This window comes from Eulemur rufifrons, chromosome 9 (genome assembly GCF_041146395.1).
Source record: "Eulemur rufifrons isolate Redbay chromosome 9, OSU_ERuf_1, whole genome shotgun sequence".
Classification (NCBI taxonomy): Eukaryota; Metazoa; Chordata; class Mammalia; order Primates; family Lemuridae; genus Eulemur; species Eulemur rufifrons.
This window is the reverse complement of record NC_090991.1, coordinates 23627923-23729869: the sequence shown is the minus strand read 5'-3', so window position 1 is coordinate 23729869 and position 101947 is coordinate 23627923. Positions and strand designations below refer to the sequence as shown.

At 38.7% G+C, this 101947-nt stretch overlaps 1 protein-coding gene across 2 annotated transcripts; it reads left to right on the top strand.

Moving 5' to 3' along the window:
* Positions 1–3876: 3876 nt before the first annotated feature.
* Positions 3877–101471, top strand: AATF (apoptosis antagonizing transcription factor). Of its 2 annotated transcripts, XM_069481059.1 has the most exons (12): positions 3877–4093; positions 5095–5286; positions 7734–8168; positions 8630–8767; positions 38201–38315; positions 39492–39690; positions 40217–40381; positions 43614–43697; positions 65343–65410; positions 67249–67329; positions 77747–77818; positions 101185–101471. In XM_069481059.1, exons 1-12 carry the CDS (start codon positions 4003–4005, stop codon positions 101246–101248), a joined length of 1704 nt encoding a protein of 567 aa, XP_069337160.1. In that variant the 5' UTR covers positions 3877–4002; the 3' UTR covers positions 101249–101471. The 2 variants fall into 2 exon arrangements, with proteins under 2 accessions (XP_069337160.1, XP_069337161.1); XM_069481060.1 differs by lacking the exon at positions 77747–77818.
* Positions 101472–101947: the final 476 nt, after the last annotated feature.

Sequence of the window (101947 nt, the reverse complement as noted above, 5' to 3'; positions counted from 1 at the left end):
TTTGAAGTTCCCTAGAAGGAAACTATTTTGTCTGGCACAAGATACATATTAAGTTTCTCCAAAAGATGAACAAAAATAACTAATATAGAAATCAAATATCAACTGGGAGTTGCCAATAGGTTCTGAAAAGTAGTTCAATCCTTTCCAAGCCTTCATTAGACTTGGAAAAATTTTGAATATTTTATCTACTATGAAATACTCATATGTGGGTGTATGTGTTTGTTAATATCAGACAATACTAGAGTTCCAGAATTTCTTTTCCATATCACCTAGATTTCAGTCTGGATTATTTATTTCCTTATTTAAAAAATCAAAGGTTTTACATTAAATGGTATGTAATTTCCAAGTGCTGTTTTCATATTTTGTTAAGACACTGCCAAGTTTATCTTTCCTGCAGAGAAGGCTTTAAAATAAGCAATATTTCACTGCATCCATGTGATGGCTTATCTAATGGGGGGAAACTATCAGGGAGGAATCTGGCGGTGTTCTTTCAGAAATAAAAATTTATGAAATACAAGGGAGACTTTTGAAACTCCTAGCCTCTGCATGCAGCACATTTCTTTATCTGCTTTATATGCAATCACTGGATCGGCTTGTTTTTGCCCTTTTAGCATTTATATACATTAAATCATAGCTAACTTATTTATTATAGCCACCACTCCCTACCCCCCTTTAAAGACATTCATTTAACTGAACTATGCTCATTGGGAAGCTGCATTTTCCTATCAAGGCTGCTGAATTATTTAGCAGTTTTATTGTGGAATTGGGTGTTTGATAAAGAAGCATTTTAGAGTTGGGCACACGGTGCAGATTCAATTCTTCTAACTCCGTGGCAGCAGCCGCAGTCTTTCCCCTCGGCGTGGCATTCTGAATCCCAGCGAACACCCGAACAGGTGGCAATGCTCCGCAGTCAAATTTGGAGCCCAGGGCCCGGGAGGAGGAGATCTGGAAATGTCAGGGACCGTTCTTTCCCCAACGATGCCGCGGTGCCCACTTCTGGTCCTGAGGTGCGGGGAAGCGCGGCACCATCCCTACGCGGAGCTCCCGAGAGAGGCGCGGGGACCGGAGGGAAGCGCCACCGTGATCTCCTCCCGCCGGCCCGGAAGGGCAGCCTCCTCTCCGGCCGGGCTTGGCAGCCTGGCTTCTCCCCACGGCCATCTTAAAGCCGCCACCTCTGTACCTCCCGCCACCTGCCCTCAGGGTTCCAGCGGCGGGGAGCCGCCATCTGCTCGGGCGAGGGAGCCGAAGCTCACCCACCCAACTTCTCTGGGCTGGCCCAGTCTGGGAGCCTGCTTTGGGGCGAGACATAGTGGGGAAATCGCATGCATGGAAAGCCCGAACAGGCATTGCCAGGGGTCTGGGACCTGGGGGTTGATGGCGTCCGAGAAAAGAGGCAGATCCAACCTGGTTTTCCTAAACTCTTGAAACTCCTGGTCAAGTAAACAGACAGTTGTCTGGGACAACAAGGGGGGCGGGTCTGAAGTCACCCCTGCCCATCCTCTGCTATTCCTACATCTGCCTGCCACTTTCAGCCCTTACATGTCACACGGCTGTGAACTGGAAGCCCCTCCAGCCTTCTCTGAAGAGGACTGTTCCGTTGGGGGACTGCTCTCCCTGCTCCTCTCATCTGCTGTCATCTCTAAAGCAGTCACAGGTTGAGATTTCTTCTAGACAGGTATAGTCTTTGGAATATCCCTTCCCACAGTCCATCCTCCATCTCCATCCCTATTCCCATCAGGAACCCCCTCCCCCACCATCTCAAGACACTAGAAGGCAGGTAGGGAGGGGCCCCCAGAAAGAGCATTTGAGAATTTGCTCCCCTGTCCTGCACCTCAACTTCTCTCAGGAGCATCTTAAGTCTTAGAATTCTTTCCTCTTTCCTCCACTCCTGCAGTCCTTTTCTTACCACCAGTATGGGATAAGAAAACAGGGGAAGCGTTTTGGGGGCCCTGGGATGTGTGACAAGAGTAGTACAGTGGTCTTGATTCCTTGCTAAAACAGCTTCCCTAGTCAGTAGGGACCAGGACAGGGAAGGGAGAATAGGTAAACAGGTCTACTGCATTTTCTGCTGTTTGCCCAGCACAGCCCCCAAATTGGCCAGCAGTGTCCTGTTTGCATGACAGCTTAGAGGTAGTCTCCACACTGCCTCACCTCCCTCTCCCTTTTCTCTCTTCTCTTTACCTTGAAGGCCAGGTTTCTAAGCTAGTGCCCAAAATAGCAAGAGAGGAGGATTGGGGGAGGTAGTTTCCTAAATGTGGGGTGGGAGAAACATTTTTGTCCTTTGAAGCCCAGGGCAATGGCACCTTGCCTAGGCATAAGCACACTTTTGCTCTGGATGCCTGAATGCAGGCACAAGACTGCAATTATAGAGGATATGTTTAAAAACAAAAACAAAAACCTGTTCTCAGACTAGCCTGAGTTCTCTTACCGATGGTAAAAAGCAGTTTTCTTCACCTGAGCCTTCTAGCTAGTCTGGCATTCTTTTCCTTCCACCTCTAAGAAGGTTTGCCCTAAGAGAGGTTCTCCTTCCCCTCTGCAGCCCTTGTCTTCATTCTTCAAGAGCCACACGGGACATAGGACAGGCCACACTAAAGTGGTGCCTTTCGATGCTCTTGACCCTAAGGGCATATGAAGATTGTGAAAGTCAGGGATCTTCTTTTCCCTAGGCTTCCACAGGAAACACTGGGGAGCTGAGGGTTCCCTAGTTTCTAAGCTGTACAATCCAGTTGGTCTGGGTTGTATCCAACAAGGGGCACTGCCACAGTGCACCACTAATGTCTCTTTTCTGGATCCTTTTGAGGCAATCTCTGTTTAGGGGGTTCTGGGTCTCTACAGGTGACCTCCAGCCTATACTGGAGGGATAGATCACTTTGTACTCACACTTATCATCCCTTATTGTAGTTTCTGTTTACATGTTTGTCTGCCCCCCTAGGCTGATCACCATGGGGAGAGAATCTAACTTACTCATCTTGTATCTTATCTAGCAGTGCCTGCCACACAGTGGGCAGTCAGAGAATGTTTGATGAAGGAAAGAGTATGTAAAGGAATCGTATCTTTCCATGTGTTTGTGTGCAATTACATTTATCCTATTAAGTCTTTATATTTTGAGTCTACCCCTTTTATGGTAGACCTGAGTTTTTCTGTATTTGTGCACCAGTTTCAGGTGTCTGAGTATGCTCTCTCAACAGCAAAGATATCAATAGCGAGGGGTGTGCAGTAGAGTAATCCCCACCCTATCTCCTTTTCCCTGCTCAGGCAAGGCTACTTGGAGAAGCTACAGAAATGATCTTTATTTATGTGCAGCCATAGCGATTCCTAAGTATTTCTATTAATAAAGACGCCGGCAGTCCGCCGCACACTTACACATGCATATTCCGTCTGACCTACGATGATTCCCAAATCCTGGCCGCGGAAGGTCGGGGGCCCTGTGGCCGGCCCCAGATCCCTCTAATTTGTGAAATGCGAAACCTGTTTTGGGTCCCAGTCTATGAGTGCCCGAATGTGCACCCGCGGTTTGAGAAGCTTCCCCTTTACTCTTTCCTCCTTCCCAAATTAGCCGCCGTACAACACGGCTACATTACGCTTCATTCCTAAACAAATCTCGCACAAATCCGGAGGCACATTTCGTGCAAGGGAACAACATGGGCCGCATGCAACTCAATCTCTTCTCAGTGCCAGAGGCTGTCACGTGCCCTCGCGCGCTCCCGCGGCTCAAAGCACGCCCCTTCAACGCACGCGCACGCGCGTTCTGACGCCTACAGTCCCTAGGCTTAAGCCTTCTGCGCGCTTCCGCCCTCATCCTAGCAGCGCCCGTAGGCCCCGCCCCCTGCCGCGCGCGCCTCCCGGAAGTTGCCGGCCCGGAGCAGAACGCCGGCCTCCTAGCGGTCCCTGGCTGGTTCGCGAGTCTGTGTCGGGGCTAGTGGACCCGGCCGGGAGAGAGCGTTTGGGCCAGGGCTTGAGGAGCACATTCACGCACGCAGCGCGGACTGAGACCTGGTGACAATGGCGGGGCCGCAGCCCCTCGCTCTGCAGCTGGAACAGTTGTTGAACCCACGACCGCGCGAGGTGGATCCTGAGGCCGACCCGGAGGAGGGTGAGGCCTGACTGGGGCAGGCCACGTGCGGTGGTGTGGGCCAGGCCTGGTGGGTCTCCGGGGCGGCGTGTGAGGGCCCGGCCGCCGGGCCTCGCCGCCTGGCCTACTGCCCTTCCCCTTACACAGAGGAAAATTGCCTCCCGCGCGGGTTGCTCCCGTGCTCGGGCGGAGGGCTTCGGCGTCTTCTGACGCGCACTTTAAACTTGGTGCTCGGGCCGAACGGACGGAGGACTCAGGCAAGGAGCTGGTCTTCGGGTTAACTTGGTCGAGGGCTGTTGGAGAGAGCTAAAGAGTCTGGTAGCAAGTTGGAAGTTATCTTACTGGTGTTTGGTTAGAAAGGAGCCAAAGAAAGTGTCGTCTTTTTTTTGTTTTTGTTTTTTCACTTTGGTTGCCCCTAAAGAAGTAACTTGAAGAATGAAGGAAGAAGTAGGATTCTCTGGTGCTGTTTAGCTCTCTTTAGGTCTCAAGAGACTTGCTCACGGGCTGACGACCCGGACTGCTGTTCTGTAAGCTGATGTTCGAGGTCTAGCTGAGAGTAATCCTGCTTTAGACTTAAGTCAGAGAAATGTGGGGAAGGGAGAATGAGGGGTAAATGTGAGTGCTGAACCGTGTCTTAGGAATATCATTTGAAGGAACTGGGGGCTGTTTAGCCAGGATAAGTGAGGAAAACTCTCTGAGGGATGGGACAGAGTGAGGACAGAACGTGATGGCTGATTTAAGATATTGGAGTGACTGTCACACATGGTAAGAGGAATTAGACTAGTTTTATATGATCCAAAGCATAGAAATATATCCTACAAGTAGATGCAGGGAGTCAGCTTTCTGTTCAGGAACAGCAATAAGACTGTTCTACCTTGGGAGGTAACGAGTTTCCTGTTCTTGGAAGTTGGTGGGGATTTTATAGAGGACATTCAAATATGAGTTGAAAGGGTTGAACACAGTTCACATTAAAGTTCCTTCTAACCTGGAGATTCTGATTACTTTTTTCCCTCCTCCAACAGCCACTGCTGCCAGAGTGATTGACAGATTTGATGAAGGGGAAGATGGGGAAGGTAATTTCCTGGCAGTGGGTAGCATTAGAAAACTGGCATCAGCCTCCCTCTTGGACACAGATGAAAGGTATTCTGGCAAGACCACGTCTAGAAAAGCTTGGAAGGCAGACCATTGGGAGCAGACTCTGCCAGGTTCATCTGGTGAGTAGACATTTGTATGGAACTCTTTCTTACCTAATTTAATTTTATTTATTTATTTTTTTGACCAACTTATTTCTCAAAGCTATTATTTATTCTGTACAAGATTCCACTGTACATTAGACATTCTTCTACTCTTGCTTACACAGTAAACAAGTGTACACCTGCCCTTGGGCTCAGGTTCACAGGTCTTCCCTGGAGAAGGGTGTCAGGTCTCTTACCTAATTTTTTAGGATTAAAAAAAATTTTTTTTTTTTTCTGCAAGATTAATCTGTGTGCCCTACCTGTTGTCTTAGAAGAGGCCATCTATTTGGTAGTAGAAGGGGCCATAGAAGTAACTTCATTTCACTTCATAAGGAATCTAAAGCCAAGAGTGGTTAAGTTGCTCTATACTCCTTATATTCACCCTAAAATGGAGTGAAAAAGAAGGCAATGCATAGCGGATATTGGAGAGGGCTATGTGTTGAAAAAGCATTGTATCTGATGAGCATGCTGCACTTGAATTTTGACCTTTTTTCTTCAGTTTTTCAGGTCTTGCATTGAATCACTGTATAATATTAGTTATTTGTGAAACTCGTTTTTTGCCATTGTAAAAATAACATAATCCTTCCCTCTTTCCCTGCAAGAGAGTTAGGAGGATGCAAGCTTATAGTTTTAAAGAATTATAAGTTTCTTAGGCTGGAAAAAGAGGCCAGATACGGTGATTATTGAGAGGATGCGATTTGTTTCCTTTAGAGAGGTCAGCGTGTCATGTTAAGAATCCACAGATAATATAAAAGGAACTATCATTCAGGTCATGATATCTGTGATTCAGTCCTTGATGTAGTTCTGGGAGCTCCTGATAAGCTCATTTCATATTCTTTGCCTAGAGACTGATAAAGGAACCAGTCATGAGACCAATATGATAACATTTATTGCGTTTTTACCATGTGTCAGGCACTGTATTTAGCTCTATAATTTAAGTTCTAAGAGCCTGGGACACAGTACATCCTCAAAAAATGTTATCACCATTGTCATTAATATGTATCATCTCATTTAATCCTCCCAGTAGCCCAAGAGGTTGGTATTATCCCCATTTTACAGATAAGGAAATTGAGGGGCAAATTGGTTAAGTAACTTGCTCAAGGTCATATAGCGAGTAAGTGGAAGAGCCAGGATTCAAATGAAGGCAATCTGACTCCAAGATCTACGCTCTTAACTGCTACTCAGTATGAATGTTTCTTAATCTGAGAACTGGCACGCATTGAAGAATTGAATGGATTGTTTCTGTTAACTGTTTTTGTATTTATATTTTTGACAGTTTTATCTGTGTCTAAAGTTTATACTTCTGCAAAGAAGTACTGAAGACCCATCATGTTTTCGTAAAATCTTTATTTTACTGAAGGAAGTTATTGGCAATTGATCCCTGTATCTAATAATCATGCTTGCAATATATGGAGCTTTTATGGTCTACCGTGGAATAGGTTGAATAAATAGTAAAAACCTCTAGATATCAAGAGATATCCCAAGCGTGAGTAGAACCAGGAGCCTTAACTAGCACTCTGTTACAGGATCAAGTTGAAACTCCTTCTCGTGGAAGATAGGACCCTTCCTGATTTGGTCCCTGAACAACTCTCTATAGGCTCATTACCCACCACTTCCTTGTTCATTCTGCACTCCAGTGGTGTTTCCTGTTTTTCTTCCCCCGTGGCTGTGTGATGAGCTGTTTCCTTATGCTTCATAAATAAGATTATAAATGGCTTCTCCACATGAAGCCATCCCTCACCTTTTCAGGAGAGTTAGGTGGTTCTTTCTCTATATACAGTGTACTAATGACATTGTAATATAATTATTGGTATGCATATCTACCACTCCCACCAGACTATGAACTCCTCCCTGCAGGCATTAAATTCTATTTGTCTTTCCTTAGCCTGGCTCATAATGAGTGCTTAATCAATATTTAGTAAATAGGGTACATGGTTGTGATAGAGATTCATTTTTTCAGATGCAGGTTTGGGAAAACTGGTAATCCCAAACACCAGTTGAAATCTTACTGTTCAAGGTCCAGACCAAATGCTGTCTCTTCCTTATATATAGCCTTGCTTAAATTCACTTGCCCCACAGTTAAAATGTTCTGAGTTATTGAAATTCAAAAACCAACAGGAGGGAGGAATTTTGTTAAAGCACTTTTAATTCTTTCTTGAATTGTAGTTTTTATGAGTCAGTCGTTCCCACTGTAACTTTTCGTTAGGTTAGGACCCATGTTCTATTCATCTTTGCTTCCTCCTTAGCATTTTAGAGACAGTAGATGTGTAATAAATATTTGTTGAATTGAGCTGAATTGAATACAATAATACATGTTTTTCCCCCTGAAAGGTGCCATAGTGCTTTAGTTGAGATGAAAGGTATGGCCTGGTATTTTTCTCTAGGTAACACCCATTTTTCTCTTTCTTCCCTCCCTTCTTGTTCAGAGAAGGAAATATCTGATGAGGAAGGGTCTGGAGATGGAGATTTAGAGGGCCTGGGTCTGGAGGAATCTGACGAGGATGACCTGAGTGCTGCTGAGGAGCAGGAGAGTGGTGATGATGGCGAGAGCAGTCTGGCCTGGAGGAAGAAGAGCAGAAGCCGCCCTGCAAAAACACTGGGCTTCAGTGTCCAGAGCATCAGTGACTTTGAGAAATTTACTGAGGGAATGGATGACCTTGGGAGCAGTGAGGAGGAGGAAGACGAAGAGGAGGAGAGTGGCATGGAAGAAGGGGACAGTGAGGAAGACTTGGAGGGTGAGAGTGAGGAAGACAGAGCTGGCGGAGACAGGAGCAGTGAAGACGATGGTGTAGTGATGACCTTCTCCAGTGTCAAAGTTTCCGAGGAAGTGGAGAAAGGAAGAGCTGTGAAGAACCAGATAGGTTTGTACACATGGTTTTGCTGACTACCTGTTCTTCAGAGTATCTGCATTCGGTCTACTTTCTGTTTGTTTTTGGCTGTTCTGTCTCTCCTGTGTCCTTCCAATTAGTTTGTGACATGCCCCACTTACCCAGAGGCCTAAAGCCCCATTCCTCATGCTTAGCCAGCCATTTCTGCACTGAGCTGCTTAGCTGGTTCTGCTCTAGTACTTCCCGCAACTGTGAGAGATTGAAGAGAAGAGTGTTTTCTCGTCTCCTTGGGTTTTAGCATTCCCGCTCTCATGTAGCAAATACTTGCTTTGAAGATACTGAATTTATTTCCTATAATAGAGTGTTTGTTTCCGTGGCATAAAACTGATAAAAGCTGTGGTGCTTAGAGACTGGTATGGTTTCCTGTGTCTCCACCACTCCCCACCCCTGGAAGATTTTATAATTGAGGGATGGGATTCTTTTTTCTTTCGCAGCACTGTGGGACCAGCTCTTGGAAGGAAGGATCAAACTGCAAAAAGCTCTGTTGACCACCAACCAACTTCCTCAACCAGACGTTTTCCCAGTTTTCAAGGACAAAGGTGGCCCGGAATTTGCCAGCGCCCTAAAAAATAGTAAGAGTACTTACTTATTCCCTGTGGGGATACTTACAACTACTTTTGTCAAATGAAGACAACTTTGACTGAAATGGACTGGGTGCTTGAGCCACGTCTATTCTGCTTTCTTCTCATCTGCCCTCTCTCTCCCTTCACCTTTCCCCTTGGCTTTCTAACTTCTTTAAAGCTCAGGGAACATACTTGAAAGCCTACTGGTATAGACAAAAGGGAAAGAATGAATGACTAAATTCAGTTCATTTAAGTTGGTTGTATCATGTGCTTAAAAGATGCCCTCCTTTGGGAGGTTTTTACTATAGAACAACATGTTAAGATGATCTTATTTATCTTTCTTTGGGTGGCATAGAGGGAGGAACAAGTTTTGGAAGAGAATTGCTAACAATAAGTCAAAGAATTCTAGAAGAGAAAAGGAATTTAGAGATTATTTGATTCCTGGTCCCCTCATTTTATAGATGAGAGAACTGAGGCCCACAGTAACTTGTCCAAAGTTGCAGAGCTTGTTTCCGCATGGCAGAGACAAAACTCCAGCTTTCCTGCCTTATGATCTAAGGAGTCTTCCCTTTGCACTGCTCCCTCCTATGTGCTGCTTGCCTGTGTGCCCAGTGGCACTGAAGGACTGGGGCAGGACGGGATTTAGGATGAGTGCACTGTGGTTGGAATCACTGTTTCTCCCATCCAAGTACTAACCAGGCCCGACTCTGCCTAGCTTCCAAGATCAGACGAGATCAGGTGTGTACAGGGTGGTATGGCCGTAGGCGGAATCACTGTTTCTTATTTGCACACTGAGTGTTTCCATTTGCTCTTTAAAACTGTTTAGTATCATGGAGTTAAGAAATGGGAGGGACCTGACCTGAGGAGAGTATCTAATTTGGCATCTGCTTCTAGGTAGAATCACCTTAAACCATTCATGATAAATTAATAGGATTTCTAGGGTAGGGAATTCATTGGACATTTCTTGTAGGAAAATACCTGTTTTAGGTATTTTAGGAGTATGACTTTAGGTAGTTAGGAATGTGACTTCCTAGAGTCCAATTTTTAGGTTTTGTGTCCTGTCATACTTGAAGTCTGTTTGTTTCCTGTGTGAAATGTCTGGGGAGTCCTTCCAGGAACCTTGAATAATCTGTGAGGGTGAGTCTTTTATACCCCCTCCCCCATCTTTGCCTCCTTCCTACCTTAAATAGATAATAGATTGATGGTTTTCAATTTTTTTTTGAGATTTTTGGAGCACTTCTCTGCTATTTTTAATGCTCTAGTACCCCAATTCCTGATATGCCTTTGGAATGAGACCTAGACTGCTCTAAATTAAATGTCTTAAATGTTTCATGATAAAACCTTTTGTCTTTTGTTATTTGTTATTTGTTATTCTTCTTGCTTGAGCCTTTTCCATTTTTTTATTCATCTTAAAATACAGATTTTTAAGGGTTAGTCAGTGTCCAGTATAATGGATACATTCGTATTCTTGGATACTGTTTAATTTCTTTAGCCATTCTAATGTTGTTTAAATTTTATTTTGTTCTTATCTTTTACATCTTTTTGTACGTAACCAATTGCATCTTTGCCTCATTGGTGAACTTCAGTTACTCTGACAGATGTCTGTTTATCTGATAGACTGCTTTGTGATGGAGGAGGAAGAAGAAAGGAACATGTGATATGTTTGGTATCACATATTCAAAGATGGGAGGATAGTGAATTCTCTAATCACCAGAATTTCTGTGCATAAGAAGGGTAGCTAATTTTTGTTTGTTTCAATTTTCTTTTGGCAACATTACAAAATATGTGGTATATACTTTCTTGTCTTGTCAAATGGAGTTTAAGAAAAATTTCTCGGCCGGGCGCGGTGGCTCACGCCTGTAATCCTAGCACTCTGGGAGGCCGAGGTGGGCGGATCGTTTGAGCTCAGGAGTTCGAGACCAGCCTGAGCAAGAGCGAGACCCCATCTCTACTAAAAATAGAAAGAAATTATATGGACAGCTAAAAAAAATATATATATAGAAAAAATTAGCCGGGCATGGTGGTGCATGCCTGTAGTCCCAGCTACTCGGGAGGCTGAGACAGGAGGATCGCTTGAGCCTAGGAGTTTGAGGTTGCTGTGAGCTAGGCTGACGCCACGGCACTCACTCTAGCCTGGGCAACAGAGTGAGACTCTGTCTCAAAAAAAAAAAAGAAAAGAAAAAGAAAAATTTCTCAGCTATGTTACCCTGGATGACAAATATATACTGTGCTATATAGCTGGTGTGCAACATAGGCTGAATTTGTACCAAGCCTAGAACAAACTATTAATAGAACTTACTGTCTTTAATTAAATCTCTTTTCAGTTTGCTTGGTCTTACAGAGTACTTAAAGTCAGACTGCCTGGGTTTAGATTTCATCTCAATAATGGATTAGCAATGTGACCTTGGGCTGGTTACTTAACTTCACAGTAAAATGGGGATAATATGGTTGTGAGGATTAAAGGACATAATCAATATAAAGCATTAGCACAGTGTCTGGCACACATCATGCCATAAATGTTAGGTACTGGTATCTTTTTCTGCTGAAAGAGGCTTTTGGCAACGTTCAACCATATGAACAATGAATGTTCGTTTCATTGTTATTAGTGTAACTAACCATCATCCCCACTGTCTTCAGTGTTCTGTTTTTTTATTAGTATTCAGATTCCCTGTAGAATTCATATTAACTATTTGTTCAGGAAAGTGGGTAGTGTTACAGTCTACTAATACTTATAATTCAGGTTCACCTTCTTATGACACTCTGGAAAGGTGGCTACAGATTTCCTTATTGTCAAACCCCACCACTGCCTTCCTGAAGCATTTAACCTTTCCCTGAAATACTTTTCTTTGGCTTTGGTGACACTGCATATGTTATTTGGGTTTTCTTGCATTTCTGATCTCTTCCATTCTTGGGCTCTTTTATACTTTCAGTGCAAATTTCATTGCATTTAGAACCCTGTCCTCAGGTTGTATTTTCTCAATATATATTCCCTCCTTGACACTGTCATTTGATCTCATAGCTCTAACTTCTGCCTGTAAAAGAGCAGATTTCCAGCTATATTCTAGCCACAGTAAACTTCTGGGCACCATGCCTTTGTACATTCAGCACCTTAAACTCTACTTTTCAGAAACTAAATCTTCCTTCCTGCCTCTGTACACATAAACTTAGTCCCTGATCACCTTGGTATTATATACTGGTAATTTAAATTCTTGAACCGTGAAGTGATTTCAGAGAAATCTGTTGATATTTCAGTGGCTGCATGAGTGGTAAGTCATGAAATAACCTTAACAAAATTTAAGGGATTTTCTGGGCATAAAACCATTTCTCTGAAGAGGTTTGTTTTTTCTCTCTAACTTTCTTCTGAAATGCTCTATAGTCTTAGGAGGTAGGCCTTTTATGTTGGTGTCAATGATATGTAAGGAAGAAAGCAAGTTACTTAAGGAAATTTCAGCATGAGTTATTTAAAAGTTTTCATCATGGAATATATCAAACCTATGTAAAAGTAGAATATTTCAGTCTGAGTCTTGTTTAAGAACAAAAAAGAAAAAGAAAAAAAAAGAGAGAGAATAGTACAACGAACTCCCATATACCTTGACCAGCTTAAGCAGTGATCAACTCATGGCTGATCTTATTTCTTTTTTCTTTTTGAGATGGGGTCTGGCTCTGTCATGCCCAGGCTAGTGTGCAGTGGCATCATCATAGTTCAGCTGCAACCTCAAACTCCTGAGCTCAAGTGATCCTCCTGCCTCACCCTCCGTAGTGACTGGGACTACAGGTGCATACCACCATGGCAGGCTAATTTTTCTATTTTTAGTAGAGACAGGGTCTTGTCTTGCTCAGGCTGGTCTCGAACTCCTGGCCTCAAGCAATCCTCCTGCCTTGGCTTCCCAAAGTGCTGGTATTACGGGTGTGAACCACCATGCCTGGCTGCCAATCTTATTTCATCTCTATTTATACTAACTCGCTGCCCTTCTGTTTTGAAGCAGATAATAGGCATTCTTTCATTTTATCAGTAAATCTTTCAACAGATATGTCTAAAAGATAAGGATTTTTAAAAAAATCATAATACCATTATCCCACATAAAAACACTAACAATTATTTCTTAATAAGCATAACTGATTTGGATGGTTGGGAGAATTGAGAGAGCATTTCTGTAACAGGACCTCTCATTGTCTTTTTCAGAGTTTGCTCCATAGCTTTAAATGAAGTGATTAAAGGAAAGCTAAACTTCACCCATAATAAGTTGACCTTTTAGTGAAATGCATGTTATTAATGTATTTAATGAGATGCATTACAAACTGCAGTGAGCACCGTGTTTCATTATAGGTCTAAAATGCAATATCATTAAAGACCTTTAATAGAAACAATGGTTGACATTTTGATATTTCCCATAAGCAAAACATCCAAGAGCATAGTATAATGTAATATAAATACAGAGGAAGTATTAAAACTTTTTACTTGCCTAAGAGTATAAAAACAAATTTTACTATTAATAAATTATATTTTGTTTGTTCCCTCTATCTTCCCAGTTCTAGTTTTTGTTTGCCCTCTTATGTTTTTGTGGCCCTTCTCTGAGACCCCCAAATATATTGACCTGAATGGTATAAAATTTTTTCTTTTCTTTTTTTTTTTTTTTTGAGATATATTCCTGCTCTGTTGTCTAGGCTGGAGTGCAGTGGCATCATCATAGCTCACTGCAATCTCAAATTCCTGAGCCATGGTGCCCAGCCTAAATTTTTGTTTATTTTTAAGTAGGCAGTAAATTCACATGGTTCAGAATTCAAAAGATACTAAAGACTATACAGGAAAATCATCCTTCTCACCTCTGTACTCCTGCCACCCAGTCCCCTATCCCATAGGCAACCAATTTTATCAGTGAGATCCCCACCTTTTTAATTACTTAGTTGCCTTAGGTGACAAATCCATAAATGCCTGTTTGAGAGTTCTCTCAATTAACACTTTATGGGTTCATGGCAAAGTTCTCACAGTGATCTGTAGAATCCTAGAATAGTCTTAATTACTTGAGATGGGTTTAAGTATTGCTTGGGACAGAGGCACTTGCAACCTTCTCCAAGTATAGCATTTTGTAGGCTTAAGGACCCTTATTACCGCGTAGACTTCATCTGGCCAAAAAGATGTAAGATTGATCTTTTTGTTTCAGCCGATGGCTGTCATTTTTAAAAATAGCTTTACTGTTCTAATTATAAAGTATGCCATGCTTATTTCAGAAATTCAGAAAATACATAAAAGCATAAAGAAGAAAATAAGGATCAACTGTAATCCTACTGCCTAGAGGGTAGTAACTATAGTTGCCATTTTGATGAATATCCTTCCATACCTTTTTTTTGTGCTTGTGTGCATGCCTCTCTCTCTCTCTCCCTCCCTCCCCCCTTTAAAAAACAAAAACAAAAATGGAATTATACAAATATGTACTATTTTTAAGCTTTTTTTCCTACTTAATACATTATTTCTTGTCTGTATATTTAGATGTACATCAGCATTTTCAGTGGTTACAGAGTATTCTATTTTATATATTTACTACAATTTATTTAACCAGTCTGTATTGATGGATGCTTAGGTTTGTTCTAGTTTTTCACTTTTATAAAGTATGCTGTGATAAACATCCTTGTACATACATATTTGTGCAATTTGTCTAAAAGTAGCACTGTCCAATAGAAAAATAATGCAAGCCACATAGGTAATTTAAAAATTTTTTAGTTATCACATTTAAAAAATAAAAAGAAACAGGTAAAATTAATTTTAGTAATATATTTTATTTAACCTACTATATCAAAAATATTACAATTTTAGCATGTAATCAATATAAAAATGTTAATGAGACATTTTGCATTCTTTTTTTCATGTTAAGTCTTTGAAATCCAGAGTGTATTCTATACTTACAGCTCATCTCAGTTTGGACTAGCCGCATTTCAAGGGCTCAATAGCCACATGTAGCTAGCTAGTGGCTACTGTGTTAGACTACACAGATCTACATTCCCTGGGAATGTCATTGCTGGGACAAAGGACTTGTACTTTTTTTTCTTTTTAAGGCTTTTGAAATATATTGCCAAACTAGCCCTTAGAAGAATTGTAACAATTTAAATTCTCATCTGTAACAGTTGTTTTCCCACACTCCTGCCTCCACAGGGTATTATTGATCTATTTTTCCTAAACTGTAGGTGGGAAATGAAGGCAATCATTTCTTGATAACTTTTTGTTTGTTATTTACATAATACCTGTTGACTTAGCATTGAAATAATATTTGCTATGTTTTGTCTGTTTATTAGAGAATGAGTTCTGTGTAGGCAGACTGTTGGTCCCTATTGAGCTACTACTTTGCCTAACCTAGTTAGGTAGGCATTTATATTATGTAGAGAGTAAAGCTGGATCACAGAGCAGGTGCTTTTCCAGAGTCACCAGATAGGAGAACCAGGAGGAGAGTGTCAGATTCTTATGCAGAGATTCCACCTACCCTGAAAAGATGAGACCTAGATCTGTCACAGAGCCATGGATGCTAAGGGTACCTTAAAAACTGCAGAAACCCATCTAGTTGGAAAATTCATTTTAACTGTTTTGAGGTAGGGTTTCTTAGGGTTGTCCTCAGCACCAGAAACAATTCTTAAGAGTGATTAGTTAGGTAAGGAAGCATCCCTGAGTGGAAGTAGTAGCTGGTAGTTCCATAGTAGGATCACTCTATGCAGTATGTTCATGGTGAAGTTGTGCATATCATTGCACGATGGACCCTCCTTAAGCATACATTTAATTAACTCAGATATAACTGTATGTACCTGGCCAAAACAAAAAAAAGGGAGAAAGAAACCGTTTATATAGTGCCAATAATTCTGCCTGCCATTTTATTCAGTGAGCAAATGCTGTAGAGTAAGCATGAGATGGTGGGCAGAATCTTTTATTGCCTTGGTCATTTTTTGTTCCTGGATACCTCTCCAGTGAGCATTTCAGTAAACGGAGTATGAATCTAGTCTTTAAAGTCACAGCATGCAGTCTTTGGACAGTGTGGTCTCTAAATGTAATCATCTGTGCTTAGTTGATGAGGTGATGTACACTCTCATGTTTGAGAGGAAAAACAGGCTGTGTCAAACTTACTGAACAATAGCACAGTGCTATACTGTATGGGCAATATGAGGGATTTTCAAAGTAGTTTTGTCAAAGCTTGATTTTTGCTTTATGCTCAGGCTTTAGAACCTAACTACTATATAAGATGCTACTCTATATTTATGTCTTAAAACCTATTCTTAAGTTTTATTAAAATCATATGTGAATATGATAAGTAGTACAGAAGCATTCAGGAAGACAAAACTCCCTTGCCTTACTTTCAGTCTCATTTTATTTCTGTTTTCCTTCTGTAATTTTAGATAATTTGTTTATAGCTCTATTTCTTGATTTATTTATTCTCTGTTCTGAAAGATGAGAATGCTGCCAACAGGTGGGGATTGAGGGTTGACTAATTGAGTAACATGGTGGTTATCCTTGACCTTGGAGAGTAGTTTGGTGAAGTGGTGGGCTTACAGGCTTGACTGGAATGGGTTTAAGAGAGAACAGGAAGAAAAGAATTTGAAACGAGTACAGACAGCTCTTTCAAGGGTTGTTGCTTTAAAGGGGAATAGAGAGGTAAGACATTAGTTGGTGAAGGATATAGAGGCAAGAGAGGGGTGTTTTGTTTGTTTTCAAGCATGTTTATATGTTGATAAGAATGATCCAGCAGAGAGAGGGAAATTGATGGTGCAGGAGAGGGAGACTTCAGTCATAGAGCAGGTAAGTGGTGGTGGGCCTAGTGCAGAAGAAGGGTGGCCTTAGATAGCAAGCAGTGTGGATTGCTTAACCATGGTGACAGGTGGGAAGATAATATATAAATAGACACAGATAGGAGTCTGTGAAAATTCTCTTTTGGTTGTGTCCTTTTCATTGAAATAGAAAAATTTCGAAGGTCAAAAGTTTCAAATGAGGAATAGAGAGGAGATAGTAGAAATTTTGAGGAGAAGATATGATGTAGTCATTCTATCTTCTTTCCACTACAGTTTTACATTCTGCCCTGCAACTACAGCCAGAATTCCAGTGCTTTATCCACATGTGGACCCAACAAATGGAGTTGAAACCCAACAAATTGCATTTATAATGTTATTACCATGTAAATAAGGTATAACACCAGGGCAGGGAAGAAACTGGAAAGCTGTGTTTTCTTTCCTGTGTGTTCAGAGTCATGGTTCCTGGACCACTCAAAGGAGAGTATTCCTAGTTTAGTTCAAGTTTCTAGTTCAGGTAGGTCTTTTATTATCCTGCATCAGTTACTTGATATCATAAGGGGTCCTCATAAGAGGAAGGAAGGAACTAAACTTTTAGTTTGTTACTCGCATTTAGACAATTTATTGTATTTTTTTCTTAGTTTTCTTTTTTTTCCCCTTGTAGCTTGGTTTTATCATATTGGTCTTTTTATCCTCCAAACTTTAAATCATGCAATCTCCTCTATTACCTTTTTCCAGTTAGAATTTTCCGGTTCTCTGGGAGTAATGCACAGTTGTATGCTTGGAACTTCCTGTCATTGCTCTTCTGGGATGGAGCTACTGCTTTCTGACTTTTGGGCTCTCTTGTCGTCTGTTATCTCAGTTTAGTTTGTCAGTTTGCTGCCAAAGATGCATAGAAAGTAAATGATTGGAGTTCTTGTAGGTTTAAAAATACTCTGCCCATATTCTTCATTGATATATTCTTCTTTGATTGGGTATATATTTCTAGGTTGAAAATTACTTTCCTTCAGAATTTTAAAGTATTGCCTATTATTAGTTTCCTATTGCTGCTGTAACAAATTATCACAAGCTTGGTGACTTAGCACAAATTTATTATCTTACAGTTTTGGAGGTTAGAAGTCTTAAAATCAAAGTGTCAGCTGGGTTGTGCTCCTTCTGCAGGCTCTATGGGAGGAGAATCTGTTTCCTTTCCTTTTCCGGCTTTTATAGTCTGTGACATTGTTTGGCTCAGGGCCTTCATCCATCTTCAAAACCAGCAATCCCATCCCTCCAATCTTTCCTTTTTTTATTTTTCAGTTTTAAGCATTATCTGTTGACTCCCTATACTTATACATACTTTCTAGTTATGTTGTTAATTTGTCCCTTCATAATTATATTGTAATTTGGTTAGATCAGTGTTCAGTGTTTACAGTATGTCTGTGTAAACACTTCACAGCTGAGACATGTAATACATGTTATGATTATTTTTCCTTTCCCTGGCATCATTTTGTTTTCTAGAGTTAATAATTGTTACATTTTTGTTTCTTTATTTTTCTGTGTAGTAATTCAAGCCCAAACTTTCCTCCAGTTATCTAAATCTCTCCTCCAGATTTCAGTTGCATCAATTTATCGTGCCAGTTTATCTTCCTGAAGAAGTCTTTCCCAGAGCCTTTTGACCTGCTCTAATCTAGACTATTCACCTTCTCAGATGTCCAGCTGTCATGCTGGGCTCTCCCTTTACCATCATCCTGGGAATTACCTTAGTTTCTTGCTTCTGTGGCTCTCCTATTCCAGGATTTTTCTCGGCTACTTCCATGTTTTGGTGAAGCACATCCTCTGATAGCTTGCTGAGAAAGGGTGCATGGGAGATAAGATTTTTTAGACTTTGTCTGAGAATATCTTTATTCTGTCATCACAATTGATTGTGTATAGAATTCTATAGAATGTTCCATCGCTTTTTCAGATTCCAAAGGTGCTGTTGATAAATCAGAAGCCATCTGGTTCCAGATCTTATTGTTTCTTGCTCTCTTTTTGGAAACTGAGGACTTTTCTTTGTCCACAGAATTCTGAAATTTCATAATGATGGACCTTGGTGTTGATCTGTTTTCATCCATTAAATAGAGTATTTGGAAGGCCTTTTTAATCTAGAAACTCATATCTTTCAGTCCTGGAAAATTTTCTTGAAATTATTTTGTTTTTTATTTTCTTCCCTCTGTTTTCTCTTCTCTCTTTCTGGAAAGCCTGTCATTTGGTATTAGACTGTTTCTGTGATTCTCTTCTTTTTTCTCTTCCATTTTTCACCTTTCTTTCTTTCTCTTTCTCTCCATTTTACTCTAGAAGACATTTCCTCAGCTTCATTTTCAATCCCTTATATTGATTTTTTTTTATTTCTATCATTTTGATTTTATTTCTCAGGATATACATAAAATGTACTTTCTTAAGTATTGCTCCTGAATAGACTGTTTCCTCCTCCAATCTGCTTTTCTTTTTCTTTTGCTTTAACTCCTGTATAACATGTTAGATGTTTTCCTCAGATATCTGATGATCCTTTGCTCTGTTGATTTTTAAGAGTAGGACATCCAAATGTTGATTGGAAACTTTGTATGTTGGACAGGGCTTTTTGTCTATGGTTTACATTGTGAAAAGATCTATCTGGGCCATTTTTGGGGAGCCCCCAATGTATCTTTAGATCTTTGCTCTTTACGGTATCAAAGTCACTAAAGGACTTGGCGGTCTCTTGCCTGGCAGCCAACATTCTAGGAGGTGAGTAGACTCAGGATCTCAACATTCAATCTGTAAATTTCAACTTAGTCCCCTTGTTTTTATGATAATATTATACCTTTGCCCTCCACTATGTTTGGTATCTCCCTGTCCAGAGACCCTCTATTTATCTCTCTTCAAGGATAAACCTATAAACTTCTGCCTAAGTGAGGAGAAGGGATGACATTAACGCTTTAATTGTTTTTAGTTCTGCCTTCATCTCTTTTAGAGGTGCTGGGCACTGCCGATTTCTGAATCTTCTGGGGTTCTGTTTTTGGACTATAAGTGGGATTGCTTCTCATTCTTCTTCATTGCTAACATCAGAGTCATCTTGCTCAGGTTTGCTAAGTCAGTTATTATTTGTCCATATGCTTTTTTTCTTTTTAAACCTTGTTATTGAGGTATAATTGACACAAAATAAACTGTCCGTATGTCCAGTGTACAATTTGACATCTGTATACACCCATGAAACCATCACTCCAGTCAAGATAATGAACATATTCCTCATCTGCAGAAGTTTGCTCAGCCTCTTTGTAATCTTTCCTCCCTGCCCCTCTCTGTCCATCCTTCAGCAATCGCTAATCTGCTGTCACTATACCTTAGTTTGCATTTTCTAGAATTTTATATAAATGAAGTGTATTTCTTTTTTTGTCTGGCTGTTATTCCGCATAATTATTTTGAGATTCATCCATGTTTTTTCTGTACATTGTACATTTCATAGTGCATTGCCTTTTATTGTGGAGTAGTATTTAATTGTATGGCTATACCACAATTTGTTTTTTTTTCTTTTTTTTTTTTTGAGACAGAGTCTCACTCTGTTGCCCGGGCTAGAGTGAGTGCCGTGGCGTCAGTCTAGCTCACAGCAACCTCAAACTCCTGGGCTTAAGCGATCCTACTGCCTCAGCCTCCCAAGTAGCTGGGACTACAGGCATGCGCCACCATGCCCGGCTAATTTTTTGTATATGTATATTTTAGTTGTCCATATAATTTCTTTCTATTTTTAATAGAGACGGGGTCTCACTCTTGCTCAGGCTGGTCTTGAACTCCTGACCTCGAGCGATCCACCCGCCTCGGCCTCCCAGAGTGCTAGGATTACAGGCGTGAGCCACCGCGCCCGGCCTTGTTTTTTTTTCTGATTTTTGGCTATTACGAATAAAGTTGCCACAAACATTTGTGTGTGTGTGTATATATATTATATATGCATATATAATACATATTTTTTTGGTATATATGTTTTATATGGAAATAATACTTCTCATGTGTAACTAAGCATGGAATGGTGGCTAGGTCACATGGTAAGTATATGTTTAACTTTTAAAGAAACTGCCAAGCTGTTTTCCAAAGTGATTATGCCATTTTATATCTGAACCAGCAGTGTATAAGATTTCTAGTAGCTCCACATTCTCATTAACATTGATGAGGTCACTTCTTTAAATTTTTAGACATCCTAATAATTATGTAATCCATTGACTTTTTTGGTTACGAAACTGAGTTGCTGTCATCTCTCTCATTTTTGTATTTCCTTTGTGGGTTTATTCCTTTTAAAGGTTACTAAAAAAAGTTGTTACTCTAATCAGTGGACTAGAATAGAGAGTTCAGAAATGCATTCACACAAATGATGGTCAGTTCACTTTTTACAAAGGTGCAAAGTCAAGTCAATGGAGACAGGATGGTTTTCTCAACAAATGGTGCTGTAACAATTGTGCGTTCATTTGCAAAAAAATGAACTTTAACCTATATCTCACACTTTATATAAAAATTAACACAAAATAGTCAATTTACATTCATTTCAGTGTAAATCATAAAACTATAAAGTGTTTTGAAGAACACATGGGAGAAAAGTCCTCATGACCTTGGGTTAACCACAGAGTTCTCATATACAATATGAAAAGCACAATCCGGCCACGCATGGTGGCTCACTGTGGCACTTTGGAAGTAATCCTAGCACTTTGGAAGGCCAAGGTGAAGTATCGCTTCAGCCCAGGAATTTGAGGTTAGAGTGAGCTATGATGACACCACTGCACCCCGGCCTGGGAGATGGAGTTGAGATCCTGTCTGGAAAAAATGGAAAGATAAAAACATGATCCATAAAATAACAGATTAATAATTGGGCTAAATCAGAATTAAAATCTTTTGCTCTGTGAAAGACATGTTAACAAAATGAAAAGACAAGCTACAGACCAAGAGGAAATGTTTGCAAATCACATTTTGGACAAAGGACTAGTATACAGAATATGGATAAAGAACTCTCCACACTCGACAATTAAAAAAAATGGTTGGGAGGCTGAGGTAGGAGGATTGCTTGAGATCAGGAATTTGAGACCAGCCTGAGTAAGAGCAAGACTGGGCTCTACTAAAGATAGAAAAATAAGCTGGGCATGGCAGTATGCACCTGCAGTCTCAGCTGTTTGGGAGGCTGAGGCAGGAGGATCACTTTAGCCCAGGAGTTTGAGGTTGCAGTGAGCTATGTAACGCCACTGCACTCTAGCCTGTGCAACAGAGGGAGACCTTGTCTCCAAAAGAAAAAAAAAAAGGCGAAAGATCTGAATAGACACTTTACCAAAGAAGGTATATGATGGCAAATAAGCACTTGAAAAGATGTTTTAAATAATCATTAGTGTTTAGGGAGATGTAAACCACAATGAGATAACTCCACAGACTTATTAGATGGCTAAAAACAAGCACACACCTGACAATATCAAGTGCTGACAAGAATGCAGAGCAACTGGAACTTTCCTATATTGCTAGTGGGAATGCAAAATAGTACATCTACTTTGGAAAAACAGTTTAGCAGTTTTTTATAAAGCTAAACATATTTACCATGTGTTCCTGATCTAGCAGTTCCCCTCTCAGATATTTACCCTAGAGAAATGAAAACATATGTTCACACAAAGACTTGTACATAAATGTTCATAGCCACATTATTCATAATCACCAAAAACTGGAAACGGCCCAAATGTCCTTCACTGGGCAAATGGATAAACAAATTGTGGCACATTACTCAGCAAGAACAGGAATAAACTATAGATACATGCAAATACATGGATGACTGTCAAAGGTATTATACTAAGTGAAAGGCATATCCTCAAAAGGTTATACACTTTAAAATTCCATTTATATGACATTCTGGAAAAGGTAAAAACTATTGGGGCAGAGAATAGACCAGTGTCTGCTACGAGTTAGGGCTGGGGGAAGGGTTTGGCTACAGAGAGGCAGCCCACCTTTCCTCTTTGTTTTCTGAGTTTCCATTTTCCTCTCCAGTAGCCTCCTTTCCTTGGAGTATTTCCCACCTGTTTTCCACAGTGGCTCACTGTTGAACCCTCAGCTTGGCTTGATTGTGTACATTTTGCTTGGATTGAAGGAGTGGGTAGAAATAGTTGTGTGCTTATTCCCAGGTAAGTCTGGGAATATTTCTTATGGTAATGGATACATGATACAGTACTTCTAGGCATAGAGGAATGGGCTGCATCAACCTATAGTGTCATTTTTGCTTGAAATATATATCTTTGGTACTAAAACCTTACCCAGAAGAGAATAATAGATTACACAGAGCTTCTAGATTTTGATGTGGGTTAGAACTGAAAAATGAGATGTCTTTAAACTCTTTTTCCTTCTTTCTTTGATAAGTGATATAATGTGGTTTGGACACTCAGAGATTCCTGAGATTCCAGGTTCTGGTTGATGATTTACTGCAAAATTGCTTATAAATTGAAGTAGAAAATGTTTTGCAGACCTGGCAGCTTTCTGGCTTCACACCCATTTGTCACCCAGCATTTCCCTTTGTGTATAGAACAAGAATTAATTAGGCTGCACTGCAGGAAAAGTTTATGGCTATAATTTATATAGGATGAATTTTTTTTTAAAGAGACAGCATTGTTTTGTTACACCTATATACATATAAGTATGTGTGTGTATGTGTAAAATGGTTTTCCCCCCCCTTAAAGCAGTGTCTGCAAGCTTTTGGAATAAACGTTCATTTTTCTGTTTAATGCAAGACGGTGGTGGAATATATAGTAATTACTTTCTGATTAAACTATTGGGGTTTTTTTTGTTGTTTGTTTCTTGTTTTTTAATTCTTTGTGTACTGGGGAGAGCACTCAGTTTTAGCTTTGCATTTTAGACATTGGTTAGACTTGTCTGGTTTCCAGAGCTTTGTATTCTTTTGGTCTCTTGGAAGACTTGGGATTCTGTCTTTTTTAGGGTCTTGCTCATTCAATTAATGTTTTCATAATCAATGCAAGTCAGAACTTGCAATTTGTTCCTGATTTGCACATTAAAGAGCTCCATTAATTAAGAATCCTGGTGTTTGGCATGTTCCCGCAGGATCTGTGCATTATTTACATGGTAAAAGTGCAAGATGCAAGTTTCTCAGTTGTAGGGGCAATTGCAGTTAATCCTGCTTTTTCTTTTTCTTTCTTTCTTCTTCCTTTTTTTTTTTTACTTTTTACTTGTGAATAACAGCTATTTCATAACTCACTGAAACTCCTTAGGGAGACATTGTACCCAAATAGGAACAAATGATCCAAATGAGGGGGCCATGGTGAAGGAAGTAGAAAGTAAATCCTTTGTTTAAAGGAAAATATTTCCTAGAAGACATCTAGGATTTCTGTGTATGCTTTTTGTTGGTTCCCCCACTTAGTTAAATGTAAAAGGTATAATAATGTTGAATTGTAATTCTGTGTACTTGGAATTTGCCAATTTTCCCCCTGATAAAAGTAGATGTACTGATAAATGAATTGGTCTTTTATAACCCAAATAATCACAGAAGTGGAGAAAAACACGGCCCTATGCTTATGTCAAGTAAGCTGTTTCATAATATCCCTGTTTAGTTGCTTTTTCATGAAATCACTTTTTAAGAGTATTTAAGTTCTGTTATTGTATCTTTTGGAAGCCTTGGTCTAAGTCATTTGTGGTCTTCATCTTGATGTATAAGAAGGCTTAAAAAGCAGTTGGAAACATAAGATCAGATCAGTGGTTCAGTAAGTTCCTCCTTTCTAGTTTTAACCATGGCTAATGCTTACCTGTTCATAATATATTTTCTAATACTAGCTAGACTTTCTCTAAAAATACTACAAGAAGCTACAGAGCATTTTCCAAAAGAGTAGAGATATTTTTCCCCTGTATTCGCAAAACTTGCTAAGAATTTTATGGGACTTAGTTTAATTTGTCCTTATGCTCTTCTATTATGTTAAAATGTATATGTATGGTACTATATGTTCACTGTAAGAAAATATAAACAGTATAGATGTGTATAAAGGAAAAGTTTTCCTACTTTTCCAAATTCCCACATCTACTTCTCAGAGAAAACATAACAATTCGGGCTATATTCTTCCAGGCATTTTAATATGTATATAATTTCTTCCTCTAAATGTAGTCTTCTGTTAAATTTTAATAGCAATTTGACAAGGAGGGGTGATTGGAGGTGGGGGAATGAGAAAAACCAAACCATAGGCTATAATGTTACTTATGAATTATCTTAGAGAATGTCTATATGTAATGATGTCTTTAAGCCATAATTATCTCTTTTTTTTTTTTTTTTTTTGAGACAGAGTGTCGCTTTGTTGCCCAGGCTAGAGTGAGTGCCGTGGCGTCAGCCTAGCTCACAGCAACCTCAAACGCCTGGGCTTAAGCAATCCTACTGCCTCAGCCTCCCGAGCAGCTGGGACTACAGGCATGCGCCACCATGCCCAGCTGATTTTTTTTTCTATATATATTTTAGTTGGCCAGATAATTTCTTTCTATTTTTAGTAGAGACGAGGTCTCGCTCTTTGCTCAGGCTGGTCTCGAACTCCTGACCTTGAGCGATCCACCCGCCTCGGCCTCCCAGAGTGCTAGGATTACAGGCGTGAGCCACCGCGCCCGGCCATATTAATTATTATATTTATAATCTGTCCCCAAGTAAGTTTGCACATAATGACCTGCTTTGAAAGTTTGTCATACTTGAACACACTTGACTTTAGCTTGAGTTCTTTCATAATTTTTAATGCCTTTTATATAACATTGATTGTTTTGCTTGGGGTTTAGTCTCAGATCTACCAGTTCCTAATTTTCTTGGGATGGTGAGTAAATTTGCCTCTGGAAAAATCCAAAATGCTACTGTTTTGAGAAGAGTTATTCATAATGGCTATTAATACTGTTTCATATGAGAAAGATTCTTATAAGTACAGAAGCTGTTCAGTCTTAAAGATTCTCATATCCTAAAGGTAGTACATAATGCATGCTGCACAAATGTCAACAGTGGTGGGGGGAAGGCAGAGACAAACATTCTAACTCAAGTAATTAGAAAGCATTTCTGGTGTCCTCAAGTGAGACTCATGAGATATAAGAACATAAGTAAAAAGGAATCAGATATGACATTTTGAGAACAGCAATTATCAATTTACTTCCATCTTGGTATTTTTATTGTGCAGTATGATGCTAGATGCCAGTGTACTCAATTCTCATGCACTGAACTGGCTGTACAAACGTCTCCTTTAGTTCTTACAGCAGCCTATGAAATAGGTGCTAGTAACTGTTGTACAGATGAGGAAATCAAGGCTTAGAGAGGTTAGCAAGTGGTTTAAGGTCACACAGTTGGTTAGAGGCAAAAGGCCACACAGAAACTGAGGTCTGCCTAGCCTCACAACCTTTGTTCTTGGCCACACTGCCCACTCACTGTGCATATGCTTTAACTTCACCCTTTTGTGTGAGGGCTTTTATTCTCCCCTTTTCAAAGAAAGTTTGAGGGAATACAGATTTGGAATAAATGCCAAAGCTAAAGGAACGAAGGCAGGAGAAATATGGAGATGAATTTGTTGAAGCATAGAAGGCTTAGAACGCGAGTAGTAGGTATTTTTCTTCAGTTTTTCTAAAGATGCTGTTTTAGGAGAGCTAGAAGGCCTTCAGGAGATCAGCTCATCTATCTGGTCCCTCTGTTACAGTCAGGTATGACTTTTTTAGGTAATAAAGAAATAGATAAATAGGTGGAGTTTTTTCCTTATAAGTGTAATATGTTTTTTCCTTATAAGTTTTTTCCTTATAAGTTTATACATTTATTGTATAAAATTGAGAAAACAGCAAAGCAAAATTAAGGAAATAGTTTTCCCTAATCCTAGCAGTTAAAAGTATTTGTAATATTTTGGTATATGGATACATATTGCATATGTTTTCTGGTTTTTTTTTTTCTTGGTGCGTGTGTAGTTAGAACAAAAATGGGACAATATTCTATATTCTGTTTTGCAATCTGATTTTCTTCTACTTAACAGAGATCACGAATATTTTTCCATGTCGTTAAATATTGTTCTGTAGCATTACTTTTAATGACAGCATAGACTCTCCATCATGTGGATAGTTTAACCAGTTCTTTATTGTTGGACATTTGAATTGTTTCTAGTTTTCATTTTTACAAATAATGCAGTAAACATCATTATAACTAAATCTTTACTCATATGCATGATTCCTTTGTTGCATGAAGTAGATTTCTAGATGTGGAATTAGTATATCTTCTAAGAATGTGCTGCAAACTTTTAAGACTTTTGATCTATATGACCAAATTGCCCTCCAGAAAAGTTCTATCAGTTTACATTCTCACCTTTTTTGTATGAATGTCAGTTTTCCTTATCCTTGTCAGCATTGGGTATTATAATTTTGTTTTATCTTTGTCACTTTGATAGATGGAAAACGATATCTGTTTAAGTTATATTTCTTTTAATTTACATTTCTCAATATTTAATGAGGGTAAACATTTTTTCCATCATACATTTATTGGTCCTTGCTATTTCTTTTGTGAACCAAACAAGGAAAATTTTAAACTAGTTCCAGGGATGGATGATCTCCTTGTCAAACAACCTTATGGTCACACTAATTCTTTTTTTTTTTTTTTTTTTATCTGTTTCTTCTTGTTTGGTTTTCTGTTGACAGGGAGAATTACATCTATCTCAGGAGACCTCTTTGTATTATTAAAGATCTTTATTTAATCCTAATTGCCTTTTAAAAAAAATGTAAAATTTGTTTCTTGTGAAGTGTTATTTTTTTCAAACAGTACTGGGTCTACTCCTCCCTCCCTAAATAATACCGAAATATGTAACATAGGTTGTGAAAGTACCTTTTCCCCTACTTTTAAGAGTGTCTTCTAGAGATAACCATTTTTAACAACTTGTTATATATCCTTCCAGATACTTTATGCAAATATAAACTTTTTTCAAAACATAAATGAGATCATGCTTTATGTCATTGACATTCTCATGTCAATGCCTATAAATCTACCTTTTCTTTAAAAAAAATTTGCTATATGTTTTCTTTTTTAAAAAAATATTTCAAAGTAAATTAGAATCATGCCATTTTGCCCGTAAATATTTCTGTATATGGCTCTAAAAAATGAGGATGTTTTCTTATATGACACTATCATCTCACCTAACCAAAATAATATTCCTAATAATTACCTAATATGTTCACTTCATATTCAGATTGCTTCATTTATCCCGAAAAGTTTTTTATGGTTTAGTTTATTCAAACCAAGTGTCTTTTCTTTTCTTTTCTTTTTTTTTTTGAGACAGGGTCTCACTCTGCCTGTTTGGTGGCGTCATCGTAGCTCACTGCAGCCTCATGCTCCTGGGTTCAAGTGATCCTCCCACCTCAGCCTCCCAAATAGCTGGGACTACAGGCACATGGTGCCACGCCTGGCTAATTTTTCTATTTTTTGTAGAAATGGGGTCTTGCTTTTGCTCAAGTTAGTCTCGAACTCCTGGCCTCAAGCAAGCTTCCCACCTTGGTCTCCCAAAGTGCTAGAATTATAGGCATGAGCCACCGTGGCTGGCCCCAAGTTCCATTTTATGCTGCTCCTTCTCAACAGCTGCATTAAATTATCTGATTAAACTAAAATTAATTTAAGCATTCCCCTCTAAATGGGCACTTAGTATGTTTGTAGTTTTTACCCTCTATAAACAACTCTGAAAATAATATTTTTGTACTTAACCTCTTTGCTTTGAGATTTATTTCCTTAGGATTAATTTCTAGAAGTGAAATAGTAGGGTTAGGAGATATGCATGTGTAAAACTTTGATATTTTACTGGATTGCTTTCTGTTTTTTACTGGATTGTTGAACTCTCATCAGTTGTGTATGGAGAGTGCCCCTTTCCTTCCTCACATCCTTCCCAGCATCAAGCATTATCAGAAAAATATATTGTTTTAAGTTTTTAATCTTAAAAAAATTTTTTTATTAGTGAGGCTGTCTTTTCTGACATATTTGGCCATTTGAATTTTGGAGACTGTTAATGCAGTTCTTAGCATTCTTTTTTTGAGATTAAGCAAGTATTGCTTTATCTTGTTTTACTGGACCTGCTTTCCATCCATATTATTTGGGCTTCCTTTAGGTTCTCCACTTTGTTTTTTCAAATGTGGGAACAGATTTGGACATGACATTTTAACAGAGCCTTGCTAGTGTTTTTTATCGTGTGATAGTATGGGGAGGGAAGTTTTGTCATTTTTTAGTAATTGAATATTTCATTACACTCTGTTTTCCACATAGTTATGATATAACACTCAAGGATACGTTTGTCTAGAAAATGAAAACTGTGCAACCGTTTTTTAAGCTGGTAGTAGTTTCATTGTCTTATCTGTAAAATGGTGTTATAATAGTAGTATCTACTTCAAAGGATTGTTGTGAGAATTTCAATGAGTTAATAATTATAAAAGTGCTTAAGCTACTGCCTGGTACTTAGTAGGTCTTTACTGGTAACTATTAATCTTAATACTGATAGTGCAATCTTTTCAGGGTGTATCTCTTTGGCCACAGTATTTGTTTTCCTCTCCTTGAAAGGGTTGTGTGAATAAACACTAGTACTATACATATAGTTAGTTCTTTGAAGACTTGAAATGCACACGTAAAACGTACATACCAAGAAAGATATTAAGATGTCATTTTTATTCAGTTACTTATTCAACGATACAGAGTCTACCATTTGTCAACACCAAACATACCCAGGTGAATAGTTTACAGTCCCTTCTCTCAGGAAGCTCATCGAAAGGTGTGGTTATAGGCAAACTATTTTCAAAGCATCACTTAAATGTTGTTCCATAAACCTCTCAATGTGTTTCATTTTGAGTTCGAAAATAAACAACTCTTAGTCTTACTAATATTAGAAGAATCTTTTATTTTATTAAAACAGTCTTTTATTTTCTGAGCCTCAGATTATCCATTTAAATGGTGATAATTACTAATTCTTCCTGAGGATGAATTGTACCATGCCTAACAAAAGTTAGTTGGGGTTTTTGTTTGTTTTTTTGTTTTGCCTTTGAGACTGGGTCTCACTCCGTTGCCCATGCTGGAGAGCAGTGGTGTCATCAGCCTCCTAAGTCCCGGGGATTACATGTGTGACCACCATGCCCATCCCAGGAATTTAAAGACATGAAAACAACTAACTTTTATCAGGTGCAGCGGCTCACACCTGTAATCCCAATACTTTGGGAGGCTGAGGTGTAGGGATCGTTTGAGGTCAGGAGTTCAAGACCAGCCTGAGCAAGAGTGAGACCCTTGTCTCTCCAAAAAAATAGAAAAATTAGCCAGGCGTGGTGGTGCCAGCTACTCGGGAGGCTGACGCAAGAGAATTGCTTGAGCCAAGGAGTTTGATGTTGCAGTGAGCTATGATGATGCCACTGCTGCACTCCAGCCTGGGTGACGGAGTGAGAACCTGTTTCTAAAAAAATTAAATAATAAATTCCTAAGTCTGGTAAAATGGTTTTGAGACACTTAGCAGTAGCTCATGTATCTTGGTAAGGTATTTTATAATAAAGAAAATGTTAAAGTTTGACTATTTTGCTTGTGTTAATAAAAGGTCAGTTTGTTGAGGACATATAATTAATTGATACTGAAGTTAGGAAGTATGTAGTCCACATTTTGTTTACTTGTCAGCATTTAGTTTTGGAAATGATAGCGTAATCGGATGTTCTACCATGTGATTTAGGCATCCTCTCTGAAATGAAGAAAACATTTGTAGAATAACTTTTATGGTCCAGGTGTGATGTGTTAGATACTGGTGTGACAGGATGAAGTAGTCCTTGCCCTGAAGCAGCTTAAATGTAGTAAAATCAGACTCACAGTACAAAATGGCAAGTGGTTTAACAGTGATGTGAATGATCCTTAGAGAGGAATGATTAATTTTGCATGAAATCCCCATTTCAGGCGGATATTTTGTGAATCCCCATTTTCCTCAGAGCTATTTCCAGACCCATACTATACAGAGAACTTGAGCATTTCGTTAGGGGCAGTTTCACCACCTCAGAGGCTGTTTCTTTAAAGACTTTATAATATGAAAGAGTCAGGCTTTATTTGAAAAGAAGCAGAGGGTTACTTGGATTGTAGTTCTAATTTTATTTTAATAAATTTCCTTTCTTCACAGTTTATTTTAAATTTTAATAAAATTTTAAATTATAAAAGTAATATATGTTTATAAAATATTCAAACAGTTCAAAAATATATCAAATAAAAAGAAAGTATCCCCACGCTCCCTGGATAACTACTGTTAGACAGTTTAAACAATTACAGTACTTGTAAATTAAACTTGGATTTTAAGTACCTCATATTCTGAGCATTTACTCTTTCTGTTTAAAGGAGGAAAATGGGGCCGAGTGTGGTGGCTCATGCCTGTAATCCCAGCATTTTGGGAGGCTGATTGCTTGAGACCTGGAGTTTGAGATAAGCATGGGCCACATAGTGAGACCCCATCTCTACAAAAATTAGCTGGGCATGGTGGCACGAGCCTATAGTCCCAGCTACTTGGGAGGCTGCAACAGGAGGATCACTTGAGCCCAGGAGTTTGAGGTTGCAGTGAGCTATGATGACACAATTGCACTGTAACCTGAGTGACAGAGCAAAAAGACCCTGTCTCAAAAAAAAAAAAAAAAAAAAAAAAAAAAAACACCAAAAAACAAAACCCAACAAAACAAACACAAAAAAGTTGCAATCTAAAGGGGGAAAATAAATTTTCTTTATTAGGAAAAGTGCTCAGTAGCAGTGGAGGTTGTCTGGGAACTGTGAAGTGGAAGGTAACTGTAGTGGATTTCAGGAAGTACATTGATCAATTAGATTGCTGTGTCCTATAGGGCTTTTTAAGGATTTATTGACACACTTCATCAAGGTATTTGAGAGAGTATTCAGGGAAACCTAAGAAATTCTGCAGTTCTTTTCCCTTCCTTATAAATTCATGCCTGGTCAAAAATTACAGCTTGAGTGGGATGTCCCTCCACAGAACTCAAATGCACACTATCTATCATGTTACTTAGTGTGGCAGTAATGTAAAATGTTAAGGATTTTTTTCTTTTTGTTTCTTTCTGTGAGGAGGCTCACTCAACATATATTTTATCCTATGTCTCTTCATCTTTCCCTTATTTCAGCCTCCACTCACTCCTCCAATTCTCCACATCATTCTCTTAAGAGGAAAAAATAAGTTTTGTCCACTGAGTCCTCTTTCTTGTTTGATTTAATGTATCTTGGGTTGAATGTTTCTCACAAAAACACTTTGCATTCAGAATTAGCCTATCAAGCTGTTTCCTCCGTAGACTCCTCTATAGATTGCATGCCTTCTACTCTGGTGCCCTCTGAGGTATGAAAACCCGAGTCTGCTTTTGGCTTAGCCTTCATGATTTTAGAATGTAAGTCACCACGCTCTGCTTTGAAAAGTTATCCTTGCGGTTATTTGGTACCATTAAAAAAAATTCTGCTTTTAGTTCACAAAACTAATTAACACACTAGGACAGAACTCCTTATACTATTCCAGTTAAAACATGATCCTCAATAGTAAACACATTTACCTAAATCTGTGAATATATATGTATATGCACATACCTGTTTGTGTGTATGTACACATGGATATATAAAAATTCTAGTTGGATGTATATTGGAAATGATAGCAAATTATCCAAATGCTTGGTGTTTGAGGAATCTGTAACCTGCAGTCCTCTCCCTTACTGGTAATGCTATTCTGCTTGGGGAATATAGAACAAGCCCAAACAGCAATACTGACAGAATTCAGAATTATGATACAGTGGAGCCTTCACGTAATTCTTTGTTGAAGAAGTTAGAGCCTAAATGTTAAGGCTTATTGTTATTCTGAGTTGATAATCTCTGCCTTGCTTTAATAATTTTTCCTCATGCCTGGGTAGCCGGCGAGTTGCACAATAATCACTCACACAGCTTTGTAATCAATGCCCAAAGTAATAGGATTCCTCTGGCCACCGGCAATTAATAAATTTGTGTCTTTTTTAAAACACTAGCAAGTCGGGCCTGAAATACGACTGACTGGCTCTCCTCATTTGCATATTTATTGCAGTGGAAAAATTCTTACCAGATGATTGATGCTGAGCCTGCCTCTTGAATTCCAAGCAGCACATTATTATGAAATGAAAAATGCCGGCCATACAGTTGATTAAAGTTGAAGACAGTGGAATCGGTGTTTTTTAAGATTGTGGGAGAATTAAAGGCATATTTTAATAGATGTTGACAAGAAGTGAACTAACAAAAGCAAAGCAAAGGATTTGCTTGAAAAGATTTAATCAAACGTCTTTCTTGGGGGATTAATTGCCGGGGATGACTAGTGCAAGTGGCAGGCTTGTGTGGATTTGAATGAAAAGTATTGTTCTCAGGCCAATATATTGTGTGTCATTTTGACCTATAGTTTAGCTCTAGTTCTAGAGTTACTTTTGAAGGAGAAAAAAAAATGCTGTTGTAATCTGTAAATTCCAGTTCAATGTATTTATCTGGGGTAATAGGAAGGTGGGAGTTTATTTGTACCTGTACATAAATAATTATATGTTTGCATATATTTTTTAAAATGACTGTATAGATATTTAAAAACTGATAAGGTAAGCTTTGTTTTACTTTATACATTAACTCTTCCTGGTCCCTCTCCATCCCATTGCCAGAAACCTTACTTGTTGGTTTATAATCTAATTAATAAACTGTGAGCCTGTGTCTAAACTTATTCTCTGCCTACAGTTTTATGTCGGACAGCCTAGATGAATCAGGGAAAAAAATAAAGCTATTAGGTGAAAATGGTTTTTAGATTGGTGACATTTTATATATACAATGCTTGCGTATGGGTAGCATGTAAATGAATAACTAATATAGGAGTCTGTGAATGCGGTCCAATCCTAGCACTGGAGATTGGTATAAGCAGAACTTAAAAGATTTTCATCATGTGAAAGAGAATTAATTTTTTTTTTTTTATATAGGGTTTTACTCTATTGCCTGGGTAGAGTTCAGTGGTGTCATCATAGCTTGCTGCAAGCTCAAACTCCTGGGCTTAAGCAATCCCCTTGCCTCAGCCTCCCGAGTAGCTGAGACTACAGGCGTGTGCCACCATGCTCAGCTAATTTTTCTGTTTTGTAGAGACTGGGTCTCACTATGTTGCTTAGGCTGATAAAAGAGGATGATTTTTTGATAGTAATATGCCTTGTATTTTTACATTTTTAATTTCCAAAATGCCTTAATATGTAGTAACACAGTTATTTTTACTTTATTTCTGTGAGATGAACAGGCAAAGGATTATGTACATTTTATAAATGAGAAAATTGAGACTCGGATTAAATTGGTCTACTGAGCATAAATGACTAGTTAGTGGTAGTGTCAGTTAAAATACAGGGCTCCTAACACTCAGTAAAGTACTGTTTCCATTTATTCTCTGCTCAGAATTATTCCTAAAGCTGGTGACCAGATGCTTAGGTTGAATCTCGGTAATATGGTGAGGCATATCTCCTTCTTAATCTCCTCTTAAGGGAAAGGCCTCTGGAAATGGACCATGTAGGGAAAAATAAACATATATATCCTTGATAGTCTTCATTTGTTTTGTGGCCACATGTGAAGAGGGAGAGAGAAGAAAGTATATGCATCTTTGCTGCATTTGTTAACTTTTGACTCTAAACGATAATTGGGAGAAAAATTAGAGGTGAATTAGAAACTGTTGATTCCTTCTATTTATTATTCATAGGGCTGAACAAATAGAATTCCATCCTATATGAATAATAAAGAGGGTTTATGGTTTGTTTGTTTGCTTGTTTTGGCTGGGAAGAATTCTCTGTTTAATCTGAGCCTCCAGGAGAGAGTCTTTCCTCATTCTTGTCAGCTCTGGCTTTGAGGAGGACTACTACCTTCAGCAAAGGATTGCCCCATTATCTCTTAGGTTTTACATACCATCCAGAAGGAAATGTGGCCCTAACGTTACAAAGAAATGAGAATTAGGTTCTGTCTTCTAAATCTCTTTATAGGAAGTTGTCCGTGTGTTGGGAGCACTGGTGACATTTGCTTTTGGTTAGAAGCCCAGAATTGCAGATTTCATCTCTGGTAGGTCTCTTGACACTTTGATGCATGGTAGTGCTATCCCTGAATGGAGCCTAAATACTTCAGGGCTACTTTCTGACTGGGTGAAGGGGTGTATAAAATGAGAACATATGAGAGAGTATTAACACAAAGGCACACTTTGATTTACTGATATTGGCTCTCTGCTTTCTCATTGGATTGATATGCTGTCTAATATATCTGCAATGGATTTTTTTAAAACTGACTTGAACAAAATAAAAGGGCTTGTGTAGCTACTTGAAAGTGGCCCTTTAAAGTTGTAGTCTTTCGTTGGATGTTTTCACAATTCTCGGTTATGTTACATGTTAGAGTCAAATTATGACTTGCTTGTTGAGGGCAAGCAGCTATAAACGTTATAGACTGCTTTGTAGCTTATTCCCTGTGTGGTTCTTGATTTTATATTTTAGATCATGGACACGTGGTACCTAGAGGAAGTAAGGAACAGGCACTTTGCTCTTCTTATTTATTTTAATTTTTTATTGTGGTAAAAAATATGTAGCAAAATTTACCATCTTAAACATTTTTAAGTGTACAGTTTAGTAGTGTTAAGTATATTCACATTGTTGTACAACCAGTCTGCATAACTTTTTCAGTTACAAAACTGAAACTCTTTACCCATTAAGCAATACCTCCCCATTTTCCTCTCTCTCTAGTTCCTGGTAACCACCATTCTTCTTTCTGCTCTATGATTTGGACTTCATGTAAATGGAATCATACAGTATTTGTCTTTTTCTGATTAGCTTATTTTACTCAGCATAATATCCTCAAGTCCCATCCATGTTGTAGCATGTATCAGAATCTCCTTTTTAAGTCTGAATAATATTCCATTTTTTTTTCCTGTTCTTCTTTAACAAGGTGAGTTTGAAGGATTATAGATGATGTTTTTCTATACAGAGATGACTGGGATAGTAGGATTTTTTTTTTTATTATACACTGGTCTTGGGATTTTTAAAAAATATTACTTTAAAGTTATGGTAAAATATGCGTGACATAAAGCTTACCATTTTAACCATTTTAAGTGTATATAGTTCATTGTCATTAAGGACATTTACACTGTTACATAACCATTACCACCATCTACCTCCAGAACTTTTTCATCATCCCAAACGGAAACTCTGTACCCATTAAACAGTAATTTCCCATTCCCCTTCTTCCCAGCCTCTGGGAACTAACCACTGTTCTACTTTCTTTGTTTATGAATTTGACTGTTTTAACTACTTCATATTTGGGTGGAATTACAGAATATTTTTCCTTCCCTAACTGGCTTGTTTCACTTAGCCTAATACTTTCAAGGTTCAGTCTGGGAAAATTTTTAAAGCTACTTTGCAGATGTGAAATTGATTTGTTGTTTCACTTTGGAAAACATAGGATCTGTTTCTTAAGATATAGCCATTTCTAGAAAAGAAGGTAAAAACTGGTTAATACTTAACATAACATTTGAATGAGATGAGCTTTCTGTATTTTCATGGGCTCCCTTCCAGGTGTTAGTGTTTTTCCTATTTTCTTGCTACAGCGTACACTTTCATAACCTATGGGATATCTGTTTACAATTCTCAGCTCTTTTAACAGATGATCGTTTGTGGTAACAGTATCTGTAGTTATCTGTATTCTTTGCTTTCCTCATTTCTTTAAAAGTTTTCCATGTGTTTACATAATTTTGCATTGTTCTACTTATATACTTGGCACATTTAGACTGAATAATTCTCGCCTTTAAAATTGTCTTTATTCTTTTTTTCTTGCTTACTTTTCATCTTAACTTAATCCATTTCCCAAAAGCTGACAGAAGAATAATTCTGTATTGACTTTTTTCTTATGAGAATAAACTTTTATCTCCATATTTGATGGAAAGTTTGGGTTTTCTTCTTTTTCTTAAGATTGAGAGCAACAGATTGAGAACCTTGGTTTGGAACACAAGGTATTTTGGATTTTGTCAGGTAATATTTATATATTATAAATCCTCCCAGTGGCATGATAATGCATTGATTACAAAAGGATTAGAGTATAGAATTTAGAAAAGATGTGATCGAGGATCTTATTTTAAATAAGGAAGTTGTATTTTTATAGTTTTATATAGAGATTATTTGAAGGAATAGAGAGTAGTTGTTGGGTCATTGAGTTCCTTCTGACAAGTCTGAGAAGACCTTCTCAGGTAGGTTAGTTTTTCACCTTGTATGTGTTGAAATAGAACACTGTAGTATAAAATATATGGAGAACTTGTCTAACTCACAGGTTGGTATCCCATTGATGAAGCAGGTTGGGATGTAAAATAGTGAGAAGGCTGCTCATGCTGGGCAGGTAGAGGCAGAAGCAGAAAAGACAGATAAAATAAGACCTATAAAATCATTCAACCTAAATTTGTGTGGGCTGAAGTTTGTATGGAAGGTAAAATAAAAACGAATTTGGGGTAGCTGAATGGAAATAGGGATGCTTGTGAGAAGATTACAGTTATGTAAGGGAAAGAGGGAAGGAGTGGTAGAAGCATGGCCAGAAATAAATGGACAGTTATTAGTGATACTACAATGGAAAATACAGGATTTAGCAACCAATTAGATGTAAGAGCACCAAATGTCAGTGATCTCTTGTGAAAACACATTAAACAGAGCAGAGAAACTCAGACAAGGGAGAAGTATCATAAAGGAAGAAAAAGTTCTGTTTCTGACATGGTATGTTTGAATTAGTTTAGTGACGGGGCATCCATGTGAAGATTTTCTGGCAATTGCTGGAAATGTGAAAGTTTGGTATTAGGAAGGTGTTTGGAGTGCTTTCAACAAACAAATGGTGATTATCAGTGTCTAGTTAGCCTCTTTAATAGGATTATTCTGATAGAGAAGGTAAGAGTTCAGTTCCCAGAAGAACCAGTTTTTATTCTGAAAGTTTTTAGCCATAGACTATATACTTAATCCTGAACGGATATGTTATACACATGCATGTTCTTGATGTGCAATTTTTTTTAATTTTTGTTTTTACATGTGATCATTCCCAAGATGTACACATTTTTAGTATACAATTCTGGACTGCAAATAAAAAGCCATTAATGTGGGTTTTCATACGTGAACGGGAACTTTCCATAAGAATATGTGCTGAGAGATTGGGTGAATGGTGTGGCAGCTCAAACCAGAGACATGAGATCTGCTGGGAGAGGGGCAGGTGTGGTGGCAAGGATCCCGGGACTCAGTCGTGCTCTTTCAGAGAAGAGGAATTGCTTAAGCAGCTGATTGATACTGGGATAAGCCAAGAGGTCAGTGGATAAGCTGTAGGACGATACCCCAAAAACTTAACACCAACAGAACAAGTTAATGGTTATAAAGGAGTTTGACACACTTAATACATTTAAGAACTGACAATTTATTGAACTCCTACTGTTCGCACTTTTCTAAGCATCTTACACGTATGATCTTACTTGTTCGTCACAACAGTCTGATGAGGTAGGCACTGTTATTATTTCCAATTGGGGAATTCTATATTTCAGAGAGTTTTTCAGTCCCCGGGTACCCTGCACCTCCCGCTTTTATCCCCACCAGCCAGAAGTGCTCGGGAGTCATGAGTTCTAGGCATCACCTGCTTTAGAGTATTGTCGATAACTAATTGTCCTTTCCTTGTGCTTTATTTCCCAGGTCACAAGGCACTTAAAGCATTGTTGAGGTCATTGGTAGATCTTCAGGAAGAGTTGCTTTTCCAATATCCAGACACTAGATACCTAGTAGATGGGACAAAGCCCAAAGCAGGAAGGTAAGGAGAGAATGGAACTATGGAGTTGTTTATTTCTTTTCATTTTGGATAGTTTCTTCACATTTATGAAAGAGAAAGCCAAAGTTCTTTCCAGGTAGATTCCAGGCTTAATGTTAGTAAAATAGAAAGAAAGAGCCCCTTATATTTAACTCGTAGTCAGGATGGCACATAAATTTGGAATTAGATTTTGGATTTTTATATTTAGTTGAACCTAGTTCACTTTGTGGGCTTAGGCAAAAGACTTGGCTTCTCTTTAGATCTATTGGAATTAGCAGATAAAAGCACATTTTTATGAAATTAATGTTTATGAAACACTTTGTGTCCATACCGTGGAATCACTGGTCACAACCATCTCCTTCTCAAGGAGAGAAGAAGCTGTTATTTTGAAAGACGGAAAAATTTCAGAAAACAACAGCAAAATAGCTCTTTTTCTTTTCTGAAATTATTCGATGAAGGTCCCCCTCCCCCCGCTTCACACCTGCTGTATGTGGTACCTGCTTGCTTTTTTCCCTTGGGCTTGTTCTCTGTTTCATTTTTTTGGACTGACTGAACTAATTGGAAGGACAAGAAGGAAGCTCACATTTATCGATGTATTGGGGTCAGTAATCTATTGAGTGCGACTGGCTATATAGTTGGAAGTCATGTTACATTCTCATGGCAGTTGCATATACAGCATCACAGCTTAGTGCTGATTCTTTTGCCTACCCCTTTAAGTTTTCTTCACATTCCACTTCTCTTCTGTTTGGTTCAACTAATATTACTCATCTTTCCTGAACAGTTGGTTACAGAGAGACGTTTCCCTTATTGATTTGAGGATTAAGGTCATAGAAATATGATTATATGTTTAATTTTTAAAGACCCTCGTGTAATAGGACAGGCCTGGTTCATACACATTTCTAATAATGCTTTTACAACTTCATTTATTTTTATGGCTTGCTTACCTTTTAAAAAATGTTTTGAAACCAGTTATTTTTACATTTATTTGAAAAGTTACATGAGTTTTGATTGATCTCGTGAACATTCTTTTCAAACAAAAAAAGAAGCCATCTTATCTTTGGTGATATTTTGAATGTAGACAGAACAAGTAAGGCGTAAACATTCTCTGCTTCATGTGAACCTAATTTATTTAAGTAATGTTTATTTACACCAGACTTAGTGTTCTTATTGGTTTTCTAGTGAAGAGATTTCTAGTGAGGATGATGAGCCAGTAAAAGAGAAGCAGCAGCAGAGAAGGGTCCTGCCAAAGAGGAAGCTGGAGGTGGATGAGTACCCCAGCTTCATGGCAAAGCGCTTTGCTGACTTTACAGCCTACAGGAACCGCACGCTTCAGAAGTGGCACGATAAAACCAAGCTGGCTTCTGGAAAACTGGGGAAGGCAAGTGTGTGTGTGTGTGTGTGTGTGTGTGTGTAAGATAGGTTGTGTGGACCTAAAAGCATTGTAACTACAGCTTGTTTGAATGGATGTTGTTACAAAGTAATGGTAATGAGTCATTTCTGTAGCAAAATGTACTGAACTTCTGCCACTGGGGTTTATATAATACCATTCAGATTTGGGATTTTAACTTTATTAGAAAGAATGTTTTATTCTTGAAATTGAGGCCTTGTAGTGTTCAAGTGCTGAAAATACAAAATACTTTAAAGAAATGGATTTTAAAACAATAATTATTAAAGTAGCAGAAGTTAATCTCTGGGCATAGAAAAGTGATATAACCTGCTTGAGACCAATTTTTTTTTTTTCTGAGAACAGTGATAGCCATTCACAAACTCAGTCCTTAACAGAAAATCTCTTCTGAAAAGACAATTGTCTATTTCTCTGCCGACACAGAAAGATAGAGAAACCAATGTAGCTGCCTTCAGCACGGATTTTCTGCATTATCTGACACTTGTTAATGTTGTTGCAGGGTTTTGGTGCCTTTGAACGCTCAATCTTGACTCAGATTGATCATATTCTAATGGACAAAGAAAGATTACTTCGAAGGACACAGACCAAGCGCTCTATCTACCGAGTTCTTGGCAAACCTGAGCCAGCAGCCCAGCCTGTCCCAGAAAGCTTGCCCGGAGAACCGGTAAGAACTCTGTGATGCAGGGTGATTTTGGGGAAAAGTTTCTATGAGGCTAACTAACTGAAAAACTTGTAAGTGTTACCTGTTGGTGTAAGAAATTAAGTGAAAGAAAAGAAAACAGCACTGTTTTACTGGATTGTTGAGAAACTAAGAGTATGTGGGAGGAGGAAGTTTTTAAAAATGGGGCTACTATTAACTTTTGTATGTCATCTCCTCTTAATTCTGAGTTTGATACAGGATTCTGGTAATGGAAGCATTGTGAATCCAATTTTTAAAATTCAGTTTTAGAGCTATTTCTATGGAAATGTCAGTATTGAAGTAAGTGTATACTTTTTAGGCTTAACGTTTGCCATTTAGGTATTCTAGAAAAGGACCCAAAAGCGGAATATTCAAATTATTTTGTTTAAAGGAAACATTTAAATTTTTTTAATTATAGGAGAAATATATGCTTAATACTTTTAAGTTCATAAAAAATGAAAATGAAAAATTTCTCCCTACTCGAAAAATTCAACTCCTCAGATTTAACCATGTTAATATTAATAGTTGTAACAAGGCCAGGCACGGTGGCTCACACCGTAATTCTATCCCTTTGAGAGGCTAAGGTAGGAGGATTGCTTGAGGCTAGGAGTTTGAGACCTCTGGGCAACATAGCCAGACTCAGGCTCTACCAAAAAAAAAAAAAAAAAAAAAAAATAGATGGGTGTGGTGGCATGCCCCTGTAAATCCCAGCTACTTGGAAGGCTGAGTGGGGAGGATCGCTTGAGCCCAGGAGTTCGAGGTTACAGTGAGCTATGATTGCACCTCTACGCTCCAGCCTGGGCAACAGAATGAGACCCTGTCTCTTTAAAAAAAAAAAAAGTTGTAACAAGCTTCAAGCATTTGGGTCTTTTTTTTTTCCCCCAGGAAATTATGGGGATACAAACATTTTGGTTACATGTTATGACTTTGTCACATCCCAACCATGATTTGAGATGTGCCCTTCCCTCCCTCAGTGCTCACCACTTCCATTAGTTGTGAGTTTACGCACCCCCAATCCTCTTACCCCCAAAGAATATTACTACTGTGTGAGCACCTTAGTGTTGATCAGTCAGTGCCAGTTTGATGGTGAGTACATGTGGAGCCTATTTTTCCATTCTTGTAATACCTCACTTTGGAGGATGGGCCCAAGCTCTACCCAGGAAAATATAAGAAGTGCTAGATCACCATTGTTTTTTATGGTTGAGTAGTATTCCATTGTATACATATACCATATTTTATTAATCCACTCATGGATTGACGGGCAGTTGGGTTGTTTCCACATCCTTGCTGTAGTGAATTGTGCTGCCATAAACATTCAAGGGCAGATGTCTTTATTACAGAATAACTTTTGTTCCTTTGGGTAGATGCCTAATAGTGCTATTGCTAGATAAAATGGTAGTTCTACTTGTAGCTCTTTGAAGTATCTCCAAATTCTTTTCCACAGAGGTTGCATTAATTTGCAGTCGTGTTTGGGTCTTTTAAATTCATATATCTGTAGATATATAAATATGATTGTGTTTTTACTAAATGGGATAAACATGTGTATAAATATATAAAATATTGCAACTATATATAAAAATCTCGGCCGGGCACGGTGGCTCACGCCTGTAATCCTAGCACTTGGGAGGCCGAGGCAGGTGGATCGTTTGAGTTCAGGGGTTTGAGACCAGCCTGAGCAAGAGCGAGACCCTGTCTCTACTAAAAATAGAAAGAAATTATCTGGACAGCTAAAAATATATATAGAAAAAATTAGCCGGGCATGGTGGTGCATGCCTGTAGTCCCAGCTACTCGGGAGGCTGAGGCAGAAGGATTGCTTAAGCCCAGGAGTTTGAGGTTGCAGTGAGCTAGGCTGACGCCATGGCACTCCAGCCCAGGCAACAGAGCGAGAGTCTGTCTCAAAAAAAAAAAAAAAAAATATCTCACAGCTTTTATTCTTTTTTTATATTTATATTTTTTTGTTGTTGTTGAGACAGAGTCTTGCTCTGTTGCCCTGGCTAGAGTGCAGTGGTGTCATCCTAGCTCACTGCAACCTCGAACTCCTGGGCTCAAGCTATCCTCCTGCCTCAGCCCTCTAGGTAGCTGGGACTACAGAAGCATGCCACAACAGCCAGCTAAGTTTTCCGTTTTTTGTAGAGACAGGCTCTACAGGGTCTTGCTCTTGCTCAGGCTGGTTTCAACTCCTGACCTCAAGCAATCCTCCTGCCTCGGCCTCCCAGAGTGCTAGGATTACAGGCATGAGCCACCATGCCCAGCCAGAAATCTCACAACTTTAAAAATGGAATGTATCCTAGACACTTTTTCCATATCATTACATAGAGATCTATTTCATTTTTCTTAATGATATGGATGTGTACTGTAATTTATTCAAACAATGAATATTTATGTTGTTTCTAGTTTTAGAAACAGTGCTACAAGTTGTGTGTTTTTGTGAACATATGGATAGATTTCTTTTTTTTTTTTTTTTTTTTTTTTTTTTTTTTTTTTGTTGAGACAGAGTCTCACTTTGTTGCCCAGGCTAGAGTGAGTGCCGTGGCGTCAGCTTAGCTCACAGCAACCTCAGACTCCTCGGCTTAAGCGATCCTACTGCCTCAGCCTCCCGAGTAGCTGGGACTACAGGCATGCGCCACTATGCCCGGCTAATTTTTTCTATATAGATTTTTAGTTGTCCATATAATGTCTTTCTATTTTTAGTAGAGACGGGGTCTCGCTCAGGTTGGTCTCGAACTCCTGACCTTGAGCAATCCACCCGCCTCGGCCTCCCAGAGTGCTAGGATTACAGGCGTGAGCCACCGCGCCCGGCCTGGATAGATTTCTTGATGTGTAAATGTTACAGAAAATATACTAAATCCTGATAGATGTTGCCAAATTGCCTCTAAAAAGGCTACATTAATTTCCAGTCCCTCCAGCTATGTTCTCTGGTACTGTGTTGCCAGTCTTAGAGGTGAAAAATTTTATCTTCTCATTTTAGTTTGCATGTATTTTATTAGAATGAGGTTAAACATTTCCATATAATTATTTGTGGGGTTTTTTTTTTTTGTCCACTGTTAATATTTTTGCCTATTTTTCTATTGGACTGTTTTGTTTTTTAATTTTAAGAGCTTTTTATATTTTAAGGAAAACAGTGCTTTGACTATTACACATCTTATTTACACAGTAGCTATGTTTCTTTGATAACCTCATTGGGATTCCCTCTTTCCTTATTCCTCGATGATACAGGAGATCCTTCCTCAAGCCGCTGCCAATGCTCACCTGAAGGACTTGGATGAAGAAATCTTTGATGATGATGACTTTTACCATCAGGTCTGATTTTTTTTTTTTTTAATTCTCTTTTGTTACAAATCAGGTTTTAGTATTTTAAAACAAACGATAAAATTCTGTGAACAACAAAGGTAGCTTATTTTGGAAGAGTAAGAGTCAGACAGTGAGTTAGAACTCCTACATTCAAAATTAACTTACTGTGTGATTCAGGATTTGTTGCTTTTCTTCTGTTATATATTTTCCGTTTGAAATGAAAGCAGCTACAGCTACTTTGTTGGTTGTTGCTTGAGTATAAGTTATCTGTAAAATAATTTCAGATTCTTTGAGTCAGGTGGTTTGTTCTTTCTCAGCTGTTTTTGATAATGGAGGACTTTTTGTAGGTTGTTAAGTTTCTTGTCCCATTACTATTAGAGTGGAACATGGAGCTGGAAGTCTGGGATCCCAGAGTTCTTGAATTGCACTTCTGGTTCTATTATTACTAAGCCTTTTGTTTTTAATGTCTTTTTGTGCCTGCTCAAATCAGTTAAGTATGTACTCAGAGTGTCTGCTGCTGTTGATTATAATAATAGTATAGTGCTTTGAAGACAGAAAGAATTGGTAGAATTTGAAATATGGTCCAGTTCTCAATATGTCTTCACAAACGTCCCCCAGTTCTTTTCCTGACATTACTATCTGTTGACGTGCTGCTCTTTTTAATGATGCTGGAGACTCTTAATGTAGGCTAAACATTTGGGCTATTCTAAAGAACTAAAATAACTTCCTGTATTCCTGGGTCTCTTGATAAGTTATATTTCTTAATGAAATATGCTTTAGGCTGTACCCTTTCTAGCTTAGTGGAGAATCGAGGATGCTGTTCAGCGGTGATACACCAGTTTTACGTGAGCCATTGTTTATCAAGATAATGTTTTTCTCTGTAGAATTTTTAGTGTGTTAATTTTTGCCAAACATTTTGCAACTGCTTGTTGAAAGATTAACAGTGATGGCTGTACTATGCATATGGATATGAAGGAAGGAACTTCTTAGGAAAATTACATGTAAAGCCAGAATAAGTGATTCTATATTGGGGTTTTGCCCTAAAAAGAAAGACTTTCTATTAATTTTTTTATTCATTCTGTAATGTTTGATAAAATTATTGCCATAAATGAGTCTTAAAGGTAATGATAAAAAAGAAAGTAATGATGAGAGGGTATAGGAAAGAGGATTGGTGTGGTCTCAAGTGTTCCTTGTCAAGGGTCCTGATTCTTTTTTCCTTTTCTTCTCTTATTATATCTATTTGTCAGAAGAGTAGGGAACTCTATTTTGTTCTGGAGTGTCTAAGGAAGTACCTGATGTGGGATATTAATGCTGTATAATTGTGTGAGATCATGGGAGACGATCAAAAATGTTCCAGTCCTCATTAATTGAAGTGTACATTGTTCGATGGAAAGTGTATCATAAATTAAATAGGCTTAATAAAATAAACTGAAATTACTGGGGAGAAGTTATTTCTATTGGCAATCCTTAGTCTGAAAGATTTTTTTTCTTTTTTTGCCTGAAGCTCTGTTTAAAAAGAAATAGCCTTACTTGATTGGCCCTTCATCCCAATTAATAATTTTAACTTCGATAAATTCTGATTTCAGAGTTATGACTAGTCACATCTTAGCTTTTCCCCTTGCTGGTTAATTGGGGTGGTGGGGTTAATCTAAATTAAAACTTAAACTAATAGAGGTCAGCAAGGCAGCTGAAACACCTGAGTGAAACAAATGGGGCTGCCAGGCGCAACTTTATCTTGGCTGTTTCCCAAGAGGGAAGTGGCAGCAAATTGGAGTTGTTTCAGCCTTCTGTAAAGGTGAATGATGGGTGACACTTGTTAATGTACAGCATCTCCGGAAGCATTCCAGATTGCTTTGCTGCTGTACCAACTGCTGCCATCCATGCACAGTCAGTAGGAACTGGACCAGTTGCCAACATCTGGCAGCACAGCAAGGAATGGGTGCAAGTCTTGAAACCCCGCAGATTCTAAATATGGTGCTTAGAACTGTGCAGGCTTTAATCACTTACCCCTCTTTGGCAGCAGGCTACGACAGCTTATCCTAGCCTCGTACATCACATCCCGACATCTGCTGAGCTGCAAGGCAGCTGCACATTCATTTTCTTTTCTTGCCTTTTCTCTTTGCTTCCTATTCCCCTTCTTCTTCCTACTCCCCGCTCACTTCAGCTTTCCTCCCCCTCCCCAGTATACTTCTTGGGAGAGATGATCTGTAAAGATTACTGCTTCATTGTGTGCAAGTAATTGTGGTGATGCCAGGCCCTTGACAGACACAAGGTAGCACCTGTTCTGCTGACCTGGTTAATTTCTTCTGTTGAGTGGGATTTGCCAGAGATTGGAGCTGAAGCCAATTCAATGATAAGGCTAAAGAAAATGGCTGTATGTTTTCTGTCACCTCCCAATTAAATTGGCTTCATAAAGTGCTTTCCTTTATTTGTCAGGGTAGTAAGCCTGAGCTAAGTGTTGCATTCAGAAGTGGTACAATGTATTACAATGGGCCTGTGAGTTTTCATTTATGTTTTTTTTTTCTTTTTAATGTGGTCGTATGGAAGAGCTGGGTGGTGAATATAGTAGATTCCCTCCCCCACCCCTTTTTTTAAAACCATACTTGAAGCCAGACTCTTTGGGTCCCATGTTTTGTAAGGAAGAGATTATAGCCACATTGAATTTTAATGTTTGATTGTAAGGGTTTAAAGGCTTACTTGGTTAATTCAGGTGTCTCGAGGCTGTGTAAATGCCCTAAATACTGGGAATGATATGTGGGGTCAGAACACTACCCCGGCTACCCCCCCCACACACTAATTCTCGCTCTCATTCTTTGTTTCTTAATGTGTCTTAAGTTACTACAACTTTGTATTATTTAATAAAGGTACATGTATGTATGTATATGTGTGTGTGTATACATACATACCTATGTATGGGGGGCATTGAAGACACTATCAGATATCGTATATAATGTCATCATTTTTAGAGCAGAAAAGAACCTTATAAGAAATTAAGTACCTGAGAAGTTAGGTGACTTCTTGAAAGTCATATGGTAAGTGGCACCAGTGATACTTGATCTCAAGACTTCTTAGACAACGCCTTGTTCTTTCCATACCTTTATTTGTTAAATATTTTATTCTTGAGCCATAAAAATATTTCACTATACAGTTTTCAGTTTGTAAATAAATAAACTTCATTTTCTTAGAACCAAAAGAAATATTATGTGTTAGAAAGTAATTTTTTTCCCTTAGAAGGCAAATGATTTATTGAACTCCTGTTATTTAACAATTCTAATGAAAAAATTAGCTTTATAGTTTTGCTACTGGTTTGTTTGGAAACTAGAATTGCTGAAAGCTTGAAGTATAGCCAGTGGTGAAGGTTTTATGAGAGCAACTGTTCACCTGCTACAGAAAAGCTTTGCAGGGTTTTGCTTCCAAATGGAATTAGTTTGCATTTGGCCTATTTCTTGTCAAAGCTCATTCCGAAAGACAATTTTCACAAAACATGAAGGTTGTAAATGACCATGAAGGATGAGCCATTCAGAAATGTTTTCAGTATCTATTTTTCATTTTCATGATCCTATCTGCTACTTTATAACATTAAGTTCTTTGAAGATGTGTTGTCTGTATTACCATTTAAGGTTTTTCTTTTGTTTTGCTTTTTGAAACTGTCAGATGATCTTTGACTTGATAAGTTTGAGTTCTTAAAGAATTGGGGAAGGACCAACATTTGCTGGATGTGAGTTAACTTGCCAGCTCCTGGACTAAGTTGATAGGTGCTTGACACACATGTGTATTTAATCCTCACAAGATCCCCACATTCTGATATGACTGCATCTAGCAATAGGTTATATAAAGTGGCTCGTTTTATTCTTTTCATATCCCAGACCTCAAACTAGTTTCTTGTCACTTCATGGAATATTTTGTTCTGAAAGGACTAATTGAGCTTAGATGTTGACGGATCAATACCTCGATTTCTAAAGGTTCATTAGAATTTTGTATGTTGCTTCTAGTTCTGTTTAGTTTTGATCTGGTTTGTTCTGTCACTTTGAATCTAGCCAGGAGTGTCTAGAGAAAGGCGTAATAGGTTTTGCTCTTTTCATGACCACTTTGATGGGTTAAATTTCTCCTTTCATTTGCCATCAGTACATGTCTATAACTGACCTTGCCACATGCTGGACTTTTGTATCTAAGACAGTTGATAATGCCATAAGCAAGTAATTACTAATTCAGTGAACTATTAAAAGTCGATAATGTTGAGAAATAGAGAAGAGGCAAACTATCTGACAAGATTGTTTACTTTAATTAAGTTGTTGAGTGATTAATATGGACAGTTGATGTGGTGGCTTTAATCGTGTGCATTTAGATCTTAGTGTGAATAAGAGATGTCTCAAGCTACCCTATGTTAATGGCAATACAGTATTCTTTCTGTTGGCATATATCTTTCCAGTGGTTCAGTTGATGGTTAATAACACATTTTAAAATTTGATTTGAACTTACTACTATTAATGAGTTATTAGAAAATAGATGCATTCTGTTCAGAGTAGTATTTTGTTCTTGGTTTTGCTTTAAAATTGTTGCTATTATTTGAGATCTGGATAGTGTTTCTTAAAAGGTTGATGAAACTTACTACACATAGACCTTTATGGTGAATTTAGAGAGAACATACGTACGAAATACATAAATTTTAAAATTGAAATTATGATTGAAGCTATTGCATGGAATACTCAGTTCATTTTGGGGGGTCATACTAATGGTGTTTAAAAAAAAACCAAACTAAATACCAATGTCCAATTAGATTCCAGTTTTAATAAATAAAAGATTATTTTCTGTACCATTTGTAAGGACGTTATTTGAGCTACATGATGGTTTCTGTGCCGCCTTCTTAAGACACTTTTTGCTGGCAGTGCTGTAGTTATATACTTGTCAGTGTTTAGACCCAAATATGACAGCAGTATTGGCATTTGATTGCTAGCTTGGGCTCACAATTGTGGAGGCTACACAGAACAGGAGCCCAAATGCCACATTTTGTAATAAATGCAAGTTCCAGACATTTTATCAAACAATAGTGTAAAGGTAAGGTGCACACAACCAACCCACATTTCTTTGGTTTTCTTGCTTTAAACATCATTGGAGCATGACGTTAGTACTACTACTTGATTTAAACAAAGGTAAAACCTCAGCACAAAGTCTCAAAACAGTACTTTTTGTGGGGCCATCTAGGAAAGAGAAAAGAATTGGCTTAGAACCATTGAAGAAACTTTCAGACACAAATGGTACCCTGAGAGTTTATTAGGCAAACATGTGGCCAAAATTGCCTTTTTTTTTTTTTTTATACTAATAAGCCTAGTGTCAGCTGTCTAAGTGTAAATTCAACAGAGGATTCCAGCAGTATTTTAGTAGCCCCAAGTGAAGAATTTCCCACTCCTCAAGAAATGGGGAGCACTACTTCTTCACTAAAGTAGGCATGATGTCTTTGTATTAGATCATATTTAATGTATTGTTCCTTTATTTAATGTATTTAATACATTAAATACATTAAATGTTCCTTTATTTAATGTATTAGATCATATTTAATGTATTGTTCCTTTTAAAGTAACTTGTAGGGAAAATGATTTAGCAAGGAAAGGGGAAGTTAATAGGCATCTTCAAAAATGTGTGTGCATATTGTGGATCTAGAATTGAACATAACTGTTTTGAAGTTGGATAGCATCTTTGGGACCATCAAGTCCAAACTCTTTTTACAAGTGAGGAAATTGGAGCCCAGAGGAAGTACATGGCTGGTATAAGATCACCCCACTTAGTGAGTTAGGACATTGAAACTCAAGTGTTCTTGCTTCAGTTTGATTTTCTTTTTAGCATATTGTATTGCCTTTTGATTGGTCAAGTTTGAAAATCCATTTGCAGATTTCCTTATCAAATCTATATCTGTTTAGGAAATTGGAGATCTAGTGCCTATATCTGTTTGCGCTCTGACAATTCACGTGTATCACTTTTATGCAATTATGAACTTTATTCAGTTAACATTTATTATGTCAGATGCTGGTTTTATAACGGCTAAGAAGACAAAAATTCCTGCCTGAGGAATTTGTGTTATCTAACAAGAGTGAGGGTTTCTCTAATTCTGTGAAGTCACAAGATTAAGAGAGTGTGACTTTACTAAAACTTAAATGAAGAAAATAATTGGTCAAGAGAGCAGTTGGGTTCTTGATGTAATAACATGCATGTAGTTCTTTAGTGTTTTCTTGTAACAAGTGTACCTCAAGCATTCATTAGCTTATGGGTTTATCCCTCAACATATACCTGATCTAATTCCTAAAGTAATTTCTCTATAACTTATAAAAGGCCTTTAGAGATGGTATTGCTATAACTCTGGATAATATAAATTCCCTCTTTTCCAAGAATGTAGTCATTGTTGGAAGCCAAATTGAGATACTGGTATCCACGGAAACTTATTTCAGGTTAGAAGAGCCTTCAGGTTGGTGACGGGTACAGGAGGGTTCATTTTACTATTGTCTACTTCTATGGATGTTTGAAAATTTCGATAATAAAAAGTTACAGAGAAGCCTTCAGATTTCTTTTTTCCTTCCATTCATTCATTCAACAAACATTTGGGTTACCTACTGTATATTTATTAACTACTGTTCTAGGCTGTGCTGTCCAGTGTAGTAGCCACATAATAGCTATTTAAGTTTAAATTTTGATGGATTTAAATAGAATAAAATAAAGTTTAGCTCCTCAGTCACTCTAGTCATATTTCAAGTGCAAGTAGCCACGTGTGTTAATAGCTACTGTATTGGGCAATGTAAATATAGAACATTTCCATCATCAGAGAAAGTTCTCTTGGGCCTCTGTTAGAGGCTAGAAGGAAACACAGTTCCTGCCCTTGTGAGCATTCATTCTGTTACCAGCCTCCGAGTGGAGGTTTTTCCAAGTTCTTGGTGTTCCTCAGGGAAAGGATTTCAGGACTCATCACTTAAGGCATGCAAATGAAAGCTTTATTGAAAGTGAAAGTACACTATCAGGGAGGAGAGCAGGCAGGCTCGAAAAGAGCAGCTGCCCTGAGAGGTAGTGGTTTCAGATCTTTCATAGTCTTCCGAATTGAGGGGATGAATATTCAAGGCCAAGCAATTAGCTTTTGCTAAGAATTTGAGTAGTAATTCCTAGCATTGAGTTCCCTCACATTTTCATATTTTATATGGTTGTCTTGGAACTGTCATGGTGATTTTAAGGACAGAGAAATTTTAAAACCACAATGTAAATGATATTGTAATTAGCCAAAGTTAATTTAAGGTAGCAGAGATAGCTGACAAGCCAGTTGAAGCCTGTTCTTGCCTGTGGTTATCAGCCCCTTTTGTTTAAGGGTTGTTTACTTTAACACCTGCACGCAGCCTTCAAGCCCCTGCATTAGGTCTCAGCCCTGTCTCCTAGTCTCCTACTCTAACAATTCTGGCTTAGGTAGGTAGGATGAAACAGGGAAATACATTGTGACAACCATAGTAGAGAATGATAAAACTGGGTATGGTGAAAGCAAATGCTAGGGTAGAGAAGTGATGTTTACTGTTTTTATTTAGGATGTTCAGGAGATAAGGTGATAGCAGAGAGCTGGGGAAGTGACTGACAGAGCCATGTAGGTATCTGGGGGGAGAGTGTCCGGGACAAAGTGGATGGCAAGTGCAAAGGCTGTGAGGCAAAGCAGAGGCTAGCATGTTCCAGGAACATCAAGGAAGCCAGTATCCCTGGGGGGTAGTAGCCAGAAAGAGAGTGATAGGAGAGGAGGTCAGAGATGATGGGAGGCCAGATCCTATGGGACCTTATAGGCCACTCTATCACTTTGTTGTGACTGAGATGGGAAACCACTAGAGGGCCTTGAACAGAGGAGTAACATGATTGGATTAATATTTTGAAAGGATCACTCTGATGGCTGTATTGAAAATAGACACTAGAGAATGGGGGGCAAGGTGGCAAAGGAAGACCAGTTAAAAGACTCTAGTGATGATCCAGGCAAGAGATTGGTTGTAGCTTCGTTTAGGGTGGTTTTGGAGGGAGAAGTGGTTAGATTCTAGGTTTATGTTGAAGGTTGAGCTGACAGGTTTTGTTGGTGGATTGTATGTGGCATGTGGAAAGAGAGTAGTCAAGGATGAATTTTAAGGTTTTGGCCTGAACAGTTAGAAGGAGAAAGTTGCTATTTACTGAGATAGGAAAAAACTGAGAGAAGATAGTTTAGAGGAGAAATCAGGAACTCAGTTTTGGTTATATTGCCCTTCCCTACCCCATGGACCTGTGTTTGCTATAACAATTTTTATTTCAAAATAGTTATTAAGTTTGTGATACATCTGCCAACATTCATGTGGAGTTGTTGAGAAGGTATTATAGTTCTCTCTCTCTCTCTCTCTCTCTCTCTATATGTATGTATATTGGAGTTCATGGGAAGGTCTAGGCTGAAGGTATAAATTGAGAGCCATCAGCATATAGATTGTATGTAATACCAGGAGACAAAATGGTATTACCTAGGGAATGAAGATAGAGAGAAAAGGAGAAGAGATTCTAAGCCTGCATCCTAGGACATTCAAACATTTATAAGAAGCTTGGGAGATGGGAAGGAGCCAGCAAAGGTGATTAAGAAGGAGCAACCAGTGATGTAAGATAGGATAAAAGAATGATTTTCCAGGTTACATGTAAAAAAAAAAAAATGTTTCAAGAAGGAGGGAATCTGGTATCATCCTAATACTAAAACCAGACTAAAATATTAATAAAGAGACTAAAACATCACAAAGAAAGAAAATTACAGACCAATATTTCTTATGAATGTTGATATGAAATACTAGCAAACTCAATCCAGCAACACATAAACAGGATTATTTACCATGACCAAGTGGGATTTAGCCCAGGAATGCAAGGTTAGTTTAACATAAAAAATCAGTTAATGTAATACACCGTATCAATAGAATAAGGGCAAAAACCACATGATCATCTCAGTAAATACAGCAAAAGCATTTAACATATTTTCATGATAAAAACACTCAACAAACTAAGAATAGAAGGAAACTTCCTCATCTGGTAGACAATATCTATGAAAACCCACAAGTAACATCATACTCAATAGCCAAAGACCGAATACTTTCCCCTAAGATTAGGAATAAGATGAGAATGTCTGCTCTTGCCATTTCTATTCAGCATTGTACTGGAGGTTCTAGCCAGGGCATTAGGCAAGAAAAAGAAACAAAAGACAGCTAAATTGGAAAGGATGAAGTAAAACTATCTTTTACTTGCATTTGACATGATCCTATATACAGAAAGTACCAAAGAAACCACCAAAAACTAATGGAGCTAATAAACAAATTCAGCAAAGTTGCAGCATACAAAATGAATACACAAAAATCAGTTGTGTTTCTGTTTACCAGCAATGAGTGATCTGAAAAGGAAATTAGGAAAACAATTCCATTTATAGTAGCATCCAAATGAATAAAATACCTAGTAATAAATTTAACCAAGGAGATGAAAAACTTGTACAATGAAAATTACAAACATTGCTGAAAGTACATAATCACTTGTCTGCAATTCTGAAATTAAAAAGTTCTGAAAATTCATAGTTTTATGTTTTGGTAAGTTTGGCAAACTGTTGTGGTGGCAAATACCTGATCTGAATGGTTATGAAGCTATTTGTAGTCTTTATTATCCCACTTAGTGGGAATATTTATATATTTTTTTGTGTGTTTGACTTTAGGGTGCTGCCCCAGATTCCTCTGAGGCATTTATGGTATATGTACTGTATTATCTTTCTAAAATACTAATAATGGTGAATTCCAAGATAGATGAATCCCCAAAAGATTGTGGATCTGTGTGACAAAGGGACAGCCTGCAGGATAGTTGAGGATGTATTGTATTAATATTTCAGGAGGGATTGTCGTGTTGGACCATGGAATCACATCCACCTGGGTAAGAAGGGAAGTGAGCACATGAGGAAAGGAAGAGGGGTGTTGAAAAGGTGGCATGATCAATGGGTTATTGATTGTGGTGGGGCTGAAGAATTATTGGCATCTGAATGCTGGAAAGATAGGGAGAGATTTGTTTCAGCTGGGCTTTTGGTCCTTAAGGGACATAATTACAGTTTACAAGTTGGTACTACCCTTGTGGTCTCTTACTTGTGAATCTTCTCTAGTTCAGAATGGCTTCCTCTTTATTCTTTTAACACAAAAATGATATATTGTATGGTTCTGTTAAAAGAAATATTGCCAAAGAATGCCCAGAAATAGTCGGTAATTGAGCTGGTGTCCCAAAGGATATATAACCCGTCTCCCCACCTTTATTATAAATAGAAAAAGAAAAAAGTACACACAGAGATATTCATCTAGTGACGAAGGGGCAGGATATTTGAAATGGAGACTCTTGGAAAATCTAAACAATAGCCCCCTCTGTACATTGTTATTTTTGGTATGGATTAGAAAGAATGGCTTAATATAGTTACGTAGTCCTTGTAAAATTCTTTTTATTTGTAGGAAAAAGGAAAAGCAGATTCATGAAAAGAAGTTCTTTAGCATTCGAGTTGCTTCATTCTTACTCTGTCTTCACACATCAGGGCCTAATGCTCATAGTGATTTATTTACACTTCTAGTTAATAATTAGACATTGGGAGACCCTGTATATCATGCCTAATGGAATATATGGGGTCTGATGAGAAAGTTTTCTGTGTTGACTAATAAATTTTAACCCAAATGGCCAAGCTTAGTGAAATATTATGGCCTTTGAAATATTTTAGGACTTGTGCTGAGAAAACAGAACTACTTCATTCAGTGAATGAATTTATCATTCCTTCCAAATCACAGGCCTTAGCTCTAGCTCTGGAGTGGAGACATGATGCAACACTGAATCAAAGAGTGGAAAAGCTAATCAAATCCTTAAAGACCAAGGGCAGTGAGGCAGAGTTAGGCTGACTTTTTCACTGATAGTCTCGAGCTATATGTTCTCTTATTTTAGTAATAGAAGGTGGATTCTTTGTAACTTCAGTGTTAAGATGCTTCTTGTACTTAATTCATGCATCCTCATTTCCTTTCATTCTTTCCTGTATTATTATTATTATAAAATTGTACTGGCCATTACAAAAGTTAGATATTTTTCATCCTTGTTCACAGAATCTAGAAGACTATTTGTTACTTGACTGTTTCATTTTAGAAATATTATTGAATAATTACTGTACGTAACGCAGTGGTGGAGTTCCATGGAGTGAGGGGTGAGAATCTGAGTCAGACCTATCCCCTGCCCTCAAGAAGCTTATAGTCAAGCAAAGGAGATGATTTAAGCATAAACAGCCAGAATGCTTGGAGAGGGTGCATTACATAATTCAGAAGAGGGAGAAATTAATAATAGTTTGGGGGAATTAGAGAAGCTCCAGGGAGGAGGACATGGCATTTGATCGGGGCTTTCAAAGGATAGATAGGATTTCAGGTAGGCTGAGACTGGGGGGAGGTCTTCTGGATAGAGGGATTGTGTGATCAGAGGACGCTGGAGGAAGTTTTAGGTCATGGAAAGGAAACAGCAGTTAGTTCAAATAAAATAAATGATAAGGGAGAGGATCACGTTTACTTCAATTTATCATGGCCTAGTTTGGAAAAGTCCTATAACCAATAGCATACTTTTCACGTGTTGACTTACTGTTCTTGTGAATTTCTATCCTTTTTATGTTTTTATCCTTTCACTCTGATTTTCTGTCATTTCACATCTTGTCATCTACTTTTGAAAATCAGTAGAAAGGAAAATTGAATTATTGTACTTGTTGATTATTAGCAGTTATGGTGATTTAGCTGTGAAAGATGTTGAATTTTTTGCCCCAAATGGGGTTTAGGGATTATCTGTTAGTATTATCTGATATTGACAATATTTCTATTTGTTGAATACTTACATTTTCCTAAGTGCTTTACTTTTATCATCTTTTTAGTTCCCAAAGCGACTTTATGATGTGTAATTACGTAGATGGGGAAACTGAGTCCCAGAGAGGTCAAACTTCTTTCAGATTACACAGCTAGTAAGGGGCAGAGCTGGAATTCAAAACCCAGATTTATCAGACTCTGGCAGGTATTTGTGGTTACGTTGCATTATGTAGCACACACTTCATATAAATTAAAGCTCCTATCTAGAAGCATTAGATCTTAGAAAATGGGATATAGAAACCTGCAACTGGTATTTGACAAACCCATTTCATAGATAAAAGATATTTAAATGAAAACATTGTAACTGAAATTAATCCAGACCTTTATTTACAAGGATGTCAAGGCACCTTTCTTATGGCAAAAGGATCAACTCAGAGACTACAGAAAAGGTCATGGTGTGTGGGGGGGGCAGGGAGGGTAGAGGAAGCACCAAAGATCTGTTCACCCTTTTCTCTTCCTGAGAAGAACCAAGTTTTTCCTTTGGGAAATGAGACCCAAGAGGGAGGATAGATCTATATCATTTTAATAGTAAAAGAATAAGAAGCATTTTAATTGATTTGGATTAAGTAGTTTTAGGGTTCTCTGTCTTTTTTTTTTTTTTTTTTTTTTTTTTTTAAGAGATGGAGTCTCACTCTGTTGCCCAGGCTGGAGTGCAGTGATTTGATCATAGCTCACTGTATCCTCAAACTTCTAGGCTCTAGTGATCCTCCCGAGGAGCTAGGACTATAGACGCATGCCACCATGCTAATCTTTTTAATTTTTTTTTTTTGTAGAGATGGGTCTCGCTATGTTGTTGCCAGTCTGATCTTGAACTCTTGGCGTCAAACTGTCCTCCCTCCTTGGCCTCCCAAAGTCCTGGGATTACAGGCGTAAACCACCAAGCCTGGCCCTGGATTAAATAGGTTTTTATTTTTGTTTTTAATTCAAGTACTCTTGGGATGGTTTTTTAAAAGGTAATTTTCACTTAAATCATCCAGGTTTGTTAAATAGGCCATCCTATATGTTTGTTATTTAGGCCATCTGGCCTATGTAAGTCATGTAAGAAGAAGAATATTGTTTGGGAAAGAGGTATTATTGATAATGACAAAAACATGCCCGCCCCTCCCCCCCCAAAATGACAAAAATAGGTAGGTTCCTCTACTGCCTAGGTAGAGAGTGGTACCTTGGATTATTGTATATTGATTCCTTTTGTTTAAAAACAATGAAAAGGTGTGGAGGTATGAATAATAGAGCAAACAAAATTTTGGTATTTTCCTCCAGAAATAGTTTTTCCCTCTCTGTGTATATATTTATTGAGCTCCTTTGATGGGCCCTTGCAGGGGTAGAATGGTGAGCATATTCAGATAGAGTCTCTGTTCTTGGTGAAGTATATAGTTAGCTAGTGGAGGAGTTACTTAATCAGGTAATTCCCAGATAAAATGTAAAGTAAGTATAACAAAGACATACTATGTATGTGTGGAATGTGTGGTTAAGAAAGGTTTGCCTGAGGAAGAGATGATTAAGCTGAGATTTAACCAGTGGGCAGAGAAGGAAGTATGAGGTAAGCAGGTAAGTGGATAGAGAAGCCTGCCTGGTGCAAAACAGGGCTCAGTGGTGGAGTGAGCACGGGGCATTTCAGGTACAGAGTGATGCTTGGTGAAACTGGAGCACAGAGGCAAAAGATTAGGTTAGGTTAGAAAGGTAGACAAGGGGCCTGACAGTGTCCTGACAAATGTCCCACATTTGCATTTTGCAAATAGTACGCTGACTATGAGGAGGGAGAAGAGTAAATATAACGAAATTATACTGCCTCAGGTGAGACTGTGTCTGTTTTATTCTTCATTGTTTTCCCAGTGTACTCAAGTACTTAAGGAATAAAGGAAGATGATAATAGCCTATAACTAGGGTAGAGGCAGTGGAGATAGAGAAAAATGGACAGATGTGTGAATGTAAGACTTGGAGATAGATTAGATGTTTAGTACAAGGGCAGAGGAATTCCAGGGATGCCTCTTAGGTCATTGAAGCCTTGAGAGTGGCTGGCTGAATGTGGAATAAAACCAGAGAGATGCTTCACAATTGCCGAGAAAGAATTGTTTCAGGAAGATGAGAATGTCCAGTGTTGCCTGCTGCTTTAAGAAGTCTAATAGGTTGAGTAGTGACAGTTGCCCATTAGACATAGCACTCGAGACCTTAGCATGGGCTATTTCTTTAGAGTAATGGAAGCAGAAATATTAGATGGTAGAGTTGGTTGAAGAGTGAGTGGGCATGTGGAAAGGACACAAATAGTTACCTACAGGGAGTGGGTCATTTTATGCCAATTTTATACTATAGTCATGTAGAATAATTCCTTCCCAACTATTTGAAATTATAGTATATGCAGTTTATTTTTTGTATACTTCAAATATGGTTTAAAAAATTGCAAGTGACTCCTTCTGGAGATAATTTGAAAGACTGGGAAGCTGAGAACAAAAAAATGTGGTAAAACAGGAGACAGAGCAGAAATAGGTATATTTTCACTAACAATTCTTGTGGGAGAGAGAGGAGAAGCAGAAAGAAGAGTAAACCCAAACTTTGTTAGTCTACTTTTATATCTCTCAGTGAGGGAGTTTGAGGAATCCCAGTTTACCTAGACCAAGTAAGTTAGTTAAAGGGTTATCCCAAGCTTTTTCTATCTCAAGCATCTGTACCTATGAGCCATGGAGGCCTGGAAAGGAATCAATAACTCTGGGTCACAAATTGAGAAAACCAAGGAGTATGTGGCCACATAACCAAATGCTTTAAAAATTACTTGGTTTTTCAACAGGGGTGCCAAGACAGTTCAATGGGGAAAAGGAATAAATCTTCATGACCTTGGGTTAGTCAATGGTTTCTTAGGTACAACATCAAAAACACAAATGACAAAAGAAAAACCTGGACTACATATATAAAGAACTCTTACAACTCAATAATAGAAAGATAAATAAAAATGGGCAAAGGATCTGAATAGACATTTCTCCATAGAAGATATATAAGTGGACAGTAAGCATAGGAAGATGCTCTACATTAGCCATCAGAGAAATGCAGATCAAAACCACAATGAGATAACATGTCACACTTACTAGGATGGCTATAAGTCAATGTTTACATTACTGTTACCAAATAAATGTTGTTCACAAGTGTCTTACTCCATTTTGTGTTGCCACAAAGGAATGCCTGAGACTGGGTAATTTTTAAAGAAAAAGGGTTTATTTGACTCACAGTTCTGCTGGCTGAAAGATTGGGCATCTGGTGAAAGCCTCAGGCTGCTTCCTCTCATGGCAGAGGGGCAAAAGGGAGCCAGGATGTGCAGAGATCACATGGCAAGAGCGGGGGATGTGCTAGGCTCTTTTTATTAATAACCAACTCATAGGAACTAATAGAGTGAGAACTCCTTCACTCCCCCAACAACCTCAGGGGAGAGTATTAATCTATTCATGAGGGATCTACCCTTATGACCCAAATACCTCCCGTTAGACCCCACCTCCAACATTGGGATCAAATTTCAACATGAGGTTTCTGGGGAAAAACATCCAAACTATATAGCAAGAAGAAATATGCTGTGATTACATTTTTTTACAAGTTGTTTTTTCCCAGGGCTAATAATGCCTGTTTTGATTTGCTTATGTATCTATTGCAGTTTTTTTCTGGATACTCCAAATACCTTGAATATACAAAATAGCCTATCATTTCCCACCTCCCTTTTACTCTCAGTTCCCTGGAGACCTCATACTTCCAAGAGCTCTCTGGACTCTTCTTTTCTGGAATGGTTGCTCTCTGGGTCATGCTGCCTATATTCTTGAGATGTGCCTTTGCATCTTTCTTGAGTTAGAACTCTGTTTTCTAAAATCTTATGTCTTTTTCTTTCTTGCTGCATGAACTCATTTACTGAAGTACATCTTCCTGTGAAAGACTGTGTAGAAAGTAAATTATTGAGTCCTTGCATATGTGAATATGCCTTTCTGTATTAATAACTCTCATTGTACTTGGTTAATAATTTGGCTGTGTGTGGAATTTGAGTTTGGAAGTCACTTTCCTCAGAATTTTGATGGCATTGTTTTGCTGTCCTTTTGTATCTGCTAATGTTGATATCTATTCCCATTTAGATTTTCATTTCTTAATATATAGGGTGGCCATATAATTATCAAAAATGGGACACTTAAGGTGCTAGCCTGCAAGAATATTAGGACAAGTGTAAACCAGGACTCTCTTGGGTAAACTGGGACATACGGTCACCCTCTTTATATGTGACCTAATTTTTCTCTGTTTAGGATTTTCTCTTTACTTCTGATGTTCTACATTTTGTGATGATGTCTCTTGGGAAAGGCCCTTTTTTTAATTCATTGTACTAGGTCTTTGCAGGCTTGTCCTGTTCTTTTATTTGGGGAAATTTTCATTAATTATTTCTTTAAAATTTTTTCTCCAACGTTTGTTAGTCAGATGTTTGTCTTCCTGGATTGTCTTTTATTTTAATATTGTCCTACATTTTTTTTCTTATCTCACAAATAAGCAAGGGGATGTTATCTTTCTCCTTTATTTTTTTTTTTTTGAGACAGAGTCTCTGTCGCCCTGGGTAGTAGAGTGCAGTGGTGTCGTCATAGCTCACTGCAGCCTCAAACTCCTGGGCTCAAGTGATCCCCCTGCCTCAGCCTCCCGAGTAGCTGGGACTACAGGCACGCACCACCAAGCCCGGCTAATTTTTCCATTTTTGGTAGAGATGGGATCTTGCTCGGGCTGGTCTTGAACTCCTGACCTCAAGCAATCTTCCCGCCTCGGCCTCCCAGAGTGTTAGGATTACAGACATGAGCCAGTGTGCCTGGTCTTCCTTTTTGTTTTATATCTGAGAGATTTTCAAACATTTGTCTTCTAGTTCTTCTGTTGAATTTTTTTAAAAAATGCTGTTTCAAGTTTAATTTCTTGTTTTAGTCTTTTCTCACAGCATCCTGTTCTTATCAACATGTATCTTCTCTCACTTCTCTGGGGATATTTAAGTTTTTAATTCCTTTCTTTTTTTAGTGTTTCTTTTGTTCTCTGCATTGCTTCCTTGGGTGTCTGTTTTCTGTTTGTTTGGTCTATGCCTGAGGTTTTCTTCAGCTGTTGGTGGTAATTAACTGTTCATATTTAAGAGTAAGGCATTAAAGTTTATTTGGAATCTCTGAAACATGTGTAGAACTTTTTGGCTTCTTTAAATATAATGATGCTTGAACTAACCTCTTGGTTAGAGTACCCTCAAATGTCAGAACTTGTATTCGTTTGTTTTGTTTTCTGTGTATCTAATTGTTTGTGCTGCTTTAAGAAAATACCATACACTGAGTAATTTATAAAGAACAGAAATTTATTTTTTCACAATTCTGGAGGCTGGGGAGTCCAAAACAAGGTGCTGGCAGGTTCGGTTGTCTGGTGAGGGCTGGTCTCCACTTCCAATGGCAGCTTGATGTTAAATTCTCCTGTGGGGAGGAACACTGTATCCTCACAAGGCTGAAAGTGGAAGAGCAAAAGGAACAAACTGCCTCTATGAAGCATTTTAGAAGGATACCTAATCCCATTCTTGAAGGTGGAGCCTGCATGACTCAGTCGCCTCCCAAAGGCTGTACCTCCCAATGCTGTTGCATTGGGGATGAAGTTTTCAACACATGGGTTTAGGGGACACATTCAGAACATAGCAACTTGGAAATCTTACTTTTAGGAGGCAAGAGCCATTCGGTTTTTCTAGAAAAGATTCCTCTATTCCTCTGTTTTCTTCCCTGGAAAATTATACAACTGGGTGTTAATATTCCTTAAGTAGGGTAGGGGGAGAGGACGGAAGGTTTCAGAGATCAGCATAGAGCTTTCCCTTGTACCTCATTCCAGCCTCTGTGCCTGATATCCCCCACTCTGGAGCTTCTGTGGTTCAGTTTTTCCAAAGAATACGATTTCTTTCTCCCTGTGAGAGGAGGTGGTGAAGGTGGTTAGTCACTTGGCTGTGTGGGATAATGGGGATAATGGAGAAGGCCCACATGGTTCTGCCCTCTCCTCCTTCTCCCACCTTTCATGGTCACTGCCACTCAGAGCTGATCCTCACGAGGATTCTGTGGGCCTGATCTGCTCCACCCTCACCTGTATTCCCTCTGGGCACATAGCTAGTAACTTCCTTCTACTCCTCCATCTCCGTACTGTCTTGGAAGAGTTGCTGGAGAGAGTCGCAACCCATTCTATTAAGTGAAGTATCCCAAGAATGGAAAAATAAGCACCACATGTACTCACCAGCAAACTGGTTTCCCTGATCATCACCTAAGTGCACATTTGGGAATAACACCAATTGGGTATCGGACAGAGGTGGGGGCTGGGTGGAAGGGATGGGTGTATACCTACTTGATGAGTGCGATGCGCACTGCCTGGGGAATGGACACGCTTGAAGTTCTGACTGGGGGGGATGGGGGTGGGGGGAGGGGATGGGTGCATACCTACATGATGAGTGCGATGTGCACTGTCTAGGTAATGTACACTCTTGAAGCTCAGACTCGGGGGGGATGGGAGGGCATGGGCAATATATATAACCTGAACTTTTGTACCCCCATAATGAGCTGAAATAAAAAAAAGAAAAAAGAAAAAAAATATGTTTTCATTAGCTCTCCCTTTCTCTTTTTTCTTGAGGGTCAATACATTTATTCCTCTACTATCTTTTAGAGGGATTGAGAAGGGAGAAGAGATAAACTAATGTGTTCATTCTGCCATTTTTAACTGATTCTGGCATGCATTTTCCTAGTCAAAGTATTATAAATGTTGATTAGGTGCTGAATAGTCCTATCAGTGCTGTTTCTCATGTATGTTGTTAGGAGTTAAGTAGGTTTCTGTAGGCTGACCTGAAAACCTAGCTGCATCTATGATTTTCCCCTAGAACGAGAGATACCATCAAGCCTTTCTGAATTGATTGGAGGAATTATAACAGACTTGGACAAAAATATTTTATACATTTCTCCATTTTCCGAGTCACAAAGAAAATTACTACAAATATTGTATCGTCGTTGTTGAAATAAAAAGCTCCAGTAACTAACAGAAACTTGAATTTTTTTTTTTTTTTTGGAGACAGCCTCACTCTGTCTGTCGCCTGGGCTAGAGTGCCATGGCGTCAGCCTAGCTCACAGCAACCTCAAACTCATGAGCTCAAGCGATTCTTCTGCCTCAGCCTCCCGAGTAGCTGGGACTACAGGCATGTGCCACCATGCCCGGCTAATTTTTTTCTATATATATTTTTAGCTGTCCAGATCATTTCTTTCTATTTTTAGTAGAGACAGGGTCTTGCTGTTGCTCAGGCTGGTCTCGAACTCCTGACCTCGAGCTATCCTCTCTCCTCGGCCTCCCAGAGTGCTAGGATTACAGGCGTGAGCCACTGGGCCCGGCCAGAAACTTAAATTTTAGTGGAAAAGTTTGTTCATAAAGTTAAAGCTATAAAAATTGAATTCAGAAGCAGAATTAAATTCTTGAACCAATATCCCTAAAGCTTCATTTTTCTCCAACTTCTTTGAAAGCAATTTTCCTAATTAAATTTAAACCCAGTGATAGTGATAGCCATGGGATAGTTTAATTGTATTTTGTTGTTGTTGTTGCCTTGTTATTCTTGCCTTGGGCACAACAGAATTTTCTGAAATACTGGACTAAATAAACTAAATCTAGCCAGACAGACAGACCAATAAAACTCTTCCTAATCATGAAAGACTACGAATAGCCATGCAAAGCACTTGGGTAGTGAAAACGCAGCCCAGAATGTGTATAGTAACACAGAGTGCTTGAAAGTAAATGCTGCACCAACTTGGTGTTTGAATTGCAGAGACCACTGCAAGTTTAATAGATCCACTATAGTTGTGCAGCTCCAATTTCCAGCCTTCGGCAAGGGCGTATGGGGCTCTCTTCCAGAGGATCGCCCCTGTTGTGCTGGGGCAGCCTTCCATGAGCACTTGCTCCCCAGTTGCCATGACTGCCCCAGTCCCAAGGGATCTGAGATGATTAGGAAAACCAGGAATAGTTGTTGTAATCTCCTGTGTGGCTGGAACAAGGTAAGGGCAATGAAATGCTGTCATTCCATTATTTTCCTTCCTTTTTATTTTTCTCTTTCTCTTCTTTTTCTTCATGATTATTAACCTCTCCTCCCTCCCCCTCCCCCCAGCCTTGCTTTTGACAGAATATTGACTAGGAAGCAGAAGCCCATTTTTGCTTAGCCTTAAGGGCAGCTGTTTACACAGTAGCAGTGGTACATAGGTTTACTGTGTCGTATGTCTGTGTAACACTGGATTTGGATCTTGTATTTAGCTGCCAGAAGTGACTGTGATGAAGTAGGAGAGATAAACTGATAGATTGGCTGCCAGAAAGATGTTGGGAATCAATCAGATAAACAGGGTACAGAAATAGCTTGCTGTTTTCTAGTGATAATAAACCAGTGGCTTTCGGTCCTTGCATTTTTAAACATAATTGCTGTAGTAATAATGTCCAAAATAAGCAAATGAAAAAACATCACAGGAGGTTTTTTAATTGAGATTGAGATACCTTTTCCCTTTTGCAATAAAGATTCATCTTTTGGAAGTGAATGTTTTTATAAATTTGTTTTACTTCTTCCAGTGCTTACTTACATAAACAAATGAAAATTAGAAAGTGAACTTTCAGAGGAATTATTCCTCCTTCATCCTCCCACAGGCTTCAGCTATTCAACTTGGTGAAATATCTGTATTGCTACCATGCCTCGCCTACAAAATAATTGCTAATTTTTGTGAAGAAACAGGTTTTAAAGTCAAACCTGTATTATTGACAGATGATTAGCAGAAACTTGTTTATTCTACCCTCTTCCCTTAGATTTCTCTCAGAAGATATTTGGAATTTTAATCTCTGTTGCCATTTCTCTGCATGTAGCACTTGTAGTTTTATTATTGTTATTTCATATTCTCCTCCTTTAACGTTTAACTTTTAAATCTATTGCTTCTCTTCACCTAGGACTTTAAGTCACAGTGCAAATTCTTATGTCTGTGTGGAAGGTATAGATTTAGACTTCAATTGGATGCACTAGAGTAAGGATTAGGAGGAGAGTAGGAGAGTCATTTAGAGTAATTCCTGTGGAGTTAATTGTATAGGATGAGAGACTGTTCCTCTGTGTTGTATTTGTAGTATACACAAATGACTTTCTTTAGGTTCTCTCTTAAAATTTTTATGGCTATGAATATGTCGGTGTCGTGTGTGGTTAAATCACTTCATACCAAGCCCGGTAGAGTAGCAGCTGTGGAAAGCAAGAGGATGGAGTCCATACTTTTAATTATGTACAATAAAGCCTTTTGCCTGAGGAAGACCTTCCCAACTGCTAGAGGTTTTAGTTCAGAAGTTAACCGTATCCTGTTGGTGAGAAGCTGATGCATTTCCCTTTTTGCCACACAGCCCTTCCCACCTGACCTTTTAAAGATTCTCCATTGATATCGATGGGATGGACAAAACTAATCATAAAAACAATGAAGGGAATGTTGCACACTCATTGATCCATTTGAAATGAACTGCAGTAAAATAAGTCTTCCAAATGGACTTCTGTTCTCAGCTATTACTATAGCCACCTTTTTAAAGATATATAAATATGAAAGGGTTAATGGAAATTCAGTTATGCTCTTGCCACTAGGCTGTCCCTTATTGATTGTAGTTTTACAGCTGTCACTATGCCATTCAGAATTCCTTCTGTGCCCTTTTAAAGTCAGTTGGTATTAGGAGATGATAAATAAATCAGTTGCTTTCCTTCTTCCTCTAGCTCCTTCGAGAACTCATAGAACGGAAGACCAGCTCCTTGGATCCAAATGATCAGGTGGCCATGGGAAGGTAATTTAGATATGGCTTTCTGTTCATACAAGCAACCTCTATAATAGTTTCTCCCCTCTAGTCCCCTTAATGCTACCTCCAAAGTGTGATTGGCCCTATAATTATGAAAGTTAAGCAAGATAATAAGAGCTAGAAAGACAAAGTGACTGATTGTTTGCCCTACGTTCCCTTAAGTGCAATTTGAAAAGAGATTATAAAACACCCACGTGTTTGTTTTAGGGTTTGTTTTTCAGAGTCCTTCTTATGCTCTTTGCTCTCTGGTTTGAGTTATGATTGTATCCATATCAATCTGTTGACAAGTGCATGAAAAGCAGCCACCCAAATGTGTGCTCTCAGCTGTCAGAACATGGCTCTGCGCCCAACAGGTTCCTTGCTCGTGGTCAGATCTGCTTTGTTTAGAGTCTGCCCTAATGTAGACCTCCACCCCTTCCGTAAAAGCTTCAGCACAATTAGAAATGGAACGTGGCAGCATTACCCAGATGTCAGGGTAGAATGTAAAGTAGTGAAGGAAGACTCATGTGTGTATGCTTCATCCTGTAGTGGGAAAATAAAAAGGGCATTTAGAGTGCTACCTAATGAATAGTGTACATTTAAATAGCCACGAGCCATAATTTGCAAAAGCATGAAAGGAAACAAAAGCTGCAAGTGCCAGAATGGGATTCTGGGCAGAGCAGCATTTTGAGGAAGCAATGAAAAATTTGTGTTGATGAAATAATTTTATTTGAATAAAATATTATTTGAATTTTAGGGTAGGATGATGTTGATATTTCGTTTATCTCTGGAATGTTATAGAGAGCTGTTCGCTATAAATTTAATGTGATAGAGCAAATTGCATTTAAGTGGTGATTATATTGTACATTTATCTGACTTTACAATAAAATAGATTATGGTAATTAAGATTATATTAAGATTACAGTAATTGGATTTCCCTAGATTTTTTTTTCCTGATGTTGAGTTTTCGTTGTATAAATCAGGTAAGATGACTAGCTGCTGCTGCTGCTGTTTCTCCTCTTTCTTTTTTTCACATTTGTTCATATGAGCAATTTATGAAGATTTTCTTAGCCCAGTATCCCTTATTGAAAAATTAATTCCTTCTTATCTAAAATGACTGCAGATTATGTGGATCTTGTTTGGATCCTGATCCAAACAAACCAACTGTAAAATTGAGACATTTGGGGAAATTTGAAGACTGATTAAATATTTGATAGTAAAGAATTTATTGTTGACTCTTTTTTAAGGTGTGATAATGGTATCGAGAGTATATTGAAGGGAGAGTCCTTATCTTTCAGCAACACATACTGAAATATTTATAGATCAAATGAAAATTAAATAAAATGACTGTAAAACTAGTATCAGTAGTGGATAATTATTAAAAATTAGCAAAAAATGGAAAGCACAAGAAGAAAAGACGCTTGGATATTATCAAAGGGAAAGTTGAACGTAAAGAATTCATGTATTGAAAGCAACCAGCAGTTGCAACATTAGTAATAGAACATGCTACATAGCTAAAACATTAAAAGGAAACCCAAGCAGCTATATTCAATTTGATGTGCTTTCCTGCAGACTGGTAGATTTAGTGCTTGTCACAGCAACTCCAAATACTAAGAAGCATTGTTAACCAAATTTGCTGTAGAATTTCCCAGCTGCCATTTGTTTTTTACCATTGCACAAATCCTCTTTAATTGATTAGTTGCTTTGGCCCCAAACTAGCTTGAGAAACTTGATGTAGGTTGATAGTTTCTTTCTGCAGGGTTGTTAGTGAGAAAAATTCCAATTTGTCAATATGTATAACTGTTTCTGTTAGTGATGATGCATAACATTGCTTGTGACTTTCCCAGGCAGTGGCTTGCAATCCAGAAGTTACGAAGCAAAATCCACAAGAAAGTAGATAGGAAAGCCAGCAAAGGAAGGAAACTTCGGTGAGTTACTTTTTGGAAAAAATTTTAACGTGATATGTTGTATCTCTTCTTTTGCATTTTAGCTTCTATATCATATTTATTTTTCTTCTGATGACTCTGTTTTTAAGAATTAGAAAAATAACTAAAATAATATTTGAGGGGTTAAGCTTTTTTTACTCTAAAATGCAAATACAGTTTCATTGGCTTTTTGCTTTCCTGTTGTGAATGCATGGGTGAAATATCTGTACTTTCCTGAAAGAGAAATAATAAGAAAACAAAAGTAAGATAGTTGAAATTATTTTAGTTTTAAAAAATGACTTCTATAGAATAATATAAAAATTTTATTGTCTTATTTAGAATAAGGTTATATTGGTCCATTTTTATGATGACTTACATGTACACCGTATGGGTAAAAGAAATGAAGGACTTCAGAGAATGTTAATGGGGTGCTTAAATGAGATGAGAAATACAATTTTTATGAGAAAATAGAGAAATTTCTGACTTTGGGAAAACCCTCCATTGTCTGAGCTGTTTAAGTGGTCTTAGAAGATTACAGACAAAAGAAGTAGAAAGAGTAGGAATTGACATTGTTCTACTTTTAGATTTGGGAACTATATATGTTGAAACACAATATCATTACACAAAGTCTCAGTGTCAAAGAAACTACTTATAACTTAGGTACATACAAAGAAAATCTTCAACTCCTGTGTTAGGACAGTTTTAGGCAGATAGCTAATCCCACATCCTTATTAGAGCCTGCCTATCATTAAATTCCCTTTACACAAATGTGCATGTATCTGATTTTTAAAGATCTTCAGAGAAGCAGATTTCACAATTACTTTAATTAACTTGTTTTAGTATATAACAAAACTCATGAAGAAGTGCTTATTTTTCTTTAATTTTGCAGAAGTGCAAAGTAGCTTTTCATCATCTTTTGATTTAAATTGACTTCTCTTAAATCTCAGGTTAAATTGTAGTAATTTGTCTACTTTTTTCCTATGTTGAAATTTCCAAATCTTTGTACTTCTCCAGGTTCATTTTTAGTGTAATGGTTAAGAGTGTGGCCTTAAGAGGCAGACAGACTGAGTTTGAATGCCAGCTTTGACACTGATTAGTAGTTACTTTGGACAAGGCCCTTAAACACTCTGTGCTAGTTTCTTCATCTGTAAAATGGGAGTGATAATAGTACCAGCCTTGTAGGGTTGCTGCGAGGATTAACTGAATAGTGTGTGTGCAGCTCTTAGAATAGTACAGGTCCATAGTAAGAACTGTGTAAGTACTTGTTGTCATGATTACTGTCGTTATTACTGCTATCGGTATTCCAGGGCTGGGTCAGTCTCCTGCCTAGTGTTCAATTCCCTGCTCACTTAGATGCCTCTTCTTCTTCTTCTTTTTTTTTTAATATATATATATATATATATATATATATATGTATATATATATTTCTTCTATACCTATTTCCCTCTATTCCTCCTGCAAGGATTTAAAGAAGAATGTTACAAATGGTACTTCATAGGTGACTAAGCTGAATGGTTACCTTCTTTTTAAATTTTGGGATCAGATTTTTCTCCAGTACTGTGCTTTTAAAATGATAGTTTTATGAGGTCATAAATGTTCTCTAGAGACAGAACTCAGGATTTCAAATCAGGAGACTTGGGTTCAAACGCAGCTCTGCCTGGCTCTTATGACTTTGGCTGTTCTTTATTCTCTCAGCTTTACTTTTCTGATTAGTAAGTGGAGATAATAATCCCTACTTTATAAATTTCATGTGGGAATTAAATGAGATAATGTGGAAATGTCTGGTACATAGTAAGCATTCAGAAATATTAATTTCTTTGGTTACTCTTGTGTTTATCCATCAACATTGCTATTGCAAATATGTATTCTTTAGAAGAACTGAGAGAGGAAAAAATGCCTTTTCTATATTGTATTTATATGAATTTTAAAGTATTGGGGCAGATGGCTGTATTATGGGCCCTTTAAGATTGTGCTGCTTTATCCTTTAAGACAATTCCAACCTTTTTATCTGCTATGGTGCCTTGTTGACATTAGTCAACCAGAAAATCTTTTTGGGTGATTATGATAGAAAAATTAAAATGCTCATCAGGTAATGAGAAATGGCTATAACTGTGAACATAACAGATTAAGAAATCTGGATGAGTGTCAGAGGAGTAAGCACTTTTCTAGTGTTGGCAGATAACTGAAGAGAACGTGAGTCTCTTGTTTCCCAAATCAGAGAAATTTATCAGGTTGAAAGGAAAAAAAACCAGAATTTTGTTTTAATAGCAACTGCTTTATTTATATTAATCTATTAAACTATCCTCATTATGCTGTTCATTAGAGGTATGCACCAACGTGACTATATACCTTTGTCTCGTAGCATTTTGATAATGGTTGAGATCCCTACATCCTCATATGTACAGAGGCATTTAAAATCTTATTCTGGGCCAGTGTGGTGGCTCACACCTATAAGCCCAGCACTTCGGGAGGCTGAGGTGGGAGGATCGCTTGAGGCCAGGAATGCAAGATCAGTCTGGGCAACATAGGGAGACCTTGTCTCTATAAAAAATAAAAAAATTAGCCAGGTGTAGTGGCATGTACCTCTGGTCCCAGCTATTTGGGAGGCTAAGGCAGGAGGATTGCTTGAGCCCAGGAGTTTGAGGTTATAGTGAGCTATGATCGTGCCACTGCAGTCTAGCCTAGGTGACAGAATGAGACTCTGTTTCAAAAATGAAATAATAAAATAATAAAAATCTTATTCTGGCAACAAACAAGCAAGAGACATTCTATTTAAACAGGCCTAAACATTGAAATATAAGAAGTGAGCTGGATGTGGTGTCACGTGTCTATAGTCCCAGAGACTTCGGAGGCTTGAGCCCAGGCATTCAAGGCCGCAGTGAGCTATGATCATGCCACTCCACTCTTGAATGGGTGACAGAGGGAGACCCTGTCTCTTAAAAAAAAAAAGTGGTTTTAGTGTCCTTCACCTTCTAAGATGATGCTAATTAGGTGCTAGGTAAGATCCAGTCTGTCCTCAGTATCTGTGGGGGATTGGTTTCAGGACATCTACTCCACGAGATACCCAAATCCACGAATGCTCAAGTCCCTGATGTAAAATGGAATAGTATTTGCATATAACTTATGTGCATCCTCCCATATACTTTAAATCATCTCTGGATTACTTATAATGCCTAATACTGTGTAAATGGTTGTTACACTGTATTGTTTAGGGAATAATAAGAAAAGTCTGTAAATGTTCAGTATAGACACACCCATCCATTTTTTTCTGAATATTTTTGATCCACAGTTTGCAGTTTGTTTTTTTGGTTTTTGTTTTGTTTTGTTTGCAGCTCACACATCAAGGAGTAATCCACAGTTTGTTAAATCTGTGGATACTGAACCCGTGGATAATGACTAGTCTGGAGAGGATGGCAGACACTAGCAGACAGTGACGCTGCTACGTGGTAGATGCTACAGTAGAGATAGTCCTGCCCCCACCCCACAGGGGAATGCAGACTGCTCAGGAAGACTTTCTGTAAGATGGGCCATCCACACTGAACCTTGAGAGACTTTTAAGCATTAGTCCAGGGAAAGGCAAAAACAATATTTACAAAAAGGTTTGCAGACTTGAGAGAGTGTGGAGCCCACTTTGCGAATTGCAATTAATTTTCTTTAGCAGAGACTTACAGTGAATGTGGGGGAATGGCAGGAGATGAGGCTGCATGCGTAGGTGCGTGTTAGATCATGTCCATGCTAAGAATTTGGGACTTTATTCTATAGATTGTAGTGAGTTATTGAAAGATTTTAGGCAGAGGAATGTTGTCATCACATTCATATTTTAGAAAGATAATTCTAGGGGTTTTATAGAAAAGGACTAGAAATTTATGAGAGCAAGGGCTAAAAGGAATAGGAGATGATGGATTGAGAGACATTTATGCAGGTGAGTAGTCCTTGGGAGTTACTGAACATGAAAAGGTAAAGAAAAGTGAGAAGGTTAGAATGACTTCCAGAGTTCCAGAGGGAACTACATAGATTTTGGTGTTACTCATTGATACGTGTGTAAGAGAGAGGCTGCAAGGAGGAAATCAATTTTTTGTTTTTTGAGGCAGAGCGTGGATTCAGTTTCTGAATATGTTGGAATTTGACACAACCTTGAGAAAGCCAAGGATTTTTTTTTTTTTGTCAAGCTAAGGATGTAGATATTTATTAGTTGATATTTTGTAAACAATTTAATTGCTATTTTCCAGGGAGGGTATAGTGTGACAAGAGTATGACCTGTAATCCCAGCACTTTGGGAGGCTGAGATAGGGGGAGGATCCCTTGAGCCCAGGAGTTCAAGTTTGCAATATGCTATGATTGAGCCACTCCACTCCAGCCTGGGTGACAGAGTGAGACCTTGTCTCTTAAAAAATAAAAATAGAGTGACAAGAATAGAACCCTGAGGAATGTTAACATACATGAGATATAGAGCAAGCCCATAAAGAATGCTGAGGAAGAGCGGTCATTGAGGGAGGAGTACTGGAGAGAGTGAGGGAAAGCAGTGAGTACAGGAAAATGTTTAATAAGGGGTCAGTAGTAGTGATGCCTCAGGGACATCAAGGATGGCAGAGTCATTTCATTTGGTGATCACATTTCTCCACTTGAGGCCATGTTGGTTGCCATAAAAGGCCAGAAACCACAAACTAAAGGACTTTCTGTACTTGAAAGGCCTATAGAATTTCTGCATAAACTTACTATCTTGATTTGTTTCATAAAAGCCTTTTGGAATCTATCATATGCCATAAAAAGATCATGCATGATTCCAGTTATTAAATGTAGAGGGAATGAGAGACATAGAAAATCACCACTAGGCAAATACCACAGTAAAATTTTTTTACAAGCAAGATCCACCAATAGATGCTAAAATCAATAGGCAGAAATATGAGGAGAAACAGTATATTTGCGTGGTCTCAAATATCCCGAGATATTTATCAATTACAAAGGGAAACATAGTAACTTTACAGTTAGTAAAGTTATGGTGGCATCCAGCAGATGCCACCATAACCAAGTGTTCAAGATTAATAGCACCAGTAGTGAGACATACCTACATCCCTTTTCTTCGGTTGGAGGACACAACATCATTTATGTGGTATTTTTGCCAAAAATGCCTAACCTCAATCTCATAAAACATCATACAAATCCAAATTGTGAGACACTGTACAGAATAACTGACCAGCACTTGTCAAGTATCGTGGTAACAAAAAAACGAGGAAGACTGAGGAACTGTCATAGATTAGAGAAGACTAAGGAGACAGCACAACTAGGTGCAATATGAGGTCTTAGAAGTCTAAAATTATTGCAGAGTAAAAAGGAAAGTCACAAATAAGGTCATGTGTGTTAAATGGTTTTTGGCTTTGTCATCTGTACTCACCTGGCTCTCGTTGTGACCATAGATGTGAGAATCAGAAAGTAATCTCTACTCATAGCAATAGTGATGAGAGCTAACATTTATAGAACTTTCACATCAGGCAGTGCTAAGCAATTTACATGCAGAGGCAGAAAGAGTACAGGCTCAGGAGCCAAACTGCCTAGGTCTGAAATCTGATTCTTTCATTTACTGGCTGGAGACCTTGGGCAGTTCACTTTACATCTCTGTGCTTCTGTTTCCTCATGTGTGAAAGGAGTATAATAATAGAAGTCACATCTCATAGGGTTGTTATGCAGATTAAATGAGCTAATTCATGTAAAGTACATAGAGAAGGTAAGTGACATATCCAGCATTACAGAGCTGGTGAGTAGCAAACTGGGATTTGAACTAACTGGTCTGATTCCAGAGCTTATGCGTCTAACTTCTGGTGGTGGAATTGTTCACTGGCAGGGCTAACTGTCCTATGCAGGCACCAAAATGACATCTTTGCTGCATTAGCATCCTGTCCTAAAGGATTAAGCCAAGTGGCCCAGGCTGGTTGAGAACATTATAATAACTTTCTTAAATTAGACTTCAAGAAGAACGAGTAGGGTGTACCAGCTGTAATCGCTGATACTATGTCCCACCATTGAGCAATTTTTGCTCTTTGTTTGTGATAGGGCTGCAAAGATAAGATTTCCAGAAATGTTATAGCAGAGATTAACATTACTTTGTAGAAACAGTTTAAATAATAACAGGTCATTAGTTTAAATGATAGCCTAGTCAGGCTGGGCATGGCAACTTGCTAATTGGGTGCTAGAAAGTAATTTATATCCTGGATCTGGTTTGGTGTCTTTAAAAAAAAGAAAGAAAAAAGAAAGTATTTATTTAAAAAACAAATATTTTAGTTTTTGGAAATACAGTAATTATAATTATTGATTATCAGTATTTCACTCAGCGTTATCTGTGAGTTTATAATTATGATTTAATCAGAAATCATAATATAGATGAATTGAACTCTCAGGTCTTTTAATAATGAGATGTCTTACTGTGTGGGTCTGTTCTCCCACAACAAAATTACATTTATCTTTTCTTAGTATGGGTGGCAAAAGACATTTTAATACTAAAACATGCACCTATTTTCAGTGGCATGGAGAGTAGATGAATGCATTGCATTAAGTACGTATTGCTAAATTGTCTTTAGTCTGATTAGTTCTTAAATCCTGTCTTTCACCATGTAGTTAATAGTTATTGAATATATTGTTTTAAAGTGTAAAGGCATTCTGGAGAGCAGTGCCATCCAATAAAAATATACATCATGTGTGTAATTTTAAGTGTTCTAGTAGCCACATTAAAAAAGTAAAAAGAAACAGGCGAACCTAATTTTAATAATATATTTAATTTAATCATCCTAATATATCAAAAATTTTATGTCAATAATTTATTATTTTAAAAATTATTAATGACATATATTACATCCTTTTATTCCAAGCCTTCAAAATCTGGTATGCATCTTATAATTCCAGCACATCTCAATTCAGACTAGCACATTTCAAATGCTCAGTAGCCTCATGTGGCTAGTGGCTACTGTAATTGGACAGGGCAACTGTAGGGTGTAGTTCACAGTTTTTGTCTAGAAAGTGAATTAAACCTATCTTGGTACACAGCCAAGAATAGTGTTCATATTTTCAGATGTGCAGTAACAGTTTGGTGAAACCTAAAAACATTGAAATTTATTTAACACTGCTTGTGCTTTATATTTAAATAAAAAAAGTCACGTAACTATTTACGCTCTCATACATTGACACAACCTTTGGGGGAGGGGATTTTGGCTTAGGCTTTCAATTTTACATATGCATACCTTTCAATTCAGCAATTCACATCTCAAAATTTATCCCATAGAAATATGTGAATAAATATTCAATAATTTAGGTATAAGAATCTTCACTTTGGCATTAATATGTTTTTTAAAGAGGGGAGTCTATTTAAATGCTCACCAATAGGAGATTAAATAAATTATAACACACTAACACAATGGAATACTCTGAAACTATGAAAAAGTATAGGATATGATATATGGTCCAATGGGAAAGAGTATAATGCAGAATATTAAGTAGATTATTCCATTTTTATGTTAAAATATATTAAGTTTATATTTGGAAAGTGCTACAACCAAACTTAACAGTTTTAATTAATAGTGATTATTATTAGGGGGTGGGACTAAAGGGGACTTTTCAGTTTTCTATATATTTCTGTATTTGGATTCTTATACAAATTATGTATTAATTTTTTGGCAGTTACCAGATTCTAGGAAAGGTAGAGGATGGGGGGAGGGACAAGAAGAGGTTGGTTAATGGGTACAAATGGGATAGAAGGAATAAGTTCTAGTGTTCATTAGCACAGTGAGATGATGGTAGTTATCAATAATTTATTATATATTTCAAAATAGCTAGAAGAGAAGATTTGGACTGTTCTTAACACAAAGAAATGATAAATGTTTGAGGTGATGGATATCCCAATGACTCTGATTTGATCATTACACATTGTATAAATATATCAAAATACTATACACCATAAATATGTATAATTATGTTAATAAAAAATAAAAAGAATTATATATTAATTTTTATAATCAGATAGCAGGCAGACATTTAAAAAAACAAATATGCATAGAGGTTTTTTTTCATTTTATAAAAAATGAAGTAGAGACAATATAGATGTTCAAAAACATGAAAATATGATACTTCTACTGAAATTATGTGTAGCCACTTACATATTGCTTATTGCTTACAATGCCAAGTGAAAAAAAAGATAGGAAATTGTATAAATATTTTGAAGGTGTATTCATGTTGTAAAAAATTTTTTTAATTGTATAAAGGGGCACTATGTAAAACAAATATAACAGTTGTCTATAGATACAGGAACTGTGCATTTCTGTGTATGTTTTCTTTGTTTTCCAAATTTTCTGTAGTGAATTTATACTTTTCTATTACTTTTATAATGGAGGAAATCTCATCACTATTATTTTTGTAAAATTCATTTGTTGAGAAAAAATATGGGAGGCTTAGCTGTGGGTGGTACAGTAAAGAATCAAATTCTTTGGTATGTGTAAAAATGTTTCTAAAACTGTAAAGCATTATGCACCTGAAAATATTGATCATGTTTTTATTTGTGGATATTATTTTGTTGAAGTAGAATTTTTTTAGTTAGAATTTTATTTTATATAAATATATATATATGTGGGGGAGAGAATATCATACATATCCTCCTCCATTATAATGAATAGAAAGGGATACCCCTTTAAATTCTCTTTGGTATAATTTGGTCTGTATAAGGTCATATATTTGTTCTGAGTGTGGTTGTCCCCTTTCACCAGGGAATCTCAAAGCACTTCATACAAAAATACTTTTTTTCTGTTGGTAGGAAATGTAGTTGGTGTACCTTAAATTTCCATAGTACCTCAATTGAAGGTCTAGGAATCAAACTTGTTATGAATTCAGTTGTGCTCCTTCTTTTAAGGATAGGGAAAGGAAAAGACCCAGTGAAGCTAGCTGGTGGAGATGATGTGAAATGAGGCCTTTTCTGACTCTGGGAACCAGTGCTAGTGAGTGATGGTGTTGGTGAAGTTTTGCATTCAGATGTTATTCCACTACCTGTGCTACTGCTAGTAGGTAGCTTTAATGACACTGAAAGATGATTAAGATGTACAGACAGGAGGAAAATGCGGTAGTCAAATCATCATTGTCTTTAGTCTGGAATAATGTTTAAGGGTTTGTATATTACTCAAAGGCACAAGTGTATCTATTTTGGGGGGCTGTGATATAAATGGATCTGTGCTGAACTATCATTTACAATGTACTGTTATGAGACTTTTCTTCTGTAATGTTAAGGAAAAAGGGAAAAATACATAGTCAGCCGTCTTATCCAGGGGTTCTGCATCTGTGGATTCAACCAACCTCGGATCATAATATTCAGGGGTTGGCCAGGTGCCCTGGCTCACTCCTGTAATCCTAGCACTCTGGGAGGCCAAGGCAGGAGGATTTATTGAGGTCAGGTCTTGAGACCAGCCTGAATAAGAACGAGACCCGTGTCTCTACTAAAAATAGAAAAAATGAGCTGGGTGCAGTGGCTTGTGCCTGTAGTCCCAGCTACGCGGGGGGCTGAGGCAGAAGGATCGCTTGAGCCCAGGAGTTTGAGGTTGCAGTGAGCTATGATGATGCCACTGCACTGTAGCCTGGATGACAAAGCAAAACACTGCCTCAAAAAAAAAAAAAAAAAAAAAAAAGGAAGGAGAGTTTTATCTATACTTAACATGTACAGACCTTTTTCTTGTCATTATTCCCTAAACAATACAATACAACAACTATTTACATAGCCTTTGCATTTTTTTTTTTTTTTTTTTTTTTAGAGACAGGGTCTGGCTCGATCTCCCATGCTGGAGTGCAGTGGCACAATCAATGCTTACTGCAGTAATCATAGCTCACTGCAGCCTCGAACTCCTGACCTCAAGTGATCTTCTTGCCTCCCAAGTAGCTAGGACTACAGGCACATGTTCCCACACCCAGCTAATTTTTTAATTTTATTTTTTGTAGATACAGGGTCTCAGTGTGTTGCCCAGGCTGGTCTCAAACTCCTAGCCTCAAGCAGTCCTCCTACTTTGGCTTCCCAAAGTGCTGAGATTACAAGCATGAGCCACTGAGTCCGGCCTATATAGCATTTACATTGTATTAGGTATTATAAGTAATCTAGAGATGATTTAAAGTATACAAGAGGATGTGTGTAGGTTATATGCAAATACTATACCATTTTATATAAGGAACTTGAGCATCCATGGATTTTGATATGTGTGGGGAGTCCTGGAACCAATCTGCCACAGATACCATGGAAAGACTGTGGTTGCGAATGGTTAAGTGTCTATGTTTTTCCCTATTGCACTCTGGAACCAGATGTTCCTGTGATCAGTTTCAGGGTTTGTTAACATACAGAATGTGTTTCTTCTTATGGATTAATAGTTACTAATGCTGCTGCCTGTTTACTTCCTGCTTTATTTAGGTTTCACGTCCTTAGCAAGCTACTGAGCTTCATGGCACCTATTGACCATACTACAATGAATGATGATGCCAGGTGAGTAATAGATTAATTATATGTCTCAAATGGCTTCATGACAGCCTGATACTGACCTATGCTACAGCCTGTCACCCTCTCCATTTCTTCTTATCAGTTAGCCATTTGTCATTGGCATCATAGCAAGGGACACATCTCTTCACTCCCATAATTACTATAAAACCAAATAAAAAAATTCTATAAATCTCAATGCTGCCTCATGGTTTGCTTTTGCTGTTTAGTTTTGTTTTTAACTTTAGCCCACCTGCCAAGGACATCTGAGCCTCTTCCCTAGGATGGAGAGTCAGGACTGCACATGTGCTTGCTGTATGTGTTTGGGGGTTTTGTGCATATGCTTTTCTTTTTAAAGTGGTTTTAGAGATGTGTGCATGTTGTGTGTTGAGGATTATGAGCATTTTTACAAAAGAAATATGTTTATTTTATAAAGCTGAACAAAATAGAAATATTTACAGAAAAAGGTGTATGCTCATATTACAATTCAGAGATAACTTTTAAATAATAATTTATACTTATTAATTGGCATTCTCTTTAATGAAGAGCTTCCCCTTCTCCCTCATTTATTTATCATCTGTTTATTCGTTTATATCAGTACAGACTCATGCTTTGCTGCTTTATTCAATGAGTTATATTTACTTTGATGTTAAAATTGTCCCCATTATTGAAAGTGCCTTCAAATGAGTATGTGTCCTTTTGAGTTGTCCCCAGTCATTCTTTGAGTACCTCCTTGCTAACACAACAAGGTGTTTGAGGCTCATCTTATACTTTCCCTGTTCCAGCCCTGGAATCAGTCTTTCTTGAAGGAGTGCTGGTTCTTTTTAGTGGATAATGGTATTTAGAAACCAAGATTTGGGTACTAGGGGTGCTCATTGTTACTTCGTATTGTTTCTAAGCCCTCTAGGCTAGTGGAGCTAGGAAATGTGTGTGTATACAGATACACACACAGAAAACCACCTCTTCTAACACCTCAGAATATTTCAGTTTTTATGAGTTCCCTTTCAGTATGTTATTTATCTTTTTTATATGATTGAAATTATATTCTATAAATGTTTTATATATGTATTTTCATGTCATTAATATAATCCAAAATTTTAAATGACTGTGTAATATTTTTATAATGTTCATTTACCCATTCACTAATTGTTGGACATTCAAATTGCTTTTAATTATCATTGTTGTTAATGCATGGTGGGCATTTTTAAATGGAAATATTTAACAACAGAAATTATTGGTCATAATGTAGGCACAGGTGGTTTTTGCCAGCTTTATTCCTCAAACTACATAGAACCTTTTTATTTGAGAGTATTTATAATAGTTTGCTACCAAACCCCATCAGATGCTCCCCTGCCCCCCAGCCCACCTTAAAAGTGGATCTGTAGTTTTAGGTGAACACTATTATTATTTTTCTTTTCTCGGTGCTTTTAAGTATAGAACGTCTTATGAATGATTCTGAGTACATTTATATCTGTCGTTGTGACCTCATCCGCTCTCCTGTGCTTTGCAAGTGAATGCCTAGGTATGGCTGTTTTTTAATTCATTTCTAAATCTAGTCTGTTTGAAAATTGCGGAGTAAAATGAGTACATCTTGGGTTTCCTGTCAGGATGATGTGAAGAAATTACATCAATAAGAAAGGAAAACTAGATGTTTGAAACTAAACCAAGTCCTTTAAGGTTATATTATCATCCCAGGCATGAAATGAAACCTGGTTTAAATATTAACGGTATCTTTTGAATATAGTACTACTAAATCATTTAGAAATCACCTTTCATTCTTTGTTGGGATTTTTCTTGCATCAATTAATACCTCAGAGGCACTTAGTTTTTCCAGAATCTTATCTATATTCACTCATAATTTCTTGAGGGTCTGCTATATGCTACACATAAAAATTATTTGAAAATGACTGTGTTAGTATTAATTTGGGTTTGATCTTCAAGAAATGTAAAACCTGACTACAGAGACATAAGCAAGTGGAAGTTTATTTTTTCTGACAGGATATTCTTGGGGTGGTGAGCATTCTTTGGCAATGGTTTTCCCTTCTCAGTGATGTTAGGACCAACATCTCTTGGTCTTTCCCCTGTGGTCCCAAGATGGCTGCTGCAGCTTAAGCCCTCAAACATGCATTCCAGGCAGGAAGAAGAGAATTTGGGGGTTTTTTTTGTTGTTGTTTTTTTTTTTTTTTTTTTTTGAGACAGAATCTCACTCTGTTGCCCTGGCTAGAGTTCCATGGTGTCAGCCTAGCTCACAGCAACCTCAGACTCCTGGGCTCAAGCAGTCCTCCTGCCTCAGCCTCCTGAGTAGCTGGGACTACAGGCATGCACCACCATGCCCGGCTAATTTTTTCTATGTATATTTTTAGTTGTCCATATAATTTCTTTCTATTTTAGTAGAGACGGCGTCTCACTCTTGCTCAGGCTGGACTCGAACTCCTGAGCTCAAACAATCTGCCCGCCTTGGCCTCCCAGAGTGCTAGGATTACAGGCGTGAGCCACCGTGCCTGGCCGGGTTTTTTTTTTTAATCAAAAAAGTAAAAGCATCCCCAGAATCTCCTTCAGCAAGCTTTTTCATGTATTTCATTGGCCATAACTGTGTTACATTGCCACCTCAGGTATAGCAGGCCAAGGGAGAAGAGGTTGGGAATGTGTTTGTTGAGTAACAATCCATGTGGCACTTGGGGAAAAAAGGCTATCCCTTGTGGACTGATGCTTGTGATTAGCATTGTTCTCCAGGTGGTTTAGCCACTTAACAGGGAATTTAATAATAGTTTTGTAGCTGGAGAATTGAGCATTTGTTTTCACCAGAGTATTATCTAGTCCTGTTGTGTTTCTTAAAGAGAGGCACACATCCATATTACTGCTCTTGCTTTAGAATTTGAATAGGCCAGGTTAACTGTGGGGACAATAACTAGGTATTAGCTTCCTCTCCTAGTAGTATTAAAACTTCCAAGGCCAGTAGGTATTGTTACTTTATCTTAAGTAAGAATAAGGCAGTAGTAATTTTGTCCTTTGTTTTTCTTTAGTGGAAGCAATCTAGTACCATTCTATTCTGTGTCCCATTCGTCTAACAGATGGTAGCTTTCATAATTATTAGAGTATCAATATTACCACATACTACTTTGTCTCAAGTGATTAGTTTGGTTTTACTAAGTTACAGATATATCGTTCTTGGTGTACGTGTTTGAATAGAATTTTTTTTTTGTTCTTTGTTTTTTTAACGATTTTGAGGTAGAGAAGCGCTTTATAAGCATGACAACAGAGCCAGAAACCATAAGGGAAAGTACTAATACACCTGACTACATAAAAGTCAGATTGAAAAAGGAATCAGAAGCTAATAGGTAAAGACAAACTGTAACAAAAAATTTTACTAGATGAATATTTCTCTACTATATAAAGAGTTTTTACAAACCTCTAAGAATATTTCAGTAAGAATGTTGGGCAAAGCATGCCAATAAGCAGACTTAAAAACCATAAAAGAAAAATCTCAAATCCACAAAACATAAAGACATTCAACCTCATTAATCAAAGAAATGCAAATTAAAATGAGATTTCGGCAAGGCGTGTTGACTCACCTGTATCCCAGCACTTTGGGAAGCTGAGGCAGGAGGATCGCTTGAGGCTAGGAGTTCGAGATCAGCCCAAGCAACATAGCAAGACCCCCATTTCTACAAAAAAATTTTAAAAATTAGCTGGGCATGGTGGTGCATAACTGTAGTCCTAGCTACCTATGGATGCTGAGGCAGGTAGATCACTGGAGCCCAGGAGTTCAAGGTTGCAGTGATCATACCACTGCACTTCATCCTGGGTGGTAGAGAGAGACCCTATCTGTAAAAATAAAAGGAGATTTCATTTTTTCCTTATTCAGTTGGAAAACATTAAAAAGATTGGTAACCTCCAGTGTTGATGGTGTAAGGAAACAAGCACTTTCATATGGTTTGTGGGAATGTAATTGGCAAAATATTTTTGGAAGGCTATTTGGTAATATGTTTCCAAATTTTAAATGTATATGTATCTATTAACCCTGAAAAATCTGCTAGGAATTCACCTAAGGAAATAGCTAGTTGCTGAATGTATTTGTATCAAGGATCTTTATTGCAACATTGTTTATAATGGAGAAAAATAAGAAATGACCGTCAGTAGGGAATTATTAATAGTTAAATAAATCACAGTAAAATCATTCAATGAAATTATAAGCAGCTGTTAAAGGATGGAGTAGAGCTGTATGTATTAACATAATGTTAAGTGGAAAAAGTAAGCAACAAAATCCTATCTCTATAATTCCATTTTTGGGTAAATATATATGATAAAAATTAAAAAAAAATACTATACTGCCATGGAAAAAGCTCCAGGTTATTTTGTTACCTGGAAAAAGAAACATTGTAATATGATCCATTTTTTAAAAATAAAAACCATTTATATATACATACATATATATGAATATGACAGTGCTTAGGAAAGTGTCCGGAAAGTCCGTATATCGTAATATTAAGAATATTTACTTGTGAGTAAGGGATTGAGATGACGAAGGGAGTGAAGGGACACTTTCAGTTTTATTTTTTACATTTCTGTTTGGCTCTAATCTTTTGCCATGAGGATGCATTCATATTAGTTGTCATTAAAAAATAAGCTCGGCCGGGCGCGGTGGCTCACGCCTGTAATCCTAGCACTCTGGGAGGCCGAGGTGGGCGGATCGTTTGAGCTCAGGAGTTCGAGACCAGCCTGAGCAAGAGCGAGACCCCACCTCTACTAAAAATAGAAAGAAATTATATGGACAGCTAAAAATATATATAGAAAAAAAAAAATTAGCCGGGCATGGTGGCGCATGCCTGTAGTCCCAGCTACTCGGGAGGCTGAGATAGGAGGATCGCTTGAGCTCAGGAATTTGAGGTTGCTGTGAGCTAGGCTGACGCCACGGCACTCACTCTAGCCTGGGCAACAGAGTGAGACTCTGTCTCAAAAAAAAAAAAAAAAAAAAAAAAAAAGCTCTAGAACAATGTACACCACACTTCATGTTTATTGGTGGATGGGTGAAGTAGAAGACACATTTTACTTTCCATTGAATGTATTTCTGCAGTTTGAATTTTTTTTTTTTTTTACAGTGAGCTTATATTGCTTTATGTCAACAGAAAAATAGATGTTTTCATTTTAAAATTACGTATATAAAATAGAGACAGTGGGAAGGTCCTCATTATTTCTCTATTGAAGTATATGAATGAAACATCTTCTCCCTCGTGGTTTCTATCCTAAACTGGCTTTTTAATATCTGGCCAGCTTCTTTTCCCGCACCCCCTTCCCTCCCTTCACCTTTTAAATTGTGGTAAAATACACATAACGTAAAATTTCCTGTCCTTTTGATTTCTTGTTTTGAGAGGCAGCTCCACTTGCAGTTCTTAGCTTACCCAGGTCTGGAGAGAGAAGCCCTCCTCTTTTCCCTAGTTGTTCCTTGCTTCCAGTTTATTCTTCCCCACAAATGCCTGAGCCAGATTTAATGCCCAGTGGTTGGGGTGGGGGTGCAGTCCAAGTGCTCATCCTGAATCTCCTCATATCCCTTGTCCAGTGTGAGCTCAATAAATTTGCACTTGGTTGAATTGAATTGAAACTGGAACATAGCTTCTCATTACCAGGGGGAGGGGGAGAGAGAGAGAGATATCTTTAACACAGGGTATTAAAATATCCTAGTGGAGAAAGAAGTACTGTCTTTAAAAGGGTAGTGGCATCTTCATTTCGTTCCTATTGTGTGGTCTGTGTAGTGCTATCTATTTAGTTAATTTCTGCTGATACAAATTCTTTTCTCATGCTAGGAATTTTTCTCTTCAAATGATCTATTTAAAAAAAAAAAAAACCTTTTTAAATGCAAAGTAGCCCAGTTGTGTCCCTGTGTTACCAAATTTCCCTTTGGGGCATTTCTTTCTAGGTATACTTTGGATACTGGTTTAAATGCTTTCAGGTCTCCTTTGTTAGTGAAAGTCTCATGTAACCCCTGATGCTTTATATGTGCTGGTTCAGTAGATCTTTACTCTTCTCCGTTATGAGGTAGACAGGTGGTTTGTATTGCATGCCTGATGAACATTCCTGTATTGAGAGAAGACAAAAGAAATCCCACTTGCCCACGTATTATGTGTTTGCATGCAAGAGAGGAGGTTATCATGTGCCTAAAAATGATCACTGGCTTTGCTAAACCTTTGATACTCTTGGTATAGGGCAGCTCAACTCCCAGGACAACACTGCTTGCCCTTCAGTCATCTTGTTAGAGGCAAAGGATTGTGTGATTCTATAGAGACAGTTATCAGTGGGCTAAGGAGGAGAAAAGGCTTAACATCTCATTGGTAGAGAATCCCTCTAAGCATATTGTCATCACCAAGAGCAAGTCAGTACTTTACTTGCACTTCTGTTTTCAAGTTATTATAAGCTTATCAAGGACCTTTTAGAAACAGAGCTTGAGTTACATGGTGTGAAATCCTGCCCCTCCCCTGCCCCCACCCAAATGCTATTAGACCAGAGGGAGTGTGATGTGATCATTATCTGTGCGTGCATTAAAATATCACATGTACCCCATAAATATGTACAAATATTACGTATCAATAGGAAAAAGAAAAACCAATATTGGATGTGTCCCAAAAATAAATAAATGAGTAAAAATGCAGATGATCTCTTGCTATGATTCTAACAAAGTGAAGAATTTGGGAGTATGGAAATAATCCACTGCTTTTTGCCTGTGTTGTTGAGAGACCCTCTGAGGCAGACTTAAAAAAGTTAATTCTTTGTAATTTGTTGTGCTTGGTAAGCTAGATAGTAAAATGCTGGTGTGACCAGTAGGAGAAGCAAATACTGAGTAAGGCCTCTGTGACACACAGAAATGTGTTCCTCAAAGCTGGCCGCCGACTCAGACTTGGGAAGGGGAATCCATGTGAACTGCTTACTCTGCTGGCATGGGTTTTGGCTGTCAGGATGGAAAAGTTCTGAGTGACAATTATCAGCTTGGTGTATGCCAGAGAAAATTGGTGTTTGCCTTGCCATAACTGCTGCTTCAAGGAGGGGTTATCAGATAAACTTGGTTCTGGTACTGTCTGTTGGAAGTGGAGGTTATTGTATTTTCTTAAGTGGGTTTTTTTCCCTTATCCCAAAAATGGTAGCAATATTAACATTTTATAGGTGCTCCATTCCTTTGCAAAGAACTTAAATTCTCAATAGGAACAGCAAGAATTTCAACTTCAGCTCCCATCCTACCCCAAAAATAAAAACCACCTTTCCCACTCCTTTTATAAAGCTGCTGGGATTTAAAAAGAACAAGGAGAGGATCCTTTAATGATAAGTACTAAGCACGAAATACACTATTGTTTTACATCTGGAGTTTTAGAAAAGAAATGTACAAATGTAATCCGGCCTTGTAAAGTGCTTTGTCAACATCACTGCCATGTTGTTCTTGAGGTGCCTCGGTATAATAGGATTTGTACGGCAATTTATCTTCGGCTTGCCATTTTTGTGTATGGGTTTGCACCCTAAATATGGGCATGTTTCTGCCACTATACTGATGCTACTCTTTCCCCCCAGTTAGTAACCCAAAGGTTGCTTAAACCATTTTTTACTCCCCCTTGGCTTCTTTACCCCTTTATTTAATAGGAATATGCACTGAATTATGGTGAAATATTCTGGTGTAACTTGCTCAGCATTTGAGAACACATCTGCTAATAACCCCAGAAATATTCTTCATAGAGCATTTTCTCTTGGTTAAAAACTTGCAAGCAAGAATGACTAAGATACAGATGTTTTCTCTGAGGCTTCTTATCTCCTAAAAAGACCCAGGTTATTCTGACAGGTGAAACAAGTCCGGGCAAATATGCAACATTGATCTAATCAGCAGGAACAAGAGCAATATTTTAACTGGTGCTGCCTTTTACCAGCATCATTAAAGGCTCCCATTACTCTTTTATTAGAGGTTCCCTCTCCTCCTTATCAGATTACGGAATGAACATAACTCATGGCAGTGATTTGATCTCTTGTTAAAGAGGATTACAGCTTTGCATTAACTCGGATTGACACAGTTTATAATTCGCTTGTTGATACTCAGGCGGGTGGCATCACATGTTTGACCCCCAGCAGTGCTGAGGGGAAAGGACCCGCATATATCATCATTAAAGATGGCGTCCAGCACAGAGATAGGAGGCACAGGGCCTTCCTCCTCCAGGAATGTCAGAAAGGACAAAGGGAACATTCTCAAGTTCAAACCTGAGACTTGGGCCAGAGTTTTAAAACTGGATTAAAAAGAAAGCACTGCTGTTACTTCTATTTTTCCTGATTTGCTGCTCTTCGGTCTCTTATTCTAGAGTATTTGCATTGTCAAATTGAAGCCTTGGTTCTAAGCAGGAGGTAGAGTGATAAAAGCACATCTTCTAGAAAGAGATTTGTAGATGCTGAACAGATAAATCCTTCCTCAAAATGGGGCTTTTTAACTGTAGTTCTCATTTCTGCAGTTACATTCGCATCATTTCTTCAAAGGATTGTAAATTATCTTTTTTCCCCAAAGAGATATTTCCCATTCTTTAAAGTGTGTATAAATGTTTCTCTTAATGACTTGTTTTAAAATTATTTTATTGTTGGCTTTCTAAATATATTACAATATAGATATTATATTAATCACAACTAACTTGCAAGTTACTTGCCAAGTGGATAGTCAATTTAGATTAGTCGTTAGCACATATTGTTATGTTTTCTACAATGATCACTGAGCCGACATTAGATTGCTACGGTATGTAGACCATTTCTGTTTCTAAGTACAGTCATCCTTGGCTCTGATTTAGCCACCCTAAGTCTGCCAGCCACCCTGTGTCTGATTGGCAATGAAATGACATAGAATAATATCATATTCCACTTATTGAGCATTTACTGTATGCCACACACTGCACTAAGCCCTTAATGTACATTTTCATTCAATCCTTATAAGAAACCAGTGAAGTAGTTGACATTATCTGCATTTTATGATAAGAATACTAAGGTATACAGCAATTAAGTAACTTGCCTAAGTTAAACAGCAAGTAAGTAGTAGAACTCGTACATGCATCTAAGAATGTGGCTCATAACTCCTGCTATTGTTTCTAAGCAATCAGCAAGCTTTTAGAAATATGTGCCAATATGTACCAAAGGGAAATTCCTCCCTCCTCCACGCCACCCCCCTCCCACACATACACAGTCACTCTTCTCAGTTAAAAACTTATTTGGAAAAAAAATTTTGAAAACTTATTTGGATTAAAATGCTGTTTTCTTTTCTTTCTTATATAAGAGAAATTCTGTGTGGAAAGGTTTTGCCTATCAGTCATTCACATTTTAGTACGAATCACTGCATTTCCCAAACCTGCTCTTGTGGTTATACCATCCTTCTGGTTACAAAGATCCTAGACCTCATAATTAGCTTTGAATCATGATCTAGTATATTTATTCAGTTTTTATAATTCTACCTCTGCCATCCTCAGGCACCTGTCACCTACTTTCCTTAGGGACATTATTTTATTTTTTGATTTTTAATTATTATGGGTACATAATAGTTGTATGTTTTTATAGAGTGCATGTGATATTTTCATACAGGTATACAATGTGAATTAATTAAGTCAGGGTAATTGGGGTATCAGTCACCTCAGGCATTCATTATTTCTTTGTGTTAGGAACATTCCAATTCCACTCTTTATTTTTTTTTTTTAAAGTATACCCTAACGTGTTGAAGAAAATTTTAAAATACAGAAAGGACAAAGAAAAATTCGTCTGTCATACTGCTATTGAGAATTGAACATTATTAATGGTTTTATATGTTTTCTTGCAGAATTTTTTGTGTTTATATTTAAAACAGGTGTATACTTATATGTTTGAATCTTTTTTCCAGTTAACTTTGTTATTATAAGCATTTAAATGCCACTAAGTATTTTTAAAAGCACTTTTATAACATAATCTATTATGGAATATTATTGTTGAACATTCAGGTTGCTTGTGGTTGTTTTTCTTTCTCTTTAATGCTGCAATGAACTTTTTTTTTTTTTATAGAAAGCGATGTTCTAGGTTTTGCTTGTATCTTTAAAATAGGTTCTTAGAAGGGTAATTCCTGGGTCAAATTTGAAAACTTTCTAATGATTCTTGATGGGCTGTACTAATTTACATGTCCCCTTTCCCCCAGCTGAGGCTTATGTCATTGTACCCTTGCTAATAGGGAGAGTTATCTTTTAAAAAATATTTTCCATTTTGATATGCTAAAAGCTATTTATTCTTGTTTATAAGTTCATAATAAATGACACCTTATTGAGGACCTACAATGTGCTGGGCACTGGACTATTATCTAATGTTCATTTTCTTATTTAATAGTAAACTTGAAGAGTCTATATGTCTTAATCCTTTGTTTGTATCATTTATGGTTCTGTTTTTATCCTTTGTCCATTTTTCTAGATTTTTTCTCGTTTTGCTTATCTTTTGATATTAATGGTGTTTATTGGTCACGTGTATGCCTTACTTTTTAATCTAATTAAATATATAAAAAATCTTTTCTTTTGGATATTTTTCATTGCTTTTATGTGTAGGCAATCCCTCCTGTATCCCAGGATTGGTCATTCACCTTTATTTTCTCCTAGTTTCATCTGATTTCTTTTCTTACTTTTAGTCTACTTGGAACTTTATTTTAATATATTTAGTGATCTCCACTTTTCATTTCCACTGCTGCTTTTTTGAATCCAGGTCTTCCCCCTTCCCCCTTCCCAGATAGACTATTACACTAATAGCCCATTAACCAGCAGTCTCTGATCTAATTGGCTCTGTGTGTCATTGCCAGATTCACCTTTCTAAACTGTATCTTAGAGCATGCTACTTCTCTTTATAGAATAAAACCCATACTCTTGAGCCAGCCACTCAAGGCATTCAGTGCTTTGTTGCCTTGCCACCTTTCTCTCCTTGTCACCTGTTTTGCCCTTTGTGCTATTCACAGCAGACTCCTCCAGTCCCCGGATGCACTCCCTATTCCTCCCTCTGTGCCTCTGCAATCTACTCACTGAACCTGGAGCATCTCCCACCCCTACCCCACTCTGTTGTTTCCTGTTGAAATGTTCTTTTCCAGAGAGATGTATGATTTTCTGCTCCCCACTGAGTGGGTAGCTCTTTCTCCTTTGAACCTCTATTTTATTTGTTCCTCTCTAACGGTATTTATTACAGTTCCCAAAAGTGCTTATTAGGGGTTTTTTTCTTGCTAAGAATGTTAACTTATAAGTCAAGGAAGTATGCATATGTTTACTATAATCTTGTATTTGGTATTATTAAGATTTTATGCTCATGTATTTGGAATAATATATTTCATTTCATTTGTAGCTTGCCATATTATATAGCATTTTTGTAGCACAAGTATTATTTGCAGAACAATTTATTTAAGGTCTTTTTCCACTTGATGTCAGCCTTCTCTAAACTATAGAACTGATTCAGGATTCCTGCACACGTTAGGCCTGGCACTGATATGTGGTCGTCCCCCCGCCTTAACCCCAAAAGTCTTCCCTATGGCTTTTTTTTTTTTTTTTTTTTTTGTGAGTCAGAGTCTCACTCTGTTGCCCAGGCTGGAGTGCCGTGGCATTGATCTCAGTTCACTGCAACTGCTATTTCCCAGGCTCAAGGGATCCTCCTGCCTCAGCCTCCTGAGTAGCTCGGACTACAGGTGCATGCCACCATGCCTGGCTAATTTTTTAATTTTTTTGTAGAGACAAGGTGTCCTTGTGTTGCCCAGGCTGGTCTTGAACTCCTGGGCTCAAGCAATACTCCTGCCTAGGCCTCCCAGAGTGCTAGGATTATAGACATGAGCCACTGTGCTGGGCAGTTTCTTTCCTTATAAAGTGAAAATAGTTGTCTTTTTCACTGGATTCTTGAGAATGAAATGTTCTTTTTAATTTTTTGTTTCTGAGAAGGATTATTTTAAATGTAATCTGTACAGATAATTATTTAAAGAGATAAAATTGTGTTTTCGTATGTCTGAATATTATGCCACTGTTTGTTTGCCTTTAACACAGATATACCCATTTCTGTACAAACCAAAGAAAAGTTGGTTATAGGCTTCCTGTCTGACATGCCTGTAAAGGCCTTCAGTTTATAAGTCTACTTACAATTTGCTGGTAAGATAATTTTTGCAAACAGTCCTATAAGATGCACAAAGAGGAGTTTCTTGTCTCTTTTACTGAAATCTCTCCAAATCCTCTAAGTCCTTTATTATACTCTCCTCTGCTCCCATGGCACTTTGTCCCTGTCCATATTATATGTAGCATTCACTACTAGGTTCTTCCTAATTTGTGAGTTATGTCTCCATTGTGAAACATTGCACGGCTTGAGGCCAGCTCCTTATTTTGTTCTGAGCTCATGGCCATGTTGGAAAAGCCCCAGAAATGAAAAGTGCAGCTGTGGGACTTCTCATTCTCAACCCTTTGCTTAGAGCGTTTTTGAGGTCATACTTATTTAGGATGAAACTTGGGAGAAGATCTTTCAAGAAATTCTTATATTTCCATCACTTTTAAGAGTATACACCCCAAGTTTTGCATATACTGTAGGTTTTCTCCTGTCCGTCTTGGCTGTGATACTTAAACCAACTTTGATTTCTGGTGGCCCTCCTAGAAATTATTGCGGGTTGAGTGTCCCTTATCCAAAATGCTTGGGACCAGAAGTATTAATATTTAGTACTTTAGGTTTTTTTGGATTTAGGAATATTTGCATTATACCAGTGCAGCATGTTTCACCTGAAAACCCGAAATCTGAAATGCTCCAATGAACATTTCCTTGGAGCATCATATTGATGCTCAACAAGTTTCAGATTTTGGAGCATTTCAGATTTTGGATATTTGGAATAGGGATACTCAACATATAGTTACTATGGAAACACAGAGAATACCAACAAGGCTCTGCAATGACCAGTAATAGCTTTAGGTCAGTTTTTTTGACTGCTTTTTAGGATCTGTTTTATTTAAGAAAAAAACAGTTCTGGAATGGATTACGTAAGTGCACTAACAAGGTATAAAGGTCTGGTTATCTTTTTTTATTTTTAGTGCTGGTATTAAGTGTCAAACCAAAAAAGGATATTTAGATAAAGGGCATTGCTTCATTGTACTTTGAATTCAAGTTGCTGGGAAGCACCTCATAATGGGAAGCTATTACTAACCACCCTGGGAAATGAGGTCTTGAATGAGCCATATCCACACCTTGTGTTTTATCCATTGTCTCCCTCTGGGGAGCAGAGCACTTTATAAACATTAACTCCTTTACCCTCTGGGCACTTCCACTTAAAAGGTAAATAAGACTGAAGGCTCTTTCTTCTCCAATATAGATGAGGAAACATCAGCCCAGAGAGGGAAATTACTTGATCAGAGACAGGTGTGCATTAGTGGGCCCCAGGGTGTTTGGAGTCCCAGTAGCGGACCTGCAACAGTGGTGGTGGCCGCAGACACCCAAGAGACACAATCCTGTTCCGTTCCCCTTTCTACTTCTCAGAGGGTAGTGGGGGTTGGGCCTTTTGTCTCGTGTGGAATGTGAAATGCTGCAAAGACGAGCAATTGTTCTTCAATGCTTTGTGCTCCTTTATAAGAAAGAAGAAATCAATACACATTTTCTCATACACACACTTGGCAGCACTCCGCCTCCTCTTCCACAGCTCGATCCTGCAGGGGGAGGCACGGCCATGCAGCAAACAAGACGCACCAGCTTTCAGGGGAAAAAATGCAAACCACTCATTTTGCACTTAGCAGTCAAGCTTTTTAAAGCCAGTCGTATAACTGGCTGAGGTCATCAAACTCTGACTTTCAGGGACTAGTTGGTGAAACTGGAGTGGGAGAGCTGGCCCTGTTGCAGACCTCCACAAGCTAAGGGGTCCTGCTCAGTACTGCTGGGGAAAGTTTACCTGACTGGTATCTGGGACACCTTCATTTTTCCAGATTTCTCTCTGATTTACAGAGGAGGAGAGGAAGTTCTTTGAAGGACACTATTAAAAACCAAAAAAGATGGACAGATAAGGGCAGCAGTCTGTATTTTATCAATTAATATAAATAAGCTGTCCAACAAGAGCCTTATCTCAGGTTGGATTTTATTTTTTCATCAGAAAATATGGTATCTGTAACTTTGTCTGATAGCTCACTGCCGTTAAACAGTTAAATGTGGGATGCGAATAACAAAGAATTTGCTGCCATTATTAACAGAAATGGTAGTTTAGGTGCCAGTGGCTCAGTGCTAGGGGGCGGGGGACCTAGGAGGAGGATGAAAAGGACAAGGAAGGTGGAGGAGATCCAGGGGGACAGACCCAAGCTCACTGAGCCCTAGGGAGAGAGTTTCAGGGCAGAGCGGCTGGTTGGCAGTTAGAAGTGCTTGCTCCTGAGGGTGCAGTGGTACCTTTATGTCTGCCCAGGCCCAGCTAAGCCCGTGACTCAGTATTGCAGAGGTGCTTTGTGTTTACTCAGTAGTCGTTTCTTTTACGTTTGCATTGGCACTGGGTTTCAAAGGAAAATAGTCCTCCAACTTAAAACCAGAGGTAATAGCCGAATGCCTTGCTGAAACTCTGTGGGCTGACAAGGAAATACCCTCACTAATTTCTGCGTGTTTTGACCCCCTAAAAGTTGCAGTTAAACTGGAGCTGAGAGATGCATCCTGTGCTGCCCCCCAGGCTCTGGGTCGCTGGGCAGCAGTCCTGATTGGGATACAAATGTAACTGGAGTGTCAGTCTCACCTTCCGTGCGGTTGGAGGAAGTGATTCACGTCTATGCAGTGAAGCATCCCCTGGCTTTTAACAGGAGCTGTTAGAGGGGCTGCTGTTTGAACAAGGAGCTTCATCTTCCTGAAGCCAGCAGTCACAAAACCGTAAACACAACACCGGCCAACTCTATTGCCGGGATCGTGGTGGCTTGACGTTAATATTAAACATCTCCAGCAAGGCAGAGAGCTCTGCAGCCCAGCTCCAGAATAAAAATAAATAAAAATAAAGAGAAAACCCTGCTAAAAGCAGTGAGATGATTTGTCGTCTTTCCTTTGTGAGGCCATTTGTCTTCTCTCGCATCAAATCTGTTATAAAACAGTCAAACTGTGAAAGTGGAAATCATCCCAGGAATATGGAATATTAATGCACAGGAAAGGAGGGACGTCCCTTTTGTCTGAAGAGTGGCTCCTGCCCCCACCTCCCCCCCCCTTTTTTTTTGCAAGTTCACTAAAGTAGATTATTTTTCTTTAAAAGAATGTGAAAGACTTGAAGCTAATGGTAGGGATGGTGGAAGTTTCTAGTATTTTTTGTCCTTTGTTAAAGTGGAGTGAATTTGTAACTGACTTGAATAAGGAGGCAGAAAACCTTTACAAATGTAACCCTAGTTCCCTTCTCACTTCTCCATCCCTCTTCCCTCTCCTTCTTTCCCTCATCCTTTCAGTTCCTTTGTTTGGGGCCTGAACCTGTTTCCCTGAACATTTATCAATCTGAGTCTTTCTGATCTTTAGGAGACAGGCCAGAGGCCACATGTCACCATCTGTAATTTAAAGCTGCAGGGCTAAAAGCATTTGCAGAGGTTTGAAGGACCTAGTTCTGACCCGACCAAAAGAGCGAATTCGAACAGACCTTCTAGAGTCTCCTTCAAGCACTGGGGAGGATGGTGATGAGAGAAGACACACCGGGTAATTTATGGGCTTGGTGTGCTCGGAGCCTGGCTAGTCAATCGCCGGGTCCACGTAGAAATGAGTCGTGTACTGCCACCTTGTGGCAGGCTTGGGCAGCTGCAGTTTGGTTGTTTTGGAATATTCTGAAGAGTTCAGCTGGTGTCTGGAGAGGATTTGCCTTGTGTCTAGATTTAGGTAATTAGGGATAGGTGAGAGGATTCTCAGTCCCTGTCTATTACTTTGCTGACTTGATTCTGTTGAGAAATAAGTTGTAGGTGAGAGAAGTTTGCTTTCTTTTCCTTTAACCTGCTTTGTTTTGTGTGTGTGTTTGATTTGGCTTTGGTTTGGGGGTTTTGGGCATGGAATTGTGATGAGATTTTGGGAAAGAAGACTGTGATCCACTTTTTGTTGTTGGAGGATGTTGGGAAGAGAGTGAGGGAGCGTTAAGTATGACCTTTTAGCTATATTCAGGAATCCTGAGTTTCCTGCTTTATTTTTGTCATTCTGTCTTTAGAAGAGCTGCGTCCATCTCTTCACTTGGATTGCTTTCCCAGCAGACCAGCCTTCTTGAGTTCTAATGTGTGTCACCTGCCGCTGTTCCCATTCCTGTGACGGACATAGCCTACCACACAGCCCCCAGAGAGTGCAGGGCAATTACTTGCCATTCGGATCAGTATGTTTCCTCTTTTAGGCCATAGAGGAATTTCGTAAACATCTTTCTCTCACTGGTAAAGTCACTCATAGAGAGTAGATGGATTTGGGTCAGGGGAAGCAGAAGGCATGGAAGATTAAAGGAAGGTGCCATTTTGTCTCCAGTGTAGTTGGGAGCAGACGGTAACACGTTCGGATGGGTCCTTTGCACGTCCCGCAGGCTCTGGCATATTGGCCGCCACGTCCTATTCTGTTTTTCAGGATCATAGATGATGATGCTATTTATGCAGCAGGGGCTTTGCTTAGTGTTCTCTTAATAAAAGCAGTATGTCAGTATGTTTAAGGAAGATCGGTTACCCTCCTACTGATGAGGAAGCTGAGGTTCAGGGGCTGAGTACTATTCACCTAAGATCATAGACCCAGTGAGGATCTGAACCAGAATCAGAATCAGCTCCGACACCAGATTGCAGCCCCTCTGCATTTATTATGCCTCACTGAATGCCCCAGAAAGATGATTTGCTTTTTTAGATAACTGCTTCGAGATTTCTCTTAAACTTTCTTTTCTCTTTAAGTACATAAGAAAAGAAAGCTGTTGTCCCATGATCTTCAGGCATCTCTCAGAGAAAGATGGAGCAGGTAGGCTTTGCTCTTTGGCCCACTTTGGTGTCTGACAGCTAGAATGGAGGCACGTGTTCTGTTGGAGGAAGATCCCTTTGGTGCCATTGGCCTGTGCCGGGTAATACTTGGCAAGACATCTTTTTCAGTGGATATTTGGGATGCCCTGGGCATATTGGTAGACAGAACAGAAGAGAGTGGGTGCTGTGTGAAAGCAGAGAGAAATAATGTGTTGGAATGTAGACGGCGATGGAGGCCTGCCTCACTGTCTTCTTTGGCCTAACTGTACCGCACCAGGAATGTTGACTCAGAGGTTGCGAGGGCCTTCCTGTCGGAGCTCGGGCAAGCCGGAGGGCTCAGAGGAGTGCAGTCAGAGTGGCAAGAAGACTGTCACAGGAAGAATGGATAGATTAACCCAGAAAAGAACGGATTTAGTTAGAGGAAGACATCCAATGGTTGAAGTGCTGCCACAGGGAGTAGCGTCGACTTTATTCCTCTCCTGGCTCTGGAAGGACAAAGGCCTATGGGTGTGAATCACGGACGGCAGAGTTGGGTCCAGCGTGAGGAAGAACATTCCACGTGTCTGTCCTAATGGAGTGGGTTGTCCTAGACAGATTTACTACATACGTTCACCTTCCCAGTCTGGCTTCTCTTGTGCCTTTCCTGTCTTTGTAAACCTACCCAAAATCTAACAAAATTCAAATAAGCATTTAAATCTCTTTTATTTACTTATACACCTGTGTGTTATATTTTAAGGCCAGGGACCATATATATCTAGTACATGTTTCTAAGCTCCCACAGCACTACATAAATTGTTTTAAAAATGCAAATGTGGGCAAAGGCAGCATCAGTAACATCACCTGTAATTTTTAAAAGCACACATCTGCCATCAGTGACTGTGCTGGTGGGTACAGAGCCGGAGCTCGTGTGAACTCCTGCGCTGACCGTGTCTGTGCGGGCTTCCGATTTGATCCAGGCCCTGCCAGGCATGAGCTCTGTTAGCACTGGAAGCCTTAGTCCGACTTGCCCTTCGTGTGCTTTGTTACTTTCCCTTGATTCTTAAATGTACATATATGTGGTGTTGAGTTACTGCAGAAACAAATGCTGGACCACTCTTGTGTGCGGTGCAGGGTCTTCCGGCATGCAGGCGAGGTGGACGATGAGAAAGGAAAGAGGGCCCAGGATGCATTCTGGGAGGTGTCCTTTATATTTAGGGAGACTCCCTCTCACCTCCATGAAGCAACCAATGAACAATTTCAAATTATTCAAGGGGAAATTATATGTATAACTTTAATCAGGAAAGCAGCAATATTGTCTCTGCTGGCACATTTAGAAGACTAACATGTAATACTTGCTCAGAAACTATGATGTACTCTTGGAGGCTGTACAGTTTTCTTTAGGGAGTGGTAGAATGGCTGCTTTCTTTGCACTGGCCACCTGCCTGTGGCCACAGAAGCGAGTTGGTACAGCGCAGGAGCATGTCTTGGAGGCTGGGGGTGGTTTTGAGGCCAGAGTAGGAGGAGTATGGTCTTCTGAAGAGCAGACAGTACAATTCCTTCGGAATCCCCGATGCTGCAAGCTACTGACCTAGCAAATTGAAAGCCCCACGTAGATCATTTGCAGGTTTAATATGCTCCTTTGTACTGTTTGCCCAAATAATATGAAAGACAATGATCTGTGTTGCGGTCCGGCGAGGAGTGCACATGTGGAACTGAAGGGAACACACTTGGATCCACATGTCGGGCTGGGGGCTGCATTGTTATACACAGACACCCCCACTTCGTTGAGAGCTGTTTGAAACCTTACCCGCCACTGTGATTGCATTTCACAGCCAGCTAGACTGTGCGTACTCGGTCTTTTCAGAAGAGTCACATAATAAATAAGCCGAATCCTAACATACACACACACACACACACACACACACATTCCATCTTTATGGAAAATGGCTGCTAATCCATGATCATTTTTTTTCCAGAAACAGGTTTTATGATAATATAGTAAAAATATTAAATTAGAAAATGCCTCACTAAGGGTTATAAAACCTTACTACACTAGAGATAGGTAATTATCCCCTCTACAGCCTAAATGACAGTTTAAAAGAAATAAAAATGTTAGTGCTCATTACTTGCTTTTGTAGGTTGCAATAAAGGGTAAGTTAAATTTTAATTCAAGGAAGAGCCCCTGCTATCGACCTTCTACCTCAGGTCCAAGTCCTGTTAATTACTCTGTAGGCTATTCTCCTGCATGATACCAACATTAATACATTTTCTGCAGTGGACATTCCCACTGGCCACAGAGACAAGAGTGTGAAGTAGGGGGTGGGGAGGCATTTCAGATCAGTGATTCAAGTCTTGATTCTTAATGTAATAGGGAGGAGGAATTATGTATTTAAAAAAAAAACCCAAGTTCATTATGCATAGCCTTAAGGGGACCTCGAGTATTAAACTATACACTTACCCTGGAGAATCAGATGGAGACAAGGTTAACCTGAAGGATTGATAGTTTAGCTTCTCTGCACGGCTAAATCCCGGCCAGGAAAGATGCTGTGGGGGGAAAGGTTTGTGCAGCAGAAGGCGGCTGACCCTAGGCGGCTGTTTGTTGCCTAGTTTTTAGTTTTAGTTTTGTTTCTCTTGGGATGGGGTGAGGGATATGGACGTGTTTTGTTTCTTTTCAGGTGCTTTTTATACCTTTCCCTAAGCATTGACACAGATCTAGCACCTGTCTGGGTTTGGGGGAAGGCTCGGTGCTCCCTGCATCTCAGTCTTCATACCGAGGTGCAGACTTCCCAAGGAGAAGTGGTCACAGATGGTTTTAAGGAGTCATCTCCAGACTTACGCTCTTTCCTAGAATCGGCCTGCCCCAGACGAGGCCTGTGCTGGAGGGGCGGGTTCTCCTTTTGCCTCACCTTTCACCATAGTCCTCCTCCTCCCACCTGGTGAAAAGCCCATCCATAATGCGGCAGGGACCTCAGGCTGCAGTGGGGAAACCTCCAGGGCATCAAATGCAAGGATAGTTGGAACTAGGGTGCAGGGAGTGAGAAAGGAAATGCCCAAGACTGCCTGCCAGATCCCTGCAGGTCAGATGGGCTCCAGGTCTTTATTTTTAACAATATTGCAAGAGAACATGAGTCGAGTTGTCAGTTTATAAACAATTAGAACTAATTTGGGGTGATGGATTACTATGTGGGTTTTTTTTTTCATATGATTCAGAAGGAATTAAAAGAATTAAGTGACATTGCTATGACAAAACTCTCTCATTTCTAACTACTTGTTTATGTGACAAGGTTTCTCAGTGCTTACATCTACAAAAACAAAAAATAGGGATAGAATTAAAGCATAACCCTCTTTCATTCTAGCAATAAATAATCATATCCATCCATGGGGATCCGTGAACAAATGGAGGGAAAAGCTTCATCCATATCATAAAGGGATGCATTTCCAGTAACATTTTACATATTTATATACAGTTTCCACTAAAATTATAATACATTGTATTATATATTGATTGTATCCTGATAATAATGATAACCCAATCCAGAAGAAAATTTTTTAACCACTTAAGAGTCTTACTGTCTCAAGAAATTAAAATATTTTCATTTCCATTTTTTGAAATTTAAAAATTTCAAACGTGTTTCCAGTTACATACTTTATTGATAGAATGATCAATAAAAGATTTCCAAGTAAAGAAACAATTACATTAGGATAAAAATCTCTAGGCAAAAGTCAGATGGAAATACACAAGTTTGAGAAGAAAAAGATGCTGTAAAATTTCCAAGTTTAAAGAGTGTTTATGTGTTATTCGAACATACGATGACAATATCAGCAGTATGACATATAGATTCTATTGGGCGTGTTATGAAAGGGATGTAAGGGCTTTATTTTAAAAGTTAATATTCACAATATTCTGGTAATTCTATCTTTTGTGACTATTTAAATTTATGAAAAACATGTGGCAACTTAAAGTGGTGAGCGGGATGCGAGGTGATCCGCAAGCAAAGGGGCGGCCAGACTGAGAAGGGCCAAGGGCCCTGGGAGACCTCAGGGAGTCTGGAGGCCTCAGGGCGAGTCTCCTTCGCCTGACTCTGCAGCTGGGGCTGAGGGGGATGGAGCGAGCAGAAAGGGGTGGAAGAGTCACCAGCAGATTGTCACCATGTCCTTGTGAGAGGTGGTGAGATGTGAAGAGCGAGGTCCAGGGGGGCAGCTGGGTTTGAGATGCTGCAAGGTGGAAATGGCCCCTGATCGGGGAGGGTGGGGGAGGCAAAGTTGAAATTGCTTGGGGGTTTTTAGATTGAAATCATCCCTTATTCATATTCTCTCTCTCTCTGTAAAAATATTTTAAGAGCCCAGACCACTCAGCTCTCCAAGTTGCTTTGCCATGAACAGCCGCATATGTTTGTCAGCTTTGCCCACCTGAGTGTGAAATGATGTTCTATCAAAACATGGGTTTCAGCATTTCACTCTCTGCTCCTGACATGTGAACCCTGCTGTGGACAGTCACCGCGCCGTGGGCCCGGGCGCCACCGCGACTGCGGCGGGGTGGAAGCATCTGCTCCGTGGTAATGACGGGGCTGGCGCAGGCAGCAGGGCGAGCTGGAAGGCTGTGATTGTGAAGGGCTAATAGGCTGTGCCGCTGCATTTCCCTCTCCTCGGACCTCGTCCTCTTAAAGTCACACTGTCCTTTTTGTCGTGGCAACTCTCCCCTTCATGCCATTCGGTTTCTTTGTGGAAATGGCTAGAGAGACCTGTCGTTACTGGCACCTGGGCAGGCCATAGTGTGATGAAGTAAAGGCAGGGCACGCTGCTGTTAGGTGCCACAGCTGGTGATCTGGAGGCCGCCTGTGCTCATTTGCATGTGGTCTGAGGCTGCCTCTTACCTTTTCCCACCTTTGCAGGGCTTGTCCGGGCTGGTTGAGGGCTGGTCACCAGATGTACACAGCAGAGGAACAAAAGGCAGTGGAGCTCGGGGCGAACCTGCATCCTTTGTCTGTAGTTCGGGGTGAGGGTACCAGCACATTCTTGCCATAAAATCCCTGTAATAAAATCCGAGACCCATTGTTTTCTGGCCTGCAACTTCATTGTCTCTCTGTCCCGTGGTCCCCAACATGATAAGGCTGGCTTACATTTTTTATTTCTGTGGTTTCTTCTTTAAGATTTTTTCTTTTTACCTTTTTGAAGTTTTGATCTGTTATTCCCATTGCTGGGTTTTCTAATTATAGTACTTCTATTCCTATCCACACTACAGTAGACTGACTTCAGCAAAAGACTAGTAAGTTTTTGTGTTGAAGTCTTGCTGAACTGAGATGGCTGTTTGAAGGGCAGGTTTTTGTTTTGTTTTTAAAGTCATTTACTGACGATGACCCTCGGATAATGAGAGCACTTTTCAAAGCCTGTTTTCTTAACAAGGGTGGCAGGGTATATTTGTGGTTAGATCTTAAATGCCGGAGCAGGTGTAGCTTTCTGCTGGGGTTGTAGAGGCTCCAGCTTGTGGCCTTAGCTCTGCGCAAGCCGCCCTCTCTCCGTGAGCTTAGTGGCTGCAGAGTGCAGGCAGGGATCGCCTGTCTCCATGAGCCGGGACTTCAGGGGCCCCCTCCCTGGTGCCAGGGACGTTCTCACATGGGTCTGACCTGCTTAGAACCTGATGGCTTCTCACATCTCTGCGGGGAGGGTCTGCTCTATGTCCACAGGGGAGAGAGTTCTGGAGCTTCCATCACAAGGATGGGAAAGATCCTCACTCCCTCCCTCCCCCTTTTAGGTTTTCTGGGCCTTGGCAGATGGCTCTGGCCAGATGTTTGTTGTATATGTTGCATTTAATAGCAGGAACAGAGGTTGGAAGTGATCATTTACTGTATTTTCAGGGACCCAAGACCCTGGCATGTTACAAATGTTTTTACATCAAAATTTTTTTAACATCAAAATTCAACTCTAGAAATAAATTAGCCAATCATATTAGTTATTAGACTGAGAATAGAGAAAAGGGGGCTGAGAGGTGGGGAAGAACCTTGGTTCTACTCCTGAACAACTGCACATATGATAGTAATTGGAATCTTGTTGCTGGGTCATTTTCATTGTTTTTCAAGTACTGCCAAGTCCCAGAAAATGTATGAAAACTAAATTATATCCCCCTGCATCCCGTGTCTGATTGAATCCTCCTCATTGCGTGGCAGTCTCATACATCCTATTAAAATATTCAATCTTGTTTTCTTACTTGAAGAGCCTGTCTGTAAAGGGCAAACTTATAGAAAACTCATTCCCTAGAGACAGGGTATCCAGCCTCACTGGACTATTTACATATTTTACTATTTGATTGGCTGCTTCTGGGTCTCTTCCTTCCGTCGTATTCATGGATAAGAGCTGTGGGATGCATTTTTAATTACACAGCTGTGTTTTCAACTGAAAAAATAGATTGGGGTATTGCCCAGCTTCTTAGTTTCTTTTTAACCTTGAAAAATGAATCTGTGTGTTAACCAATTTGTTCTGTTTGTCTCCTAGGACAGAGCTGTATCGCTCTCTCTTTGGCCAGCTCCACCCTTCTGGCCAAGGCCACGGGGATTGACGTCGCTCGTGTCCCTTGCTGCAGGTCTGAGGCAGGGCCTCCCCACACCCAGCGGTGCCTTGGCCAGTTGGCCGCTCGTCCAGTGGAGAAAACCAGTGACTTTACGGGGTTGAGCTAGTAGGGAAATCCCTGGGAAGGTGCTGTGTCCACAACAAATGCCTAGTGCATGCGAGGGCACTGCCCCCCGCCCCCCCCGAAATGTCACAAATAAAGAGCGTTGTTACTGCCACCATCGCTGCCTGTGGTTTCTTAAGCATCTCAGAGTAAGTCTGATTTAGAGCTCTAGCAGGATAACACATTTGTCAGGAGAATTTTCTTTCTTTCTTTCTTTCTTTCTTTCTTTCTTTCTTTCTCTTTCTTTCTTTCTTTTTGTTTTGGTCAAATGACCTCCTCATAAAATATAAACTTGACATTTTGTTACCTTTTCACCCCTGACACTTAGGTTGCTCCCATATTGTGACTACTGTCAGTAATGCTGCAGCGAACATGGGAGTGCAGATACCCTCCAACAGACTGATTTCAGTTTCTGTGGGTGTGTACCCAGAAGTGGGGTTGCTGAATCATATGGTCATTCTGTTTTTAGTGTTTGAGCAAATCCATACAGTTCCCATAGTGCTGTGCTGATTTACATTCCCACCAAGAGTGCACAAGCGCCCGCCCTTCTCTGCCTCCTCACCAGCACTTGTAACTTTCATCTCC

What these genes read in the sequence shown, in the direction of transcription:
- AATF (XM_069481059.1), top strand. Translation starts at nt 4,003, where the DNA reads ATGGCGGGGCCGCAGCCCCTCGCTCTGCAGCTGGAACAGTTGTTGAAC. An exon ending in ATGATGACTTTTACCATCAG is followed by an intron (nt 43,698 to 65,342) that starts GTCTGATTTTTT and finishes TTCTTCCTCTAG; the next exon opens with CTCCTTCGAGAACTCATAGA. An exon ending in GATCAGGTGGCCATGGGAAG is followed by an intron (nt 65,411 to 67,248) that starts GTAATTTAGATA and finishes TGACTTTCCCAG; the next exon opens with GCAGTGGCTTGCAATCCAGA.